Below are 121,896 nucleotides of genomic sequence, written 5' to 3' on the forward strand. Positions count from 1 at the left end.
AGCGTTTACAGATGATTTGCTGGGGCTGTCCGATGTGAGGGGAGGGTTTACTGACGATTTGCAGGGGCTCCCGGATGTGAGGGGAGAGTTTACTGAGGATTTGCAGGGTCTGTCGGATGTGAGGGGAGGGTTTACTGAGGATTTGCAGGGGCTGTCGGATATGAGGGGAGAGTTTACTGAGGATTTGCAGGGGCTGTCGGATGTGAGGGGAGAGTTTACTGAGGATTTGCAGGGGCTGTCGGATGTTAGGGGAGAGTTTACTGAGGATTTGCAGAGGCTCCCGGATATGATCAGAGGGTTTACTGAGGACTTGCAGGGGCTGTCCGATGTGAGGGGAGGGTTTACTGATGATTTGCAGGGGCTGTCGGATGTGAGGGGAGAATTTACTGAGGATTTGCAGGGGCTGTCGGATGTGAGGGGAGAGTTTACTGAGGATTTGCAGGGTTTGTCGGATGTGAGGGGAGGGTTTACTGAGGATTTGCAGGGGTTGTCTGATGTGAGGGGAGAGTTTACTGAGGATTTGCAGAGGCTGTCGGATGTGAGGGGAGAGTTTACTGAGGATTTGCAGTGGCTGTCGGATGTGAGGGTGTGAGTTTACTGAGGATTTGCAGGAGCTGTCGGATGTGAGGGGAGGGTTTACTGAGGATTCGCAGAGGCTCCCGGTTATGATGGGAAGGTTTACTGAGGATTTGCAGGGTCTGTTGGATGTGAGGGGGAGAGTTTACTGAGGATTTGCAGGGGCAGTCGGATGTGAGGGGAGCGTTTACAGATGATTTGCAGGGGCTGTCCGATGTGAGGGGAGGGTTTACTGAGGATTTGCAGGGGCTGTCGGATGTGAGGGGAGAGTTTACTGAGGATTTGCAGGGGCAGTCGGATGTGAGGGGAGCGTTTACAGATGATTTGCAGGGGCTGTCCGATGTGAGGGGAGGGTTTACTGACGATTTGCAGGGGCTCACGGATGTGAGGGGGTGAGTTTACTGAGGATTTGCAGGGGCTGTCGGATGTGAGGCGAGAGTTTACTGAGGATTTGCAGGGGCTGTCGGATGTGAGGGGAGAGTTTACTGAGGATTTGCAGGGGCTGTCGGATGTTAGGGGAGAGTTTACTGAGGATTTGCAGAGGCTCCCGGATATGATCAGAGGGTTTACTGAGGACTTGCAGGGGCTGTCCGATGTGAGGGGAGGGTTTACTGATGATTTGCAGGGGCTGTCGGATGTGAGGGGAGAATTTACTGAGGATTTGCAGGGGCTGTCGGATGTGAGGGGAGAGTTTACTGAGGATTTGCAGGGTTTGTCGGATGTGAGGGGAGGGTTTACTGAGGATTTGCAGGGGTTGTCGGATGTGAGGGGAGAGTTTACTGAGGATTTGCAGAGGCTGTCGGATGTGAGGGGAGGGTTTACTGACGATTTGCAGGGGCTGTCGGATGTGAGGGGAGAGTTTACTGAGGATTTGCAGGGTCTGTCGGATGTGAGGGGAGGGTTTACTGAGGATTTGCAGGAGCTGTCGGATGTGAGGGGAGGGTTTACTGAGGATTTGCAGAGGCTCCCGGTTATGATGGGAAGGTTTACTGAGGATTTGCAGGGTCTGTTGGATGTGAGGGGGAGAGTTTACTGAGGATTTGCAGGGTCTGTTGGATGTGAGGGGGAGAGTTTACTGAGGATTTGCAGGGGCAGTCGGATGTGAGGGGAGCGTTTACAGATGATTTGCAGGGGCTGTCGGATGTGAGGGTGTGAGTTTACTGAGGATTTGCAGGAGCTGTCGGATGTGAGGGGAGGGTTTACTGAGGATTCGCAGAGGCTCCCGGTTATGATGGGAAGGTTTACTGAGGATTTGCAGGGGCTGTCGGATGTGAGGGGAGGGTTTACTGAGGATTTGCAGGGGCTGTCGGATATGGGGGGTGAGTTTACTGAGGATTTGCAGAGGCTGTCGGATGTGAGGGGAGAGTTTACTGAGGATTTGCAGGGGCTGTCGGATGTGAGGGGAGAGTTTACTGAGGATTTGCAGGGTCTGTCGGATGTGAGGGGAGGGTTTACTGAGGATTTGCAGGGGTTGTCGGATGTGAGGGGAGAGTTTACTGAGGATTTGCAGAGGCTGTCGGATGTGAGGGGAGAGTTTACTGAGGATTTGCAGGGGCTGTCGGATGTGAGGGTGTGAGTTTACTGAGGATTTGCAGGAGCCGTCGGATGTGAGGGGAGGGTTTACTGAGGATTTGCAGAGGCTCCCGGTTATGATGGGATGGTTTACTGAGGAATTGCAGGGTCTGTTGGATGTGAGGGGGAGAGTTTACTGAGGATTTGCAGGGGCAGTCGGATGTGAGGGGAGCGTTTACAGATGATTTGCTGGGGCTGTCCGATGTGAGCGGAGGGTTTACTGACGATTTGCAGGGGCTCCCGGATGTGAGGGGAGAGTTTACTGAGGATTTGCAGGGTCTGTCGGATGTGAGGGGAGGGTTTACTGAGGATTTGCAGGGGCTGTCGGATATGAGGGGAGAGTTTACTGAGGATTTGCAGGGGCTGTCGGATGTGAGGGGAGAGTTTACTGAGGATTTGCAGGGGCTGTCGGATGTTAGGGGAGAGTTTACTGAGGATTTGCAGAGGCTCCCGGATATGATCAGAGGGTTTACTGAGGACTTGCAGGGGCTGTCCGATGTGAGGGGAGGGTTTACTGATGATTTGCAGGGGCTGTCGGATGTGAGGGGAGAATTTACTGAGGATTTGCAGGGGCTGTCGGATGTGAGGGGAGAGTTTACTGAGGATTTGCAGGGTTTGTCGGATGTGAGGGGAGGGTTTACTGAGGATTTGCAGGGGTTGTCTGATGTGAGGGGAGAGTTTACTGAGGATTTGCAGAGGCTGTCGGATGTGAGGGGAGAGTTTACTGAGGATTTGCAGTGGCTGTCGGATGTGAGGGTGTGAGTTTACTGAGGATTTGCAGGAGCTGTCGGATGTGAGGGGAGGGTTTACTGAGGATTCGCAGAGGCTCCCGGTTATGATGGGAAGGTTTACTGAGGATTTGCAGGGTCTGTTGGATGTGAGGGGGAGAGTTTACTGAGGATTTGCAGGGGCAGTCGGATGTGAGGGGAGCGTTTACAGATGATTTGCAGGGGCTGTCCGATGTGAGGGGAGGGTTTACTGAGGATTTGCAGGGGCTGTCGGATGTGAGGGGAGAGTTTACTGAGGATTTGCAGGGGCAGTCGGATGTGAGGGGAGCGTTTACAGATGATTTGCAGGGGCTGTCCGATGTGAGGGGAGGGTTTACTGACGATTTGCAGGGGCTCACGGATGTGAGGGGGTGAGTTTACTGAGGATTTGCAGGGGCTGTCGGATGTGAGGCGAGAGTTTACTGAGGATTTGCAGGGGCTGTCGGATGTGAGGGGAGAGTTTACTGAGGATTTGCAGGGGCTGTCGGATGTTAGGGGAGAGTTTACTGAGGATTTGCAGAGGCTCCCGGATATGATCAGAGGGTTTACTGAGGACTTGCAGGGGCTGTCCGATGTGAGGGGAGGGTTTACTGATGATTTGCAGGGGCTGTCGGATGTGAGGGGAGAATTTACTGAGGATTTGCAGGGGCTGTCGGATGTGAGGGGAGAGTTTACTGAGGATTTGCAGGGTTTGTCGGATGTGAGGGGAGGGTTTACTGAGGATTTGCAGGGGTTGTCGGATGTGAGGGGAGAGTTTACTGAGGATTTGCAGAGGCTGTCGGATGTGAGGGGAGGGTTTACTGACGATTTGCAGGGGCTGTCGGATGTGAGGGGAGAGTTTACTGAGGATTTGCAGGGTCTGTCGGATGTGAGGGGAGGGTTTACTGAGGATTTGCAGCAGCTGTCGGATGTGAGGGGAGGGTTTACTGAGGATTTGCAGAGGCTCCCGGTTATGATGGGAAGGTTTACTGAGGATTTGCAGGGTCTGTTGGATGTGAGGGGGAGAGTTTACTGAGGATTTGCAGGGGCAGTCGGATGTGAGGGGTGCGTTTACAGATGATTTGCAGGGGCTGTCCGATGTGAGGGGAGGGTTTACTGAGGATTTGCAGGGGCTGTCGGATGTGAGGGGAGAGTTTACTGAGGATTTGCAGGGGCTGTCGGATGTGAGGGGAGGGTTTACTGAGGATTTGCAGGGGCTGTCGGATATGGGGGGTGAGTTTACTGAGGATTTGCAGAGGCTGTCGGATGTGAGGGGAGAGTTTACTGAGGATTTGCAGGGGCTGTCGGATGTGAGGGGAGAGTTTACTGAGGATTTGCAGGAGCTGTCGGATGTGAGGGGAGGGTTAATGAGGATTTGCAGAGGCTCCCGGTTATGATGGGATGGTTTCCTGAGGATTTGCAGGGTCTGTTGGATGTGAGGGGGAGAGTTTACTGAGGATTTGCAGGGGCAGTCGGATGTGAGGGGAGCGTTTACAGATGATTTGCAGAGGCTCCCGGTTATGATGGGATGGTTTCCTGAGGATTTGCAGGGTCTGTTGGATGTGAGGGGGAGAGTTTACTGAGGATTTGCAGGGGCAGTCGGATGTGAGGGGAGCGTTTACAGATGATTTGCAGGGGCTGTCCGATGTGAGGGGAGGGTTTACTGAGGATTTGCAGGGGCTGTTGGATGTGAGGGGAGAGTTTACTGAGGATTTGCAGGGTCTCCCGGATGTGAGGGGACAGTTTACTGAGGATTTGCAGGGTCGGTCGGATGTAAGGGGAGAGTTTACTGAGGATTTGCAGGGGCTGTCGGATGTGAGATGTGAGTTTACTGCGGATTTGCAGAGGCTCCCGGATGTGAGGGGTGGGTTGACTGAGGATTTGCAGGGCCTGTCGGATGTGAGGGGAGAGTTTACTGAGGATTTGCAGGGGCTGTCGGATGTGAGGGGAGAGTTTACTGAGGATTTGCAGGGGCTGTCGGATGTGAGGGGAGAGTTTACTGAGGATTTGCAGGGGCTTTCGGATGTGAGGGGAGAGTTTACTGAGTATTTGCAGGGGCTGTCAGATGTGAGGGGTGGGTTTACTGAGGATTTGCAGGGGCTGTCGGATGTGAGGGGAGAGTTTACTGAGGATTTGCAGAGGCTCCCGGATATGATCGGAGGGTTTACTGAGGATTTGCAGGGGCTGTCCGATGTTGGGGGAGGGTTTACTGACGATTTGCAGGGGCTGTCGGATGTGAGGGGAGAGTTTACTGAGGATTTGCAGGGTCTGTCGGATGTGAGGGGAGGGTTTACTGAGGATTTGCAGGGGTTGTCGGATGTGAGGGGAGAGTTTACTGAGGATTTGCAGAGGCTGTCGGATGTGAGGGGAGAGTTTACTGAGGATTTGCAGGGGCTGTCGGATGTGAGGGTGTGAGTTTACTGAGGATTTGCAGGAGCCGTCGGATGTGAGGGGAGGGTTTACTGAGGATTTGCAGAGGCTCCCGGTTATGATGGGATGGTTTACTGAGGAATTGCAGGGTCTGTTGGATTTGAGGGGGAGAGTTTACTGAGGATTTGCAGGGGCAGTCGGATGTGAGGGGAGCGTTTACAGATGATTTGCTGGGGCTGTCCGATGTGAGGGGAGGTTTTACTGACGATTTGCAGGGGCTCCCGGATGTGAGGGGAGAGTTTACTGAGGATTTGCAGGGTCTGTCGGATGTGAGGGGAGGGTTTACTGAGGATTTGCAGGGGCTGTCGGATATGAGGGGAGAGTTTACTGAGGATTTGCAGGGGCTGTCGAATGTGAGGGGAGAGTTTACTGAGGATTTGCAGGGGCTGTCGGATGTTAGGGGAGAGTTTACTGAGGATTTGCAGAGGCTCCCGGATATGATCAGAGGGTTTACTGAGGACTTGCAGGGGCTGTCCGATGTGAGGGGAGGGTTTACTGATGATTTGCAGGGGCTGTCGGATGTGAGGGGAGAATTTACTGAGGATTTGCAGGGGCTGTCGGATGTGAGGGGAGAGTTTACTGAGGATTTGCAGAGGCTGTCGGATGTGAGGGGAGAGTTTACTGAGGATTTGCAGTGGCTGTCGGATGTGAGGGTGTGAGTTTACTGAGGATTTGCAGGAGCTGTCGGATGTGAGGGGAGGGTTTACTGAGGATTTGCAGAGGCTCCCGGTTTTGATGGGAAGGTTTACTGAGGATTTGCAGGGTCTGTTGGATGTGAGGGGGAGAGTTTACTGAGGATTTGCAGGGGCAGTCGGATGTGAGGGGAGCGTTTACAGATGATTTGCAGAGGCTCCCGGTTATGATGGGATGGTTTCCTGAGGATTTGCAGGGTCTGTTGGATGTGAGGGGGAGAGTTTACTGAGGATTTGCAGGGGCAGTCGGATGTGAGGGGAGCGTTTACAGATGATTTGCAGGGGCTGTCCGATGTGAGGGGAGGGTTTACTGAGGATTTGCAGGGGCTGTTGGATGTGAGGGGAGAGTTTACTGAGGATTTGCAGGGTCTCCCGGATGTGAGGGGACAGTTTACTGAGGATTTGCAGGGTCGGTCGGATGTAAGGGGAGAGTTTACTGAGGATTTGCAGGGGCTGTCGGATGTGAGATGTGAGTTTACTGCGGATTTGCAGAGGCTCCCGGATGTGAGGGGTGGGTTGACTGAGGATTTGCAGGGCCTGTCGGATGTGAGGGGAGAGTTTACTGAGGATTTGCAGGGGCTGTCGGATGTGAGGGGAGAGTTTACTGAGGATTTGCAGGGGCTGTCGGATGTGAGGGGAGAGTTTACTGCGGATTTGCAGGGGCTTTCGGATGTGAGGGGAGAGTTTACTGAGTATTTGCAGGGGCTGTCAGATGTGAGGGGTGGGTTTACTGAGGATTTGCAGGGGCTGTCGGATGTGAGGGGAGAGTTTACTGAGGATTTGCAGAGGCTCCCGGATATGATCGGAGGGTTTACTGAGGATTTGCAGGGGCTGTCCGATGTTGGGGGAGGGTTTACTGACGATTTGCAGGGGCTCCCGGATGTGAGGGGAGAGTTTACTGAGGATTTGCAGGGTCTGTCGGATGTGAGGGGAGGGTTTACTGAGGATTTGCAGGGGTTGTCGGATGTGAGGGGAGAGTTTACTGAGGATTTGCAGAGGCTGTCGGATGTGAGGGGAGAGTTTACTGAGGATTTGCAGGGGCTGTCGGATGTGAGGGTGTGAGTTTACTGAGGATTTGCAGGAGCCGTCGGATGTGAGGGGAGGGTTTACTGAGGATTTGCAGAGGCTCCCGGTTATGATGGGATGGTTTACTGAGGAATTGCAGGGTCTGTTGGATGTGAGGGGGAGAGTTTATTGAGGATTTGCAGGGGCAGTCGGATGTGAGGGGAGCGTTTACAGATGATTTGCTGGGGCTGTCCGATGTGAGGGGAGGTTTTACTGACGATTTGCAGGGGCTCCCGGATGTGAGGGGAGAGTTTACTGAGGATTTGCAGGGTCTGTCGGATGTGAGGGGAGGGTTTACTGAGGATTTGCAGGGGCTGTCGGATATGAGGGGAGAGTTTACTGAGGATTTGCAGGGGCTGTCGGATGTGAGGGGAGAGTTTACTGAGGATTTGCAGGGGCTGTCGGATGTTAGGGGAGAGTTTACTGAGGATTTGCAGAGGCTCCCGGATATGATCAGAGGGTTTACTGAGGACTTGCAGGGGCTGTCCGATGTGAGGGGAGGGTTTACTGATGATTTGCAGGGGCTGTCGGATGTGAGGGGAGAATTTACTGAGGATTTGCAGGGGCTGTCGGATGTGAGGGGAGAGTTTACTGAGGATTTGCAGGGTTTGTCGGATGTGAGGGGAGGGTTTACTGAGGATTTGCAGGGGTTGTCGGATGTGAGGGGAGAGTTTACTGAGGATTTGCAGAGGCTGTCGGATGTGAGGGGAGAGTTTACTGAGGATTTGCAGTGGCTGTCGGATGTGAGGGTGTGAGTTTACTGAGGATTTGCAGGAGCTGTCGGATGTGAGGGGAGGGTTTACTGAGGATTTGCAGAGGCTCCCGGTTATGATGGGAAGGTTTACTGAGGATTTGCAGGGTCTGTTGGATGTGAGGGGGAGAGTTTACTGAGGATTTGCAGGGGCAGTCGGATGTGAGGGGAGCGTTTACAGATGATTTACAGGGGCTGTCCGATGTGAGGGGAGGGTTTACTGAGGATTTGCAGGGGCTGTCGGATGTGAGGGGAGAGTTTACTGAGGATTTGCAGGGGCTGTCGGATGTGAGGGGAGGGTTTACTGAGGATTTGCAGGGGCTGTCGGATGTGGGGGGTGAGTTTACTGAGGATTTGCAGAGGCTGTCGGATGTGAGGGGAGAGTTTACTGAGGATTTGCAGGGGCTGTCGGATGTGAGGGGAGAGTTTACTGAGGATTTGCAGGAGCTGTCGGATGTGAGGGGAGGGTTTACTGAGGATTTGCAGAGGCTCCCGGTTATGATGGGATGGTTTCCTGAGGATTTGCAGGGTCTGTTGGATGTGAGGGGGAGAGTTTACTGAGGATTTGCAGGGGCAGTCGGATGTGAGGGGAGCGTTTACAGATGATTTGCAGGGGCTGTCCGATGTGAGGGGAGGGTTTACTGACGATTTGCAGGGGCTCACGGATGTGAGGGGGTGAGTTTACTGAGGATTTGCAGGGGCTGTCGGATGTGAGGCGAGAGTTTACTGAGGATTTGCAGGGGCTGTCGGATGTGAGGGGAGAGTTTACTGAGGATTTGCACGGGCTGTCGGATGTGAGGGTGTGAGTTTACTGAGGATTTGCAAGGGCTGTCGGATGTGAAGGGAGAGTTTACTGAGGATTTGCAGGGTCTCCCGGATGTGAGGGGACAGTTTACTGAGGAGTTGCAGGGTCTGTTGGATGTAAGGGGAGAGTTTACTGAGGATTTGCAGGAGCTGTCGGATGTGAGGGGAGAGTTCACTGAGGATTTGCAGGGGCTGTCGGATGTGAGGGGAGAGTTTACTGAGGATTTGCAGAGGCTCCCAGATATGATGGGAGGGTTTACTGAGGACTTGCAGGGTCTGTTGGATGTGAGGGGGAGAGTTTACTGAGGATTTGCAGGGGCTGTCGGATGTGTGGGGAGCGTTTACAGATGATTTGCAGGGGCTGTCCGATGTGAGGGGAGGGTTTACTGACGATTTGCAGGGGCTCCCGGATGTGAGGGGAGAGTTTACTGAGGATTTGCAGAGGCTGTCGGATGTGAGGGGAGAGTTTACTGAGGATTTGCAGGGGCTGTCGGATGTGAGGGGGAGAGTTTACTGAGGATTTGCAGGGGCTGTCGAATGTGAGAGGAGAGTTTACTGCGGATTTGCAGAGGCTCCCGGATATGGTGGGAGGGTTTACTGAGGATTTGCAGCGGCTCCTGGATGTGAGGGGTGGTTTTACTGAGGATTTGCAGGGCCTGTCGGATGTGAGGGGAGAGTTTACTGAGGATTTGCAGGGGCTCCCGGATGTGAGGGGAGAGTTTACTGAGGATTTGCAGAGGCTGTCGGATGTGAGGGGAGGGTTTACTGAGGATTTGCAGGTGCTCCTGGATGTGAGGAGCGGGTTTACTGAGGATTTGCAGCAGCTCCCGGATGTGAGGGGTGGGTTTACTGAGGATTTGCAGGGCCTGTCGGATGTGAGGGGAGAGTTTACTGAGGATTTGCAGGGTATGTCGGATGTGAGGGGAGAGTTTACTGAGGATTTGCAGGGGCTCCCGGATGTGAGGGGAGAGTTTACTGAGGATTTGCAGGGGCTGTCGGATGTCAGGGGAGGGTTTACTGAGGATTTGCAGGGTCTGTCGGATGTGAGGGGAGAGTTTACTGAGGATTTGCAGGGGCTGTCGGATGTGTGGGGAGGGTTTACTGAGGATTTGCAGGGGCAGTTGGACGTGAGGGGAGAGTTTACTGAGTATTTGCAGAGGCTGTTGGATGTGAGGGGATGGTTTACTGAGGATTTGCAGGGTCTGTTGGATGTGAGGGGGAGAGTTTACTGAGGATTTGCAGGGGCAGTCGGATGTGAGGGGAGAGTTTACTGAGGATTTGCAGGGGCTGTCGGATGTGAGGGTGTGAGTTTACTGAGGATTTGCAGGGGCTGTCGAATGTGAGAGGAGAGTTTACTGCGGATTTGCAGAGGCTCCCGGATATGGTGGGAGGGTTTACTGAGGATTTGCAGCGGCTCCTGGATGTGAGGGGTGGTTTTACTGAGGATTTGCAGGGCCTGTCGGATGTGAGGGGAGAGTTTACTGAGGATTTGCAGGTGCTCCCGGATGTGAGGGGAGAGTTTACTGAGGATTTGCAGAGGCTGTCGGATGTGAGGGGAGGGTTTACTGAGGATTTGCAGGTGCTCCTGGATGTGAGGAGCGGGTTTACTGAGGATTTGCAGCAGCTCCCGGATGTGAGGGGTGGGTTTACTGAGGATTTGCAGGGCCTGTCGGATGTGAGGGGAGAGTTTACTGAGGATTTGCAGGGTATGTCGGATGTGAGGGGAGAGTTTACTGAGGATTTGCAGGGGCTCCCGGATGTGAGGGGAGAGTTTACTGAGGATTTGCAGGGGCTGTCGGATGTGAGGGGAGGGTTTACTGAGGATTTGCAGGGTCTGTCGGATGTGAGGGGAGAGTTTACTGAGGATTTGCAGGGGCTGTCGGATGTGTGGGGAGGGTTTACTGAGGATTTGCAGGGGCAGTTGGACGTGAGGGGAGAGTTTACTGAGTATTTGCAGAGGCTGTTGGATGTGAGGGGATGGTTTACTGAGGATTTGCAGGCTCTGTTGGATGTGAGGGGGAGAGTTTACTGAGGATTTGCAGGGGCAGTCGGATGTGAGGGGAGCGTTTACAGATGATTTGCAGGGGCTGTCCGATGTGAGGGGAGGGTTTACTGACGATTTGCAGGGGCTCTCGGATGTGAGGGGGTGAGTTTACTGAGGATTTCCAGGGGCTGTCGGATGTGAGGCGAGAGTTTACTGAGGATTTGCAGGGGCTGTCGGATGTGAGGGGAGAATTTACTGAGGATTTGCACGGGCTGTCGGATGTGAGGGTGTGAGTTTACTGAGGATTTGCAAGGGCTGTCGGATGTGAAGGGAGAGTTTACTGAGGATTTGCAGGGTCTCCCGGATGTGAGGGGACAGTTTACTGAGGATTTGCAGGGTCTGTTGGATGTAAGGGGAGAGTTTACTGAGGATTTGCAGGAGCTGTCGGATGTGAGGGGAGAGTTTACTGAGGATTTGCAGGGGCTGTCGGATGTGAGGGGAGAGTTTACTGAGGATTTGCAGAGGCTCCCAGATATGATGGGAGGGTTTACTGAGGACTTGCAGGGTCTGTTGAATGTGAGGGGGAGAGTTTACTGAGGATTTGCAGGGGCTGTTGGATGTGTGGGGAGCGTTTACAGATGATTTGCAGGGGCTGTCCGATGTGAGGGGAGGGTTTACTGACGATTTGCAGGGGCTCCCGGATGTGAGGGGAGAGTTTACTGAGGATTTGCAGGGGCTGTCGGATGTGAGGGGAGAGTTTACTGAGGATTTGCAGGGGCTGTCGGATGTGAGGGGGTGAGTTTACTGAGGATTTGCAGGGGCTGTCGAATGTGAGAGGAGAGTTTACTGAGGATTTGCAGGGGCTGTCGGATGTGAGGGGAGAGTTTACTGAGGATTTCCAGAGGCTCCCGGATATGATGGGAGGGTTTACTGAGGACTTGCAGAGGCTGTCCGATGTGAGGGGAGGGTTTAAAGATGATTTGCAGGGGCTGTCGGATGTGAGGGGAGGGTTTACTGAGGATTTGCAGGGGTTGTCGGATGTGAGGGGAGGGTTTACTGAGGATTTGCAGGGGTTGTCGGATGTGAGGGGAGAGTTTACTGAGGATTTGCAGAGGCTGTCGGATGTGAGGGGAGAGTTTACTGAGGATTTGCAGGGGCAGTCGGATGTGAGGGGAGAGTTTACTGAGGATTTGCAGGGGCTGTCGGATGTGAGGGGAGAGTTTACTGAGGATTTGCAGGGGCTGTCGGATGTGAGGGGAGAGTTTACTGAGGATTTGCAGAGGCTCCCGGATATGATAGGAGGTTTTACTGAGGACTTGCAGAGGCTGTCCGATGTGAGGGGAGGTTTTACTGACGATTTGCAGGGGCTGTCGGATGTGAGGGGAGAGTTTACTGAGGATTTGCAGGGGCTGTCGGTTGTGAGGGGAGAGTTTACTGAGGATTTGCAGGGTTGGTCGGATGTGAGGGGAGGGTTTACTGAGGATTTGCAGGGGTTGTCGGATGTGAGGGGAGGGTTTACTGAGGATTTGCAGGGGTTGTCGGATGTGAGGGGAGAGTTTACTGATGATTTTCAGAGGCTGTCGGATGTGAGGGGAGAGTTTACTGAGGATTTGCAGGGGCTGTCGGATGTGAGGGTGTGAGTTTACTGAGGATTTGCAGGAGCTGTCGGATGTGAGGGGAGGATTTACTGAGGATTTGCAGAGGCTCCCGGTTATGATGGGATGGTTTACTGAGGATTTGCATGTTCTGTTGGATGTGAGGGAGAGAGTTTACTGAGGTTTTGCAGAGGCAGTCGGATGTGAGGGGAGCGTTTACAGATGATTTGCAGGGGCTGTCCGATGTGAGGGGAGGGTTTACTGACGATTTGCAGGTGCTCCCGGATGTGAGGGGAGAGTTTACTGAGGATTTGCAGGGGCTGTCGGATGTGAGGCGAGAGTTTACTGAGGATTTGCAGGGGCTGTCGGATGTGAGGGGAGAATTTTCTGAGGATTTGCACGGGCTGTCGGATGTGAGGGTGTGAGTTTACTGAGGATTTGCAAGGGCTGTCGGATGTGAAGGGAGAGTTTACTGAGGATTTGCAGGGTCTCCCGGATGTGAGGGGACAGTTTACTGAGGATTTGCAGGGTCTGTTGGATGTAAGGGGAGAGTTTACTGAGGATTTGCAGGAGCTGTCGGATGTGAGGGGAGAGTTTACTGAGGATTTGCAGGGGCTGTCGGATGTGAGGGGAGAGTTTACTGAGGATTTGCAGAGGCTCCCAGATATGATGGGAGGGTTTACTGAGGACTTGCAGGGTCTGTTGGATGTGAGGGGGAGAGTTTACTGAGGATTTGCAGGGGCTGTTGGATGTGTGGGGAGCGTTTACAGATGATTTGCAGGGGCTGTCCGATGTGAGGGGAGGGTTTACTGACGATTTGCAGGGGCTCCCGGATGTGAGGGGAGAGTTTACTGAGGATTTGCAGGGGCTGTCGGATGTGAGGGGAGAGTTTACTGAGGATTTGCAGGGGCTGTCGGATGTGAGGGGGTGAGTTTACTGAGGATTTGCAGGGGCTGTCGAATGTGAGAGGAGAGTTTACTGAGGATTTGCAGGGGCTGTCGGATGTGAGGGGAGAGTTTACTGAGGATTTCCAGAGGCTCCCGGATATGATGGGAGGGTTTACTGAGGACTTGCAGAGGCTGTCCGATGTGAGGGGAGGGTTTAAAGATGATTTGCAGGGGCTGTCGGATGTGAGGGGAGAGTTTACTGCGGATTTGCAGGGGCTGTCGGATGTGAGGGGAGAGTTTACTGAGGATTTGCAGGGTCTGTCGGATGTGAGGGGAGGGTTTACTGAGGATTTGCAGGGGTTGTCGGATGTGAGGGGAGGGTTTACTGAGGATTTGCAGGGGTTGTCGGATGTGAGGGGAGAGTTTACTGAGGATTTGCAGAGGCTGTCGGATGTGAGGGGAGAGTTTACTGAGGATTTGCAGGGGCAGTCGGATGTGAGGGGAGAGTTTACTGAGGATTTGCAGGGGCTGTCGGATGTGAGGGGAGAGTTTACTGAGGATTTGCAGGGGCTGTCGGATGTGAGGGGAGAGTTTACTGAGGATTTGCAGAGGCTCCCGGATATGATAGGAGGTTTTACTGAGGACTTGCAGAGGCTGTCCGATGTGAGGGGAGGTTTTACTGACGATTTGCAGGGGCTGTCGGATGTGAGGGGAGAGTTTACTGAGGATTTGCAGGGGCTGTCGGTTGTGAGGGGAGAGTTTACTGAGGATTTGCAGGGTTGGTCGGATGTGAGGGGAGGGTTTACTGAGGATTTGCAGGGGTTGTCGGATGTGAGGGGAGGGTTTACTGAGGATTTGCAGGGGTTGTCGGATGTGAGGGGAGAGTTTACTGATGATTTTCAGAGGCTGTCGGATGTGAGGGGAGAGTTTACTGAGGATTTGCAGGGGCTGTCGGATGTGAGGGTGTGAGTTTACTGAGGATTTGCAGGAGCTGTCGGATGTGAGGGGAGGATTTACTGAGGATTTGCAGAGGCTCCCGGTTATGATGGGATGGTTTACTGAGGATTTGCAGGGTCTGTTGGATGTGAGGGAGAGAGTTTACTGAGGTTTTGCAGAGGCAGTCGGATGTGAGGGGAGCGTTTACAGATGATTTGCAGGGGCTGTCCGATGTGAGGGGAGGGTTTACTGACGATTTGCAGGTGCTCCCGGATGTGAGGGGAGAGTTTACTGAGGATTTGCAGGGGCTGTCGGATGTGAGGGGAGGGTTTACTGAGGATTTGCAGGGGCTGTCGGATGTGGGGGGTGAGTTTACTGAGGATTTGCAGGGTCTCCCGGATGTGAGGGGACAGTTTACTGAGGATTTGCAGGGTCTGTTGGATGTAAGGGGAGAGTTTACTGAGGATTTGCAGGAGCTGTCGGATGTGAGGGGAGAGTTTACTGAGGATTTGCAGGGGCTGTCGGATGTGAGGGGAGAGTTTACTGAGGATTTGCAGATGCTCCCAGATATGATGGGAGGGTTTACTGAGGACTTGCAGGGTCTGTTGGATGTGAGGGGGAGAGTTTACTGAGGATTTGCAGGGGCTGTCGGATGTGAGGGGGTGAGTTTACTGAGGATTTGCAGGGGCTGTCGAATGTGAGGGGAGAGTTTACTGAGGATTTGCCGGGGCTGTCGGATGTGAGGGGAGAGTTTACTGAGGATTTGCAGGGGCTGTCGGATGTGAGGGGAGAGTTTACTGAGGATTTGCAGATGCTCCCAGATATGATGGGAGGGTTTACTGAGGACTTGCAGGGTCTGTTGGATGTGAGGGGGAGAGTTTACTGAGGATTTGCAGGGGCTGTCGGATGTGAGGGGGTGAGTTTACTGAGGATTTGCAGGGGCTGTCGAATGTGAGGGGAGAGTTTACTGAGGATTTGCAGGGGCTGTCGGATGTGAGGGGAGAGTTTACTGAGGATTTGCAGGGGCTGTCGGATGTGAGGGGAGAGTTTACTGAGGATTTGCAGGGGCTGTCGGATGTGAGGGGAGAGTTTACTGAGGATTTGCAGAGGCTCCCGGATATGATGGGATGGTTTACTGAGGATTTGCAGGGTCTGTTGGATGTGAGGGAGGGAGTTTACTGAGGTTTTGCAGGGGCAGTCGGATGTGAGGGGAGCGTTTACAGATGATTTGCAGGGGCTGTCCGATGTGAGGGGAGGGTTTACTGACGATTTGCAGGGGCTCCCGGATGTGAGGGGAGAGTTTACTGAGGATTTGCAGGGGCTGTTGGATGTGAGGGGAGGGTTTACTGAGGACTTGCAGGGGCTTTCGGATGTGGGGGGTGAGTTTACTGAGGATTTCAGGGGCTCCCGGATGTGAGGGGAGAGTTTACTGAGGATTTGCAGGGGCTGTCGGATGTGAGGGGAGGGTTTACCGAGGATTTGCAGGGGCTGTCGGATGTGGGGGGTGAGTTTACTGAGGATTTGCAGAGGCTGTCGGATGTGAGAGGAGAGTTTACTGAGGATTTGCAGGGGCTGTCGGATGTGAGGGTGTGAGTTTACTGAGGATTTGCAGGAGCTGCCGGATGTGAGGGGAGGGTTTACTGAGGATTTGCAGAGGCTCCCGGTTATGATGGGAGGGTTTACTGAGGATTTGCAGGGGCTGTCGGATATGAGGGGAGAGTTTACTGAGGATTTGCAGGGGCTGTCGGATGTGAGGGGAGAGTTTACTGCGGATTTGCAGAGGCTCCCGGATATGATGGGAGGGTTTACTGAGGATTTGCAGCGGCTCCCGGATGTGAGGGGTGGGTTTACTGAGGATTTGCAGGGCCTGTCGGATGTGAGGGGAGAGTTTACTGAGGATTTGCAGGGGCTCCCGGATGTGAGGGGAGAGTTTACTGAGGATTTGCAGGGGCTGTCGGATGTGAGGGGAGGGTTTACTGAGGATTTGCAGGGGCTGTCGGATGTGGGGGGTGAGTTTACTGAGGATTTGCAGGGTCTCCCGGATGTGAGGGGACAGTTTACTGAGGATTTGCAGGGTCTGTCGGATGTAAGGGCAGAGTTTACTGAGGATTTGCAGGAGCTGTCGGATGTGAGGGGAGAGTTTACTGAGGATTTGCAGGGGCTGTCGGATGTGAGGGGAGAGTTTACTGAGGATTTGCAGATGCTCCCAGATATGATGGGAGGGTTTACTGAGGACTTGCAGGGTCTGTTGGATGTGAGGGGGAGAGTTTACTGAGGATTTGCAGGGGCTGTCGGATGTGTGGGGAGCGTTTACAGATGATTTGCAGGGGCTGTCCGATGTGAGGGGAGGGTTTACTGACGATTTGCAGGGGCTCCCTGATGTGAGGGGAGAGTTTACTGAGGAATTGCAGGGGCTGTCGGATGTGAGGGGAGAGTTTACTGAGGATTTGCAGGGGCTGTCGGATGTGAGGGGGTGAGTTTACTGAGGATTTGCAGGGGCTGTCGAATGTGAGGGGAGAGTTTACTGAGGATTTGCAGGGGCTGTCGGATGTGAGGGGAGAGTTTACTGAGGATTTGCAGGGGCTGTCGGATGTGAGGGGAGAGTTTACTGAGGATTTGCAGAGGCTCCCGGTAATGATGGGATGGTTTACTGAGGATTTGCAGGGTCTGTTGGATGTGAGGGGGAGAGTTTACTGAGGTTTTGCAGGGGCAGTCGGATGTGAGGGGAGTGTTTACAGATGATTTGCAGGGGCTGTCCGATGTGAGGGGAGGGTTTACTGACGATTTGCAGGGGCTCCCAGATGTGAGGGGAGAGTTTACTGAGGATTTGCAGGGGCTGTCGGATGTGAGGGGAGGGTTTACTGAGGATTTGCAGGGGCTGTCGGATGTGGGGGGTGAGTTTACTGAGGATTTGCAGGGGCTCCCGGATGTGAGGGGAGAGTTTACTGAGGATTTGCAGGGGCTGTCGGATGTGAGGGGAGGGTTTACTGAGGATTTGCAGGGGCTGTCGGATGTGGGGGGTGAGTTTACTGAGGATTTGCAGAGGCTGTCGGATGTGAGAGGAGAGTTTACTGAGGATTTGCAGGGGCTGTCGGATGTGAGGGTGTGAGTTTACTGAGGATTTGCAGGAGCTGCCGGATGTGAGGGCAGGGTTTACTGAGGATTTGCAGAGGCTCCCGGTTATGATGGGAGGGTTTACTGAGGATTTGCAGGGGCTGTCGGATATGAGGGGAGAGTTTACTGAGGATTTGCAGGGGCTGTCGGATGTCAGGGGGTGAGCTTACTGAGGATTTGTAGGGGCTGTCGGATGTGAGGGGACAGTTTACTGAGGATTTGCAGGGGCTGTCGGATGTGCGGGGAGAGTTTACTGAGGATTTGCAGGGGCTGTCGGATGTGAGGGTGTGAGTTTACTGAGGATTTGCAGGTGCTGTCGGATGTGAGGGGAGAGTTTACTGAGGATTTGCAGGGTCAGTCGGATGTAAGGGGAGAGTTTACTGAGGATTTGCAGGAGCTGTCGGATGTGAGGGGAGAGTTTACTGAGGATTTGCAGGGGCTGTCGGATGTGAGGGGAGAGTTTACTGCGGATTTGCAGAGGCTCCCGGATATGATGGGAGGGTTTACTGAGGATTTGCAGCGGCTCCCGGATGTGAGGGGTGGGTTTACTGAGGATTTGCAGGGCCTGTCGGATATGAGGGGAGAGTTTACTGAGGATTTGCAGGGGCTCCCGGATGTGAGGGGAGAGTTTACTGAGGATTTGCAGAGGCTGTCGGATGTCAGGGGAGGGTTTACTGAGGATTTGCAGGGGCTCCTGGATGTGAGGAGAGGGTTTACTGAGGATTTGCAGCAGCTCCCGGATGTGAGGGGTGGGTTTACTGAGGATTTGCAGGGCCTGTCGGATGTGAGGGGAGAGTTTACTGAGGATTTGCAGGGTCTGTCGGATGTGAGGGGAGAGTTTACTGAGGATTTGCAGGGGCTGTCGGATATGAGGGGAGGGTTTACTGAGGATTTGCAGGGTCTGTCGGATGTGAGGGGAGAGTTTACTGAGGATTTGCAGGGGCTGTCGGATGTGAGGGGAGGGTTTACTGAGAATTTGCAGGGGCTGTCGGATGTGAGGGAGAGAGTTTACTGAGGTTTTGCAGGGGCAGTCGGATGTGAGGGGAGCGTTTACAGATGATTTGCAGGGGCTGTCCGATGTGAGGGGAGGGTTTACTGACGATTTGCAGGGGCTCCCGGATGTGAGGGGAGAGTTTACTGAGGATTTGCAGGGGCTGTCGGATGTGAGGGGAGGGTTTACTGAGGATTTGCAGGGGCTGTCGGATGTGGGGGGTGAGTTTACTGAGGATTTGCAGGGTCTCCCGGATGTGAGGGGACAGTTTACTGAGGATTTGCAGGGGCTGTCGGATGTCAGGTGGTGAGCTTACTGAGGATTTGTAGGGGCTGTCGGATGTGAGGGGACAGTTTACTGAGGATTTGCAGGGGCTGTCGGATGTGCGGGGAGAGTTTACTGAGGATTTGCAGGGGCTGTCGGATGTGAGGGTGTGAGTTTACTGAGGATTTGCAGGGGCTGTCGGATGTGAGGGGAGAGTTTACTGAGGATTTGCAGGGTCAGTCGGATGTAAGGGGAGAGTTTACTGAGGATTTGCAGGAGCTGTCGGATGTGAGGGGAGAGTTTACTGAGGATTTGCAGGGGCTGTCGGATGTGAGGGGAGAGTTTACTGCGGATTTGCAGAGGCTCCCGGATATGATGGGAGGGTTTACTGAGGATTTGCAGCGGCTCCCGGATGTGAGGGGTGGGTTTACTGAGGATTTGCAGGGCCTGTCGGATATGAGGGGAGAGTTTACTGAGGATTTGCAGGGGCTCCCGGATGTGAGGGGAGAGTTTACTGAGGATTTGCAGAGGCTGTCGGATGTGAGGGGAGGGTTTACTGAGGATTTGCAGGGGCTCCTGGATGTGAGGAGAGGGTTTACTGAGGATTTGCAGCAGCTCCCGGATGTGAGGGGTGGGTTTACTGAGGATTTGCAGGGCCTGTCGGATGTGAGGGGAGAGTTTACTGAGGATTTGCAGGGTCTGTCGGATGTGAGGGGAGAGTTTACTGAGGATTTGCAGGGGCTGTCGGATATGAGGGGAGGGTTTACTGAGGATTTGCAGGGTCTGTCGGATGTGAGGGGAGAGTTTACTGAGGATTTGCAGGGGCTGTCGGATGTGAGGGGAGGGTTTACTGAGAATTTGCAGGGGCTGTCGGATGTGAGGGAGAGAGTTTACTGAGGTTTTGCAGGGGCAGTCGGATGTGAGGGGAGCGTTTACAGATGATTTGCAGGGGCTGTCCGATGTGAGGGGAGGGTTTACTGACGATTTGCAGGGGCTCCCGGATGTGAGGGGAGAGTTTACTGAGGATTTGCAGGGGCTGTCGGATGTGAGGGGAGGGTTTACTGAGGATTTGCAGGGGCTGTCGGATGTGGGGGGTGAGTTTACTGAGGATTTGCAGGGTCTCCCGGATGTGAGGGGACAGTTTACTGAGGATTTGTAGGGTCTGTCGGATGTAAGGGGAGAGTTTACTGAGGATTTGCAGGAGCTGTCGGATGTGAGGGGAGAGTTTACTGAGGATTTGCAGGGGCTGTCGGATGTGAGGGGAGAGTTTACTGAGGATTTGCAGATGCTCCCAGATATGATGGGAGGGTTTACTGAGGACTTGCAGGGTCTGTTGGATGTGAGGGTGAGAGTTTACTGATCATTTGCAGGGGCTGACGGATGTGTGGGGAGCCTTTACAGATGATTTGCAGGGGCTGTCCGATGTGAGGGGAGGGTTTACTGACGATTTGCAGGGGCTCCCGGATGTGAGGGGAGAGTTTACTGAGGATTTGCAGGGGCTGTCGGATGTGAGGGGAGAGTTTACTGAGGATTTGCAGGGGCTGTCGGATGTGAGGGGGTGAGTTTACTGAGGATTTGCAGGGGCTGTCGAATGTGAGGGGAGAGTTTACTGAGGATTTGCAGGGGCTGTCGGATGTGAGGGGAGAGTTTACTGAGTATTTGCAGGGGCTGTCGGATGTGAGGGGAGAGTTTACTGAGGATTTGCAGGGGCTGTCGGATGTGAGGGGAGAGTTTACTGAGGATTTGCAGAGGCTCCCGGATATGATGGGAGGGTTTACTGAGGACTTGCAGAGGCTGTCCGATGTGAGGGGAGGTTTTACTGACGATTTGCAGGGGCTGTCGGATGTGAGGGGAGAGTTTACTGAGGATTTGCAGGGGCTGTCGGATGTGAGGGGAGAGTTTACTGAGGATTTGCAGGGTCTGTCGGATGTGAGGGGAGGGTTTACTGAGGATTTGCAGGGGTTGTCGGATGTGAGGGGAGGGTTTACTGAGGATTTGCAGGGGTTGTCGGATGTGAGGGGAGAGTTTACTGATGATTTTCAGAGGCTGTCGGATGTGAGGGGAGAGTTTACTGAGGATTTGCAGGGGCTGTCGGATGTGAGGGTGTGAGTTTACTGAGGATTTGCAGGAGCTGTCGGATGTGAGGGGAGGGTTTACTGAGGATTTGCAGAGGCTCCCGGTTATGATGGGATGGTTTACTGAGGATTTGCAGGGTCTGTTGGATGTGAGGGAGAGAGTTTACTGAGGTTTTGCAGGGGCAGTTGGATGTGAGGGGAGCGTTTACAGATGATTTGCAGGGGCTGTCCGATGTGAGGGGAAGGTTTACTGACGATTTGCAGCGGCTCCCGGATGTGAGGGGAGAGTTTACTGAGGATTTGCAGGGGCTGTCGGATGTGAGGGGAGGGTTTACTGAGGATTTGCAGGGGCTGTCGGATGTGAGGGGAGGGTTTACTGAGGATTTGCAGGGGCTGTCGGATGTGGGGGGTGAGTTTACTGAGGATTTGCAGAGGCTGTCGGATGTGAGGGGAGGGTTTACTGAGGATTTGCAGGGGCTGTCGGATGTGGGGGGTGAGTTTACTGAGGATTTGCAGAGGCTGTCGGATGTGAGAGGAGAGTTTACTGAGGATTTGCAGGGGCTGTCGGATGTGAGGGTGTGAGTTTACTGAGGATTTGCAGGAGCTGCCGGATGTGAGGGGAGGGTTTACTGAGGATTTGCAGAGGCTCCCGGTTATGATGGGAGGGTTTACTGAGGATTTGCAGGGGCTGTCGGATATGAGGGGAGAGTTTACTGAGGATTTGCAGGGGCTGTCGGATGTCAGGGGGTGAGCTTACTGAGGATTTGTAGGGGCTGTCGGATGTGAGGGGACAGTTTACTGAGGATTTGCAGGGGCTGTCGGATGTGCGGGGAGAGTTTACTGAGGATTTGCAGGGGCTGTCGGATGTGAGGGTGTGAGTTTACTGAGGATTTGCAGGGGCTGTCGGATGTGAGGGGAGAGTTTACTGAGGATTTGCAGGGTCAGTCGGATGTAAGGGGAGAGTTTACTGAGGATTTGCAGGAGCTGTCGGATGTGAGGGGAGAGTTTACTGAGGATTTGCAGGGGCTGTCGGATGTGAGGGGAGAGTTTACTGCGGATTTGCAGAGGCTCCCGGATATGATGGGAGGGTTTACTGAGGATTTGCAGCGGCTCCCGGATGTGAGGGGTGGGTTTACTGAGGATTTGCAGGGCCTGTCGGATATGAGGGGAGAGTTTACTGAGGATTTGCAGGGGCTCCCGGATGTGAGGGGAGAGTTTACTGAGGATTTGCAGAGGCTGTCGGATGTGAGGGGAGGGTTTACTGAGGATTTGCAGGGGCTCCTGGATGTGAGGAGAGGGTTTACTGAGGATTTGCAGCAGCTCCCGGATGTGAGGGGTGGGTTTACTGAGGATTTGCAGGGCCTGTCGGATGTGAGGGGAGAGTTTACTGAGGATTTGCAGGGTCTGTCGGATGTGAGGGGAGAGTTTACTGAGGACTTGCAGGGGCTGTCGGATATGAGGGGAGGGTTTACTGAGGATTTGCAGGGTCTGTCGGATGTGAGGGGAGGGTTTACTGAGAATTTGCAGGGGCTGTCGGATGTGAGGGAGAGAGTTTACTGAGGTTTTGCAGGGGCAGTCGGATGTGAGGGGAGCGTTTACAGATGATTTGCAGGGGCTGTCCGATGTGAGGGGAGGGTTTACTGACGATTTGCAGGGGCTCCCGGATGTGAGGGGAGAGTTTACTGAGGATTTGCAGGGGCTGTCGGATGTGGGGGGTGAGTTTACTGAGGATTTGCAGGGTCTCCCGGATGTGAGGGGACAGTTTACTGAGGATTTGCAGGGTCTGTCGGATGTAAGGGGAGAGTTTACTGAGGATTTGCAGGAGCTGTCGGATGTGAGGGGAGAGTTTACTGAGGATTTGCAGGGGCTGTCGGATGTGAGGGGAGAGTTTACTGAGGATTTGCAGATGCTCCCAGATATGATGGGAGGGTTTACTGAGGACTTGCAGGGTCTGTTGGATGTGAGGGTGAGAGTTTACTGAGCATTTGCAGGGGCTGTCGGATGTGTGGGGAGCCTTTACAGATGATTTGCAGGGGCTGTCCGATGTGAGGGGAGGGTTTACTGACGATTTGCAGGGGCTCCCGGATGTGAGGGGAGAGTTTACTGAGGATTTGCAGGGGCTGTCGGATGTGAGGGGAGAGTTTACTGAGGATTTGCAGGGGCTGTCGGATGTGAGGGGGTGAGTTTACTGAGGATTTGCAGGGGCTGTCGAATGTGAGGGGAGAGTTTACTGAGGATTTGCAGGGGCTGTCGGATGTGAGGGGAGAGTTTACTGAGTATTTGCAGGGGCTGTCGGATGTGAGGGGAGAGTTTACTGAGGATTTGCAGGGGCTGTCGGATGTGAGGGGAGAGTTTACTGAGGATTTGCAGAGGCTCCCGGATATGATGGGAGGGTTTACTGAGGACTTGCAGAGGCTGTCCGATGTGAGGGGAGGTTTTACTGACGATTTGCAGGGGCTGTCGGATGTGAGGGGAGAGTTTACTGAGGATTTGCAGGGGCTGTCGGATGTGAGGGGAGAGTTTACTGAGGATTTGCAGGGTCTGTCGGATGTGAGGGGAGGGTTTACTGAGGATTTGCAGGGGTTGTCGGATGTGAGGGGAGGGTTTACTGAGGATTTGCAGGGGTTGTCGGATGTGAGGGGAGAGTTTACTGATGATTTTCAGAGGCTGTCGGATGTGAGGGGAGAGTTTACTGAGGATTTGCAGGGGCTGTCGGATGTGAGGGTGTGAGTTTACTGAGGATTTGCAGGAGCTGTCGGATGTGAGGGGAGGGTTTACTGAGGATTTGCAGAGGCTCCCGGTTATGATGGGATGGTTTACTGAGGATTTGCAGGGTCTGTTGGATGTGAGGGAGAGAGTTTACTGAGGTTTTGCAGGGGCAGTTGGATGTGAGGGGAGCGTTTACAGATGATTTGCAGGGGCTGTCCGATGTGAGGGGAAGGTTTACTGACGATTTGCAGCGGCTCCCGGATGTGAGGGGAGAGTTTACTGAGGATTTGCAGGGGCTGTCGGATGTGAGGGGAGGGTTTACTGAGGATTTGCAGGGGCTGTCGGATGTGAGGGGAGGGTTTACTGAGGATTTGCAGGGGCTGTCGGATGTGGGGGGTGAGTTTACTGAGGATTTGCAGAGGCTGTCGGATGTGAGAGGAGAGTTTACTGAGGATTTGCAGGGGCTGTCGGATGTGGGGGGTGAGTTTACTGACGATTTGCAGGGGCTGTCGGATGTGAGGCGAGAGTTTACTGAGGATTTGCAGGAGCTGCCGGATGTGAGGGGAGGGTTTACTGAGGATTTGCAGAGGCTCCCGGTTATGATGGGAGGGTTTACTGAGGATTTGCAGGGGCTGTCGAATGTCAGGGGGTGAGTTTACTGAGGATTTGTAGGGGCTGTCGGATGTGAGGGGACAGTTTACTGAGGATTTGCAGGGGCTGTCGGATGTGCGGGGAGAGTTTACTGAGGATTTGCAGGGGCTGTCGGATGTGAGGGTGTGAGTTTACTGAGGATTTGCAGGGGCTGTCGGATGTGAGGGGAGAGTTTACTGAGGATTTGCAGGGTCAGTCGGATGTAAGGGGAGAGTTTACTGAGGATTTGCAGGAGCTGTCGGATGTGAGGGGAGAGTTTACTGAGGATTTGCAGGGGCTGTCGGATGTGAGGGGAGAGTTTACTGCGGATTTGCAGAGGCTCCCGGATATGATGGGAGGGTTTACTGAGGATTTGCAGCGGCTCCCGGATGTGAGGGGTGGGTTTACTGAGGATTTGCAGGGCCTGTCGGATGTGAGGGGAGAGTTTACTGAGGATTTGCAGGGGCTCCCGGATGTGAGGGGAGAGTTTACTGAGGATTTGCAGAGGCTGTCGGATGTGAGGGGAGGGTTTACTGAGGATTTGCAGGGGCTCCTGGATGTGAGGAGAGGGTTTACTGAGGATTTGCAGCAGCTCCCGGATGTGAGGGGTGGGTTTACTGAGGATTTGCAGGGCCTGTCGGATGTGAGGGGAGAGTTTACTGAGGATTTGCAGGGTCTGTCGGATGTGAGGGGAGAGTTTACTGAGGATTTGCAGGGGCTGTCGGATATGAGGGGAGGGTTTACTGAGGATTTGCAGGGTCTGTCGGATGTGAGGGGAGAGTTTACTGAGGATTTGCAGGGGCTGTCGGATGTGAGGGGAGGGTTTACTGAGGATTTGCAGGGGCAGTTGGACGTGAGGGGAGAGTTTACTGAGTATTTGCAGAGGCTGTTGGATGTGAGGGGATGATTTACTGAGGATTTGCAGGGTCTGTCGGATGTGAGGGGAGAGTTTACTGAGGATTTGCACGGGCTGTCGGATGTGAGGGTGTGAGTTTACTGAGGATTTGCAAGGGCTGTCGGATGTGAAGGGAGAGTTTACTGAGGATTTGCAGGGTCTCCCGGATGTGAGGGGACAGTTTACTGAGGATTTGCAGGGTCTGTTGGATGTAAGGGGAGAGTTTACTGAGGATTTGCAGGAGCTGTCGGATGTGAGGGGAGAGTTTACTGAGGATTTGCAGGGGCTGTCGGATGTGAGGGGAGAGTTTACTGAGGATTTGCAGAGGCTCCCAGATATGATGGGAGGGTTTACTGAGGACTTGCAGGGTCTGTTGGATGTGAGTGGGAGAGTTTACTGAGGATTTGCAGGGGCTGTCGGATGTGTGGGGAGCGTTTACAGATGATTTGCAGGGGCTGTCCGATGTGAGGGGAGGGTTTACTGACGATTTGCAGGGGCTCCCGGATGTGAGGGGAGAGTTTACTGAGGATTTGCAGGGGCTGTCGGATGTGAGGGGAGAGTTTACTGAGGATTTGCAGGGGCTGTCGGATGTGAGGGGGTGAGTTTACTGAGGATTTGCAGGGGCTGTCGAATGTGAGGGGAGAGTTTACTGAGGATTTGCAGGGGCTGTCGGATGTGAGGGGAGAGTTTACTGAGGATTTGCAGGGGCTGTCGGATGTGAGGGGAGAGTTTACTGAGGATTTGCAGGGGCTGTCGGATGTGAGGGGAGAGTTTACTGAGGATTTGCAGGGGCTGTCGGATGTGAGGGTGTGAGTTTACTGAGGATTTGCAGGGGCTGTCGGATGTGAGGGTGTGAGTTTACTGAGGATTTGCAGGGTCTGTCGGATGTGAGGGGAGAGTTTACTGAGGATTTGCACGGGCTGTCGGATGTGAGGGTGTGAGTTTACTGAGGATTTGCAAGGGCTGTCGGATGTGAAGGGAGAGTTTACTGAGGATTTGCAGGGTCTCCCGGATGTGAGGGGACAGTTTACTGAGGATTTGCAGGGTCTGTTGGATGTAAGGGGAGAGTTTACTGAGGATTTGCAGGAGCTGTCGGATGTGAGGGGAGAGTTTACTGAGGATTTGCAGGGGCTGTCGGATGTGAGGGGAGAGTTTACTGAGGATTTGCAGAGGCTCCCAGATATGATGGGAGGGTTTACTGAGGACTTGCAGGGTCTGTTGGATGTGAGTGGGAGAGTTTACTGAGGATTTGCAGGGGCTGTCGGATGTGTGGGGAGCGTTTACAGATGATTTGCAGGGGCTGTCCGATGTGAGGGGAGGGTTTACTGACGATTTGCAGGGGCTGTCGGATGTGAGGGTGTGAGTTTACTGAGGATTTGCAGGGGCTGTCGGATGTGAGGGGAGAGTTTACTGAGGATTTGCAGGGTCAGTCGGATGTAAGGGGAGAGTTTACTGAGGATTTGCAGGAGCTGTCGGATGTGAGGGGAGAGTTTACTGAGGATTTGCAGGGGCTGTCGGATGTGAGGGGAGAGTTTACTGCGGATTTGCAGAGGCTCCCGGATATGATGGGAGGGTTTACTGAGGATTTGCAGCGGCTCCCGGATGTGAGGGGTGGGTTTACTGAGGATTTGCAGGGCCTGTCGGATGTGAGGGGAGAGTTTACTGAGGATTTGCAGGGGCTCCCGGATGTGAGGGGAGAGTTTACTGAGGATTTGCAGAGGCTGTCGGATGTGAGGGGAGGGTTTACTGAGGATTTGCAGGGGCTCCTGGATGTGAGGAGAGGGTTTACTGAGGATTTGCAGCAGCTCCCGGATGTGAGGGGTGGGTTTACTGAGGATTTGCAGGGCCTGTCGGATGTGAGGGGAGAGTTTACTGAGGATTTGCAGGGTCTGTCGGATGTGAGGGGAGAGTTTACTGAGGATTTGCAGGGGCTGTCGGATATGAGGGGAGGGTTTACTGAGGATTTGCAGGGTCTGTCGGATGTGAGGGGAGAGTTTACTGAGGATTTGCAGGGGCTGTCGGATGTGAGGGGAGGGTTTACTGAGGATTTGCAGGGGCAGTTGGACGTGAGGGGAGAGTTTACTGAGTATTTGCAGAGGCTGTTGGATGTGAGGGGATGGTTTACTGAGGATTTGCAGGGTCTGTCGGATGTGAGGGGAGAGTTTACTGAGGATTTGCACGGGCTGTCGGATGTGAGGGTGTGAGTTTACTGAGGATTTGCAAGGGCTGTCGGATGTGAAGGGAGAGTTTACTGAGGATTTGCAGGGTCTCCCGGATGTGAGGGGACAGTTTACTGAGGATTTGCAGGGTCTGTTGGATGTAAGGGGAGAGTTTACTGAGGATTTGCAGGAGCTGTCGGATGTGAGGGGAGAGTTTACTGAGGATTTGCAGGGGCTGTCGGATGTGAGGGGAGAGTTTACTGAGGATTTGCAGAGGCTCCCAGATATGATGGGAGGGTTTACTGAGGACTTGCAGGGTCTGTTGGATGTGAGTGGGAGAGTTTACTGAGGATTTGCAGGGGCTGTCGGATGTGTGGGGAGCGTTTACAGATGATTTGCAGGGGCTGTCCGATGTGAGGGGAGGGTTTACTGACGATTTGCAGGGGCTCCCGGATGTGAGGGGAGAGTTTACTGAGGATTTGCAGGGGCTGTCGGATGTGAGGGGAGAGTTTACTGAGGATTTGCAGGGGCTGTCGGATGTGAGGGGGTGAGTTTACTGAGGATTTGCAGGGGCTGTCGAATGTGAGGGGAGAGTTTACTGAGGATTTGCAGGGGCTGTCGGATGTGAGGGGAGAGTTTACTGAGGATTTGCAGGGGCTGTCGGATGTGAGGGGAGAGTTTACTGAGGATTTGCAGAGGCTCCCGGATATGATGGGAGGGTTTACTGAGGACTTGCAAAGGCTGTCCGATGTGAGGGGAGGGTTTACTGAGGATTTGCAGGGGCTCCTGGATGTGAGGAGCGAGTTTACTGAGGATTTGCAGCTGTCGGATGTGAGGGGAGGGTTTACTGAGGATTTGCAGGGGCAGTTGGACGTGAGGAGAGAGTTTACTGAGTATTTGTAGAGGCTGTTGGATGTGAGAGGATGGTTTACTGAGGATTTGCAGGGGCTGTCGGATGTGAGGCGAGAGTTTACTGAGGATTTGCAGGGTCTGTCGGATGTGAGGGGAGAGTTTACTGAGGATTTGCACGGGCTGTCGGATGTGAGGGTGTGAGTTTACTGAGGATTTGCAAGGGCTGTCGGATGTGAAGGGAGAGTTTACTGAGGATTTGCAGGGTCTCCCGGATGTGAGGGGACAGTTTACTGAGGATTTGCAGGGTCTGTTGGATGTAAGGGGAGAGTTTACTGAGGATTTGCAGGAGCTGTCGGATGTGAGGGGAGAGTTTACTGAGGATTTGCAGGGGCTGTCGGATGTGAGGGGAGAGTTTACTGAGGATTTGCAGAGGCTCCCAGATATGATGGGAGGGTTTACTGAGGACTTGCAGGGTCTGTTGGATGTGAGTGGGAGAGTTTACTGAGGATTTGCAGGGGCTGTCGGATGTGTGGGGAGCGTTTACAGATGATTTGCAGGGGCTGTCCGATGTGAGGGGAGGGTTTACTGACGATTTGCAGGGGCTGTCGGATGTGAGGGTGTGAGTTTACTGAGGAATTGCAGGGGCTGTCGGATGTGAGGGGAGAGTTTACTGAGGATTTGCAGGGTCAGTCGGATGTAAGGGGAGAGTTTACTGAGGATTTGCAGGGGTTGTCGGATGTGAGGGGAGAGTTTACTGAGGATTTGCAGAGGCTGTCGGATGTGAGGGGAGAGTTTACTGAGGATTTGCAGGGGCTGTCGGATGTGAGGGTGTGAGTTTACTGAGGATTTGCAGGAGCTGTCGGATGTGAGGGGAGGGTTTACTGAGGATTTGCAGAGGCTCCCGGTTATGATGGGATGGTTTACTGAGGATTTGCAGGGTCTGTTGGATGTGAGGGGGAGAGTTTACTGACGATTTGCAGGGGCAGTCGGATGTGAGGGGAGCGTTTACAGATGATTTGCAGGGGCTCCCGGATGTGAGGGGAGAGTTTACTGAGGATTTGCAGGGGCTGTCGGATGTGAGAGGAGAGTTTACTGAGGATTTGCAGGGGCTGTCGGATGTGAGGGTGTGAGTTTACTGAGGATTTGCAGGGGCTCCCGGATGTGAGGGGAGAGTTTACTGAGGATTTGCAGAGGCTGTCGGATGTGAGGGGAGGGTTTACTGAGGATTTGCAGGGGCTCCTGGATGTGAGGAGAGGGTTTACTGAGGATTTGCAGCAGCTCCCGGATGTAAGTGGTGGGTTTACTGAGGGTTTGCAGGGCCTGTCGGATGTGAGGGGAGAGTTTACTGAGGATTTGCAGGGTCTGTCGGATGTGAGGGGAGAGTTTACTGAGGATTTGCAGGGGCTGTTGGATATGAGGGGAGGGTTTACTGAGGATTTGCAGGGTCTGTCGGATGTGAGGGGAGAGTTTACTGAGGATTTGCAGGGGCTGTCGGATATGAGGGGAGGGTTTACTGAGGATTTGCAGGGTCTGTCGGATGTGAGGGGAGAGTTTACTGAGGATTTGCAGGGGCTGTTGGATGTGAGGGGATGGTTTACTGAGGATTTGCAGGGGCTGTCGGATGTGAGGGTAGAGTTTACAGAGGATTTGCAGGGGCTGTCGGATGTGAGAGGAGAGTTTACTGAGGATTTGCAGGGGCTGTCGGATGTGAGGGTGTGAGTTTACTGAGGATTTGCAGGGGCTCCCGGATGTGAGGGGAGAGTTTACTGAGGATTTGCAGAGGCTGTCGGATGTGAGGGGAGGGTTTACTGAGGATTTGCAGGGGCTCCTGGATGTGAGGAGAGGGTTTACTGAGGATTTGCAGCAGCTCCCGGATGTAAGTGGTGGGTTTACTGAGGGTTTGCAGGGCCTGTCGGATGTGAGGGGAGAGTTTACTGAGGATTTGCAGGGTCTGTCGGATGTGAGGGGAGAGTTTACTGAGGATTTGCAGGGGCTGTCGGATATGAGGGGAGGGTTTACTGAGGATTTGCAGGGTCTGTCGGATGTGAGGGGAGAGTTTACTGAGGATTTGCAGGGGCTGTCGGATATGAGGGGAGGGTTTACTGAGGATTTGCAGGGTCTGTCGGATGTGAGGGGAGAGTTTACTGAGGATTTGCAGGGGCTGTTGGATGTGAGGGGATGGTTTACTGAGGATTTGCAGGGGCTGTCGGATGTGAGGGTAGAGTTTACAGAGGATTTGCAGGGGCTGTCGGATGTCAGGGGAGAGTTTACTGAGGATTTGCAGGACTGTCGGATGTGATGTGAGAGTTTACTGAGGATTTGCAGGGTCTGTCGGATGTGAGGGGAGAGTTTACTGAGGATTTGCAGAGGCTCCCGGTTATGATGGGATGGTTTACTGAGGATTTGCAGGGTCTGTTGGATGTGAGGGGGAGAGTTTACTGACGATTTGCAGGGGCTGTCGGATATGAGGGGAGGGTTTACTGAGGATTTGCAGGGTCTGTCGGATTTGAGGGGAGAGTTTACTGAGGATTTGCAGGGGCTGTCGGATATGAGGGGAGGGTTTACTGAGGATTTGCAGGGGCTGTCGGATATGAGGGGAGGGTTTACTGAGGATTTGCAGGGTCTGTCGGATGTAAGGGGAGAGTTTACTGAGGATTTGCAGTGGCTGTCAGATGTCAGGGGAGAGTTTACTGAGGATTTGCAGGACTGTCGGATGTGATGTGAGAGTTTACTGAGGATTTGCAGAGGCTCCCGGATGTGAGCAGAGTGTTTACTGAGGATTTGCAGGGTCTGTCGCATGTAAGGGGAGAGTTTACTGAACATTTGCAGTGGCTGTCAGATGTCAGGGGAGTGTTTACTGAGGATTTGCAGGAGCTGTCGGATGTGAGGGGAGAGTTTACTGAGGATTTGCAGGGGCTGTCGGATGTGAGGGGAGAGTTTACTGAGGATTTGCAGGGGCTGTCGGATGTGAGGGGGTGAGTTTACTGAGGATTTGCAGGGGCTGTCGAATGTGAGGGGAGAGTTTACTGAGGATTTGCAGGGGCTGTCGGATGTGAGGGGAGAGTTTACTGAGGATTTGCAGGGGCTGTCGGATGTGAGGGGAGAGTTGACTGAGGATTTGCAGAGGCTCCCGGATATGATGGGAGGGTTTACTGAGGACTTGCAGAGGCTGTCCGATGTGAGGGGAGGGTTTACTGACGATTTGCAGGGGCTGTCGGATGTGAGGGGAGAGTTTACTGAGGATTTGCAGGGGTTGTCGGATGTGAGGGGAGAGTTTACTGAGGATTTGCAGAGGCTGTCGGATGTGAGGGGAGAGTTTACTGAGGATTTGCAGGGGCTGTCGGATGTGAGGGTGTGAGTTTACTGAGGATTTGCAGGAGCTGTCGGATGTGAGGGGAGGGTTTACTGAGGATTTGCAGAGGCTCCCGGTTATGATGGGATGGTTTACTGAGGATTTGCAGGGTCTGTTGGATGTGAGGGGGAGAGTTTACTGACGATTTGCAGGGGCAGTCGGATGTGAGGGGAGCGTTTACAGATGATTTGCAGGGGCTCCCGGATGTGAGGGGAGAGTTTACTGAGGATTTGCAGGGGCTGTCGGATGTGAGAGGAGAGTTTACTGAGGATTTGCAGGGGCTGTCGGATGTGAGGGTGTGAGTTTACTGAGGATTTGCAGGGTCTCCCGGATGTGAGGGGAGAGTTTACTGAGGATTTGCAGAGGCTGTCGGATGTGAGGGGAGGGTTTACTGAGGATTTGCAGGGGCTCCTGGATGTGAGGAGAGGGTTTACTGAGGATTTGCAGCAGCTCCCGGATGTAAGTGGTGGGTTTACTGAGGGTTTGCAGGGCCTGTCGGATGTGAGGGGAGAGTTTACTGAGGATTTGCAGGGTCTGTCGGATGTGAGGGGAGAGTTTACTGAGGATTTGCAGGGGCTGTCGGATATGAGGGGAGGGTTTACTGAGGATTTGCAGGGTCTGTCGGATGTGAGGGGAGAGTTTACTGAGGATTTGCAGGGGCTGTCGGATATGAGGGGAGGGTTTACTGAGGATTTGCAGGGTCTGTCGGATGTGAGGGGAGAGTTTACTGAGGATTTGCAGGGGCTGTTGGATGTGAGGGGATGGTTTACTGAGGATTTGCAGGGGCTGTCGGATGTGAGGGTAGAGTTTACAGAGGATTTGCAGGGGCTGTCGGATGTAAGGGGAGAGTTTACTGAGGATTTGCAGGGCTGTCGGATGTGAGGGGAGGGTTTACTGAGGATTTGCAGGGGCTGTCAGATGTCAGGGGAGAGTTTACTGAGGATTTGCAGGACTGTCGGATGTGATGTGAGAGTTTACTGAGGATTTGCAGGGTCTGTTGGATGTGATGGGAGGGTTTACTGAGGATTTGCAGGGTCTGTCGGATGTGAGGGGAGAGTTTACTGAGGATTTGCAGCTGTCGGATGTGAGGGGAGGGTTTACTGAGGACTTGCAGGGGCTCCTGGATGTGAGCAGCGAGTTTACTGAGGATTTGCAGCGGCTCCCGGATGTGAGGGGTGGGTTTACTGAGGATTTGCAGGGCCTGTCGGATGTGAGGGGAGAGTTTACTGAGGATTTGCAGGGTCTGACGGATGTGAGGGGAGAGTTTACTGAGGATTTGCAGGGGCTGTCGGATGTGAGGGGAGGGTTTACTGAGGATTTGCAGGGCCTGTCGGATGTGAGGGGAGAGTTTACTGAGGATTTGCAGGGTCTGTCGGATGTGAGGGGAGAGTTTACTGAGGATTTGCAGGGGCTGTCGGATATGAGGGGAGGGTTTACTGAGGATTTGCAGGGTCTGTCAGATGTGAGGGGAGAGTTTACTGAGGATTTGCAGGGGCTGTCGGATATGAGGGGAGGGTTTACTGAGGATTTGCAGGGTCTGTCGGATGTGAGCAGCGAGTTTACTGAGGATTTGCAGCGGCTCCCGGATGTGAGGGGTGGGTTTACTGAGGATTTGCAGCGGCTCCTGGATGTGAGGAGCGAGTTTACTGAGGATTTGCAGCTGTCGGATGTGAGGGGAGGGTTTACTGAGGATTTGCAGGGGCAGTTGGACGTGAGGAGAGAGTTTACTGAGTATTTGTAGAGGCTGTTGGATGTGAGAGGATGGTTTACTGAGGATTTGCAGGGGCTGTCGGATGTGAGGGGAGAGTTTACAGAGGATTTGCAGGGGCTGTCGGATTTGAGGGGAGAGTTTACTGAGGATTTGCAGGGGCTCCCGGATGTGAGGGGAGAGTTTACTGAGGATTTGCAGGGTCTGTCGGATGTGAGGGGAGAGTTTACTGAGGATTTGCAGGACTGTCGGATGTGATGTGAGAGTTTAATGAGGATTTGCAGGGGCTGTTGGATGTGACGGGAGGGTTTACTGAGGATTTGCAGGGTCTGTTGGATGTGATGGGAAGGTTTACTGAGGATTTGCAGGGTCTGTCGGATGTGAGGGGAGAGTTTACTGAGGATTTGCAGCTGTCGGATGTGAGGGGAGGGTTTACTGAGGATTTGCAGGGGCTCATGGATGTGAGCAGCGAGTTTACTGAGGATTTGCAGCGGCTCCCGGATGTGAGGGGTGGGTTTACTGAGGATTTGCAGGGCCTGTCGGATGTGAGGGGAGAGTTTACTGAGGATTTGCAGGGTCTGTCGGATGTGAGGGGAGAGTTTACTGAGGATTTGCAGGGGCTGTTGGATGTGAGGGGATGGTTTACTGAGGATTTGCAGGGGCTGTCGGATGTGAGGGTAGAGTTTACAGAGGATTTGCAGGGGCTGTCGGATGTAAGGGGAGAGTTTACTGAGGATTTGCAGTGGCTGTCAGATGTCAGGGGAGAGTTTACTGAGGATTTGCAGGACTGTCGGATGTGATGTGAGAGTTTACTGAGGATTTGCAGGGTCTGTTGGATGTGATGGGAGGGTTTACTGAGGATTTGCAGGGTCTGTCGGATGTGAGGGGAGAGTTTACTGAGGATTTGCAGCTGTCGGATGTGAGGGGAGGGTTTACTGAGGACTTGCAGGGGCTCCTGGATGTGAGCAGCGAGTTTACTGAGGATTTGCAGCGGCTCCCGGATGTGAGGGGTGGGTTTACTGAGGATTTGCAGGGCCTGTCGGATGTGAGGGGAGAGTTTACTGAGGATTTGCAGGGTCTGACGGATGTGAGGGGAGAGTTTACTGAGGATTTGCAGGGGCTGTCGGATGTGAGGGGAGGGTTTACTGAGGATTTGCAGGGCCTGTCGGATGTGAGGGGAGAGTTTACTGAGGATTTGCAGGGTCTGTCGGATGTGAGGGGAGAGTTTACTGAGGATTTGCAGGGGCTGTCGGATATGAGGGGAGGGTTTACTGAGGATTTGCAGGGTCTGTCAGATGTGAGGGGAGAGTTTACTGAGGATTTGCAGGGGCTGTCGGATATGAGGGGAGGGTTTACTGAGGATTTGCAGGGTCTGTCGGATGTGAGCAGCGAGTTTACTGAAGATTTGCAGCGGCTCCCGGATGTGAGGGGTGGGTTTACTGAGGATTTGCAGCGGCTCCTGGATGTGAGGAGCGAGTTTACTGAGGATTTGCAGCTGTCGGATGTGAGGGGAGGGTTTACTGAGGATTTGCAGGGGCAGTTGGACGTGAGGAGAGAGTTTACTGAGTATTTGTAGAGGCTGTTGGATGTGAGAGGACGTTTACTGAGGATTTGCAGGGGCTGTCGGATGTGAGGGGAGAGTTTACAGAGGATTTGCAGGGGCTGTCGGATGTGAGGGGAGAGTTTACTGAGGATTTGCAGGGGCTCCCGGATGTGAGGGGAGAGTTTACTGAGGATTTGCAGTGGCTGTCAGATGTCAGGGGAGAGTTTACTGAGGATTTGCAGGACTGTCGGATGTGATGTGAGAGTTTAATGAGGATTTGCAGGGGCTGTTGGATGTGACGGGAGGGTTTACTGAGGATTTGCAGGGTCTGTTGGATGTGATGGGAAGGTTTACTGAGGATTTGCAGGGTCTGTCGGATGTGAGGGGAGAGTTTACTGAGGATTTGCAGCTGTCGGATGTGAGGGGAGGGTTTACTGAGGATTTGCAGGGGCTCCTGGATGTGAGCAGCGAGTTTACTGAGGATTTGCAGCGGCTCCCGGATGTGAGGGGTGGGTTTACTGAGGATTTGCAGGGCCTGTCGGATGTGAGGGGAGAGTTTACTGAGGATTTGCAGGGTCTGTCGGATGTGAGGGGAGAGTTTACTGAGGATTTGCAGGGGCTGTCGGATATGATGGGATAGTTTACTGAGGATTTGCAGAGGCTGTCGGATGTGAGGGAAAAGTTTACTGAGGATTTGCGGGGGATGTCGGATATGAGGGGAGGGTTTACTGAGGATTTGCAGGGGCTGTCGGATGTGAGGGGAGGGTTTACTGAGGATTTGCAGGGGCTGTCGGATGTGAGGGGAGAGTTTACTGAGGATTTGCAGGGTCTGTCGGATGTGAGGGGAGAGTTTACTGAGGATTTGCAGGGGCTGTCGGATATGAGGGGAGGGTTTACTGAGGATTTGCAGGGTCTGTCGGATGTGAGGGGAGAGTTTACTGAGGATTTGCAGGGGCTGTCGGATATGAGGGGAGGGTTTACTGAGGATTTGCAGGGTCTGTCGGATGTGAGGGGAGAGTTTACTGAGGATTTGCAGGGGCTGTCGGATGTGAGGGGAGGGTTTACTGAGGATTTGCAGGGGCAGTTGGACGTGAGGGGAGAGTTTACTGAGTATTTGCAGAGGTTGTTGGATGTGAGGGGATGGTTTACTGAGGATTTGCAGGGGCTGTCGGATGTGAGGGGAGAGTTTACTGAGGATTTGCAGGGGCTGTCGGATGTGAGGGGAGAGTTTACTGAGGATTTGCAGGGGCTCCCGGATGTGAGCAGAGTGTTTACTGAGGATTTGCAGGGTCTGTCGGATGTAAGGGGAGAGTTTACTGAAGATTTGCAGTGGCTGTCAGATGTCAGGGGAGAGTTTACTGAGGATTTGCAGGACTGTCGGATGTGATGTGAGAGTTTACTGAGGATTTGCAGGGGCTGTCGGATGTGAGGGGAGAGTTTACTGAGGATTTGCAGGGTCTGTCGGATGTGAGGGGAGAGGTTACTGTGGATTTGCAGCTGTCGGATGTGAGGGGAGGGTTTACTGAGGATTTGCAGGGGCTCCTGGATGTGAGCAGCGAGTTTACTGAGGATTTGCAGCGGCTCCCGGATGTGAGGGGTGGGTTTACTGAGGATTTGCAGCGGCTCCTGGATGTGAGGAGCGAGTTTACTGAGGATTTGCAGCTGTCGGATGTGAGGGGAGGGTTTACTGAGGATTTGCAGCGGCTCCTGAATGTGAGGAGCGAGTTTACTGAGGATTTGCAGGGCCTGTCGGATGTGAGGGGAGAGTTTACTGAGGATTTGCAGGGTCTGTCGGATGTGAGGGGAGAGTTTACTGAGGATTTGCAGGGGTTGTCGGATATGATGGGATGGTTTACTGAGGATTTGCAGGCGCTGTCGGATGTGAGGGAAAAGTTTACTGAGGATTTGCGGGGGATGTCGGATATGAGGGGAGGGTTTACTGAGGATTTGCAGGGGCTGTCGGATGTGAGGGGAGGGTTTACTGAGGATTTGCAGGGGCTGTCGGATGTGAGGGGAGAGTTTACTGAGGATTTGCAGGGTCTGTCGGATGTGAGGGGAGAGTTTACTGAGGATTTGCAGGGGCTGTCGGATATGAGGGGAGGGTTTACTGAGGATTTGCAGGGTCTGTCGGATGTGAGGGGAGAGTTTACTGAGGATTTGCAGGGGCTGTCGGATATGAGGGGAGGGTTTACTGAGGATTTGCAGGGTCTGTCGGATGTGAGGGGAGAGTTTACTGAGGATTTGCAGGGGTTGTCGGATGTGAGGGGAGGGTTTACTGAGGATTTGCAGGGGCAGTTGGACGTGAGGGGAGAGTTTACTGAGTATTTGCAGAGGTTGTTGGATGTGAGGGGATGGTTTACTGAGGATTTGCAGGGGCTGTCGGATGTGAGGGGAGAGTTTACTGAGGATTTGCAGGGGCTGTCGGATGTGAGGGGAGAGTTTACTGAGGATTTGCAGGGGCTCCCGGATGTGAGCAGAGTGTTTACTGAGGATTTGCAGGGTCTGTCGGATGTGAGGGGAGAGTTTACTGTGGATTTGCAGCTGTCGGATGTGAGGGGAGGGTTTACTGAGGATTTGCAGGGGCTCCTGGATGTGAGCAGCGAGTTTACTGAGGATTTGCAGCGGCTCCCGGATGTGAGGGGTGGGTTTACTGAGGATTTGCAGCGGCTCCTGGATGTGAGGAGCGAGTTTACTGAGGATTTGCAGCTGTCGGATGTGAGGGGAGGGTTTACTGAGGATTTGCAGCGGCTCCTGAATGTGAGGAGCGAGTTTACTGAGGATTTGCAGGGCCTGTCGGATGTGAGGGAAGAGTTTACTGAGGATTTGCAGGGTCTGTCGGATGTGAGGGGAGAGTTTACTGAGGATTTGCAGGGGTTGTCGGATATGATGGGATGGTTTACTGAGGATTTGCAGGGGCTGTCGGATGTGAGGGGAGAGTTTACTGAGGATTTGCGGGGGCTGTCGGATATGAGGGGAGGGTTTACTGAGGATTTGCAGGGGCTGTCGGATGTGAGGGGAGGGTTTACTGAGGATTTGCAGGGGCTGTCGGATGTGAGGGGAGAGTTTACTGAGGAGTTGCAGGGACTGTCGGATGTGAGGGGAGGGTTTACTGAGGATTTGCAGGGGCTGTCGGATGTGAGGGGAGAGTTTACTGAGGATTGGCAGGGGCTGTCGGATGTGAAGCGAGAGTTTACTGAGGATTCGCGGGGGCTGTCAGATGTGAGGGGAGAGTTTACTGAGGATTCGCAGGGGCTGTCGGATGTGAGGGGAGAGTTTACTGAGGATTTGCAGGGGCTGTCGGATGTGAAGCGAGAGTTTACTGAGGATTCGCAGGGGCTGTCGGATGTGAGGGGAGAGTTTACTGAGGAGTTGCAGGGGCTGTCGGATGTGAGGGGAGGGTTTACTGAGGATTTGCAGCTGTCGGATGTGAGGGGAGGGTTTACTGAGGATTTGCAGCGGCTCCTGAATGTGAGGAGCGAGTTTACTGAGGATTTGCAGGGCCTGTCGGATGTGAGGGGAGAGTTTACTGAGGATTTGCAGGGGCTGTCGGATATGATGGGATGGTTTACTGAGGATTTGCAGGGGCTGTCGGATGTGAGGGGAGAGTTTACTGAGGATTTGCGGGGGCTGTCGGATATGAGGGGAGGGTTTACTGAGGATTTGCAGGGGCTGTCGGATGTGAGGGGAGGGTTTACTGAGGATTTGCAGGGGCTGTCGGATGTGAGGGGAGAGTTTACTGAGGAGTTGCAGGGGCTGTCGGATGTGAGGGGAGGGTTTACTGAGGATTTGCAGGGGCTGTCGGATGTGAGGGGAGAGTTTACTGAGGATTGGCAGGGGCTGTCGGATGTGAAGCGAGAGTTTACTGAGGATTCGCGGGGGCTGTCAGATGTGAGGGGAGAGTTTACTGAGGATTCGCAGGGGCTGTCGGATGTGAGGGGAGAGTTTACTGAGGATTCGCAGGGGCTGTCGGATGTGAGGGGTGAGTTTACTGAGGATTCGCAGGGGCTGTCGGATGTGAGGGGAGGCCTTTATCTGCTGCCCAACCTACTGATGGCTTCCAAGAATTTTGATTTTCATTTCACCATTGTACTGCTGCATTTTATGTTGTGTGTGAAGATGAAGCGGCAGTTTTCAGCAATAAATGAAAATGCAGTGTGCAGAAGTGACCTCGAATTCCTTTAATTGAAGACTGCAGCAGGGACTACAAGGAGGAAATATTATAATCTTTACACAAAGAGAAAAAACGACAGTCTGCCTCGGTTCAACAGACGGAACCAAAAGACGGCCTCATCCGATAGGTTAGGGTTCTGAAGCTCGTTTCGCTCCGATCCCTGGACCTGGCTGTTAGTGTTTGATGCAGCGACCGAGGGAGGCAGTTGTGTTTTATCTACCTGGCCAGTTGGTGTCTCCTGTGAGACTGGCTGAGTTGTGGGCTCTGCTGTCTGGCCAGTGCCGTCTGCCCATTCCTGCCTGTCTGCCGCAGCCTCGGTGCCAAAAACAGTGCTGAGAATTCAATTTAACAGAGTCGAGGCCAAATTGGAAACCTCTGATGGGGAGACGATGAGTTTGTCCAAATCTAGAGTTCAATCTGTACAAAAAAGGAATTTTGTCTCTTCAACTTTTATTAAAGAATTAATAACCAGTTTTCAAAACCCTGGCAGAAAACCTCAATGAAAAACTGTCAAATAAAGTTGCTGCCATCACCTTTGACACAGTAGGATGCAGCCAAACCTCGAACTGCAATGGATACATCAATAACACAAAAAAAAAATCCGAAGTTTACCGCGTTTAATAAAGCTCTGAGTCTCTTCCCCTCCCCATGAATCAGATTCTGGCCTAAAGTGCAAAGATTGCAAAAATACTCCTGTAAATTCAACATTTGTGCTTTTCAGAGATGATGGGCCAGTGGCAGCCACCCACTTCGTTCCCTGAACCCAGTGCCCGACCCTCAGCACCCTCTGGTTCAGGAGGGTGCCGTCAGGCAGGGGATGAGCTCTGCCTGTTGGACTCCAGGGCTGTGGGAACGATGAAGCCAGTCAGACAACCTGACTGACCCTTGACCGCAGGGGAGCAATCTCCACCCCTGAGACAGTGGCTCCTTCCCCATTTGTAGTGTTGCTCATCCCCTGCCCCCAGCGCCTCTGGGCTGGGAGATCTGGCCAGGACATCAAGGTCCAATTAGCAGAAATCTCTCTCCGTATCCCACAGGAACCATGAATGGATGCACGGGGGTGGGGTGAATCAGCCCAGTGCAGCCTCATTGGCAGAGTATTCTCTGGATCCACACGGGCTGGGAGGATGTGCTGGTAATGGGTCCAAGGGCCTCCAAGCCTGGGGTTATAGATGTGGACACATATTCTAGCTGTGGCCATTGCGACTGGCCAATTTCACCAACAGCGAGTACTGCAAATCTGAAGCAGTGAACAGCCCCCTAGGCTTTACCATTCCACCATCCTTTAGGCCTTTGCTCTGTAACTACTTGACCTAACTGGTTCAGTTCACCAGTGGAAGCACAAACTGGAAGCTCCCTCAATAGGTGACCATTTGGGAGGGAGGTACAGGCAGGGACGTGGTCTCAGTCCGTAGGTGACTGTTGGGAGGGAGGGACATGGTCTCAGTCCGTGGTGACCGTTGGGAGGGAGGGACATGGTCTCAGTCCGTGGTGACCGTTGGGAGGGAGGGACATGGTCTCAGTCCGTGGTGACCGTTGGGAGGCAGGGACATGGTCTCAGTCCGTGGTGACCGTTGGGAGGCAGGGACATGGTCTCAGTCCGTAGGTGACCGTTGGGAGGGGGATACAGGCAGGGACATGGTCTCAGTCCGTAGGTGACCATTGGGAGGCAGGGACGTGGTCTCAGTCCGTAGGTGACCGTTGGGAGGGGGATACAGGCAGGGACGTGGTCTCAGTCCGTAGGTGACCGTTGGGAGGCAGGGACATGGTCTCAGTCCGTAGGTGACCATTGGGAGGGGGATACAGGCAGGGACGTGGTCTCAGTCCGTAGGTGACCGTTGGGAGGCAGGGACATGGTCTCAGTCCATAGGTGACCGTTGGGAGGCAGGGACGTGGTCTCAGTCCGTAGGTGACCGTTGGGAGGGAGGTACAGGCAGGGACGTGGTCTCAGTCTGTAGGTGACCATTTGGGAGGGAGATACAGGCAGGGATGCGGTCTCAGTCCGTAGGTGACCGTTGGGAGGGGGGTACAATTAGGGACGAGGTCTCAGTCCGTAGGTGACCGTTGGGAGGGGGATACAGGCAGGGACGCGGTCTCAGTCTGTGGTGATGCAGGAACAAACCTCAGATTCACTAACCCTCAGCTGCAATCTAAGATTATTTCAGTTTGGAGCTAAGTGTTGCAATCAGTTTTCCCAGAGAGCATTTCTGGCTGGGTTGGTGGACAGCGAGTGAGGTGTAGCCACTCCAATAGACAATATTTGTATCCCGGTCTGTCACTGACTTCCCCAAAGGCCAGTTGGTTGTCAGAGGCCGAGTTTGGCACATTTAGTAGGAAGAGGCACTTGGAGGAACAAGCGAGGGTCACCAGTCATCCCAGACATCCAGGCTGACTCGCAATGAGGCTGCAGAGCAGCAGGGTCAGAGGGCACTGGGACAAAGGTCAATAGGAATTTGCCAGAGTCAGAGGGCACCCAAGCAAGTTATAAAAATCTATCAATTACAGGAGAGATTCATTGTCACTAAGCTTCTGATTTTAAAACTTATTTTTAAAAATAACAAACATCTTTTAAAACCGAAACACTTTGGATGTGCCAACAATGACAAAAAACTGCCCAGTTAAGTGAAAAGCACAGATGAGGAGGGGCTGTTGAAGCTCGAGGACAACTCCTCACCACAAAGCAATAGGCACCAGCACAAACAGAAATCAAACATTTACAAACTATATTCTGAACTAAGTAAAGACTTTTGCTTCAGGGAGTGGTGGAACATTAAAGGCAGCAAATCCACTGAACAACCAGAAGCTTTCTCAATAAATATCCGTCAATGTGAAGCCAATGGGATTCGCCCACCAGCCAAGCACCGCGCGGGTTTACAAGAGATCTGATGGGGTTTCTGTGCGACTTTTTTGTTTGCCAAAAACCAGTGGAACTTTCCACAGGATGCAAGTCCTCAGCAGATGCACAGTATACTTCAGCTTCACCACAGTGAGGCCAGGAAGGAGATGACAACTCAGCTTTGCTTGTGAATCGCTGCATTCCCACTGCGCCTTTCCTCACCAGCCTGTGGTGTGGAAGGAATGAGGTATCACCTCCACTACCCCCCCAGGGAGCCGAGGTCGACCTTGGACATTGCCTGCACTGCCAGTGTCACCTCCACCTTGAGGAGTGTGAGATGGTCCCCTGTCCACAAGCACTCAGGATGCTGAGGGTTTCTCTGTGGTGAGAGGCTTACCCCCCCCAGGGAAGCAGGGATGAGGGAAGGTCCTGACCAGGGCTCACGGTGGGGACTCAGTCCAAGGCCAACTACTAGTCATATGAAGGGAGGGGGGGGGAAGAGAGAGAGGCAGCAAGAAGGGAGGAAGGGCGGGTCAGTGAGGGGGAGGGCGAGTCAATGAGGGGAGGGAGGGCGGGTCAGTGAGGGGGAGGGAGGGTGGTTCAGAGGGGGAGGGCGGGCGGGTCAGTGAGGGGGAGGGCGGTTCAGGGGGTGGGAGGGTGGTTCAGAGGGGGTGGGAGGGTGGGTCGGGTCAGTGAGGGGGAGGGCGGTTCAGAGGGGGTGGGAGGGTGGGTCGGGGAGGGAGGGTGGGTCAGTGAGGGGGAGGGCGGTTCAGAGGGGGTGGGAGAGTGGTTCAGAGGGGAAGGGAGGCTGGGTCAGTGAGGGGGAGGGCGGTTCAGAGGGGGAGGAAGGGTGGGTCAGTGAGGGGGAGGGCGGTTCAGAGGGGAAGGGAGGGTGGTTCTGAGGGGGAGGAAGGGCGGGTCAGTGAGGGGGAGGGCGAGTCAGTGAGGGGAGGGCGGTTCAGAGGGGGTGGGAGGGTGGGTCGGGGAGGGAGGGTGGGTCAGTGAGGGGGAGGGCGGTTCAGAGGGGGTGGGAGGGTGGTTCAGAGGGGGAGGGAGGCTGGGTCAGTGAGGGGGAGGGCGGTTCAGAGGGGGAGGAAGGGTGGGTCAGTGAGGGGGAGGGCGGTTCAGAGGGGGAGGGCGGTTCAGAGGGGGAGGGAGGGTGGTTCAGAGGGGGGAGGGAGGGCGGGTCAGAGAGTGAGAGTGCTGGACCGAGCCATCCCAGCCGTACCCTAGATGATCTTTGGTGCGGACCGGTCATCAGTGACAGTTTTCCTCAATTTGACGCCGCGCCGGATCATGGACAGGACGTCACCGGGCTCTGTGGGCGAGGGGTCTGGACTGGGGTCTGTCACCCCCATTGGCTGTGCTGGCAATCCGTTGCCAGTGGGGATGAGGTTGAGGCCGGTGGCCACAGGCTGGGGTACGTAGCTCGGTATGGTACACAGACTCTGTGCCGAACTACAGAGACCACGTCTTCCCTGTGCCAGGCCGCAGCGCGTGGCCTGAGGGACCACCCACTCCTCACTGCCTGACCGGCCAACAGGGTGCCCCCCGGGCACCGGAACAGGCACCACCGGAGTGCGGATGGGGATGGGCACCCCGCTGACCGTACCCCGGCGGCCGGGTTTGCTGGATGGCTTCCGGCGGATGGTGGCGATGTGAGAGGGCATGGCTGGCTCCAGTTCGGTGAGCAGGCTGACGGTGGAGGCTGGACGCTTGTCTTGAAACATGCGGCGGTAGTTCTGGCTCAGGTCGCTGTTCCTCGGGATGGTGGACGACTTGTCGAAATTCATCTGGTCCGTCAGGTCCTGCTCACCATGCAGGGAGATGTAGTCGTAATCCACCACTGGGGGACAGGACGGGCATTAGTGCACGGCAGTGGAGACTGACCCCCACCCTACCCCACCCCTGGAGCCTGTCCATCACTCAGTGATAGCAGCAGACCCTCATTTGTCCTGCACTCTTGTCACTGCTCCCTCCATCACTCATAGCTCGGTGAATGAGACCCTCACTTTCTGGGTGTGCACTCTACCTCTCTCTCCACCGACTGGCTGCCGGGCTTTTAGCATCTTTACTGCACCCACCTAACTGGAACCCTACAATGTACCCGTCAGCTGGGGCCAGCTCAGAGACTACTCCGACCCCTCCACCACCCACGAGAACACAGCATCCCCTTAAACCCAATGTAACCGAGAACAACTCACCCACCAGAGATGTCTCCTTCTTCACAGCTGAAGCACGACAGACATGGCCAGTCATAGATGGGGGGGGGGGGGGGGGAAAGAGAGGCGGAGGGGGGGAGGGAGAGGCGGTGGGGGGGAGAGAGAGGCGGTGGGGGGAAAGGCGGTGGAGGGAGAGAGGCGGTGGGGGAGAGAGAGGCGGTGGGGGAGAGAGAGGCGGTGGGGGGGGAGAGAGGCGGTGGGGGGGAGAGAGGCGGTGGGGGAGAGAGGCGGTGGGGGGAGAGAGAGGCGGTGGGGGGAAAGGCGGTGGAGGGAGAGAGGCGGTGGGGGAGAGAGAGGCGGTGGGGGAGAGAGAGGCGGTGGGGGAGAGAGAGGCGGTGGGGGGAGAGAGGCGGTGGGGGGAGAGAGAGGCGGTGGGGGGGGAGAGAGGCGGTGGGGGGGAGAGAGGCGGTGGGGGAGAGAGAGGCGGTGGGGGAGAGAGAGGCGGTGGGGGAGAGAGAGGCGGTGGGGGAGAGAGAGGCGGTGGGGGAGAGAGAGGCGGTGGGGGAGAGAGAGGCGGTGGGGGGGGAGAGAGGCGGTGGGGGGGAGAGAGGCGGTGGGGGGGGGAGAGAGGCGGTGGGGGAGAGAGAGGCGGTGGGGGGGGGAGAGAGGCGGTGGGGGGGGAGAGGCGGTGGGGGGAGAGAGGCGGTGGGGGGAGAGAGGTGGTGGGGGGAGAGAGGCGGTGGGGGGAGAGAGGCGGTGGGGGGAGAGAGGCGGTGGGGGGAGAGAGGCGGTGGGGGGAGAGAGGCGGTGGGGGGAGAGAGGCGGTGGGGGGAGAGAGGCGGTGGGGGAGGCAGAGGGGGGAAGAGGCGCGGAGGGGGGAAGAGGCGCAGAGGCGGGGGGAAGAGGGGGGGTAGGCGGTGGGGAGAGAGAGGTGGAGGGGGTCGGAGAGAGAGGTGGAGGGGGGCGGAGAGAGAGGTGGAGGGGCGGAGAGAGAGGTGGAGGGGCGGAGAGAGAGGTGGAGGGGCGGAGAGAGAGGTGGAGGGGGCGGAGAGAGAGGTGGGGGGGACAGAGGTAGAGGGGGGAAGAAAGAGGTTACTTTGGGCTCATCAAGTAACCTGAACACAATCATACCCTCAGTTCTAATGAAAATGCTCCAAAACCTGTGTCACTGTCCCTCCCGTCACTGGATCCTTCATTTCTTCACTGGGAGATTACAGACTACGCGGGTTGGGAATAACATCTCCTCCCAGCACCTTGGGGGTGTGTGCTTAGCCCACTGCTCTACTCTCTCTACACCCATGATTGTGTGACTGGACACGGCTCAAGGGCCATCTGTAAATTTGCAGATGACACCATTGTCAGAATTTCAGATGGTGAGATGGCATACAGGAGCGAGATACATCAGCTAGTTGAGCGGCATCACAGCAATAGCCTTGCACTCGATAGCCATAAGACTAAGGGACTGATTGTGGGCTTCAGGAAAGGAAAGTTGAGGGAATACACACCAGCCCTCATCGAGGGATGAGCAGTTTCAAGTTCCGGGGTGTCAACCTCTCCAAGGATCTATCCTGGGTCCAGCATATTGATGCATATAGGCACGGCAGTGCCATTAGACATCTGAGGAAAATTGGTATGTCACCAAAGACTCTGGCAAGTTTCAACAGATATACTGTGTAGAGGATTCTACCTGGCTGCATCACCGTTCGGTGTGCAGGGGATCAGGAAGGGGCACGAGCTTTTCCAGCACCGAGAACTCCTCCAAAAGGCAGCACCCATCACCAAGAACCCCATCAACTAAACATGCCCTCTTTTTATTGTTACTGCAGGTAAGGGAGCCAGAAGACCCACAATCAATGTTTCAGGGACGGCTTCTTTCCCTCTGCCATCAGATTTCTCAATGGACAATCAACCCATGAACACTACCTCACTATTTTTTTCCCTCTCTTTGCAAACCAACAAATTTCACAACATATCTCAGTGGTATTAAAACAACTTCTGATCCTGGGATAGCAGAACGAATGAACTGCAATTTAAATCTTCGGCCAAATAGCCTCGTTCCACCTCACCCAAAGTCACCCATGCATCTGAGGAGCTGTTCCCACCTCGTATGGTTTGTCATATTGCCCAAACTGACCCAACAACCTCCTCCTCCAAACCCTCTCGCCCCCAGACTGGCACTCACGGTGTGTGGGGATGGTGTCCTCGGAGACGGAGGGAGTGGTGGTCTGAGTGTTGTAGCCGCTGGAGCACAGCAGTGAGTCCCGGCTGTGTCTCTGCATCTCACCCACGGCCCCGGAGCCCAACGTCAGGGCAGGGAATGGCGGTATCTGCCGGGGGGGGTGGGCAGAGTGCGATCAGTATGGCCGACAGGGAGGCGCTGACAAGAGAGTGACGGGGGTCAGGAATTGAGGTGGAGGGGGCCAGGAGGAAAAAGGGTGGGGGTCTGGAGATCAAACACGAGGGAATCTGCGATGCTGGAAATTCAAACAACACACACAAAATGCTGGTGGAACACAGCAGACCAGGCAGCATCTATAGGGAGAAGCACTAGATCCAGAGCAGGTAGAAGACCAGAGCGGGGTGTCCGTGAAGAGGAGGAGGATTGAAGACGGGAGAAGGGGTCATCAGTGGGGGTAGGAGAGTCGACCAGAGCGGGGTGTCCGTGAAGAGGAGGAGGATTGAAGACGGGAGAAGGGGTCATCAGTGGGGGTAGGAGAGTCGACCAGAGCGGGGTGTCCGTGAAGAGGAGGAGGATTGAAGACGGGAGAAGGGGTCATCAGTGGGGGTAGGAGAGTCGACCAGAGCGGGGTGTCCGTGAAGAGGAGGAGGATTGAAGACGGGAGAAGGGTCATCAGTGGGGGTAGGAGAGTCGACCAGAGCGGGGTGTCCGTGAAGAGGAGGATTGAAGACGGGAGAAGGGGTCATCAGTGGGGGTAGGAGAGTCGACCAGAGCGGGGTGTCCGTGAAGAGGAGGAGGATTGAAGACGGGAGAAGGGGTCATCAGTGGGGGTAGGAGAGTCGACCAGAGCGGGGTGTCCGTGAAGAGGAGGAGGATTGAAGACGGGAGAAGGGGTCATCAGTGGGGGTAGGAGAGTCGACCAGAGCGGGGTGTCCGTGAAGAGGAGGAGGATTGAAGACGGGAGAAGGGGTCATCAGTGGGGGTAGGAGAGTCGACCAGAGCGGGGTGTCCGTGAAGAGGAGGATTGAAGACGGGAGAAGGGGTCATCAGTGGGGGTAGGAGAGTCGACCAGAGCGGGGTGTCCGTGAAGAGGAGGAGGATTGAAGACGGGAGAAGGGTCATCAGTGGGGGTAGGAGAGTCGACCAGAGCGGGGTGTCCGTGAAGAGGAGGATTGAAGACGGGAGAAGGGGTCATCAGTGGGGGTAGGAGAGTCGACCAGAGCGGGGTGTCCGTGAAGAGGAGGAGGATTGAAGACGGGAGAAGGGGTCATCAGTGGGGGTAGGAGAGTCGACCAGAGCGGGGTGTCCGTGAAGAGGAGGAGGATTGAAGACGGGAGAAGGGGTCATCAGTGGGGGTAGGAGAGTCGACCAGAGCGGGGTGTCCGTGAAGAGGAGGAGGATTGAAGACGGGAGAAGGGGTCATCAGTGGGGGTAGGAGAGTCGACCAGAGCGGGGTGTCCGTGAAGAGGAGGATTGAAGACGGGAGAAGGGGTCATCAGTGGGGGTAGGAGAGTCGACCAGAGCGGGGTGTCCGTGAAGAGGAGGAGGATTGAAGACGGGAGGAGGGGTCATCAGTGGGGGTAGGAGAGTCGACCAGAGCGGGGTGTCCGTGAAGAGGAGGATTGAAGACGGGAGAAGGGGTCATCAGTGGGGGTAGGAGAGTCGACCAGAGCGGGGTGTCCGTGAAGAGGAGGAGGATTGAAGACGGGAGAAGGGGTCATCAGTGGGGGTAGGAGAGTCGACCAGAGCGGGGTGTCCGTGAAGGGTCTCGGCCTGAAATGTCGACAGCGCCTCTCCCTATAGATGCTGCCTGGCCTGCTGTGTTCCACCAGCATTTTGTGTGTGGGGGTCTGAAGATAACAGGGCGGGGGTTACCGGGAGAAAGAAGGTGGGGGGGAGCAAGGGTGAGGGGCCTGGGGGGGTCGGAGAGAGCAGACAGAGGGTCTCGGGCAGATGGAGGGGGCGGAGGGAGTTTGGAGTGAGGGAGTAGGTACCTTGTAGGTAGCCGTGGCCGTCATTGCCCGGGGTCTCTCTGCGCTGTATGCACAACCTCCTGGGGCTCCGTTGTGTCCAACAGTTGGGAGGGGGGCTCCACTGGCCTGACCGCAGTCTGAGGGTGGTAACGTGGTCCAGGCCTGGGAGAGAGAGAACACAGTGCCAGTGTGACTGTGCGATCAGGCACCACACCAAGTGTAGTGACAGGGTCAAGCTGGACGGTGACCCAACCAAACTCTGAACGCCCCCAGGCACCAGTAGGACTGCTGACCGCCCACCTTGCCTCAGGCCAAGCAGCCCATCTGCTGTGAGATCAGAATTGAGTGACCAGGAGACCCTGGAGTGGCCCGATGATGGGGGGGGTCCCAGAGTGGCCCGATGATGAAGCCTACAGACATCCCAGTGAGCAGCTGCTATGGGAGCTGGACACTGGCCAGCTGGGATCCCAGAGGGGTGGTAGTTGGGGGAATGGATGGGGGTGGGGGGAGACAGGTATGCATCAGGCTTGTTCAGATGTTCCTTTACAAACTTCTGACCATGAAACTCCCTGGAGTTCCTGGTTCAACCGAAGACCCCTCCTGAGTCAAACATTGCAAGCACACTCACCCTCAAACCATGTACAGTGGCATGCAAAGGTTTGGGCACCCCTGGTCAAAATTTCTGTTACTGTAAATAACTAAGTAAAAGATGATCGAATTTCCAAAAGGCACAAGGTTAAAGATGACACATTTCTTTAATATTTTAAGCAAGATTACTTTTTTATTTCCATCTTTTACTGTTTCAAAATAACAAAAAAGGAAAAGGGCCTAAAGCACAAGTTTGGGCACCCTGCACAGTTAGTACTTAGCAACAACCCCTTTGGCAAGTATCACAGCTTGTAAACGTTTTCTCTAGCCAGTTAAGAGTCTTTCAATTCTTGTTTGGGAGATTTTCGCCCATTCTTCCTTTCAAAAGGCTTCTAGTTCTGTGAGATTCTTGGGCCATCTTGCATGCAGGGCTCTTGAGGTCTATCCACAGATTTTCGATGATATTTAGGTCGGGGAACTGTGAGGACCATGGAAAACCTTCAGCTTGCGCCTCTTGTGGTAGTCCATTGTGGATTTTAAGGTGTGTTTAGGATCATTATCCTGTTGTAGATGCCATCCTCTTTTAATCTTCAGCTTTTTTACAGACGGTGTGATGTTTGCTTCCAGAATTTGCTGGTATTTAATTGAATTCATCCTTCCCTCTACCAGTGAAATGTTCCCTGTGCCACTGGCTGCAACACAAGTCCAAAACATGATCGATCCACCCCCCCTGCTTAACAGTTGGGGAGGTGTACTTTTCATGAAATTCTGCAACTTTTTTCTCCAAACATACCTTTGCTCATTGCGGCCAAGAAGTTCTATTTTAACTTCATCAGTCCGCAGGACTTGTTTCCAAAATGCATCAGACTTGTTTAGATTTTCCTTTGCAAACTTCTGACGCTGAATTTTGTGGTGAGGATGCAGGAAAGGTTTTCTTCTGATGACTCTACCATGAAGGTCATATTTGTGTAGGTGTTGCTGCACAGTAGAGCAGTGCACCACCACTCCAGAGTCTGCTAAATCTTCCTGAAGGTCTTTTGCAGTCAAACAGGGGTTTTGATTTGCCTTTCTAGCAATCCTACGAACTGTTCTCTCGGAAAGTTTTCTTGATCTTCCAGACCTCAACTTGACCTCCACTGTTCCTGTTTACTGCCATTTCTTATTTACATTACGAACTGAGGAAGCGGCTACCTGAAAACACTTTGCTATCTTCTTATAGCTTTCTCCTGCTTTGTGGGCATCATTTATTTTAATTTTCAGAGTGCTAGGCAGCTGCTCAGAGGAGCCCATGGCTGCTGATTGATGGGACAAGGTTTGAGGAGTCAGGGTATTTATAAAGCTTTGAAATTTGCATCACCTGGCCTTTCCTAATGATAACTGTGAACAAGCTACAGCCCTAACAAGCTAATTAAGATCTGAGACCTTGGTAAAAGTTATCTGAGAGCTGAAATCTCATGGGGTGCCCAAACTTTTGCATGGTGCTCCTTTCCTTTCTTTTTCCATTCTAAAATTGTACAAACAAAAATAATAACTAATCTTGCTTAAAATGTTGAAAAGAATGTTTCATCTTTAACTTTATGACTTTTGGAGATCAGTTCATCTTCTACTTACTTAACTATTCACAGTAACAGAAAATTTGACCAGGGTGCCCAAACTTTTGAATACTGTACACCCTTTACAAGGGACCAAGTGCCCTGTCTCTGGGTTCCAGCTCCCTCATCACCATCATTGCTTGAGGGAGCTTCATGGCTTCTCCAGACACACTGGGGTGGGGTTTCTTCCCAGACCCCGGTCAGTGCAGCTGCCCCCACCTCCAGTGACCTTGCTTGAACTCCGACCTCCAGGAACAGACCCTGTAGCCCATACCCTGGTGCTGGCTGTCAGATGTCACCGTCTTCCACACCTCACTGATTCAGTGGTGAGTGGACTGATGTTCAGCATACAGGGGTGAGTGGACAGATGTGTGCAGTGAGTAAATATGGATGTCCGTGGCTTTGAGCTGCCGGTGCCACCTGTCCGTGGTGCGAGATGGAGACAGGGACGGAGACGGACAGTGTCTGGGAGTGTTTGCTCACCTGCCCGTGGTGCGAGATGGAGACGGACAGTGTCTGGGAGTGTTTGCTCACCTGCCCGTGGTGCAAGATGGAGACGGACAGTGTCTGGGAGTGTTTGCTCACCTGCCCGTGGTGTGAGATGGAGACGGGGACGGAGACGGACAGTGTCTGGGAGTGTTTGCTCACCTGCCCGTGGTGCAAGATGGAGACGGACAGTGTCTGGGAGTGTTTGCTCACCTGCCCGTGGTGTGAGATGGAGACGGGGACGGAGACGGACAGTGTCTGGGAGTGTTTGCTCACCTGCCCGTGGTGCAAGATGGAGACGGACAGTGTCTGGGAGTGTTTGCTCACCTGCCCGTGGTGTGAGATGGAGACGGGGACGGAGACGGACAGTGTCTGGGAGTGTTTGCTCACCTGCCCGTGGTGTGAGATGGAGACGGGGACGGAGACGGACAGTGTCTGGGAGTGTTTGCTCACCTGCCCGTGGTGCGAGATGGAGACGGGGACAGAGACGGACAGTGTCTGGGAGTGTTTGCTCACCTGCCCGTGGTGCGAGATGGAGACGGGGACGGAGACGGACAGTGTCTGGGAGTGTTTGCTCACCTGCCCGTGGTGCGAGATGGAGACGGGGATGGAGACGGACAGTGTCTGGGAGTGTTTGCTCACCTGCCCGTGGTGCGAGATGGAGACGGGGACGGAGACGGACAGTGTCTGGGAGTGTTTGCTCACCTGTCCGTGGTGCAAGATGGAGACGGACAGTGTCTGGGAGTGTTTGCTCACCTGCCTGTGGTGCGAGATGGAGACGGGGACGGAGACGGACAGTGTCTGGGAGTGTTTGCTCACCTGCCCGTGGTGCGAGATGGAGACGGGGACGGAGACGGACAGTGTCTGGGAGTGCTTGCTCACCTGCCCGTGGTGCGAGATGGAGACGGGGACGGGCAGCGGCTGCCGCTGGATGTTGTCCATGGGTGCAGGCAACTCTGTGCTGGTGATGCTGGGCTGTCTGCTCACTGTAGAGAGGAGCAGGGCACCGCTGGAAGAACTGACAACAGCAATGTGGTCAGTCAGGCTTGACCTGTCCCCCCACTCCACAACACATTTTATCTCCCTAACAACCCCATCCCACCCTACCCAACCCCTCCATCAGTAGCTGCTCCAGGGCCATCCACTGCATGGGCTGCCCCGGGATGTCTGGAATGCTCAGCATAGGTTGCCGCAATATGTCCAGTACGCTCAATGCAGGACGTCTGGTATGGTGATTGCGTTACTGTGGTACGTCTGGTACTCTCAGTGTGGGATCTCTGGTACGGTGATTGCGTTACTGTGGTACGTCCCGTATGCTCAGTGTGGGATGTCTGGTACGGTGATTGCGTTACTGTGGTACGTCCGGTACCCTCAGTGTGGGATGTCCGGTACGGTGATTGCGTAACTGTGGTACATCCAGTACACTCAGTGTGGGATGTCTGTTATGGTGATTGCGTTACTGTGGTACGTCCAGTACCCTCAGTGTGGGATGTCTGGTACGGTGATTGCGTTACTGTGGTACGTCCTGTACGCTCAGTGTGGGATGTCTGGTACGGTGATTGCGTTACGGCTGGACGTCCGGTACCCTCAGTGTGGGATTTCTGGTACGGTGATTGCGTTACTGTGGTACGTCCCGTACGATCAGTGTGGGATGTCTGGTACAGTGATTGCGTTACTGTGGTACGTCCGGTACCCTCAGTGTGGGATGTCTGGTACGGTGATTGCGTTACTGTGGTACGTCCGGTACCCTCAGTGTAAGATGTCTGGTACGGTGATTCCGTTACGGCTCGACGTCCGGTTCCCTCAGTGTGGGATGTCTGGTACGGTGATCGCATTACTGCGGTACGTCCGGTACCCTCAGTGTGGGATGTCTGGTACGGTGATTGTGTAACTCTGGTACGTCCGGTACCCTCAGTGTGGGATGTCTGGTACGGTGATTGCGTTACGGCTGGACGTCCGGTACCCTCAGTGTGGGATTTCTGGTACGGTGATTGCGTTACTGTGGTACGTCCGGTACCCTCAGTGTGGGATCTCTGGTACGGTGATTGCGTTACTGTGGTACGTCCCATACCTTCAGTGTGGAATGTCTGGTACGGTGATTGCGTTACTGTGCTAGGTACAGAACCCTCAGTGTGGGATGTCTGGTACGGTGATTGCGTTACTGTGGTACGTCCCGTACCTTCAGTGTGGAATGTCTGGTACGGTGATTGCGTTACTGTGCTAGGTACAGAACCCTCAGTGTGGGATGTCTGTTAAGGTGTTTGCGTTACTGTGGTACGTCCGGTACCCTCAGTGTGGGAAGTCTGGTACGGTGATTTCGTTACTGTGGTACGTCCGGTACCCTCAGTGTGGGAAGTCTGGTACGGTGATTTCGTTACTGTGGTACGTCCGGTACCCTCAGTGTGGGAAGTCTGGTACGGTGATTGCGTTACTGTGGTACGTCCCGTACGCTCAGTGTAGGATGTCTGTTAAGGTGTTTGCGTTACTGTGGTACGTCCCGTACGCTCAGTGTGGGATGTCTGTTATGGTGATTGCGTTACTGTGGTACGTCCAGTACCCTCAGTGTGGGATGTCTGGTACGGTGATTGCGTTACTGTGGTACGTCCAGTAACCTCAGTGTGGGAAGTCTGGTACGGTGATTTCGTTACTGTGGTACGTCCGGTACCCTCAGTGTGGGAAGTCTGGTACGGTGATTTCGTTACTGTGGTACGTCCGGTACCCTCAGTGTGGGAAGTCTGGTACGGTGATTGCGTTACTGTGGTACGTCCCGTACGCTCAGTGTAGGATGTCTGTTAAGGTGTTTGCGTTACTGTGGTACGTCCCGTACGCTCAGTGTGGGATGTCTGTTATGGTGATTGCGTTACTGTGGTACGTCCAGTACCCTCAGTGTGGGATGTCTGGTACGGTGATTGCGTTACTGTGGTACGTCCAGTAACCTCAGTGTGGGATTTCTGGTACGGTGATTGCGTTACTGTGGTACGTCCTGTGCCCTCAGTGTGGGATCTCTGGTACGGTGATTGCGTTACTGCGGTACGTCCAGTACCCGCAGTGTGGGATCTCTGGTACGGTGATTGCGTTACTGTGGTACATCCCATACGCTCAGTGTGGGATGTCTGTTATGGTGATTGCATTACTGTGGTACGTCCAGTACCCTCAGTGTGGGATGTCTGGTACGGTGATTGCGTTACTGTGGTACGTCCCGTACGCTCAGTGTAGGATGTCTGTTAAGGTGTTTGCGTTACTGTTGTACGTCCAGTACCCTCAGTGTGGGATTTCTGGTATGGTGATTGCGTTACTGTGGTACGTCCAGTACCCTCAGTGTGGTATGTCTGGTACGGTGATTACGTCACGGCTGGACGCCCGGTACCCACAGTGTGGGATGTCTGGTACGGTGATTGCGTTACTGCGGTACGTCCCGTACGCTCAGTGTGGGATGTCTGGTACAGTGATTGTGTAACTCTGGTACGTCCCGTACCCTCAGTGTGGGATTTCTGGTACGGTGATTGCGTTACTGTGGTACGTCCCGTACGATCAGTGTGGGATGTCTGGTACGGTGATTGCGTTACAGTGGTACGTCCGGTACCCTCAGTGTGGGTTGTCTGGTACGGTGATTGCGTTACTGTGGTACGTCCCGTACGCTTAGTGTGGGATGTCTGCTACGGTGATTGCGTTACTGTGGTACGTCCAGTACCCTCAGTGTGGGATCTCTGGTACGGTGATTGCGTTACTGTGGTACGTCCCGTACCCTCAGTGTGGGATGTCTGGTACAGTGATTGCGTTACTGTGGTACGTCCCGTACGCTCAGTGTGGGATGTCTGCTACGGTGATTGCGTTACTGTGGTACTTCCAGTACGCTCAGTGTGGGATGTCTGGTACGGTGATTGCGTTACTGTGGTACGTCCGGTACCCTCAGTGTGGGATGTCTGGTACAGTGATTGCGTTACTGTGGTACGTCCCGTACGCTCAGTGTGGGATGTCTGCTACGGTGATTGCGTTACTGTGGTACTTCCAGTACGCTCAGTGTGGGATGTCTGGTACGGTGATTGCGTTACTGTGGTACGTCCGGTACCCTCAGTGTGGGATGTCTGGTACAGTGATTGCGTTACTGCGGTACGTCCAGTACCCTCAGTGTGTGAGCTCTGGTACGGTGATTGCGATACTGTGGTACGTCCAGTACCCTCAGCGCGGGATGTCTGGTATGGTGATTGCGTTACTGCGGTACGTCCCGTACACCCAGTGCGGGCCGCCCGGTACAGTCAGCGCGGGACACTGCGGTGGGTCGAGTTCACTCACCTGGTGACAGTTCCTCTTCGGGATAAGGTCCCGCTGGGCGAGGAGGGTGGTGTGTGATACGTGTAGTTGTAGTCATCCGTCACTTTCAAATCCAAGATCACCTGCAGGATGTGGTGAGTGGGATAAAGTCAGGACCATGTCAGAGGGTCAGAAGTCACATAAACAGGCCCTTTGATCCTTCTTTCCATGCTGACCAAGGTTTTTATTTAAGCCAGTCATTCTGTAGCCTGTTTGCTTCCTCTAAACTATCTGCCGCTCCACCTATCTTCGTATCACCTGCAAACTTTGCAACGAAGCCATTGATTCCATCATCCAAATCATTGACATGTAACATCAAAAGAATCGGTCCCAACACGAACCCCTGTGGAACACCATTTGTAACTGGCAGCCAGTCAGAAAAGGCCCCTTTATCCCCACTCTTTGCCTCCTGCCAATCAGTCACTGCTTTATCCATGCTGACATCTTTCCTGTAATACCATGGACTCACAGCTTGTTAAGCAGATTCATGTGTGGCACCTTGTCAAGTGTCTTCTGAAAGTCCAAGTAAACCACATCAACCCTTTGTCTTTCCTGTTTGTTATTTCTTCAAAGAATTCCTCAAGGAAACTATGCAGACTGCAGCCTATTTTATCATGTACCTCCAAGTACCCTGAGACCTTATACTTAACTATCGACTCCAACATTCTCTGAACCACTGAGGTCAGACTAACTGGCCTATAGTTTCCTTTCTTCTGCCTCCCTCCCTTCTTGAAATTGGAGTGACATTTGCAGTTTTCCAGTCTTTCAGAACAATTCCAGAATCTAGTGATTCTTAAAAGTTTGTCACTAATACCTCTATAACCTGTTCAGCCATGTCTTTCAGAACATTGGATTGTACACCATCTGGTCCAAGTGACTTATCTACTTTCAGATCTTTCAGTTTCCCAAGATCCTTCTCTCTAGTTATGGTAACTTCACATACTTCATGACCCCTGACACCTGGAACTTCTGTACTGCTAGTGTCTTCCACAATGAAGACTAATGCAAAATACTTATTCAGTTCATCCACCGTTTCATTGTCCCCAATTGTCATTTTGCTGGCTCTGGGCCTGTACTCGCTGGAATTCAGAAGGATTTGGGGGGGGGGGTGGATCTCACTGAAACCTTTTGAATGTTGAAAAGGCATAGACATAGTAGATGTAGAAAGGATGTTTCCCTGGGTGGGAGAGTCTAGGACAAGAGGACGCAGCCTCAGGATAGAGGGGTGCTGTTTCAAAACAGAGATGCAGAGAAATTTCTCTCGCCAACGGGTGATGAATTTGTGGAATTTTTTTGTCACGTGCAGCTGTGGAGGCCAGGTCGGTGGGTGTATTTAAGGTTGATAGGTTCTTGATTGGACATGACATCAAAGGTTAAGGGGAGAAGGTCGGGAACTGGGGTTGAGGAGGAGTAAAAAAAGGATCAGCCATGATTGAATACGGAGCAGACTTGATGGGCCAGAGAGCCGAATTCTGTGCCTATGTCTTATTGTCATTTCCAGTTTTAAAAGCTTCCCACTAATCTATTATATGCCCTCTCTTTGCCTTTTGCATTGGTTTTGACTTCACGTTAGCCATGGTTGTGTCATCTTGTCTTTAAAATACATCCTCCTCTTTGGGATGTATACATCTTGTGCCTTCTGAATTGTTTCTAGAAATTCCAGCCTTAGCTGCTCGTCTTTCCTGCCAGTGTTCTTTTCCAATCAACTCCTCCATAATTCCTTTTACTCAGTTATAATTCTGAGACATCAGACTTTAGCTTCTCCGATGAATTTGATTATATTATGATCACTTACCCCTAAGGGTTCCTTTACCTTAAACTCTCTAATCATTTCAGGTTCATAGCATAACACCCAATACAGAATAGCTAATCCCCTAGAGCAGGGGTCGGCAACCCGCGGTTCCGGAGCCGCATGCGATTCTTTCATCTCTGTGCTGCGGCTCCCCGTGGTTTGTTAGTTTTTGAAATGTAATTCGAAATTTGAAGATTATGGTGATCTTGTACAATCTAAAAATGTTGTGGAGACCCCATTTCCTGGCACATCCGAACCGGCTCACAATTAGCCACCGTTCCGGCTAAGGGAGATAGCCTACGGGGGTTTGTGAGTACGTGTCTTTTGGAGCATCCGCGCCCACGGGTCGGGTTGAGGGAGGCTTTAAATCAAGGCTGTTTAGTTCGAATAAAGTTATCTTGACTGCAGTGTCTTTATCTTAGCGCTGCGTGTAGCACACCGCTACAACGTGTTTTTTATCGCTATTAATATACATCACCACTGCCAATGCCTGACACCCGCCAGTGCGCGCTTTCTTTTAATTCTTCGATCCAAGGTAGGCTACCTATGGAGTAACCTTCAACCCAACGTCTTTTTTTCGGAGTTCAAAATGTTTTTGTTGCATGCGGAAATGTAATTTCGTTTTCTCTGCAGGAGTTCATCAATTTTATAAATGCAACACATTATAGTTTGTTTATACATAGCATAAAGGCAAAAAATACCATTGTATGCAGTGTTATTTCATTTTAAATGTCAAACGGGTTTTGTGGCTCCTAGTGTTTTCTTTTCTGTGGGAAATGGGTCCATATTGGCTCTTTCAGTGGTAAACGTTGCCGACCCCTGCCCTAGTGGATTTAACCATGAGCTGCTCTTAAAGAGCCATCTAGAAACTTCCCCTCTTGGAATCCAGCACCGACCTGACTTTCCCAGTCTACCTGCATATTGAAATCCCCCATGTCTGCTGCAATATTGCTCTTTTGGCACGCATTTTCTATCTCCTATCATAATTTGTATACAACATCCTTACTACTGTTTGGGGAGGGGGGGGGGGGGGTTCTGTATACAAATTCCAACAGGGTCCTTTTACCCTTGCAGTTTCTTAGCTCTATCCACAATGATTCAACACCTCCTGACCCTATGCCATCCCTTTCGAAAGATTTGATTTCATTTTTTACCAACAGAGCAACACTGCCCCCTCTGCATTCCTGCCAACGTGTATCCTTGGACATTAAGCTGCCAGCTATAATCTTTCAGCCATGATTCAGTGATGCCCACAACATCATACATGCCAATCCGCAACTGTGCTGCAAGTTCATCTATCTTATTCTGAAAACTGTGCACATTCAGTTACAATACCTTTAGTCCTGTATTCACTCTTTTCGATTTTGTCTGCCTTTTATGTTGCAACTCATCCTGTTGACTGCAATTTTGCCTGATCATCAGCCTCTCCTAAGCACACATTGTATATTTGTAAAACAGCTCCCTCATCTTCAACACTATCATATTAAGAATAGAAGAAATAGGAGGAGTTGGCCATCTGGCCCATCAAGCCGGCTCTGCCATTAATTAAGATCATCTCCACCTACCTGCCTTTTCCCTGTAACCTATTATGGAAAATCTATCCATCCGTCTTTCTGACGATACTTCTTACATTGAAATACACACAGCTCAGGACACTACTTGCATCGTGCTCAACCTTTTGATCCCTGACTTTGTCTGAGTTCTTACCAATATCTGCCTCCACAACCTCTCCACCAACTGTTCTGTCACTCTGGTTCCCAACCCTTGCAACTCCAGTTTAAACCCAACCATGCAGCACTAACAAACCTCCCTGCTAGGATATTAGTCCCCTCCAGTTCAGGTACAAAACTGTCCCTTCTGTACAGGTCCCACCTTCCCTGGAAGAGAGCCCAATGATCCAAAAATGTTATGCTCTCCCTGCTACACCAACTCCTTAGCCACATGTTAAACTATATCATCTTTCTGTTTCTGGCCTCACTAGCACATGGCACGGGTAACGATCCTGAGATCACAACCCTGGAGATCCTGCCCTTTAACTTAGCACCTAATTCCCTGAGCAAACACGAGGAAATCTGCAGATGCTGGAAATTCAAACAACAACACACACAAAATGCTGGTGGTCCCTGAACTCACTTTGCAGAACCTCATCACTCATCCTACCCAAGTCATTGGTACCCACATGGACCACGACTTCACCCTCCTATTTAAGAATGCTGAGGGCTCAATCTGAGATGTCCCTGACCCTGGCACCCGGGAGGCAACATACCATCAGGGAATCATGTTCTTGCCCACAGAGCTTCCTGTCCGTTCTCCTAACTAATGAGTCTCCAATCACCACAGTGTGCCTCTTCTTTCCCCTCCCTGTCTGAGTCACAAAGGCAGACTCAGTGCCAGTGACTTTCCTCTGTCAGGTCATATCCTCCCCCCAACAATACCCAAAGTGATATACCTGTTATTGAGAGGGGTGGCCATGGGGGTAATCTGCACTGGCTCCTTAACCCCTTTCCCCTTCCTGACTGTCATCCAGTTTCCTGTGTCCTGCACCTTGGGTGTAACTACCTCTCTATAGGTCCAATCTCTCACCCCTTCAGCCTCCTGAGTGATCCAGAGTTCATCCGGTTCCAGCTCCAACTCCTTAACACGGATTGTTCGAAGCTGAAGCCGGATGCACTTCTCCCAGTCGTAGTGGACAGTGACACTGGAGTTCTTCCTGCTTTCCCACATCCCACAAGAGGAGCATTGCATCTCTACTGTCTTAGCTGAGCAGTTATAAAAAGGGAAGGAAAACAAACAACTTAACTGAAAGCTTTTCTTTTTTTGCTTTCTCTGACTGAATGAAGCCTCAGGATCACCACTCTGACTCTGTCCACTCAGATGATGGCCGTTGTGCTTGCCCTGCCTTCCTTTAATTTGTTCTTGCTAATGAATTCCAGACGTCAGTTGGTCGCTGGTCAAAGCTCTTTCTCACTGCAGCGACCCGCTGCTCCCTTTCCTGCTCGGACACTGGACCAGAGTGGAATCCCCTCCTCTTAAAATTCCAAATGTGCAGATTGGTCAGTGGCCGAAGCCCTTCTCTGCAGCCTCTCTACCACTGCTGAAACTGACTGCAGGGTTGTCATAGGAAGCCGTGGGGGCGGGGACTCATTGAATGGTGAAAGGCCTTGAGAGAGTGGATGTGGACAGGGTGTTTCCTATGTTGGGAGAGTCTAAGACCAGAGGACGCAGCCTCAGAATAGAGGGGCGTCCTTTTAAAATAGATACAAGCAGGAATTTCTTTAGCCAGAGAGGAGAATTTGTGGCAGTCTTTGCCTCAGACTGATGTGGAGGCCAAGTCTTTATGTATATTTAAGACAGAGGTTGATAGATTCTTGATTGGTCAGGGCGTGAAGGGATAGAGGGAGGTTGGAACTGAGGAAAATTGGATCAGCCATGATCAAATGGGGAGCAGACACAATGGGCCAAGTGGCCTCATTCTGGTCCTATATCTTATAACGACCCTATACAGATTGAAGAGGAGGTGGTGCTTGCTATCTTGAGGCAACTCAGAGTAGATAAATCCCCAGGACCTGACAAGGTATTCCCTTAGACTTTGAAGGAGACTAGTGTTGAAATTGCAGGGGCCCCAGCAGATACATTTAAACAGACAGACAGACGTACCTTATTGATCCCAAGAGAAACTGGGTTTCGTTACAGCCGCGCCAACCAAGAATAGTGTAGGAATATAGCAATATAAAACCATAAATAATTAAATAAAAATAAGTTAATCATGTCAAGTGGAAATAAGTCCAGGACCAGCCTATTGGCTCAGGGTGTCTGACACTCCGAGGGAGGAGTTGTAAAGTTTGATGGCAACAAGCAGGAATAACTTCCTATGATGCTCAGTGTTACATCTCGGTGGAATGAGTCTCTGGCTGAATGTACTCCTGTGCCTAACCAGTACATTGTCTGGATGGGATGGAGTGGATGGGAGTCATTGTCCAAGATGGCATGCAACTTGGACAGCATCCTCTTTTCAGACACCACCGTCAGAGAGTCCAGTTCCACCCCCACAACATCACTGGCCTTACGAATGAGTTTGATGAAAATGTCGGTATCTACAGGTAAGGTGCTGGAGGATTGGAGGATAGCTCATGTTGTTCCGTTGTTTAAAAAAGGCTCCAAAAGTAATCCGAGAAATTATAGGCTGGTAAGTTTGACGTCAGTAATAGGTAAATTATTGGAAGGAGTACTAAGAGATAGGATCTACAAGTATTTGGATAGACAGGGTCTTATTAGGGAGAACACAACTTTCTGTGTGGTAGGTCATGTTTAACCAATATATTAGAGTTTTTCCAAGGAGGTTACCAGGAAAGTGGATGAAGGGAGGGCAGTGGATGTTGTCTACATGGACTTCAGTAAGGCCTTTGACAAGGTCCTGCATGGGAGGTTAGTTAAGAAGATTCAGTCGCTAGGTATACATGGATTAGACTTCGGCTTAATGGAAGAAGTCAGAGAGTGGTAGTGGAGGATTGTTTCTCTGAGTGGAGGCCTGTGACCAGTGGTCTGCCACAGGGATCAGTGCTGGGTCCATTGGTATATGTCATCTACATCAATAATCTGGATGATAATGTGGTAAATTGGATCAGCAAATTTGCTGATGATACAAAGGTTGGAGGTGTAGTGGACAGTGAGGAAGGTTTTCAAAGCTTGCAGAGGGATTTGGAGCAGCTGGAAAAATGGGCTGACAAATGGCAGATGGAGTTTAATGCGGACAAGTGTGAGGTATTGCACTTTGGAAGGACAAACCAAGGTAGAACATACAAGGTAAATGGTAGGGCACTGAGGAGTGCAGTAGAACAGAGGGATCTGGGAATACAGATACATAATCCCCTAAAAGTGGTGTCACAGGTAGATAGGGTCATAAAGAGAGCTTTTGGTACATTGGCCTTTATAAATCAAAGTATTGAGTATAAGAGTTGGAATGTTATGGTGAGGTTGTATAAGACATTGGTGAGGCCGAATTTGGAGTATTGTGTGCAGTTTTGGTCACCGAATTACAGGAAAGATATTAATAAGGTTGAAAGAGTGCAGAGAAGGTTTACAAGGATGTTGCCAAGACTTGAGAAACTGAGTTACAGAGAAAGGTTGAATAGGTTAGGACTTTATTCCCTGGAGCGTAGAAGAATGAGGGGAGATTTGATAGAGGTATATAAAATTATGATGGGTATCGATAGACTGAATGCAAATAGGCTTTTTCCACTGAAGCCAGGGGAGAGAAAAAAACCAGAGGACATGGGTTAAGGGTGAAGGGGGAAAAGTTTAAAGGGAACATGGGGGGGGGGCTTCTTCACACAGAGAGTGGTGGGAGTGTGGAATGAGCTGCCAGATGAAATGGTGAATGTGGGCTCACTTTTAACATTTAAGAAAAACTCTGACAGGTATATGGATGAGAGGGTTATGGAGGGATATGGTCCAGGTGCAGGTCAGTGGGACTAGGCAGAAAGTAGTTTGGCACAGCCAAGAAGGGCCAAAAGGCCTGTTTCTGTGCTGTAATGCTCTATGAACAACAGTGTGCCTAGCAGCAATCCCCATGGCAGACCACTGGTTATAGGTGTCCAGACAGCCTCCTCTCACCAAGCTGATTCTGTATTCAGCTGACTTGCTCCAATATAAAGTTTACATACACAACTTGACCACCCAGCCCAGGTCAATCCTCTTAAATCTCTTCTTCAAAAAAGCTCCACCAGATTGGCGAGACAATATTCCCCCCACTCCTCACCTTACTCTCCCCCTCCCCACTCCTCACCCTCCCCACTCTATTCCCCCCACTCCTCACCTTACTCTCCCCCTCCCCACTCTATTCCCCCCACTCCTCACCCTCCCCACTCTATTCCCCCCACTCCTCACCTTACTCTCCCCCTCCCCACTCCATTCCCACTCTTCACACTCCCCTCCTCCCCCACTCCTACCCTTTCCCTCCCTCCTTCACTCACCTGCTCACTGGCCGGGGGCAGTGTCTGCGGGTCAGCCGTCAGGGCAGTCAGGTCCTCCAGGATAGTCTGTAGGTGAGTAACCTCCCCAAGCATCCCAATCTCCTCGCCCTGTCCACATGGGGAGAAACACGTCAAGAACCAGCTCTGGGAATGTTTGCAGCCCCCGGGGCCGAGGAGAAGCTCTCCAACGTGCCCAAGCTTCCTCGAGGTTTGAGGGTGTTCCACGGGTGCAGGGTGGGCTGGAGGCAGTGAGACAGGTTGAGGGTGTGGGAGAGAGAACAGCCCCATCTCCCTCAAACTCCGCGCACTCCCCTTTCCACCACCCTCCTTCCCTACAAATGATCACCTTCTCCCCCCATCCCCCAACAAATCCTCCTCCTTCACTTCCTCCAGTCCCCCAATACCCCCCCTTCCCTTCTCACACCACCCTCCCCCCCACCCCAACCCCGACCCACCAGCACGGGCCGCAGCAGGGCGACAAAGGTGCAGAAGCGGCTTCGTTCCTCGATCAGCGCCCGGCATACCGCCTGTTTCTCAGTGTCTTCCAGCACCACGTACTTCTCGTTCACATCCTGCAGCACGCTGTCCAGCTGCAGTCGTGCATCCTCCTTCCCTGCAACACAGAGCTGGATGCATCAGACTGCTGGGCGCGCGCACACACACACACACAAGCAGCATGCACGCGCGCACACACACACATGGACACAAGCAGCATGCACGCACACACACACAAGCAGCATGCACACGCGCACACACACACATGGACACAAGCAGCATGCACGCACACACACACACAAGCAGCATGCACGCGCGCACACACACACACACACAAGCAGCATGCGCGCGCGCACACACACACATGGACACAAGCAGCATGCACGCACACACACACACACAAGCAGCATGCGCGCGCGCGCACACACACACGGACACAAGCAGCATGCGCGCGCACACACACACACACACAGACACAAGCAGCATGCACGCGCACACACACACACACACACACACACACACACAGAGGCAGCGTATACGTGGGACAGATGAGAGTGGAGAGTGTCTTGACTGGTTGCAGTATGATCTGGTATGGAAACACCAATGCCCAAGAACACAAAATCCTTCAGAAAGTCATGGAAACGGCCCAGTCCATCACAGGTAAAGCCCTCCCTGCCAATGAGCACATGTACAATGCTCTCTTCTCACTTGCCGTCAGGAAGAACGTACAGGAGCCTTAGGTCCCCCACCACCAGTTTCAGGAAGAGCAATTAACCCTCAACTATCAGGCTGCTGAAGAAGAGTGGATAACTTCACTCACCTCAACACTGAATTGATTTCACAACCTGGACTCGCATTCAAAGCTCTGCAACTCATGTTCTGAGTATTATTTCATTTGCACAGTTTGTCTTCTTTTGTTCTTCGGTTGTTTGTCAGTCTGTTTCTGTAAACTGTACTGTATTTCTTTGCTTTCCTGTAAATGCCCCAACAATACAACTCCCTGGGTTGTGACAGATACATAGTTTGATTTTGCATTTATTTCAGCAAAACCATGATCACCCACTGGAATGGACTTTGTTCTAATTGTCAAACAGGAGGAAATCTGCAGATGCTGGAAATTCAAACAACACACACAAAATGCTGGTGGAACACAGCAGGCCAGGCAGCATCTATAGGGAGAAGCTCTGTCGACGTTTCAGGCCGAGACCCTTCGTCAGGACTAACCGAAAGGAAAGATAGTAAGAGATTTGAAAGTAGTGGGGGGAGGGGGAAATGCAAAATGATAGAAGAAGACCGGAGGGGGTGGGATGAAGCTAAGAGTTGGAAAGGTGATTGACGAAAGTGATACTTCTCCCTTTCACTTTCACGAAAGTGAAACGTCGACAGTGCTTCTCCCTATAGATGCTGCCTGGCCTGCTGTGTTCCACCAGCATTTTGTGTGTGTTGTTTGTTCTAATTGTGCTCATTTTTGTAAAGGTTGTGTGTGTTGGTTTGTTTTTCCTGTTAACAGTACTTCCGCTCTGCACGTGGACTTCAGCAGATACAAGCCAGATGTTGAATACAGGGAGTAAAGGTGCACACAGTTCTGACCGTGTGACCATGCGATGCTGCTGTTGCAATGTGTAGTGACACCTATGGGTGGAAACGACACTTTTCCCTGTATGTTTTGATGTACGTGATAAATAAATGATAAAAATCTGAATACAGGCAACATGTGTGCACACACATAGTAAAGGCAGCTTGCATCGCGCATACGTGACATGGGCAAGCAGGCACTGGACTGTAGAATTGCTAGTCCAGATGTAGTGCTACAGCAGGGAGCGGGAAATAGACAAGAATGAGATGCAATGTTCCTGCACCAGTGGTCTGTAGGAACAGGCTGGAGGTGCGGAGCGATGAGGCAGATGTCTGCCTCCGGTGGGAGTTGATGAATCAGACACCACTCCCCGTGAGAGGCCAGTAGGTGGCAGCAGAGAGCCACAAACTCCAACCCAACCGGGACCCTTCCCCAGAGGCGTGCACCAGGTCGGGGGGGGGGGGGGGGGTCCAGCTGCAATGGGGCTGTGGACCAGTGCAGGGGGCAGGGGGGTCCAGCTGCAATGGGGCTGTGGACCAGTGCAGGGGGCAGGGGGGTCCAGCTGCAATGGGGCTGTGGACCAGTGCAGGGGGCAGGGGGGTCCAGCTGCAATGGGGCTGTGGACCAGTGCAGGGGGCAGGGGGGTCCAGCTGCAATGGGGCTGTGGACCAGTGCGGGGGGGGGGTCCAGCTGCAATGGGGCTGTGGACCAGTGCAGGGGGCAGGGGGGTCCAGCTGCAATGGGGCTGTGGACCAGTGCAGGGGGTGGGGGGGGGTCCAGCTGCATTGGGGCTGTGGACCAGTGGGGGGGGGTCCAGCTGCATTGGGGCTGTGGACCAGTGCAGGGGGCGTGGGTGGGGTCCCAGCTGCATTGGGGCTGTGGACCAGTGCAGGGGGCGGGGGGGGGGGGGTCCAGCTGCAATGGGGCTGTGGACCAGTGCAGGGGGCAGGGGGGTCCAGCTGCAATGGGGCTGTGGACCAGTGCGGGGGGGGGGGTCCAGCTGCAATGGGGCTGTGGACCAGTGCAGGGGGCAGGGGGGTCCAGCTGCAATGGGGCTGTGGACCAGTGCAGGGGGTGGGGGGGTCCAGCTGCATTGGGGCTGTGGACCAGTGGGGGGGGGGGGTCCAGCTGCATTGGGGCTGTGGACCAGTGCAGGGGGCGTGGGTGGGGTCCCAGCTGCATTGGGGCTGTGGACCAGTGCAGGGGGTGGGGGTGGGGGCTGTGGACCAGTGCAGGGGGCGGGTCCAGCTGCATTGGGGCTGTGGACCAGTGCAGGGGGCGTGGGTGGGGTCCCAGCTGCATTGGGGCTGTGGACCAGTGCGGGGGTGGGAGGGTCCAGCTGCATTGAGGTTGTGGACCAGTGCAGGGGGTGGGTGGGGTCCCAGCTGCATTGGGGCTGTGGACCAGTGCAGGGGGTGGGGGGGGGGGGTCCAGCTGCAATGGGGCTGTGGACCAGTGCAGGGGGCGGGGGGTCCAGCTGCATTGGGGCTGTGGACCAGTGCAGGGGGCAGGGGGGGTCCAGCTGCATTGGGGCTGTGGACCAGTGCAGGGGGTGTGGGTGGGGTCCCAGCTGCATTGGGGCTGTGGACCAGTGCAGGGGGTGGGGGGGGTCCAGCTGCATTGGGGCTGCGAACCAGTGCAGGGGGGTTGTGGACTGGTGCAGGGGGTCAGCCCTGAGTCCAGGGTGAGTGGTGGGGGAGTGCAGCAGGGAGACCAGGGCTGGGCCGGGGGTGGTGGGAGATCAGGATGGGGCCACAGACTTCACCGCTGAGAGTTGGAATGGGATGGGGCCCGGAAAGTGTGGCATTGGGGTTGGTGCAGGGGAGGATGCCTGGGCTCGTGTAGCCTGCAGTAAACAGTCTCACGTGGGGCTGACTCTGCAAGCTAATTGTTGCTGCTGGGAACTGGCAGATTATCCCTAACAATGCATCCCACACTTCCAGTCTTCACATCTGAGCAAACTTGCGCACCATCTCCATCCCTCTGGTGAGATCGCGGTCCACTGACTGCTGGCCATCCACCCTGTAAGCTTCCACCCCTCACTGACCCTCCCCTCCATCTACAAGCCTGCAGACACTCTGGAGCACAATGCACTCCTTGCCCCAACCTCAGTCGCCGCTGTGCCCATATTCCCCACCTCACCTCGTCACCATCGTACTTAGACTCCCCACCCACCCGCTTTGCAGCCCCACAAACCCGTCACTCCTCAGTGTGAGACTCCCCCAGTTCACTGACTCGAGGCAGATAAACTGATCTCAGCAGCCATCCCCCAGATATCCCTGAAGTATCACCCTGGCCAGATGCTCCATGCATCTACCATTCTGTGTAAAAACCTCCCCCTAACATCACAACTACACATTCCTCCCATCCGATTAAAATGATGCCCCCTCGTATTAGCCACTTCTGAAAAAGTCTTTGGTTGTCCAATCAATCTATGCCTCATATCATCTTGTACACTTGTATCAAGCCACCTCTCATCCTCTTTTGAGCCCTAGCTCACTCAACCATCAGGCAGCATCCTGGTCAATCTCCTCGGCACCCTCACTAAAGCTTCCACATCCTTCCTATAATGGGGTGACCAGACCTGAGCACGAATTTCCATGAGTGGTGTAGCCAGAGTTTTATAGAGCTGCAAAAACATTTTACTGTGATGCTCAATGCCGTTGTGTGATGCTTGGAGCTGAATACAAGCCACAAACCTTTCTTAACTTTCTTTTGCAGTTTCAGTGTGTCGGATGATTTCTTCTTAATCTCTTGTCGGGCTTTCTTGCACTCTGTGAAACAAAAGGATGAGGTTTAAGGAAGAACTCTGCTCGTGTGACTTGCTCTGAGCATGAGAGAGGGGTTAGTTTTATATGTCACGTGGATGTTGAAGCATTGTGTGTCAAGTCAAATCAGCAAGGACTGAATTGAGTAGCCCCTCAGTATTGCCAACGTAGCATGCCCACAACTCACAAGCCCTAATGTCTTTGGACGGTGGGAGGAAACCGGACCCACGTGGTCACAGGGAGTACATACAGACAGCGGTGGGGATGAAGCCCTGATCATAAAGGTGACTGGTGTAAAGCGCTACGTTAACCCCGATGCCACTGGGGGGCCGGGCTGGGCATGGAAATCGATTCAGCTCAGGCACCTTTCGCATGGTCTTTGTCGAGCTGGTTGCCGACCTTTTTCCACTCTTCAATCCGGAGCTCCAAGGGGTTTATCAAACTCTCCGTTAAGGCCCTACACAGAGAAGAGGCAGAGAATCAAGTGCATGGCTTCACAACAAGCTACACAGAATGGCACATCACCAGCAAACAAAGGTTACAAACGTTCAGACAGGTGTCGGCTGGAGGGAAGGGGAGCAAGGCTTTGTGGGATGGGGAGAGAAGAGAGAGCCCAAAGGGGCGAGAGTGGAGGCTTCAAAAGGGGTGGGTGGTTAGCAACCTTACACAGTGAGTTGTTTGAGCCGGGACTCAATACTGCGGTGCCTCATGCACATTCGGGTCAGTGCAGAACCGATCTCCTTTGTAGCTCCTGAGGGGAAAAACACAATGCAATTGTTATAGACCTTCCACAGGGTATACAGTCAACCAGCTCCAATCTACACCGTTCAGTACACTGTCAACGTGCACTGATCTACACCATTCAGTACACTGTCAACCAGCTCCAATCTACACCGTTCAGTACATCGTCAACCAGCTCCAATCTACACTGTTCAGTACACTGTCAACCAGCTCCGATCTACACTGTTCAGTACACTGTCAACCAGCTCTAATCTACACCGTTCAGTACACCGTCAACCAGCTCTAATCTACACCGTTCAGTACACTGTCAACCAGCTCTAATCTACACCGTTCAGTACACTGTCAACCAGCTCCAATCTACACTGTTCAGTACACTGTCAACCAGCTCTAATCTACACCGTTCAGTACACTGTCAACCAGCTCCAATCTACACCGTTCAGTACACTGTCAACCAGCTCTAATCTACACCGTTCAGTACATCGTCAACCAGCTCTAATCTACACCGTTCAGTACACTGTCAACCAGCTCTAATCTACACCGTTCAGTACACTGTCAACCAGCTCCAATCTACACCGTTCAGTACATCGTCAACCAGCTCCAATCTACACCGTTCAGTACGCCGTCAACCAGCTCCAATCTACACTGTTCAGTACACTGTCAACGTGCACTGATCTACACCGTTCAGTACACCGTCAACCAGCTCCAATCTACACCGTTCAGTACACCGTCAACCAGCTCCAATCTACACCGTTCAGTACACCGTCAACCAGCTCCAATCTACACCGTTCAGTACACCGTCAACCAGCTCCAATCTACACCGTTCAGTACACCGTCAACGTGCACTGATCTACACCATTCAGTACACTGTCAACCAGCTCTAATCTACACTGTTCAGTACACCATCAACCAGCTCCAAGTATGCCGTCAACGTGCACTGATCTACACTGTTCAGTACACCGTCAACCAGCTCTAATCTACACCGTTCAGTACACCGTCAACCAGCTCTAATCTACACCGTTCAGTACATCGTCAACCAGCTCTAATCTACACCGTTCAGTACACCGTCAACCAGCTCCAATCTACACCGTTCAGTACACCGTCAACCAGCTCTAATCTACACCGTTCAGTACACCGTCAACCAGCTCTAATCTACACCGTTCAGTACACCGTCAACCAGCTCCAATCTACACCGTTCAGTACATCGTCAACCAGCTCTAATCTACACCAGTACACCGTCAACCAGCTCTAATCTACACCGTTCAGTACACCGTCAACCAGCTCTAATCTACACCGTTCAGTACACTGTCAACCAGCTCTAATCTACACCGTTCAGTACACCGTCAACCAGCTCCAATCTACACCGTTCAGTACACCGTCAACCAGCTCTAATCTACACCGTTCAGTACACCGTCAACCAGCTCTAATCTACACCGTTCAGTACACCGTCAACCAGCTCTAATCTACACCGTTCAGTACACCGTCAACCAGCTCTAATCTACACTGTTCAGTACACCGTCAACCAGCTCCAAGTATGCCGTCAACGTGCACTGATCTACGCCATTGAGACAGGTGATCCACCCTCACCAATCTTACACAGTCCCAAGCCACTCCATCCAAGATAATGTCCACCTAGTATGGGACCTGATCCACCTGCAACAGGAGACTGGGTCCCAGGCAACGTTTCTTTCTCTTGACCAAGAGAAGACGTTTGACTGGGTTAACCAGTTTCCTGGTGGGCACTCTGCAGGCTTTTGGACTTGGACCACACTTTGTGGCCCGATTTCGGCTCCTACATTCTGCCGCAGAGTGCTTTGTTAAGATTAATGGATCACTGACAGCACCCATTCCCTCAGAAGATGAGTATGTCAAGGGTGTTCCATGTCCGGTCAATTGTATGCGTTCTGTGTCGAGCCATTCCTGAGCCTTCCTCAGTGAAGGCTGATGGGTCTGGTTCTGAGTGAACTGGACATGGAGGTTGTCCTCTTGGCCTACGCCGACGATGTACTCCTCAAGATGACAGATCCCAGTGACCTGCAAAGGATGCGCGAGTGCCAAGAAGTTTCCTTGGCGGCACCCTCCACTAGGATCAACTGGGCGAAATGTTCCGGACTCTTAGTGGGTCAGTGGCAGGTGAACTCCCAGCCGGAGGAGATGAGAGCTTTTGCGTGGAGCACCAGACGTCTCCTCTATCTGGGAGTCTACCTGAGTCCTTCTGGGGAGACCTGGCTGGCGAACTGGCAGGACCTGGAGATGAAAGTCATGGCCCGGCTGGGGCGCTGGTCAGGCCTTTTCAGGATGCTTTCCTATCGAGGCAGGGTGATGGTCATAAACCAGCTGGTGGCCTCCATGTTGTGGTACCGGATAGTCACAATGGCCCCTCCTGCCCCTTCTGTTGTGAGAATGCAGAGGAAGTTAGTGGATGACTTCTGGGGCAACAGGAAACACTGGGTCTCTGCAGCTGTCTTGACTCTCCCAGTGGGAGAGGGCGGACAGTCGCTGGTGTGTGTATGTACACGACTGGCAGCTCTCCACTTCAGGACTTTGCAGAGATTCCTGTACACCGAGCACCCACCCAGGTGGCACGTGTTAGTGACATTCTTCCTCCGGAGGGGCTACTGTCTTCACCAAGATATGTGACTACCACGGGCAGGCTGCTTTGCGGAGTCTGCCCGGCTTCTATCAGGACCTACTGAGAGTCTGGAACATGGTCGCCTCAGGCCGGGAATCCCCTCCTCTGGCAGAGGGCGGGGTCCTGGCTGACCCTTGCCCTACCTCAGTGGGTGTCGGTGCGGCTCAGGTGTGTGTGTGGACTCAGGCCGAGCTGCTTGTCGGGCCCAGGCCCCACAATCTTCTCCTAGAGCCGAGTCCACACAACTTGAGCCACCCACAATCAACACCCACAAACCCATTCAGGGATGCAAGTAGGAGGTATCTGTATGGGCTGCTGCTCCACACCCTCCACTTCCTTGCCCTTGTCCACCGTCCCGACATGCCATGGCAGTCGGTCCTTCCACCTGGAGGTGAGGGGGCCACCAATGGAAGTCCTTTACGAGGGGGTTCTTCCCACGCACCTGGGGGATCTCGGCTGGAGGGTGCTGCATAGAGCAGTGCCCTGCAATAAGTTCTTTAGTTTGTACATGGATCTCCCACCCGCATGTCACTTCTGTGGGCTGGAGGAGACCGTGTACTACATGTACCTGGAGTGTGCGAGGCTGCAACCCATTTTTGCGTACTTGCGTGGGCTGCTTCTCGCCTTCTGGTTGCATTTTAGCTCCACCCTATTTATATACAGTCATCCAGTAAGGAGGGGGGCATGGAGGGATGAGGATGTCCTTGTCCACGGCAACCTTCGAGGCAGTCCAGGACTGTTGGGCTCCAGGGGGTGTAATTGCCATCATTGATAGAGATTTTGGTTTAATGTGTATTGTCTATTTATACTGAAGTAATTGTGTTAGTCACCGTTTTGTATATATAACACTGAATTTAAAATAAAGCTATTTTGTATGGGGCGGAAAAAAAAGCTACTCTGTTCTGTACACCATCAATGAGCACCAGCCTACACCGTTCGGCACACCGTTAACGAGCACCAACCTACACCATTTGGTACACCGTCAACAAGCACCAACCTACACCATTTGGTACACTGTCAATGAGCACCAGCCTACACCATTTGGTACACCGTCAACAAGCACCAACCTACACCATTTGGTACACTGTCAATGGGCACCAGCCTACACCGTTTGGTACACCGTCAACGAGCACCAACCTACACCGTTTAGTACACCGTCAATGAGCACCAACCTACACCGTTTGGTACACTGTCAATGGGCACCAGCCTACACCGTTTGGTACACCGTCAACCAGCACCAACCTACACTGTTTGGTACACCATCAACGAGCACCAACCTACACCGTTTGGTACACTGTCAATGAGCACCAGCCTACACCATTTGGTACACCGTCAACCAGCAGCAACCTACACTGTTTGGCCTACACCATTTGGTACACCATCAACGAGCACCAACCTAAACCGTTTGGTACACTATCAACCAGCACCAACCTACACCGTTTGGTACATTGTCAACCAGCACCAGCCTACACCGTCAACGAGCACCAACCTACACCGTTTGGTACACAGTCAACCAGCACCAACCTATACCTTTTGGTACACCGTCAACCAGCAGCAACCTACACTGTTTGGCCTACACCATTTGGTACACCGTCAATAAGCACCAACCTAAACCGTTTGGTACACAGTCAATGAGCATCAATCTACACCGTCAACGAGCACCAACCTACACCGTTTGGCACACTGTCAACCAGCACCAACCTACACCGTTTGGTACACCGTCAACCAGCACCAACCTACACCGTGCCAAACCATGTAGCCTCACAGCAGTGGACAGCATGGAGCTGGCTGGGCCCAGCGACATCCCAGTGCTTGTAAACCAGGACACAGCGGGGGTGCTCCCTGTGTTCACACGTTAACCCAAATTGCCTGCCTCTCAACCAGTAGAAACAACCATTCAAAAATAGATTAAGCAAATGCTCCTCATGAAATTCAGTAATTTTATTTTAAAATTATTAATGAATGAATAATTGGTTTGGCACAGTGCTGCAGGCCGAAAGGTCTCAGATTCTGAACGCTCTGCGACTCCAGGCCAAGGACTGGGGTTGTGGCCTGTCTGTGCCTGTGCACACACATGGTGGGCAGGAGGGTGTTTCTCTGTTGACCGTTAGGAGCATGCTGTGTTGGGGCCGGAATGCGTGATGATGCTTGCAGGTTGCTCCAGCACATCCTTGGGTTGTGTTGGTTAATAACACAAAAGACGCATTTCATGATAAAGAAATTAATCGGATTTTGTTCCATGTTAATTCTATTATTCATCTCTGGAAGTCAAACAATAAACAGATATAGGTACTTCTGTCAGGTTTCATTGTAAAGACTCATCACTACTTGCGGAGACAAGCTTCTCTCAGCCTGGTCCCAGCACAGGTATAAGTGGCATTCAACCATCTGCAGGGCTCTCTCTGACCTTCCTATCCCTATCTCTCACCCCATGACACAGCCAGTTCATCACCAGGACTACACGTCATCTCCGAAGCTTCTTTCCTGTAGCTATCCGGCTTCTCAACAAAACTCACTCAGGTGTAAAACCCCGACTATCCCTTTCCTGCTCTCCTTGTTCTGTTGAGAAATATTGCGTCTGTTCATAGGCTCACATTTATTTAAATTTAATTGTTGGCATTTGTACATATGACTGTTCTGCTAATTGCTGGCTGCTCATGGCCGTTTGCACTATTGTCTTGTAAGTTGTTGGATACTATATCATGTTATCTGTTATCACGGCTTATCCAATTCTCCTCTCAGTCCCAGTCTCCTACCTTCTCCCCATATCCCTTTGTGCCCTGACCAATCAAGAATCTATTAATCTCTACCTTAAATATACATAAAGGCTTGGCCTCCACAGCTGCCTGTGGCTCCAGGTTCACCACTCACTGGCTAAAGAGATTCTTCATTTCCATTCTAAAAGGACGCCCGTCTTCTCCTGCTGCACCTGATGACCCTGTGATCTCTGTCTCAGAGGCCGATGTTAAGCTGTCTTTAAAGAGGGTGAACCCTCACAAGGTGGAAGGTCCCTATGGAGTATGTGGTAAAACTCTGAAAACTTGAGCCGAACAACTGGCGGGAGTATTCAAAGACATTTTCAATTTGAAGATCCCTGCTGCATCTGGTGACCCTGTGATCTCTGTCTCAGAGGCCGATGTTAGACTGTCTTTAAAGAGAGTGAACCCTCACAAGTTGGAAGGTCCCGATGGAGTATCTGGTAAGCCTCTGAAAACCTGTGCCAACCAACTCACGGCTACGGGTAGAAGTTCCCACTTGCTTCAAAAAGGCAACAATTATACCAGTGCCCAAGAAGAATAATGTGAGATGCCTTAATGACTATCACCTAGTAGCACTCAAGTCAAGTAAAGTCACTTTTTATTGTCATTTCGACCATAACTGCTGGTACAGTACGCAGTAAAAATGAGACGTTTTTCAGGACCATGGTGCGACATGAAACAGTACAAAAACTACACTGCTTAATTCTTTATTATGTTGCTGCAAACTGTTCCTGCCTTTTATCCTTGGGCAGTGGACCTGATTGAAGTCCCTCTCCTCCCTAAACTTCTGGTCTGGAGAGGAATTATTTTGTGTTTTATGCTTAGCACCAAACCACAATCGACTGTGGTACGTTTCACATAGTGGTAGTAAAGGGATTCTGATTCAGCAGTTGCTGGTTAAGGGTAAGTTTGCAGTTATATCAGACATTGCTGAGGCTTTCGGGCTAGGGTAGTTTTGATGACCCTATTATAGGAAGGATGTCATTAAAAGAGAGGAAGTGTAGGAAAGATGCTACCTGGTTGAGGGGCCCGAGTTGTGCAGTCTGGGACTGCACTCTCTGCAATGTAGGGGATTGAGGGGTGACCACATGCTCGTGAGGGGCAATGGGTCATTCCCCATGGAAGGGGCTAAAAACAGGTTTAGATCAGTGGTGAGAGTTTTCATGGGGGGTATGTACATGGGCAGCTTCTTCACACAGAGGGTGGTGCAGATTTGGAACAAGCTGCCCAAAATAGTGGCTGAGGTGAAGACATTAGCAACGTTTACAGCAATCCGGACAAGTGTGTGGACAGAGGGCTATGGCGCTGTCGACGTGATGTTAAAGGTCTCGGGCGAAACACCTTGATAGTTGATGGAATTGGTTTATTACTGTCACATGTATGGAGTTACAGTGGAAAGCTCGTCATGCAAACTATTCATTCAGATCAGATCATTACACAGTGCGTCGAGGCAGAACAAGGTTAAACAATAACAGAGGGCACGATAGAGTGCTACAGTTACAGTGAAAGTGCAGTGCAGACAATAAAGTGGAAGGCCATAACTTTGTAACCTGTGAGGTCAAGAGTCCAATTGATAGTGAAGTAAAATAGTTAAAGTTTAATCCGATAATGATGAGATAGTGCACCTTGGGAGCATACACAAGGGTAAGGCATTAAGTATAAATGGGAAGTCTTCGGTTACATGAGAGGGACATAACTGAAGCTATTACATTTTGAGCATAGACAGATAGACTGCAAGAAACTAAAGAAGTTTTCAGTTCAAAGTAAGTTATTATCAAAATACGTATGCTAGCATATCAACTCTGAGATTCATTTTCCTTACAAGAGATGGAAGTCAAGGACATGGGGTGGAGGGTACATGGGTGTGTATTTCATCGGGGGGGTGTGTACATGGGTGGAGATTCCATGGGGGGGTGTACATGGGTGTGTATTCCATGGGGGGGTATGTACATGGGTGGAGATTCCATGGGGGGGTGTACATGGGTGGAGATTCCATGGGTGGGGGTGTACATGGGTGAAGATTCCATGGGGGTGTGTACTTGGGTGGAGATTCCATGGGGGGGTGTACATGGGTGAAGATTCCATGGGGGTGTGTACTTGGGTGGAGATTCCATGGGGGGGTGTACATGAGTGGAGATTCCATGGGGGGGTGTACATGGGTGAAGATTCCAAGGGGTGTGTGTACATGGGTGGAGATTCCATGGGGGGGGGGGTGTACATGGGTGGAGATTCCATGGGGGGGTGTACATGGGTGAAGATTCCATGGGGGGGTATGTACTTGGGTGGAGATTCCATGGGGGGGGGTGTACATGGGTGGATGTTCCATGGGGGGGTGTACATGGGTGGATGTTCCATGGGGGGGGTGTACATGGGTGAAGATTCCATGGGGGGGTGTGTACATGGGTGGAGATTCCATGGGGGGGGGTGTACATGGGTGGAGATTCCATGGGGGGGGGGTGTACATGGGTGGAGATTCCATGGGGGGGGGTGTACATGGGTGGATGTTCCATGGGGGGGGTGTACATGGGTGGATGTTCCATGGGGGGGTGTACATGGGTGGAGATTCCATGGGGGGGGGGTGTACATGGGTGGAGATTCCATGGGGGGGGTGTACATGGGTGGAGATTCCATGGGGGGGGGTGTACATGGGTGGATGTTCCATGGGGGGGGTGTACATGGGTGGATGTTCCATGGGGGGGGGTGTACATGGGTGGATGTTCCATGGGGGGGGGGGTGTACATGGGTGGAGATTCCATGGGGGGGTGTGTACATGGGTGGAGATTCCATGGGGGGGGGTGTACATGGGTGGAGATTCCATGGGGGGGGTGTACATGGGTGGATGTTCCATGGGGGTGTACATGGGTGGAGATTCCATGGGGGGTGTACATGGGTGGAGATTCCATGGGGGGGGTGTACATGGGTGGAGATTCCATGGGGGGGTGTACATGGGTGGAGATTCCATGGGGGGGGGGTGTACATGGGTGGAGATTCCATGGGGGGGGTGTACATGGGTGGAGATTCCATGGGAGGGGGTGTACATGGGTGGAGATTCCATGGGAGGGGGTGTACATGGGTGGAGATTCCATGGGGGGGGGTGTACATGGGTGGAGATTCCATGGGGGGGTGTGTACATGGGTGGAGATTCCATGGGGGGGGGTGTACTTGGGTGGAGATTCCATGGGGGGGTGTACATGGGTGGAGATTCCATGGGGGGGGTGTACATGGGTGGAGATTCCATGGGGGGGGGTGTACATGGGTGGAGATTCCATGGGAGGGGGTGTACATGGGTGGAGATTCCATGGGGGGGGTGTACATGGGTGGATGTTCCATGGGGGGGGTGTACATGGGTGGAGATTCCATGGGGGGGGGTGTACATGGGTGGAGATTCCATGGGGGGGGGGTGTACATGGGTGGAGATTCCATGGGGGGGGGTGTACATGGGTGGAGATTCCATGGGGGGGGGTGTACATGGGTGGAGATTCCATGGGGGGGGTGTACATGGGTGGAGATTCTATGGGGGGGGGGTGTACATGGGTGGAGATTCCATGGGGGGGGGGTGTACATGGGTGGAGATTCCATGGGGGGGTGTACATGGGTGGAGATTCCATGGGAGGGGTGTACATGGGTGGATGTTCCATGGGACACACTGCCAGAGACAGCAGTGGGATCACTGACAGCATTATGTGGTGTCTGGATTAGCATTCGAGGGCCTGGGCCACATGCTGAGAGATGTATTAATGAGATTGTGTCGACCTATCGTTGTGGATGTAATGGGCTGAATGAACAGTTCCGAGATCCAGTCATTTCTTCAGGTGAATTCAAGCTGACTTCACTATTGGCCTCGGAGAGGGAGTGTGGACACCCGCACCTGAGGCAGTGGCTGGGGAGTTTGGATCGGGATACAAGTCAGACAACTACAGCACAGAAACAGGCCCTTCAGCCCACTTAGTCCATGTTCTATCCATTTACACTGCCTACTCCCATCAACCTGCACCCAGACTACAGGCCTCCATATCCCTACTATCCATGTACTTATCCAAACTTCTCTCGAACAGTGAAATCGAGTTCACATGCACCACATGTCCTGGCAGCTCCTTCCACACTCTCACCACCCTGTGAGTGAAGAAGCTTCCCCTCATGCTCCCCTTAAACATTTCATCTTTCACCCTTAACCCATGACCTCTAGTTGTCCTCCCACCCACCCTGAATGGAAAAAGACTGCTGGAATTTACCCTATCAATTTTGAATACCTCTATCAAATCTCCTCTCAGTCTTCTATGTTCTAAAGAATATAGTCCTAACCGATTCACTCTGTCCCTATAACTCAGGTCCTTAAGACATCCTTATAAGTTTTGTCTGTACTCTTTCAATCTTGTTTACATCTTTTCTGTATGTAGGTGACCAAAAGCTTCCTTTGTGACCCTATCTTCCTGTGACACCACTTTCAAAGAATTATGGACCTGTATTCCCAGATCCCTTTGTTTTAACAGTCTCCTACTGAAGTGCAAAACCTCACACTTGTCTGCATTAAATTCCATCTGCCATTTTCAACCCATTTGCAAGCCATGATAGCCTTCCTTGCTGTCACTGCAGCCCCAGTCTTGGTGTCATCTGCAAATTTGCTGATCCAGTTAACCACATTATCATCCAGATCTTTGAAGTAGATGGCGAACAGTAACAGCACCACACCGATTCTGCGGCACTCCACCAGTCACAGGCCTCTAGTCAGAGAGGCAACCCTCTACCACCACTCTCTGGCTTCTCCCACAAAGCCAATGTCTAATCTAATTTGCTACCTCATCTAGAATGCTGAGCGACTGAACCTTCTTGACCAGCCTCCCACGAGGGACCTTGTCAAATGCCTTACTAAAGCCCATGTCAACAACATCCACTGCCTTGTCTTTATCAACTTTCCTGGTAACTTCCACAAAAAACTCTATAAGATTGGTTAGACACAACCTGCAGGTTATCCTTAATCAGTTCATGTCTACCCAAATGCTCATATATACAGTCCCTTAGAACACCTTCCGATAACTTTCCCACAACTGGTGTCAGACTCACCGGCTACAATTTCCTATGTTTAGAGCCTTTCTTAAACAGCAGAACAATATTGGCTATCCTCCAATCCTCTGGTACCCCTCCTGCCACGAAGGTTGATTCAAATATCTCTGAATTTCCTCCCATAGGGTCTAAAGGAACATTTTGTCAGGCCCTGGAGATTTATCCACCCTGATCTGCCTCAGGGTAGCAAACACCACTTCCTCTGTAATCTGTATGGGGTTGATGAAGTTGATGCTGTTTTGTCCCATTTCTATACACTCTATATCTATCTCCTGAATAATGTAAAGAACGCATTTAAGATCTCCCCCAACTGTTTTGGCTCCATTGTGGATTAATATTCGGGTCTTCCAGAGGACCATTTTGTCCCTAGTAACCCTTTTGCTGTTAACATACAGTGGCTGTAGAATCCGTTAAGATTCTCCTTCACCGCGTCCGCCAGAAATACTTCATACTTTCTTTCAGTCCTCCTGGATTTTGTTCTTAAGTGTTCTCTTGCATTTCTTATACCCCATAGGCACCTCATTTGTTCCTACCTGCCTGTACCTGCAATGCACCTCCTTCTTTCCCTCAACCAGGGCCTCAATATCTCTTGAAAACAAGGTTCTCTACACTTGTTATTTTTAACTTTTACTCTGACAAGCATATACAAGCTTTGTACTCACAAAATTGCGTTTTTGAAGGCCTCTCTCTTTCCAAATACACCTTTGCTAGTAAACAGCCTGTCCCAATCCACACTTGCCAGATCTGACAGCATCAAAATGGCCTTTCTCCAATTTAGAATCTCCACCCACAGACCAGACCTATCTTTTTGTATATTTTGAAACTGATGGCATTCTGGTCACTGGATGCAAAGTGTTCCCCTACATAAACTTCTGTCACCTGCCCTGTCTCATCCCTCACAGCAAATCCAGTGTCACACACTCTCTCGTTGGGACCTCTACGTACTGATGAAGGAAATTTCCTGAACACATCTAACAGTCCTTTTACAGTATGGGAGTCCCAGTCAATATGGGGAAAGTTAAAATCACTTACAACAACAACTTGCCAGCAGGGATCAGCGTCAGGACCTTCACACAGCACAGGAACAGCCTGACACCCCCTGTACTGCCCGTTCTGTGGGTTCAACTCCACCCCACCCACAGCCAGTAAGTGGGAAGTTACAAGAGGAATGGCCACTCAGTGCAGCAAGTTCTCGGCTCAAGTCTGCATCGGGGTTCAGGTAAACAGTAACGCAGAAGGCCCCCGCCCACCACCTCGCTCTTCTCCCATCAGGCAGAAGAAGTGCCATTAGTCTCAAGGGCAGCGTGTCCTGGCGTTGATAGATCAGCTTAATTCGTCATGCGTACAGTCAAACATGCAGTGAAAAGTGTAATTTGTGTCAACGATCACAGCCCAGGGATGTATTGGGGCCATCTTGTTTCTAGCAGCCACAGCTTACGAACCCTAACACGTTATGTGGCAGGAACCTGAAACAGCCACAGGAAACCCGCACAGTCACAACCTCCTTACAGACAGCAGTGGAAAATGATCCCTGATTGCGATTGCAGGCGCAGTAAAGTGCAGCACTAACCACTGTGTCACCATGCTGCCCAACTAGATCCCCGACATGGGCTCTCCCAGCCTACTGCCTGCCGGTACTACACTTCATTCTGCACTGCGAGTTTTCCCTTTCTACCACTTACGTATGGAATGATTCCTCTGCATGGCACACAGGCAAAAGACTTCTGCCATATCTCCATGCACGTGACCACAGTGAAGCAGAAACACGTGCGGAGAAGAACCGGGTTGTGGTGGGTTTGATCCCAGCGACAGCTGGGTCTATGAGCACCCAGAGCTGCAACAGCTGCTGGCGAACACAGCAAGTCAAACTCGCTCCGTGTGAACAAAACGTTCAAGACAAGGAGGTCCCACTGCTCAACAGAGGCCCCATCAAACACTCAGCTACAATACTTCTGTCACTCTCTTTGGCTCGGGGGAAACTCGTTCTCAATGCACTGATAAACCATGCAGGCTCCGCCAAAACCTGAACACAGGTTTCAAACGTTCAGCAATACCTCCAGAATTTCAGCTCTCCCTCAGTGACCCTCTCTCGGTGCAGCCCCTCTCCTGCAGAGTGACCCTCCCTCAGTGCAGCCCCTCTCCTGCAGAGTGACCCTCCTTTGTTGCAGCCCCCTCCCGCAGAGTGACCCTCCCTACGTGTCACGTGGGGTTCTGTTTTGCCTATCTGGGGGAGGAGGGGTTGCAGATTCAACATAAGGGATGGGTTTCTCAGGAGGGAGAGGGAGGTTCTCTGTGTGGTGATGGAGTGGAGGGGCAGAATATCAAGGATGTCTGTGTCGGATGTTGGGGAGTCAGGCCAACACCCCCATCGTTCTACATCTCTGATACCTGCTTTATTATCAGACATGGACCCAGGCCTGTTCCTGGGTCCTCACAACCAGCCAGTCACTCCTCCTCGTGACCCAGGCCGGGGACTGAAAGCAGTCAGTAATGAGCTGGCGTGTTTGGACAGACAGCCACACCCAGGTAATCATCACCTGTGCCTGCTGAGCCAGACTTGTTTGTACAGGAGAGGCTGAGGGCACTCAGCCTGCTGGGCCCAGCCACTGAACAAGGAATACCCTGTTTCAGCAGGAGACCACGGAACAAAACGGCTCTGTCTCCAGCTCTCTGCTAACGTGGTCAACAGCAACGCTGGGAAAATATTTATTTGAAGTTCGGTGATGAAGCCGTACCTCACAGTTTACTTGACTCATTTGGACTTCTGCTGTGAATTTTAACGTCGCCTGGCAACAGCAAACTGTGATCCACTGGAATGTACCCATCCCCCACCCTCGCCTCCAGGCTCTGAGTCACCTCAAAGGTGCATGTGACTCAGCACCCTCCTCGTCTGAAAGGTGGGGAGGGACAGGAGGGAGAAATTGAGGGAACTGTGATTCTTAACACCATTCCTTCTCTGTCCCTCAACTATGAGCATTCACTCACACACAGACCTGAGGGAGGGGCGGTACCGAGGGAGGGTCTTACAGAAGGAGGGGTGATAGGGAGGGAGGGGTGGTAATGAGGGAGAATCACACTGTGGGAGGGGTGGTACTGAGGGAGGGTCTCACTGTGGGACGGGTGGTACCGAGGGAGGGTCACAGTGGGAGGGGTGGTAATGAGGGAGAATCACACTGTGGGAGGGGTGGTACTGAGGGAGGGTCTCACTGTGGGACGGGTGGTACCGAGGGAGGGTCTCACTGTGGGAGGGGTGGTAATGAGGGAGAATCACACTGTGGGAGGGGTGGGACCGAGGGAGGGTCTCACTGTGGGAGGGGTGGTACCGAGGGAGGGTCACACAGTGGGAGGGGTGGTACCGAGGGAGGGTCACACCGTGGGAGGGGTGGTACTGAGGGAGGGTCACACAGTGGGAGGGGTGGTACCGAGGGAGGGTCACACCGTGGGAGGGGTGGTACTGAGGGAGGGTCACACAGTGGGAGGGGTGGTACTGAGGGAGGTCACACAGTGGGAGAGGTGGTACCGAGGGAGGGTCACACAGTGGGAGGGGTGGTACTGAGGGGGGGTCACACAGTGGGAGAGGTGGTACCGAGGGAGGGTCACACCGTGGGAGGGGTGGTACTGAGGGTCACACAGTGGGAGGGGTGGTACTGAGGGAGGGTCACACTGTGGGAGAGGTGGTACCGAGGGAGGGTCACACCGTGGGAGGGGTGGGACTGAGGGAGGGTCTCACCGTGGGAGGGGTGGGACCGAGGGAGGGTGTCACCGTGGGAGGGGTGGTACCAAGGGAGGGTCACACCATGGGAGGGGTGGTACCGAGGGAGGATCATGCTGTGGGAACGGTGGTACTGAGGGAGGGTTTTACAGAAGGAGGGGCGATAATGAGGGAGGGGTGGTAATGAGGGAGAGTCAGACTGTGGGAGGGGTGGGACTGAGGGAGGGTCAGTATGAGAGTCAATGGTTAGCAATAAGAAAGGGGGTTATTATTGCTCCTGCATCCTGACACTGCATTTAGCCCATCTGTAACCTAGCAGCTGGGTGTGCCCGGCCGACCTGCAGTTGGCACTCTGCCCAGAGCGGAAGTGCTGGCCTTGTTATAAATAGAGACTATCTGTTTAGATATTTGCTTCCGGGAAGTAACGGCTGTTTGTCAGTACACTTCCTGAACTGCAGCCAAATCCAACTCCGGAACAGAGGGCCCTTGCAAACAACAAGCATCCAGCCAGTGAGGGCTGACAGGAGCTCTCTCACGGAACGGGAATGGTGGACAGCTATGGTAGAGGTTGAAGGTTTGGTGGACCCTCTGATGTTAGTTTGAGTAACATGATAGATCAGGCAGCTATGCAACAGCTCTTTCTGCAGAACTCTGTTCATCATCCTGAACCTCAGAGAGGGTCAGATGTCAGTGAGCGCCTGTGTCTGCCTCACCAGGAACAGCCTTGGCAGCACTGAACTAGCTGCTCGGGGAGAAGCAACTGTCCCCCGGACCTCACCGAGACACGCCCTGCTCCCGAAGCACAGAGACGATTCACTGGTCAGACATGCCCAGGATCCCAATCAGACAGGAAGAATGAACCAGTCCAGCAGTCCTCACCTGCTTACCCTTACTGAAAACACAATACAGCACAGCGACCATATCTTCAGTCCAACACATCTGAACATGATGGCAAAGCAGGCTAACTCTCCTCTGCCCCCTTCCCCTGCACAGTCCCTGCCCCCCGTGCACAGCTGTGCCCCCCTGTGCAGTCGGTTCCCCTTTGCTCCCCGTGTGCCCCTGTGTCTAACAGTCTGACCCACACCTCTGTCCAACTCTGGCAGCACACTGTGCAGGCACCCGCTGCTCTTGAAAAACACAAACATTTCGCCACAGCAACCCAATGTGCTGCAAACAGTCAGACTCACATTTTCCCATACTCACTCTACCTTTCCTTTGCCGAGTCCCCCCCCCACCCAGTGGTGTACTCTGTTGCCGATCTCATCCGGTCCCCTGCAGTTTGCTTCTGTTTCTGGAGGGAAATCTGACTGTGCAGTCTCAGACACCGGCCTGGCCTGGCCTGGCACACTGCCACAGTGGCTCCTGGCTCCACTATGCACTCATCGGGGCTGGTTACTGCGTGGCAGGAGGGACTGACCTTGGCAATGAGTGAATGGGGTGTATGTGGGCCATGAGCAGGATAACAGTGGGGGGTAGGGACGGACGGACAGGAGTGCTGATGAAAGGAACAGCGATGCAGAGAGCATGGGCAGGCTGGGCCTACTGCAGCTGAACAGGGGCACCACAGTGACACAGCAGCTAGTGCAAAGCTAGTACACAGAGTTCAGTTCCAGCGTCCTCCATAAGGAGTCTGTTTGCCCTCCACATGGAACGTGTGGGTTTTCTCTGGGTCCTCCCACCGTCCAAAGATGTACAGGTTATTGCAAATTGTCCTGTGGTTCTGTTAAAGTGGGGTTGTTGCTGAGGTGGTGTGGGTCTATTCCTAAATAAAATAACAACATCATTCAACACTGGGAATGGCCAGGCCAGAAACCAGACCTGGGAATTGTCTGGGCAAAGATCACAACTATCCATGGAAAACAGGAAATGGTTCCATCCCTGGGAATCCTGGTGGGCCTTGGTTCCTGCTCGGTTCCACCCCAACAGTCTTCAGTGATGGATCTGATCCAGTTGCCTCCCTCCCCTCCTGCAGGACACCCTCAGGAGCAGGCATGGACGTCAGCCCCAGCCTTCCACTCTTGTAGAAGGCCATTCAGCCCATCAACTCTGTGCCAGCAGAGATGGACCCCACAACCATGTACACAAGGAGAGGGGATGAGAATCCCTCCCCTTCCATAACTCTCCGTCTTCACAACCCCAACCACATGCTGTGGAAGACGGGCGTGATGGGTTCTGGACAACAGGCTGGGTCTGCACCAACTCATCCAGACACGCGGACCCTCTGGTTACACTGTTTAAGCAGTGAAGCTCTGTTTATACTTTAACACAAGCCTTCACTCTCTGCATGACTTACCCTAACGAGGGGGAAATATCCACCTACTTTACTAGGATACTTCATTCACTGAAACATACATTACTTTATTGAAGGAACTGGAAAATACAGGGAATTCTCTCCCAGATCAGAGTCTGAAAAGCAACCTTTTTGTGCTTTGTACATCTGCTTCCTAAGCTCAGACGGATTAATAAACCATTCTGTCACTGTTCTTTCCACCCAAGTGGCGAATCTCTCACATGCCCTCTGACAATCTGCAGTCAATTGCGACAAACATCGATTCTGTCTTCTCAGTTACACTTCACCCTACTGGCATTCCTGGACCTTACCCACAGCCAGCTCCCCGCATTACTGCCTACTCACAGATACCCCGGGCCAGTGCTGACCCCCGAGGCTCTGACTCGTTACTACCTGATGAACAGACCTTCTGAGTAGCAGTCCTACTAATGTCCTGTTGTAATGATCACCAATCTTCTACAGTATCCAGACCACCTTCTGGATTCATTTCTCCATATCACAATCTGAGAAGCAGGAGATGGTGGAGGAGGGTCTGAGGCAGATATCAGAGACCCTTCCACGCATCCTCCTCTTCCCACAAACAGACGAGGCCGAAAAGCTGAAGGACCTGGAACCGATAACTCTTCTCAGACAACAGGAGCTGAACTGCCCCTGGGCGCACCGTAATCGCCATGACAATTAACTTCTCTGCAAGGAGATGTAGGAGCAAGTGCAAAGTGGTCCTGGATTGAAAGTTCCACCACACTCTAAACAACAACATCTCCACAAACACCTGAAAGCCAAGATCCCATCAAAAACGCAACTTAAAGCACAGCCAGCCACTCAAAAGAGTACAGTGGTCAAGAAACTTTGACACCATCAACAGCCCACACACGAGGGCCCCACCACACTGATGGCCAAGAATGGGACAAATCCAGGCATCCCACCTCTCCTGGAAGATCCGGGAGTCTCCCACATATTGATAGCAACTCCCTAATGCTCATAAATTATATTCAATATCCTGGAAATTGACTTTTTTGAGAGGAAGAGGAAGAGCGACAGGAAGATCCTGATTGGTCTCTCTTCGTGCTAAGTAGACCTATCAGTTTTCTCTGTGGGCGGGCTTTACAGTCGACCTCAACAATAATGACAGTGTTGCTCACTGTGGGTTAAAATGTAAAAGACATGTTGAGGTGAGTTTAACAGGTGTCACTCATTTATTAGTATAGCTAATGTTATTTAAGCTAGCTGGCTAGCTGCTAAGGAGTTACTCTATTGATGGCCTATGTGATGAGGCCAAACTCCCTGTAGACTTGCTTAAAGTTGTAATGGAATAAAAAATGACTCCATGATAATATACTATAATGTCACATTTTCTGCATATACCCAACTTGGTTTACAGATTAGACAAAATCACTAAAAGTATTACATACACCCTTGGAGGTCGACCAGGGAGGGGGGAATATGGGGTTGCGGGGGGCGTGGGCGCTACCTCCCTGAAGTGAGTTTTTGCAGGGTGGGATGTCTACAAGTCTGTGTTGACCGCTGCTGGAAGTCCTCAGCACCACCACAGAACACTCTCCAGACTAGATTAGCGTACTGAAACAGTGGTATGTCAATGAAAAAACAAGGCTCAGAGCAAACAATATCTCCACTGAAGTTCTAAAGCTTTCCAGAGGGAACTTGGATCACAAAAATTATTCCTACAAGCTCTGTCTGTACATTGATTCCCCTGTTCACTCTCAGGATACCCTCACCTGTCTTCACCTTGAGTAACTTTTTAGATGAAATACAAGTTTAATTGTCATTCAACCATACATGAGTACAGCCAGATGAAACAGCGATACTCCAGGCCAAGGTGAAAAACACAGCAGCAACAGTCACACACAGCACCAGCACGTACAAAGTAAACACACAAAAATAAACCAGACAACACCACTTTCTGAAAGCCTATGCCAAATTCACTTCCCACCTTTCACCTGCCTTTCCAGTTACACTGACACACATAATCTTCTTTTTGTCATCTGTGCTGACCATGTCTGATCACATAAGATGTTCCATACACTGTCAATACTTCCTTAAGAACTAATTCCAGCATTTCCTGGATGACATTTGTTGGACTAAGTGGCCTGCAGTTTCCTGCACCAACATTTGCAGCTTTTTAAAAATCAGTAGAGAATTTTCCCCGAATCTGAGATTGCAGCTGGATTGGATGGGTCTGTTCCCTCTGAGACAAGGGGTGATGTGACATGGTTACTGTCTGTGCCCTATGGTGGGGGCATCTAAAACTACAAGGCATTGGGTTAAGGTGAGAGGCAGGAGGTTTAAGGGGGACCTGAGAGGTGCACGTTTCACACATAGATTATTTGGTCCCTGGAATGAGCTACCAGAGGAGTGGAGGAGGTAGGAACGGTAACAATAGTTAAAAGGCAGCCAAACAGATACTTGTACGAGCAGTGTGGAGTTACGAGGCAGGCTGGATTAGTAGAGATAGTCATGAAGGTCAGCATACACTCTTTGGGTGAAGGGCTGATCTTATGATGTAAAACTCCATGACTGGTCCAGTCTGCAATTACTCAACAACTTCCTCAAATTTTTCACCTTTCTCCCCAATACCTGAAACTTGATTGTTGTCTCAGTCGGTACTCTCACATATTTCTCCACACTTCAGTCCAATTTCCCTGTCTCAGCTTATAACAGATGATCTCACATTTGCCAAATCTTTCGATTTACCAAACTGCTGCACAACTTGCGCAAGTTCCCGTTAGTATAAAATCACCATTTTTCATTAGTCACAGGTAGAAAACTTAACCCTGAAACTTTGACTGCTTGTAAAGTTTTCAAATTAACTCCATTAAATGAACTCACCCAACATCACATCTGATTTCATAACTCTACCAGCTATTCTCAAATCTTTGTTTAACACTGTTGTTCCAAGCCCGGCTATAACTGACAAACTGAACCTGTCACATTATGGTCACGTTCTCCTCGTACAATATGACCATCATTCTTGCACAGGTCCAAACAGATTACAATACAAACCAAAAACACTCCGTACCTGGACAGAATCCACAGACCATGTTGATGACCTTGCACAGAATGAAATGTCTTTAGCCTGATAAATCAACTCCATTTCTCTCTCCACAGACACTGCCTGACCTGCTGTGTTCCCAGATTTCCAGCATACGCTGACTCTACATTTTATTATCCGGATGCATTTGATGAGTTTGCCCTTTAGACCAGCCCTACTCAAAATTCAAAGACAATTTTTTAATCAAAGTATTGTGTCACCATATACAACTCTGAGATTCATTTTATTGTGCAGATTCACAGCAGAACAAAGAAATACAACAGAATCAATAGAAAACAGCATTTGAAGAAAGACCAATGTGTAAAAGACATCGTGGAAATATGAGAAAATCAAATGCAGCTGCAAAAAAAGTTTGTGAACCTTTGCAATTAGCTGATTTTCTGCAGTTATTGCTCGTAAAATGTGGTCTGATCTTCATCTCAGTCACAATAATAGACAAACACAATCTGCCTAACACACAGGCAATTGTACTACTTGTCAATACTGAGTACACCAGTTAAACAATGACAGTCTATGATCAACAATGTTTGTGAACCTCTGGGTTAGGGTATGTGAACCCTAACCCTTCTACAAAAGCTATTTGGAGTCAGGTGTTCCAATCAATGAGATGAGTTTGGAGGTGGGGGTTATAGAGGTGCCCTGCCCTATCAAAAAAGACAGAGCCCAATCTTCTCAAGAAAAATCTGATTATGTGCATCAGGTCTCGACCATGAAGCTGGAAAAGGCTACAAAAGTATTTCTAAAGACCTGAGTGTTCATCGGTCCACAGTAAGAGAAAATATTTACAAGTGGAGGAAACTCAGTACTGTTGCTACTCTCCCTAGAGTGGGCATCCTGCAAAGATCACAGTGTGCAAAGCTGAGGGAGGTGAAAAAGAACCCAGGGCTATCAGAAAAGACCTGCAGAAATTTCTAGAACTTGCTAAAGTTTGTGTTGTGTCCACTATAACCCTAATCCTAGGATTCCTAGGGTTGGGAATACAGATACGTAATTCCCTAAAAGTGGCATCACAGGTAGATAGGGTCATAAAGAGAGCTTTTGGCCGTTATAAATCAAAGTATTGAGTATAAGAGTTGGAATGTTGTGGTGAGGTTGTATAAGGCATTGGTGAGGCCGAATTTGGAGTACTGTGTGCAGTTTTGGTCACCGAATTACTTGAAGGATATTAATAAGGTTGAAAGAGTGCAGAGAAGGTTTACAAGGATGTTGCCGGGACTTGAGAAACTGAGTTACAGAGAAAGGTTGAATAGGTTAGGACTTTATTCCCTGGACCGTAGAAGAATGAGGGGAGATTTGATAGAGGTGTATAAAATTATGATGGGTATAGATAGAGTGAATGCAAGCAGGCTTTTTCCCACTGAGGCTAGGGGAGAAAAAATCCAGAGGACATGGGTTAAGGGTAAAGTTTAAAGGGAATATTGGGAGTGGTGGGAGTGTGGAATGAGCTGCCAGATGAAGTGGTAAATGCAGGCTCACTTTTAACATTTAAGAAAAGCTTGGACAGGTATATGGATGAGAGGTGTATGGAGGGATATGGGCCAGGTGCAGGTCAGTGGGACTAGGCAGAAAAATGGTTCGGCACAGCCAAGAAGGGCCAGAAGGCCTGTTTCTGTGCTTCGATGTTCTATGGTTCTAGAAAGGCAAAGTCAAAATCCAGAGTTTAACCCAATTGAGATGCTGTAGCATGACCTGGAGAGGGCTGTTCATGCAAGGCATCCCAGAAATATTGATGAATGAAACAGTTTTATATGGAGGAATGGTCTAAAATTCCTCCTTGCCACTGTGCAAGTCTGATCAACAGCTACAGGAAATGTTTGGCAGAGGTTATTGCTGCCCTGTCTGCTGTGCTCCGTGCCTGCTAACATGATAAATGGATAAGTGAGGCTTTGGGCTTACTTCGGGCTGCTCTGAGGACTCAGCTTCGGTTCCAAGTGTTGTTGTTTGCTTCAACAGTTTGTAAGATTTTTATTATTTTTTTCTCTTGCGCATCAAGTGTGGGTCTTTTATTTTTATTCTTTTCTTCTTTAATTGGATTCTTGCTTTGTGGCTACCTGTGAGCAAGCGAATCTCAATATTGTATAATTTATACATTCTTTGATAATAAATGAATCTTGAGGAGGTTCTACCCGTTATAAAACACAAGAGTTCACATACTTCTTTCCAGCATGGACTGGGAATAATTAAACACTATCTTCAAGACATGGAAAGTACAATTGTTTGTGTGTGTGCTATTAGTTTGTGTTTGATGTCTATTATTGTGACTTAGATGAAGATCAGACCACATTTTACTAATTAATGCAGAAAGCCAGGACATTACAAAAGGTTCCCAAACTTTTTCTTGCAACAGGTTGATGGTTCTTGGTTAGTGAGAACATCAAGGGTTACAGGGAAAAGGCAGGAAAATGGGGTTGAGAGGGATGAAATGGCAGAGCAGACTCGATGAGCAGATTCTGCTCTTTTGTCTTATAATAAATAATTCCGACAACACGGGTTGGAAAGTCCTTGTCCAATAGATATTAACAATATAGAGCCTATGGTCACTCTGTTACTGTCTGCATTCTCTGACCAGTACTCTGTCCACTGCTGGGACAGGGGCTGAGAGAGCGACACCCCGGCAGTTTCCTCTCTCTGCTACAACCCTGCCTGATCACCACCCTCAAGCCATCTCAGGTTCTCTGGCTGGTGATCAAATGGATGGCGGAGCTCACTATGACAGGGGAGGAACGGAGATGAACGGATCCAGGGAAAACTGATAAACACGAGGAAAGTGAATGGATGGAGGGTTGGGGTGAGAGTACAACAACTTTGTGCCGTAGAGTTCGTTGCACAGTTACATAGAGTTGCAGAGACACTGCTAAGCAGTTTATTTTTCAGACATACAGTGAGGGACCGGCTCTTCGAGCCTCCGATTTAACCCTAGACTAATCACGAGACAACTTACACGACCAGTTAACCTACTAACCAGTACGTCTTTGGACCGTGGGAGGAAACCAGAACATTCTACAGGGAGGACATACAAACTGCTAACAGTGAGGGGAAGGCCATTCAGCCCCTCACACCTGCTACCCCAGCCAATCCATTAACTCCACTCTGTTCTGCACTAACCCCACCCCCTCCATCTCGGTTTCCTGTCCAACACCATCACTGACACTGAAGAGGAAATGGAAAGATGCATCTATCAGACATGGGGGTGGAGGGAGGGGACATTTTTATTTCATTTAAAGATACATGATATAGGTTCCAGTAGCTTTAAGATGGATAAATCCCCAGGCCGAGATAAAATGCTTCCCATGCCCCAGAAGAAGCCAAGGATGGAATAGGACTCATCCTATTCCTCAAGGGGGGAGGGACAGAGGAGAGAGGGAGACAGGATGAGCAACTACAGGTCAGCCTATCTCAGGACAAAGCATAAAACATACAACATTACAGGTGGCCCTTCAGCCCACAAAGTTGTGCTAACCTTATAACCTATTTTAATATCAATCTAATCCTTCCCTCCCACATAACCCTCTATTTTTCTATGATCTATGTGCCTAAGAATCTCTTAAATGTCCCTAGTGTATCTGCCTCCATCACCACCCCTGGCAAAGCATTCCACACATCCACCACTCTCTGTAAAAAAACCTTACCTTACCTCTGACACCCCCCATACGCTCCTCCAAATAGAACCCTTCACACCAGAAAAAACACAAAATGCTGGCAGAACTCAGCAGGCCGGACAGCATCTATGGGAGGAGATAATAATGACGTTTCGGGCCAAAACCCTTCATTCACTCGTGTTACCCTTCATACTGGCTTTGTTAAAGAATTCTAAGCAATGGCATAAATCAGCATCAATTAAATGAGACTGGCATAACATGGGCCAAATGGCCTTTCCAGTACTGTACCATTCAGCGTTGCTCCATGTCAACCAAGGAAGATCACGCCCAAGTTTATTTACAATTGCTTGCACTGTTAACACCATTGTGTAGAGGTTAGGAGATCCTTTTTTAAGTACATGCATGTTTCATCAGGAGGTTTGACAAAATTTCACACGGCTGTCCAATCAGAAAGCTAATGTCTGTGGAATCTAAAGAATGCAAGATGTATAAAAATAGGCTCGCAGGTGAAACCAAAGACTGTGAGTCCTTCTCAAAGTATGGGCGGATGACAGGGCACACAAGGTACATGGAGATAACACTGCTGTTACTCCATCAGGAACCAGAATGGAGAAACTTGCCAATGCTACTGAAACTTGATTAGTTTAAGAGCCTGAAATACACTTTACCTTGACCTGGTGACCTAACCACAAGGTATTCAACCAACTACATCCTCTCAAGTCACTGCTGCCAAGATTTTGTATTCCTTCCCTGGGACATTGGAGGAGTCGGATGGCTTCACTCAACCCACAAGGGTCTGCACAGTCAGCCCAGATCAACCCAACTGGGATTCAGATAGGGAAGTGAGAGATGATGTTCTGGAGGGGAAAAAAAGTGACATTCTGAGGGATAGAGGCAGCAGTCAGAGCCCTGGAGGGAGAAGGACAGGTAGATGAGGAGCCTGAGATGAGACACCTGGTAATGTGCTGAGGGATAGAGGCAGCAGTCAGAGCCCTGGAGGGAGAAGGACAGGTAGGTGAGGAGCCTGAGATGAGACACCTGGTAACGTGCTGAGGGATAGAGGCAGCAGTCAGAGCCCTGGAGGGAGAAGGACAGGTAGGTGAGGAGCCTGAGATGAGACACCTGGTAACGTGCTGAGGGATAGAGGCAGCAGTCAGAGCCCTGGAGGGAGAAGGACAGGTAGGTGAGGAGCCTGAGATGAGACACCTGGTAATGTGCTGAGGGATAGAGGCAGCAGTCAGAGCCCTGGAGGGAGAAGGACAGGTAGGTGAGCTGCCTGAGGCAGCACAAAGACTGGGGGAACCTGAAACAAACAAAATTCTCAAAGCACCAAGCAGGTCAGGCAGCGTCTGCAGGGAGAGAAACGGAGTTAACGTTTCAGGTTAACAATTCCATCAGATGAAAAGTCATAACTTGAAACATTAACAACGGTTCCTTCTCTAAATCCAGCTGCCCTGGCTTGTTGGTATTGGTGGAGTGAGGCAAGAGCACTGTACATTATTACTGTTCCTGTGCCTCATGGCTATCTTATCAAGCCACTTTAGTTTATCCTGCTCTTTGTAATCACAATGCCATTCCTGGTGGACATCTCTGAAGGCAGTTCTATCAATGTTGTAGATTAGTTGATTGGTGAGGATGATGTCAAATAGGTTTATCAACTTTAATTGCTAGAAATAAGAATTAAGTACAATGCTAGGCAGATTGGGAGAATGGACAAGGAAGAGGCAGATGGAATATAGTGTAGGGATGCATTTTGGTTGAAGAAATAAAGGTGTAGACTATTTTCTAAATGGAGAGACAATACAGAAGTCTGAGGTGCAAATGGACTTGGGAGCCCTTGTGCGCACTGCACCCTAAGGGTTAATTTTCAGGTCGAGTCTGTGGTGAGGAAGACAAATGCAATGTAATATTCATTTGAAGAGGACAAGAATATAAAAGCAAGGATGTTAAGGTTGAGACTTTATAAAGCCCTGGCCACACCACACCTGGAGTATTCAGAGCACTCTTGGATGCCATATTAAAGAAAAGATTTACTAATATTGGAGAGGGTCCAGAGGAGGTTCATGAGAATGATTCTGGGAATGAAGAGGTTAATGTCTGAGTAGGATTTGAAGGCTCTGGGCCTATGCTCAGAGTTTAGAAGAATTGGGTGGGGGTGGAGGAGGGAACTCGTTGAAACCCATTGCATATCGAAAGGCTCCAATAGAGTGGATATGGAGAGGATATTTCCTATGGTAGGTTAGTCTACGACGAGAGTGCATGGCCTCAGAATAGACGTATATTTACACAGAAATAAGGAGGAATTTTTTTAGCTAGAGGGTAGTGATTCTGTGGAATTCACAGCCACAAGCTTCTGTGACCAAGTCATAGGAGATCAGTCAAAGCATCAAAGGGAGAAAGCAGGAGAATGGGGTTGAGATAATAAATCAGCCATTTTGGGACTCAATGGGTCGAGCATCCTGAGATCTTTCCTACGTTGCATGGTCCTGTGGTCTGCTGAAAGGCACACAGGGTGGAGAGGGGGTGCCTGGGCCCACGGGGAAGGCACGCAGGGGTGGGGTGGGGTGGGGTGCCTGGGCCCACGGGGAAGGCACGCAGGGGTGGGGTGGGGTGCCTGGGCCCACAGGGAAGGCACGCAGGGGTGGGGTGGGGTGCCTGGGCCCACGGGGAAGGTGTGCATCTGCACCCATTGGGTAGATGCATATGGCTGAGGAAAGGACATGACACTGCAACAGTAGCTAGACAACATATAGCTGTGACCAAGGCAACTATAGACAGGATGGGACTGGACTATGTGCACAGGACGTCTGTGATGTTGTTGGGGCCGGGGATGTGACTGTACTTACGACGGACAGACAGCGCGAGCTCCCTCAGAGGGAGAGGTTTACAGGGTTGACAGGAGGTGCAAGGGTATTGTGTGGAGTTTTGTGAATGGTAGGAGTCGCGCATTAATTGAAAGGATTCTGAGGCAGCAGTCAGATGATCAGAAGAATTTGGACTGGGTGAGAGAGAGGATTGGACCAAGTGATTTCTGGGGCAGCATGGACATAGTGGATCGAATGGCCTCTGCTCTGGTAATTTCCATGTTTCCAAGGCTCAGACACAGGAACCTTCTCACTGGGTGGATGAATGCCTCCCCAACATCAGCACACAATTCTGAATCCATTTTCTCACTCCCAGTCAGAGATGTACAAAGGGGAAACCGGCCTTTCGGCCCAACCCTCTCACGCTGACCAACATACTGTGAATGGACCATTCCTCTGGCAGCTCGCTGCATCTGTCTGGGTGAAAATGGAGTTCCTATTAAACATCGTCTCTCACCTGAAACCCAATCCCTCTAGGCCCTCTGCAGCCGTGTTCATTCACCCAGTCTGTGACCCTCACGGTCTTGTATGCCTCAGAAGGGCCACCCTCCTTTCTACCAGACGCCACTGTAAAAAGCTGCCCAAGCACTCCCTCGAATGGCAACAGGATCCTCACGAACCCTCTCCACACTCACCTCGCGTGTTTGTGGCCAGGTCTGCCACTTTCTGGAAGGCATCCAGGAAGGCACCTGCGATAACGATGGTTGTCCTGCGATAGAGAAAGGCACTCAGCCTGGGGTATCACCCGCTCCCCCCGACACTCCCTCCCACTCCCTTCGAACGTCACCTCCCTACACCCTGCAAACACCCCCCCCTCTCCAACACCCTGCGAACTCCCCCCTCTCTCCGACACCCTGTGAACGTCCCTCCCTCTCTCCCACTCCCTTCGAACGTCACCTCCCTACACCCTGCAAACACCCCCCCCCTCTTTCCGATACCCTGCGAACGTCCCCCCATCTCTCTACGATACCCTGCGAATGCCCCCCCTCTCTCTACGATACCCTGTTAACTCCCCCCTCTCGCTCCGACACCCTGCGATAGAGAAAGGCACTCAGCCTGGGGTATCACCCGCTCCCCCCGACACTCCCTCCCACTCCCTTCGAACGTCACCTCCTGACACCCTGCAAATATCCCCCCTCTTTCCGATACCCTGCGAACGTCCCCCCTTCTTTCAGATACCCTGTGAATGTCCCCCCTCTCTCTACGATACCCTGTGAACGTCCCCACTCTCTCTACGATAACCTGCGAACGTCCCCCCCGACACCCTGTGAACCCCCCCCCCTCTCTCCGACACCCTGTGAACGTCCCCCCTCTCTCTACTATACCGTGCGAAAGTCCCCCCCTCTCTCCGACACCATGTGAACCCCCTCCCTCCGACACCCTGCGAACTCCCCCCTCCCTCCGACACCCTGCGAACTCCCCCCTCCCTCCGACACCCTGCGAACTCCCCCTCTCTCCGACACCCTGCGAACTCCCCCTCTCTCCGACTCCCTGTGAACGTCCCCCCCTCCCTCCGACACCCTGCGAACTCCCCCCCTCTCTCCGACACCCTGCGAACTCCCCCCCTCTCTCCAACACCCTGTGAACGTCCCCCCCTCCCTCCGACACCCTGTGAACTCCCCCCCTCTCTCCGACACCCTGTGAACGTCCCCCCTCCCTCCGACACCCTGCGAACTCCCCCCCTCTCTCCGACTCCCTGTGAACGTTCCCCCCTCCCTCCGAAACCCTGCGAACTCCCCCCTCTCTCCGACACCCTGCGAACTCCCCCCTCCCTCCGACACCCTGCGAACTCCCCCTCTCTCCGACTCCCTGTGAACGTTCCCCCCTCCCTCCGAAACCCTGCGAACTCCCCCCTCTCTCCGACACCCTGCGAACTCCCCCCCTCTCTCCGACACCCTGCGAACTCCCCCCCTCTCTCCGACACCCTGCGAACTCCCCCCCTCTCTCCGACACCCTGCGAACTCCCCACTCTCTCCGACACCCTGCGAACTCCCCCCCTCCGACACCCTGCGAACTCCCCCTCTCTCCGACTCCCTGTGAACGTTCCCCCCTCCCTCCGACACCCTGTGAACTCCCCCCCTCTCTCCGACACCCTGCGAACTCCCCCCTCCCTCCGACACCCTGCGAACTCCCCCTCTCTCCGACTCCCTGTGAACGTTCCCCCCTCTCTCCGACACCCTGCGAACTCCCCCCTCTCTCCGACACCCTGCGAACTCCTCCCCTCTCTCCGACACCCTGCGAACTCCCCCCTCTCTCCGACACCCTGCGAACTCCCCCCTCTCTCCGACACCCTGTGAACGTCCCCCCCTCTCTCCGACACCCTGCGAACTCCCCCCTCTCTCCGACACCCTGCGAACTCCTCCCCTCTCTCCGACACCCTGCGAACTCCCCCCTCTCTCCGACACCCTGCGAACTCCCCCCTCTCTCCGACACCCTGTGAACGTCCCCCCCTCTCTACGACACCCTGTGAACTCCCCCCTCTCTCCGACACCCTGTGAACGTCCCCCCTCTCTCCGACACCCTGTGAACTCCCCCCTCTCTCCGACACCCTGCGAACTCCCCCCTCTCTCCGACACCCTGTGAACGTTCCCCCCTCTCTCCGACACCCTGTGAACTCCCCCCTCTCTCCGACACCCCGTGAACTCCCCCCTCTCTCCGACACCCTGTGAATGTCCCCCCCTCTCTCCGACACCCTGTGAACTCCCCCCCTCTCTCCGACACCCTGTGAACGTCCCCCCCTCTCTCCGACACCCTGTGAACGTCCCCCCTCCCTCCGACACCCTGCGAACTCCTCCCCTCTCTCCGACACCCTGCGAACGTCCCCCCCCTCTCTCCGACACCCTGCGAACGTCCCCCCCCTCTCTCCGACACCCTGCGAACTCCCCCCCTCCCTCCGACACTGTTAACTCCCCCCTCTCGCTCCAACACCCTGCAATAGAGAAAGGCACTCAGCCTGGGGTATCACCCACCCCCCCCGACACTCCCTCCCACTCCCTTCGAACGTCACCTCCCGACACCCTGCAAACATCCCCTCTCTCTCCGACACCCTGCCAACGTCCCCCCCTCCCTCCGACACCCTGCGAACGTACCCTCCCTCTCTCCGACACCCTGTGAACTCCCCCCTCTCTCTGACACCGTGAACGTCCCCCCTCCCTCCGACACCCTGCGAACTCCCCCCTCCCTCCGACACCCTGCGAACGTACCCCCCCTCTCTCTGACACCCTGTGAACGTCCCCCCTCCCTCCGACACCGTGAACGTCCCCCCTCTCTCTGACACCCTGTGAACGTCCCCCCTCCCTCCGACACCGTGAACGTCCCCCCTCCCTCCGACACCCTGCGAACTCCCCCCCTCCCTCCGACACCCTGCGAACTCCCCCCTCCCTCCGACACCCTGCGAACTCCCCCCTCCCTCCGACACCCTGCGAACTCCCCCCTCCCTCCGACACCCTGCGAACTCCCCCCTCTCTCCGACACCCTGCGAACTCCCCCCTCTCTCCGACACCCTGCGAACTCCCCCCTCTCCGACACCCTGCGAACTCCTCCCTCTCTCCGACACCCTGCGAACTCCCCCCTCTCTCCGACACCCTGTGAACTCCCCCCCCGACACCCTGCGAACGTCCCCCCCTCTCTCCGACACCCTGCGAACGTCCCCCCCTCTCCGACCCACGTCCAGACCCACCCCACTGCTCCCCTAGGACCCGCGTCCTGACCCACCCAATCCCCACCCCACTGCTCCCCTAGGACCCGCGTCCTGACCCACCCCACTGCTCCCCTAGGATCCGCGTCCTGACCCACCCAATCCCCACCCCACTGCTCCCCTAGGACCCGCGTCCTGACCCACCCAATCCCCACCCCACTGCTCCCCTAGGACCCGCGTCCTGACCCACCCAATCCCCACCCCACTGCTCCCCTAGGACCCGCATCCTGACCCACCCCACTGCTCCCCTAGGACCCGCGTCCTGACCCACCCAATCCCCACCCCACTGCTCCCCTAGGACCCGCGTCCTGACCCACCCAATCCCCACCCCACTGCTCCCCTAGGACCCGCATCCTGACCCACCCCACTGCTCCCCTAGGACCCGCGTCCTGACCCACCCCACTGCTCCCCTAGGACCCGCGTCCTGACCCACCCCACTGCTCCCCTAGGACCCGCGTCCTGACCCACCCAATCCCCACCCCACTGCTCCCCTAGGACCCGCGTCCTGACCCACCCAATCCCCACCCCACTGCTCCCCTAGGACCCATGTCCTGACCCACCCCACTGCTCCCCTAGGACCCACGTCCTGACCCACCCCACTGCTCCCCTAGGACCCGCGTCCTGACCCACCCAATCCCCACCCCACTGCTCCCCTAGGACCCGCGTCCTGACCCACCCAATCCCCACCCCACTGCTCCCCTAGGACCCGCGTCCTGACCCACCCAATCCCCACCCCACTGCTCCCCTAGGACCCATGTCCTGACCCACCCCACTGCTCCCCTAGGACCCGCGTCCTGACCCACCCAATCCCCACCCCACTGCTCCCCTAGGACCCGCGTCCTGACCCACCCAATCCCCACCCCACTGCTCCCCTAGGACCCGCGTCCTGACCCACCCCACTGCTCCCCTAGGACCCGCGTCCTGACCCACCCAATCCCCACCCCACTGCTCCCCTAGGACCTGCGTCCTGACCCACCCCACTGCTCCCCTAGGACCCGAGTCCTGACCCACCCCACTGCTCCCCTAGGACCCGCGTCCTGACCCACCCAATCCCCACCCCACTGCTCCCCTAGGACCCGCGTCCTGACCCACCCCACTGCTCCCCTAGGACCCGCATCCTGACCCACCCAATCCCCACCCCACTGCTCCCCTAGGACCTGCGTCCTGACCCACCCCACTGCTCCCCTAGGACCCGCGTCCTGACCCACCCAATCCCCACCCCACTGCTCCCCTAGGACCCGCGTCCTGACCCACCCAATCCCCACCCCACTGCTCCCCTAGGACCCGCGTCCTGACCCACCCCACTGCTCCCCTAGGACCCGCGTCCTGACCCACCCAATCCCCACCCCACTGCTCCCCTAGGACCCACGTCCTGACCCACCCCACTGCTCCCCTAGGACCCGCGTCCTGACCCACCCCACTGCTCCCCTAGGACCCGCGTCCTGACCCACCCAATCCCCACTCCACTGCTCCCCTAGGACCCGCGTCCTGACCCACCCAAACCCCACCCCACTGCTCCCAAGAGTCATCCAGCATTCCATGGGTTCAGCACAAACTGTAGATTCAGGGCTTGTATCTAGGTTGAACCTGCGTACCTGAGGTGTGACTGCAGCTTTGTGGTTTTCGAGATGAAGTCTTCCCAGACCGGGTACCCACCCTGGAGAGAGAGGAGAACTCTGTCAACAGGACAACACACATCAGCCAGCTGGAGCCCATGGGGTCTGAACAAACACTGCCTGTTAGATCAGGACAGAGCTAACATAGGAACCACTGACACTCAACACGTTAGGCAGAGAGCAACCCTCAGAGTAGTTCAAGGGCACCTCCTCACATCTCTTCAGGGAGAGCGGGAACTTGCCCTGTGCGTTTCAGAGCAAAACCAACCGGATAATTCCTGGCCCCAAGCAGTCACACAGCAGCAGGTGCTGGCAGAGCTTTGGCCCAGGAACTCTGACCCGCACCGTCTGCACTAACCCCAATGTCAATGTAATTAATTCTATCTGCCTACACAGAGTTCGTAACACCAGAGATTCTGCAGATACTGGAAATCGACACACAAAGTGCTGGAGGAACTCAGCAGGTCAGGCAGCGTCTATGGAGGGGAAGAAATAGTTGATGCTTCAGGCTGAGACTCCTCAATCAGCTCTCACTTGTATCTCTCTGCCCCTTGTCTGTTCACCTGTCTCAACGTGTCTAAATCACCCACTGCTCCAGGCAGACATTATGTTCTGCGTGTAAAATAAATTACCTACTCTGTAAATCCATTTTTTAAAAACTTCTCACCCTCCCACTTTCATCTTAAAGCTTTTGTATTTGATATTTCTTTCCTGGCAGAGACTGCCAACTCCATCAACAATTCTCAATTTCATAAACCTCTATCAGTCACCCATCAGTTTCTGGTGCTCCAGAAAAAGCAACCCAAGGCCGCCCAGCCTCTCCTTACAGCTTATGCTCTCTAATACAGACAACCCCTCTGTACACTCTCCAAAGCGACTAGTTGCACAGCTACCTTCAGAAACCCGTGGACTTGTTCTCTAAGAACTCTGAACATAAGGTGCTGACATTTACAGTGTACTTTCAAACTCCCAAAACCCATCAGCTCACATGTTCTGATTAAGCCCCATCTGCCATTTCTCTGGCCAAATACCCTTCCATTCTATACCACCTGGTATCCTTTAATAAGCGCCCATCTCTCCAACAATTACTGTGTTCCCAACGATAGTTACGGGGACAGATAAGAGGTTCTGTGGAAGAGATTGAGAATCCTGGATGGTTTGTAGCCTCCCTGGTGCCAAGGTCCATGATATTTCAGATTGAGTTCTCAGTATTCTCAAGGGGGAGGGTGAGCAGCCAGATGTCATGGTCCATGTAGGGACCAATGATGTGGGTAGGAAGGGTGAGGACTTGATAGAGGTATTTAAAATTATGAGGGGGATAGATAGAGTTGATGTGGATAGGCTTTTTCTATTGAGAGTAGGGGAGATTCAAACGAGAGGACATGATTTGAGAGTTGGGGGCAGAAGTTTAGGGGTAACACGAGGGGGAATTTCTTTACTCACAGAGTGGTAGCTGTGTGGAACGAGCTTCCAGTAAAATTGGTAGAGGCAGGTTCAGTATTGACATTTAAAGTAAAATTGGATAGGTACATGGACAGGAAAGGAATGGAAGGTTATGGGCTGAGTGCAGGTCGGTGGGACTAGGTGAGAGTAAGCATTCGGCACGGACTAGAAAGGCTGAGATGGCCTGTTTCCGTGCTGTAATTGTTATATGGTTGTATATGGGTATATTAAGAAGAATAGATAGAGTGGACAGCCAGTGCCTCTTCCCCAGGGCACCACTGCTCAGTACAAGAGGACATGGCTTTAAGGTCAGGGGAGGGAAGTTCAAGGGGGATATTAGAGGAAGGTTTTTCACTCAGAGTGGTTGGTGAGTGGAATGCACTGCCTGAGTCAGTGGTGGAGACAGACACACTAGTGAAATTTAAGAGACTGCTAGACAGGTATATGGAGGAACTTAAAATGGGGGGTTATATGGGAGGCAGGGGTTAAGGGTCGGCACAACATTGTGGGCCGAAGGGCCTGTAATGTGTTGTAATATTCTATGTTCAATGAACAGCCTGTCTATATGCCTTCAAAATACAGTGATTAAATCTGATTCCGATCTCCTTACAAATACCACCTGTGTGTGAAACCGTACTGTGTACAACTCCTTCCAAATATCACCTGTGTGTGAAACCGTACCCTGTACAACTCCTTCCTCTCACCTGTGTGTGAAACTGTACCCTGTACAACTCCTTCCAAATACCACCTGTGTGTAGAAACCGTACCCTGTACAACTCCTTCCAAATATCACCTGTGTGTGTGTGAAACCGTACCTTGTACAACTCCTTCCAAATACCACCTGTGTGTGAAACTTACCCTGTACAACTCCTTCCTCTCACCTGAAAGCAATGCCCTTGCTTTTGGTATCCGCACCACATGATCATCTGTGCTTTATACCACTCCAAGCAAAGCTAGTCCAGTCTGTTTGATCTCCCCTCATAACTGAAGTCCTTCAATCCAGTCAACATCCTGGTAAGTCTCCTCGGTACTCACATCCTTCTCTGTCAGGTTAGCACACAGGCAGTGGGCTGAAGGGCCTCTTTCTCCACTGCATGCTGTTACTGTAGGGGAGCGGGGTGGGGTGCGGGGACATATATAACACTGACGGCTCTAACAACTACCAGTGGTATCTGACCAACAATCCAGTGTAGAAACCACAGCCCACCCCCTCACACAGCCGTGTCCCCACCCACCTCCCCACCACTAAGGATGGAAAGTTTCAAAGGGAACGGAGAAATTGAGGCGAGTATTTTTCCAGGCAGTGGGAATGGATTGGTGAACTGTCCCAATTAGAATTTAGTTTCAGACTGTGAGCCTGTGAGTTTACACTGCTGAAGCAAACGCATGTTTCCTGCCTCGCCCTTCTCTACTACAGGCTGTCTTTTGGAGTACAGCTTCCTTCACAGATAAGCACAGTAGCTCCCCACCCTAAACAAATACCAGGGAGAGAAGGCACTTGGTAGCTCTGTGCTTGGAGAGGCTGTGTAGCAACGACCAAGGCCAGACTATTTACTGGCCAAGTCCTCTGCCCGTGGGGGTCAAACACCAACACCAGAGCTACTGCTGACAGTGGGCCGACTCTGCAGTGCCTCTGGAGCAAGCCCTGGTTCACACTGGCAACACTGGCTGCCCAGAGAGAGAGAGAAATAAAGGCAGCCTACAATAGAGAAAAATAGAGGGCTATGAGTAACCGTAGGTAATTGGCACAGCATTGTGGGCCGAAGGGCCTGTATTGTGCTGCAGGGTTCTAATATGCTTGCTGTCACTGATTGGGGCATAGAACACGAGAGTCGGGAGGAAACATTTGGACAAACGTGTACAGTGCTGGTACAGAAGAGGTTCACCAGGACCTGGATTACAGGGCAGGAGCGCAAGCAGAGGTTGTATGAGGGTCAGAAGCTGAGTGGAGACCTGAAAGAGGTTAAGATTATGAGAGGCATGGATCAGGAGGTATTCAGACAAACACCTGTTCCCAGACAGAGGCCTCAAACACCAGAGGGCATGCGATTAAGGTGGGAGTGGTAAGCGTAGGGCAATTTAGAGTGAGGAGTGCCTGAAACACATGCAGCAGAGACATTTAAGAGGCTGTTAAGTGGACACGTGAATATGTGGTCCTGTCCCTCTGCGGCACAATCATGGGAAGAGTGGCCTACAACTGGGAAACCTATGCTGACGGACAGTGCACAATCAGAGGAGCAAACTCGGCAAAACTTTGAAGCTGAAGCTACCAAGGTGGTTTCCTGATGCACAGCAATATTCTTGTGTCACAGAGACAAACCCACTTGTTTCTGAAATCTGCTGTATCTGATTTCCAATTCAGGGAGATTGCCGGTGTCTGTCCCATACTGTGCCTGACCCCGGGAATGTGTGACGGGAAAATGTGGAGAGAGATCCACTCTGTTCCTGATGCTGGGAGTGTGAGATAGGACAGCATGGAGAGAGCTTCAACCTGTGTCTGACCTCTTTTTTTTATAATCATTACAAAATCCTTTATTACAAATATCGGTGCTATACAATATATACAAAACAGTGGCAAACACAATTACTGCACTACAAATAGACAATAGACATTACACCAGAATGTTGTCATCTCTATCCACGATGGCATTTACACCCCACGGAGCGCAACGGTCTCGAAACTCTTCTATGGCCGCTGTGGACTGCGCGTGTTCTTTTTCAATAGTTACCCGGGCACGAACATACCCCCTAAACATCGCCAGGCAGTCTGCCCGGGGAGATCCTCCCGCCACCTGTTTCCAAGACCCTCGGATGGCGGATTTCGCCAGCCCCAGGAGCAAGTTGACTGGGACATCCTCATCCCTCCTTGCCCCCTTCCTTACTGGATGACCATATATAAACAGGGTGGGACTAAAATGCAGCCAGAAGGCGAGAAGCAGCCCACGCAAATACGCAAAAAGAGGCTGCAGCCTCACACACTCCATGTACATGTGGTACACGGTCTCCTCCAGCCCGCAGAAGTGGCATGCGGGTGGGAGATCCATGTACAAACTGAAAAACTTATTGCAGGGCACCGCTCTATGCAGTACCCTCCAGCCGAGATACCCCAGGTGCATGGGAAGAACCCCGGCATAAAGGGACTTCCAGTGGGGACCCTCCTCACCTCCGGGTGGAAGGACCGACCGCCATGGCATGTCGGGACGTTGGACAAGGGCAAAGAAGTGGAGGATATGGAGTAGCAGCCTGACCTCGGGAGTATGTGATGGGATGATGTGGAGGGACCCTCACTCTGTGTCTGACCCCGGGAGTGTGTGGAGGGGGCTTCACTCTGTGTCTGACCCTGGGGGTGTGTGATGGGACGGTGTGGAGGGAGCTTCACTCTGTGTCTGACTCCGGGAGTGTGTGATGGGACGGTGTGGAGGGAGATTCACTCTGTGTCTGACTCCGGGAGTGTGTGATGGGACGGTGTGGAGGGAGATTCACTCTGTGTCTGACCCTGGGAGTGTGTGATGGGACGGTGTGGAGGGAGCTTCACTCTGTGTCTGACCCCGGGAGTGCGTGATGGGACGGTGTGCAGGGAGATTCACTCTGTGTCTGACCCCGGGAGTGCGTGATGGGACGGTGTGGAGGGAGCTTCACTCTGTGTCTGACTCCGGGAGTGCGTGATGGGACGGTGTGGAGGGAGCTTCACTCTGTGTCTGACTCCGGGAGTGCGTGATGGGACGGTGTGGAGGGAGATTCACTCTGTGTCTGACCCTGGCAGTGTGTGATGGGACGGTGTGGAGGGAGCTTCACTCTGTGTCTGACTCCGGGAGTGCGTGATGGGACGGTGTGGAGGGAGCTTCACTCTGTGTCTGACTCCGGGAGTGTGTGATGGGACGGTGTGGAGGGAGCTTCACTCTGTGTCTGACTCCGGGAGTGCGTGATGGGACGGTGTGGAGGGAGATTCACTCTGTGTCTGACCTTGGCAGTGTGTGATGGGACGGTGTGGGGAATGTGATGTGTGATGGGACACTCTGTGCCTGACTCTGGGAGGTGTGAAGTAGAGCAATGCAACACAGGAACAGAACTTCAGCCCACAAACACAATGCACAATTAAACACATACAAACAAGCTGGATGAACTCAGCAGGTCGGGCAGCATCCATTGAAATGAGCAGTCAACGTTTTGGGTTGAGACCCTTCGTCAGGACTAAAGAAGGAGGGGCAGAGGCCCTATAAAGAAGGTGGGAGGAGGATGGAATGTGCCAGGTGAAAAACCAATCAGAGGAAAGATCAAGGGGTGGAGGAGGGGAAAGGCAGAAAGGGTGAAGAAGGAATGTAAGGGGAAAGCACTATGGGTAGTAGAAGAAGGCAGAGTCATGAGAGGTGATAGGCAACTAGAAGGGGAGACAGAGTGAAGGTGGGATGGGGGAAGGGTGAGGGAGGGAATTACCGGAAGTTGGAGAATTTGATGTTCATACCAAGGGGCTGGAGACTACCCAGATGGTATATGAGATGTTGCTCCTCCAACCGGAGTTTGGCCTCATCATGGCAGTAGAAAATGGACATATGGACATATCCGAATAGGAATGTGAAGCAGAGTTGAAGTGTTGTACAATTAAACTGATCACCTGCCCTTCCTTGATCTCTATCCATGCCCCGAACGTTCGTGTACTTACCTAAAGACATGAACATCTCCACCACCCCAGCAGCATTTTCCAGACACACACTACTCTGTAACCCACCCCCTTTAAACTTACCCCTTCTTACCTTAAAGCAATGCCCTGTGGTACTCAACATTTCTACCCAGTGTAAAAGATGGTGATTGCCCTGTCCATAATTTTAATCAGCTTCTGTTCTCTCCCATCAGCCTCTATCGCTTCAGACTAAACAACCCAAGATAATCGAACCTTGTCTTAATCCACACGGAGCCTCTTCAAACCCCCACGTCCTTCCTGTAATACACACAATATTCCCAAATTCACCATCTTCTACAGCTGCAGGATGACTGTTCTACACCATTCCACAACCAACCAATGTAAAGATGTCAGACATCTCCCTTACCACTGTCTAACTGGGGTGTGACTTTCAGGAGCTAGGAACTTAAATGCCAAGATCTTTCTGAAGAGGATGTGTAGACTACCAACATGGATATATTTACACCTTGGTTAGACTCTGGGTTGAGAGTTTGAGGGTGTTGATATAATTGAGAAGATCCCACTCTCTGGTCTCCTGCAGAGAGATCCCAGGCTGTGGATTTCAGTTCTAAGGTAATGTCCTGTACTGATCTTCATCCTTACCATAGAACATTACAGCACACAAACAAGTCCCTCCATCCATCTTGTCCATGGCAAACCACTAATCTGCCTGGTCCCGTTGACCCACACCCAGACCATAGACCCCATACCCCTCCCATCCATGTACATCCAAACTTCTCCCTGGTCCCATCGACCCACACCCAGACCATAGACCCCATACCCCTCCCATCCATGTACATCCAAACTTCTCCCTGGTCCCATCGACCCACACCCAGACCATAGACCCCATACCCCTCCTATCCATGTACCTATCCAAACTTCTCCCTGGTCCCATCAATCCATATCCAGACCATAGAACCCATACCCCTCCCATCCATGTACATCCAAACTTCTCCCTGGTCCCATCGACCCACACCCAGACCATAGACCCCATACCCCTCCCATCCATGTACATCCAAACTTCTCCCTGGTCCCATCGACCCACACCCAGACCATAGACCCCATACCCCTCCCATCCATGTACATCCAAACTTCTCCCTGGTCCCATCGACCCACATCCAGACCATAGACCCCATACCCCTCCCATCCATGTACCTATCCAAACTTCTCCCTGGTCCCATCAATCCATATCCAGACCATAGAACCCATACCCCTCCCATCCATGTACATCCAAACTTCACCCTGGTCCTATCGACCCACACCCAGACTATAGACCCCATACCTCTCCCATCCATGTACCTATCCAAACTTCTCCCTGGTCCCATCGACCCACACCCGGACCATAGACCCCATACCCCTCCCATCCATGTACCTATCCAAACTTCTCCCTGGTCCCATCGACCCACACCTGGACCATAGACCCCATACCTCTCCCATCCATGTACCTATCCAAACTTCTCCCTGGTCCCATCGACCCACACCCGGACCATAGACCCCATACCCCTCCCATCCATGTACCTATCCAAACTTCTCCCTGGTCCCTTCGACCCACACCCGGCCCATAGACCCCATACCCCTCCCATCCATGTACATCCAAACTTCTCCCTGGTCCCATCGACCCACACCCGGACCATAGACCCCATACCCCTCCCATCTACGTACCTATTCAAATTTCCCAAATGTTGAAATCGACCACTTCTGCTGGCAGCCCATTCCACTCTCACTACCCTGCCAGTGAAGAAATTCCATGTTCCCCTTAAATATTCCACCTTTCAACCTTAACCTCTAGTTATAGTCTCACCCAACCTCAGTGGAAAAAGCCGGCATTTAGCCTGTCTATACCCTTCATAATTTTGTATACCTCTGCCAAATCTCTTCTCAATCTTCTATACCCAAGGAACACAATCCCAACCTATTCCTATAATTTGGTCCTCCAGTCCAGCAACATCCATGTAACAAACAAGATCTGCAGAGGCTGGAAATCTGAGCAACACACACAAATCGTTGGAGGAACTCAGCAGGCCATGCAGCATCTATGGAGAAAAGTATAATCGATGCTTCAGGCCGAAACCTTTCGGCAGGACTGAAAGTTTTGACATTTTTGACAAATTTTGTCAAATTTACGTGACTGACATCCTTGTAATTTTTTGTCAAATCCTCATAAATTTGTTCTTTTTCAATCTTGTTTACACCTTTCCTGTAAGTAGGTGACTAAAACCACACACAATACTCCAAATTTGGCCTCACGCATGCCTTATACAACTCAACAACTCCTGTACTTAACACATTGATTTATGAAGGCCGATGTGACGCCACTTTCAATGAATTATGGACCTGTATTCCCAGATCCCTCTGTTCTACCGCACTCCTCAGTGCCCTCCTGTTCACTGTGTAAGACCTACCCTGGTTGGTCCTCCCAAAGTGCAACACCTCACACTTGTCTGCATTAAATTCCATCTGCCATTTTGCAGCTCACTAAATCAGTTGGTCCAGATCCTACTGCAAGCTTTGATCGTCTTTCTTGCTGTCCACTGCATCCTTAATCTTGGGGTCATCCAGAAATCTGTTGATTCAGTTCACTAGATTATCATTCAGATCATTGATACAGATGATAAATCTGCCACTTCCGGTCAAGATGACAGATGCGTACAACAGTCCTTCGCTTGACATCTTCTGGATAGATCATGAATTCAAGTCAAATCGCTTTTATGGTCATTTCAACCATAACTGCTGGTACAGTACACAGTAAAAACTAAACACCTTTCCTCCAGGACCATGGTGCTACATGAAACAACACAAAACTACACTAGACTATTGAAACAACACAAAACTACACTAGACTACGTGAAACAACACAAAACTACATTAGACTTCAGACCTACACAGGACTACATAAAGTGCACAAAACAGTGCAAGACAGTATGATAATTAATCAACAAGACAACAGGCGCAGTAAAAGGCAAATTACAACATAATAATGAATGATGTAATGTAAACATAAACAATGTTTTAGCAGGAATTGAGACAGAAATGAGCAAAAATTGCAAAGGAAGTGTAGTGGTACATTTTGCCAGATGGCAGGAGGGAGGAGAGTTTGTACGAAGGGTGCGTGGGGTCCTTCACAATGCTGCTTGCTTTGCGGATGCAGCGTGTGGTATAAATCACTGGTCAGAGAGGCAACCCTCTACTACCATGCTCTGGCATCTCCCACAAAGCCGATGTCTCATCCAATTTACTACCTCATCCTGAATGCTGAGCGACTGAATCCTCTTGACCAGCCTCCCATGCGGGACCTCGTCAAATGACTTACTAAAGTCCATGTAGACAACATCCGCTAGCTTGCCTTCATCAACTTTCCTGATAACTTCCACAAAAAACTTGATAAGATTGGTTAGGTACGACCTAACACACACAAAGTTATGTTGACCATACCTCATCAGTCCCTGTCATTCCAAGTACTCATAAATCCAATCCTTTTGAATACCTTCTGATAACTTTCCACTACTGATGACATGCTCACTGGCCTATAATTTCTTGGCTTATGCTTAGAGCCTTTCTTAAATAACGGTGCAATATTGGCTATCCTCCAATCCTCTGGTACCTCTCCTGTTGCTAAGGATGATTTAAACATCTCTGCTGGGGCCCCTTCAATTTCTGTACTTGCCTCTCGTACGGTCCGAGGAAACACCTTGTCAGACCCTGGGGATTTATCCACCCTGATTTGCCTCAAGACAGCAAACATCTGTATGGGGTCCACGACCTAGCTCCTGATTTGCCTCTCTTTGTGACATTGTGTCCGTCTCCTGATTAAATACAGAAGTGAAAAAATCCATGTAAGATCTCCCCCATCTGTTTTGGCTCCACACATGGATTACCATTCTGATCTTCCAGAGGACCAATTTTGTTCTGTGCAATCCTTTTGCTTTTGACGTATCTGTAGAATCCCTTAGGATTCTCCTTCACCTTGCCTGTTAGGGAAACCTCACGCCTTCTTTTAGCCCTCTTGATTTCTTTCGTTTGTTCTTTTGCTTTTCTTACACTCCATAAGCATCTGGTTATATGGTTATATGTTATAAGCATCTCATTTGTCCCTACTTGCCTATACCTGCTTTGCACCTGCTTTCTCTTAACCAGGACCTCAACATCTCTTGAAAACCAACGTTCCCTACACTTGGAATCTTTACCTTTTATTCGTACAGGAACATTCAAGCTTTGTACTCAAAACAAAATCGTTTTTGAAGTCCTCTCTCTTTCCAAGTACACCTTTGTCAGAAAACAGCCTGTCCCAATCCACACTTGCCAGATCCAATTTCTCCAATTTAGAATCGCAATCCATGAACCAGACCTATCTTTTTGCATATTTACTTTGAAACTAATGGCATTGTGATTCATTAGATGCAAAGTGTTCCCCTACACAAATTTCTGTCACCTGCCCTGTCTTATTCCCTCATAGCAGATCCAGCATCGGACTCTCTCATTGGGAGTTCTATGTACTGATAAAGGAAATTTTCTTGAACACATTTGACAGACTCTATCTAGACTTTTTGCAGTATGGAAATCCTAATCAACATATGGAAAGTTAAAATCACCTACTATCACAACCTTTTTGCTACAGTCTGCAATCTTTATATAAATTGGTTCCTCTAAATCCCACGGACTGTTGGGTTGTCTACAATATAGCCCCATTAACATGGTCACAGCTTTCTTATTCCCTCAGTTCCACCCATAAAGCCTGACGAGATGAGTCCTCCAGCTTCAGTCTGTCCTGTCTGAGCAACTACCTTGACATCTTCCCTGACTAGTAATGTCACCCCTTCCCCTTTAATCCCTCCCATTCCATCACATCTAAAACTATGGAAATGCCAGTCCTGTCCCTCGTGCAACCCAGTCTCACTAATGGCTACAATATCATAACTCCAGGTGTTGGTTCATGCCCTGAGCTCATCTGCCTTTCCTGTGATGCTTCTTGCACTGAAGTACACACAGCTCAGGACGTCAGTCCCACCATCTCGACCTTTTGGTTGTTGACTTTATGAAGGATTCACAACACGTCTCCAATATCTCTCTGCTATCTGTTGTAGCATTCTGGTTCCCATTCCCGTGTAGCCGAGCAAACCTTCCTGCGAGGATAATGATTCCCCCCTCCAGTCCAAGTGCCAACTGTCCCTTCTGTACACTTCCCCTGGGAGAGAGCCCAATCCCCTCCCTCCTACACCAACTCCTCAGCCACACGTTACACTGTGTGATCTTTCTGTTTTCAGCCTCACTAGCACGTGGCACAGGTAGCAGTGCTGAGATCACACCCCTGGAAGGCCCTGCCCCTTTAACTTAGCCCCAACTCCCTGAGCTCACTTTGCAGGACCTCATTACCCATCCTACCCATGTCATTGGTACCTACATGGACCATAACTGCTGGCTGCTCACCCTCCCTCTTCATAATGCTGTGGATTCGATCCGAGATGGCCTGACAAACATAACATACATAAGAACATAAGAGATAGGAGCAGGAGTAGGCCAATCGGCCCCTCAAGCCTGCTCCGCCATTCAACACGATCATGGCTGATCCAATCTTAACTCTAGTTTTCACCGAATCCCACAAGGCAACAGTGCCAACCAACAGGGCACCATGCCGCCCATTTTATTTTATTATTCATCCCGCCCAAACCCAAGTGATCACCCGGGGAAAAAAAAACGATTTGCCAATTGAGGAGAAAAAAAACTGGAAAATTCCTCTCCGACCCATCCAGGCTATCGAAAACTGGCCCAGGAGATCACATGGCTGATCTAAACCTAGCCTCATGTCCACTTACCTGCTCGCTCACCGTATCCCCTAATGCCATTTTTATCCAGGAAAATGTCTATCTTCTTTTTGAATTTATTGAGTGTAGTAGCTTCCACAGCTCTCTGGGGCAGTAAATTCCACATGCCGACTACCCTCTGAGTGAAGAAATTTCTCCTCATCTCAGTCCTGGAACGGCATCCCCTTATTTTAAGATTATGCCCCCTAGTCCTAGTTTCACCCATCATTGGGAACATTCTCCCCGCATCCACCCGATCAAGCCCCTTCACAATCTTATATGTTTCAATAAGATCGCCTCTCATTCTTCGGAACTCCAATGAGTAGAGCCCCAATCTACTCAACCTCTCATCATACATCAACCCACCCATCCCCGGAGTTAACCTAGTGAATCTTCTCTGCACTGCCTCGAGAGCCAGTATGTCCTTTCTTAAATATGGACACCAGAAATGCACGCAGTACTCCAGGTGCGGTCTCACCAATACCCGGTACAACTGCAGTAAGACCTCCCTGTTCTTATACTCCATCCCCCTAGCAATAAAAGCCAGCATTCCATTGGCCTTCTTGACCACCTGCTGCACTAAATTTTTGTGTTTCCTGCACCAGGACCCCCAGATCCCTTTGCACAGAAGCACTTTCCAGTTTCTCTCCATTTAGATAATAACTTGCTCTATTATTTTTCCTGCCAAAGTGCAAGACCTCACACTTGTCAGTATTATATTTCATCTGCCAAATGTCTGCCCAATCACTCAGCCTATCTATGTCCCCCTGCAGGGTTTCAATGTCCTCCGCACTCATTACACTCCCTCCCATCTTTGTGTCATCAGCAAACTTCGATACGTTGCACTTAGTCCCTTTCTCCAAATCATTAATATAGATTGTAAAGAGTTGGGGTCCCAACACCGACCCCTGCGGAACACTAGTCACCAACTGCCAGTCTGAGAATAAACCATTTATCCCAACTCTCTGTTTTCTGTTAGAAAGCCAATCCTCCACCCATGCCAGAATATTATCCCCAATCCCATGATTTTTTACTTTAATTAATAATCTTTGGTGTGGCACCTTGTCAAATGCCTTTTGGAAGTCCAAATACACCACATCCACTGGTTCCCCTTTATCTACCCTATAGGTTATGTCCTCAAAGAACTCCAACAAATTTGTCAAACATGACTTCCCTTTTGTAAAGCCATGCTGACTTTGTCCTATTAAGCTATGTTTATCCAAATGCCCTGTTACTGTTTCCTTAATTATTGATTCCAACATTTTGCTAACCACAGATGTTAGGCTAACTGGCCTATAATTCCCAGCCTTCTGTCTATTGCCCTTTTTAAATAAAGGAGTTACATTAGCATTTATCCAATCTGCCGGGGCCATTGCCGAGTCCTGCGAGTTTTGAAAAATTTGACACACAATGAATGGTTTTACTGTGGGGTGCACAGAGCACGGAGAGAAGCTTGCCCTCGAGGTTTGGTACTGGTGTTGAAGAGAAACTGTGCAGTAACAGGAGAATCTCCACTGCACAGCCCAGGGAAGTGGGCAGTCACTGAACAGAGCAGGCTCAGACTCCCGGGGCTGCTCCCTAGTTCAACTCCCAGGGTGTCTGTTGGGGGTGGGGGTTGCCAACAAGAGGTGTAGATGGTGGGGGAGGGGAAACAGTGGCTTTCTGTGCCAACCAGCCTCACTGACTGCCTCCCTTCAACCCCAATCCCACCCCAGCTACTGGAGCTTGATAGGCATCAGCTGCCACACAGGAGGGCACAGAAAGATCCCCGCAGCCTGGGCATGAATCTCCAGACAGCTAAGCAGGGAAGGGGTAGAGAGTGACCTCAGTTCTGAACCTCAATCACACCCCCAGGAGGTGGGGGGGGGGGTCTTCTCCTTGTCCCAACCCCTCACACAGGGGAGTAGTTTCAGGCCAGCAGTTCTGAGGGACCTCCTGTCCACGGCCGAGGAAACTACAGGGGAGGCGTCTTCTGGACAAAACTAACTGCAGGTGCTCTCTGCCCTGGCGATTGGAGGCAGTGAGGACACTGACACTGGACTGAAGTGACAATTCACCCAGTGGGTGAAGCACATTACCTCTCAGGAACCTGTACTGTATACCATCTCTCAGTGAAGGGGAGCCAAAAGACTCAGGCAGGAACAGCATTAAATCCACAAGTTGTAACAGGCAGAGGATGAGTCGTGGGGAGAGGAAGTTACAGTGAGACAGATGAGTCAGGCTCTGTCATACTGTTGGTTTGAGGGCCAGTCAAACTCGAGGCTGGGATGTGCAGGGGTTGTAACTACGGCTGGGTGGGGCCAGCAGCTAGTGATAAGTGATTGGCCAGACCCAGAGTGGGGAAAGCAGTTCAGATGGGTGATTGGCCGGACCCAGAGTGGCGAACGCAGTTCAGATGGGTGATTGGCCGGACCCAGAGTGGGGAACGCAGTTCAGATGGGTGATTGGCCGGACCCAGAGTGGGGAACGCAGTTCAGATGGGTGATTGGCCGGACCAAGAGTGGGGAACGCAGTTCAGATGAGTGATTGGCCAGACCCAGAGTGGGGAACGCAGTACAGATGGGTGATTGGCCGGACCCAGAGTGGCGAACGCAGTTCAGTTGGGTGATTGGCCGGACCCAGAGTGGGGAACGCAGTTCAGATGGGTGACTGGCCGGACCCAGAGTGGGGAACGCAGTTCAGATGGGTGACTGGCCGGACCCAGAGTGGGGAACGCAGTTCAGACGGGTGACTGGCCGGACCCAGAGTGGGGAACGCAGTTCAGACGGGTGATTGGCCAGACCCAGAGTGGGGAACGCAGTTCAGACGGGTGACTGGCCGGACCCAGAGTGGGGAACGCAGTTTAGACGGGTGATTGGCCAGACCCAGAGTGGGGAACGCAGTTCAGACGGGTGATTGGCCGGACCCAGAGTGGGGAACGCAGTTCAGACGGGTGATTGGCCAGACCCAGAGTGGGGAACGCAGTTCAGACGGGTGATTGGCCGGACCCAGAGTGGGGAACGCAGTTCAGACGGGTGATTGGCCGGACCTGTTCATCACTGATTCATACCCTCTGCAGTAAATGGTTACACCGAGGCAGAGGGTCGCTGCATTCCTGCATCCCACCACAGACTGCAGCTCACTCTGGGGCTAGCAAAGGCCCATTACCATTACCACAGGCTATCAGACGCTGCCCAACAGCCCCTTCTGTGTGCTCAGTGACAGCCCTTGGACATATCAGACCACAGGGATTAAGCATAAACACACAGTATCGCACCAGTAAAACAGTCACACCCCACCATAACAAGGCACTGTCCAAACACCAAGGCTGGCAGTTCAGAAAGTCAAGATAGGCACACGGATGAAGGAAAATGAAGAACTATATGGGAGGGAAGAGCAGACTGATCTTAGAGTAGGTTTAGGGGTTTGCGCATCGTGGGCTGAAAAGTCTGTACTGATCTATAGTTAGACTGTCCAGTAAACAGCAGGGCCCTGGGGAGTGATGTGTAACAGAGGGTCCTTGGAATACAGCTAATGATTCCTTCAAAGTGGTACCGTGGGTAAACAGGGTGGTCTTCACCACTCCGGGCAGTCTGTATCGGAATTGGGAAGTCATGGTACAGGACTGATGTGACCACACTTGCAATATTGTATTCAACTCTGGTTGCCTTGCTGTAGGAAAAACATTATTAAATTGGAAAGATGCAGAAGAGATTTATAAGGCTGTTGTTAGGACTCGAGAAATTGGGTTATAGAAAGAGATTGGACCGACTATATCTTTATTCCTTGGAGTATAGGAGACAGAGATGATCTTATAAAGGTGTGTAAAATCATGAGGGGCATAGAGAGGCCCAAGTCTTGCTCCCAGGGAACCAACAAGTAGAGGGCATAGGTTTAATCTGAGACAGGGAAGATTTAATCAGAATATGTACACCATACTCAAGAGTATATGAAGGGAGTGGTTGGTTTAGACAGATACACGAAAGATGTTTGGACAAGTACATGGCCAGGAAAAGTTTAGAGGGAAACAAGCCAAATATGAGCAAATGAGACTGGCTTAGATGGGAATCTTGGTTGACATGAGCCAGATGGGCCGAAAGGCCTGTTCCACCTGAATGACTCTCGGACACTCACAGGTCACAACAGAGAGATCAATGGGTCAGACACTTGTGGTTATGTCAGCCAGTGAACCAGCCCTACAGTGTCATAAGCTGTTACAGCCAAGGCCAATCAGTCTATCCAACCAGTACTGTTCGATCAGCCTCACAAGTTACTTGTCTTCATGTCACAACTCCTGCCAACTTCCTTTGCTCCCAGGTGCAGAAACCTCCCCCTGAAATGGTACCTCTGCAACATGCAACAGCTCCTCACTTGCTGGGTCCAGGCACAGCTGTCAAACTGACACTGGCTTGTGACTCAGTCCTATCGGTTCTGTGTGCTGGTTGCAGACGCGCTTACCTAATGCGGCTGCTGCTGCGGGAGTAGAGCAGCACTGGTGCCCTGTACGGGTGGCATCTCCACACCAGAGTGATTAACGGGCAACATTGTGCTCCAACGTCAGGGCACTGGGTGACTTGGCGCTGAAGCACTGCACTACTGGGCGACTTTGTGCTGAAGCATTGCACTACTGGGCACTGGAACACTGGGTGGCTCGGCACTGGAGCACTGCACTACTGGGCACTGGAACACTGGGTGACTTGGCGCTGGAGCACTGCACTACTGGGCACTGGAACACTGGGTGACTTGGCGCTGGAGCACTGCACTACTGGGCACTGGAACACTGGGTGACTTGGCGCTGAAGCACTGCACTACTGGGCACTGGAACACTGGGTGACTTGGCGCTGAAGCACTGCACTACTGGGCACTGGAACACTGGGTGACTTGGCACTGAAGCACTGCGCTACTGGGCACTGGAACACTGGGTGACTTGGCGCTGAAGCACTGCACTACTGGGCACTGGAACACTGGGTGACTTGGCACTGAAGCACTGCGCTACTGGGCACTGGAACACTGGGTGACTTGGCGCTGGAGCACTGCACTACTGGGCACTGGAACACTGGGTGACTTGGCACTGAAGCACTGCGCTACTGGGCACTGGAACACTGGGTGACTTGGCGCTGGAGCACTGCACTACTGGGCACTGGAACACTGGGTGACTTGGCACTGAAGCACTGCGCTACTGGGCACTGGAACACTGGGTGACTTGGCACTGAAGCACTGCGCTACTGGGCACTGGAACACTGGGTGACTCGGCGCTGAAGCACTGCACTACTGGGCACTGGAACACTGGGTGACTTGGCACTGAAGCACTGCACTACTGGGCACTGGAACACTGGGTGACTTGGCACTGAAGCACTGCACTACTGGGCACTGGAACACTGGGTGACTTGGCACTGAAGCACTGCACTACTGGGCACTGGAACACTGGGTGACTTGGCACTGAAGCACTGCACTACTGGGCACTGGAACACTGGGTGACTTGGCGCTGAAGCACTGCACTACTGGGCACTGGAACACTGGGTGACTTGGCACTATGCCACTCAGCACTGGTGTACTGCACACCAGGCACTAGCATGGCACTTTGAAAGACAAGTGCTGGGTAACTTTTTGCCCATATCTGGTCAGGGCATGCACAGTCCAGTCATAGACAGTTACCCCATCACGGTCTGGACAGCAAATTGAGCTAACGGTCACAGCAGGTCGTAACAGTGACCACAGTTCCCATATGTTGAAACACACACTAACTGAGACAGCTGGCTGTGGCAGCACCCAGCAGAGTCTCCCAATAATACAGCTGAATCAGCATCTCCCACGAGGAATCGTGCACTAGAGTTTAACACTGAACTGGGCATTCAGTCTCCAACCTCTTTGGACAGCAAACGACAGCCACAATGTGGTAATCCTCAACAGCTCTCATCAATTACTGCCCTTTCCTCTGCCGAAACACTGCAACTGAGGCAGCAATACCCAACACAAACACGCCCTAGCCACAAACAACTCAGCATCTATATCATCGCAGAGTTTATATGTTCCTAAAGATTAGACTCTAGGTTAAACATTTCACCAGACTAAATTAAACTTTGAAAAGACTCTTTACAATCTGCCGACCACAGCTGAAGACTGACTTCCAGTATTAAACCACCTGATGTTTAATGCATTCAATGGGCTCCTGTCAGTGTGTCGGTCTTTGCAACAAGTGCTCCAGCTCCCACCTCTTTCACATTGTACCTAGCAAGCATCACAGTCTCTCTCTCTCCCAAGGAGAGGCACTTCCCAACAACTCACTCCATATCAATAAACGTCTCTCAGTAAAGACTTTGGCCAGGCACCTTTACTCAAACCACATCACACAGCTCAGTCTGTCAGACACTCCCACTCCCTCCCTCTCGATCCACCCTCACTCAGCACCTCCCCCTCCCTCACCCACTCAGGGTCCCTCAGCCCACCACTCCGTTCCCTCCCCCAATCAATCCCCACTCCGGGTCCCTCAACCCACCACTCCCTCCACCATCCCTCGATCCCTCAGCACCTCCCCCTCCCTCACCCACTCAATCCCCACCCTAGGTCCCTCAACCCACCACTCCCTCCATTCCCTCCTCCATCCCTCGGTCCCTCAACACCTCCCCCTCCCTCACCCACTCAAGCTCCACCCTAGGTCCCTCAGCCCACCACTGTTCCTCCCTTCCTTAGTCCCTCAGCACTTCCCCCCTAGACCGTCAGCCTACCTCCTTTCCCCTGCCTTCTAAGCCCCTCTCCCTCGCCCTCCCCACCCCCTCAGCCCCTCTTCCCTCCCTCCCCCGCTCCCTCAGTCCCTACCCTTGTTCCCTCAGTACCTTTCCCCCTCCCTCCCCCGCACTCTCACTTCTCCGCCTCCAGCCCCTTCCTGCCTCCTCCTCCAATACCCCAAACCCTCTCCTCACGCATTCGTTCTCCCACCTTCATGTCGCTCATGATGGTCTGGAAGAGGCCGCCGAGCGCGCTACAATCCTTCTCCATTCCTCCCGCGTCCATCTTCACGGCGCCGGCTCTCCGGGACTTGGTCCGACCGGACAGCCGGGCTCTGGGACGGTGGCGGCGCTCAGACGCCGCACGGATACATTGTATCAGAATGTAGCGAGTGGCGGCTCCCGGCTCCCGGCTCCCGGCTGCGACTCCTCGCTCTGTCTCTGTGTGTGTGTGTGAGTCTCTCTCCCTCCCTCACTACCGCCCTCACTGACCCTCTCGTTCGCCCCCGGCTCCCATTTTCCTCTCCGGGGGCGGCCGCTCGGTTCGGGGCGGAGTCGAGTATCTTCGGCAATTTCCGTTCAAACGCTTCGGGCATTTCCGCCACTGCTTCTTACATCGCTTCCACTGCCTCAGCATTGGGAACCACACTGCCCTCCGGCCGCACCACTGACCATAGTAATAGCCACTGACTTCACACATCACCTATTGATCATGCGGTGACCACTCGACCTGGGAGTATGATGCCATACACAATGGAGGGCCTTGACTTTGTACCAAGCACACTTTTCAAAATAAATTTTAAAAACAAGAATAAAACGGAGTCAGAGTCCTCCCTGTCTAGGGCACTCTCTGGCCCCTGTGCAAAGCCTCCAGTTAGTCAATGGCACTGGTTCCTCTCCAGGGACACCCCCAGGAATTCTGCTCAGGAAGAACACTCTGCCAGCACCTTGGAACGTCCAGCTCAGTTGGGATGTCCACGTTGGCCAGAATGTCCATCTCACCTCAACCGGCAGAAAAGACCACCCTGGGGGTGTCTGGTTGGCGTGGGTGGAGAGTATGCAAGCAGCAGGATCTCCAAGAGATGGATGTGGTCGCTCCTGCCAGATTCCTCTCCAAAGTTCCTTGAACTTTCACCAGAAACTCTGCAACAGTGGAATCCAGGCCACAACTACACCAAACCCTCAAAATATTTTTTGTAAAGCCTTCTCCTGAGCCTCTGCAACTGGTCCCTAGAGAACCTCATCTTGATTCCTGGAAGAGGGAGAATTGTGAGTGACCTGGGAAAGGTGCTCCCAGATTATATAGATATTTCCCTGGATGGACCAAACCAAGATAAGATGATGTGGGGTAGTATGGAGCCCAGCTGGTGACAAGGCATGTAATCCACTTCACTGTTTCACTTTTACTGTGTACCAGCAGTTTATGGTCAAAATGACAATAAAAAGCAAATTGACTTGACTTGAACTAACCTGCACTGATCCTAACACACACAGACTTCCTTACAGAAACAGCCTGCAGTATTCTGCATTCAGCCTCGCCAGACCCTGCAAAGATGCATCAAACTTCCCACCCCTCCCAACTGCTAATAATTATAACGGGATGAATATTCTTACAGGTTTCACGTGATTTGTCAAATGAGAAGATGAACTGCAGATACTTGGTGTGGAAATTCTTGATTATGTACCCAGCATGGTTTTCACCGAGAGGAGCACAGGACCCAAAAGCATCTCGAAGGTACTGTCATTGGGACATGGGCTAATACAAGAGGGCATAATTTTAAGATGTTTGGAGGAAAGAATGGGGGGGGGGTGTCAGATATAGTTTTTTTTTACACAGAGAGTGATGGGTGTGTAGAACACACTCCCATGACTGTTGGTAGAGACAGATACATTGGAAAACTCAGGCACGTGGATGATAGAAAAGTGGTGGTCTATGTAGGAGGGAAGGGATAGATTGATCTTAGAGTAGATCAATTTGCTGTATAGGTAAAAAAAATGAAACAAAATCATTAGAAAGAGGTGACATACTGAATCATTGTTGATAGATCTAAGGAACTGCAAAGGTAACAAGATCCTGATAGGAGTTGTATGTAGACCCCCAACAGTAATAAGGATATGGCCAACAAATTACAACGAGGTCGAAAATGCATGCCAAAAAGGCAATGTTACAATAGTCATGGCAGACTTCAATATGCTGGTAGATTAAGAAAATCAGGTTAGTGCTAGGTTATATGAGGGGGGATTTCTAGAGTGCCTATGAAATGGGTTTTTAGAGCAGCTCATGGTTGAGTCCAATAGGGCTATTCTGGATTGGGGATTGTGTAATGAACCAGAATTAATTAGAGAGTTTAAGGTAAAAGAACCCTTAGGGGAAAGTGAAATTTGAGAAGGAGAAGCTAAAGTCGGATGTATCAGTATTACAGTGGAGTAAAGGGAATTACAGAGGCATCAGAGAGGAGATGGCCAGAATTGATGGGAAAAGAACACTGGTAGGGATGATGGCAGAACAGCAATGGCTGGAATTCCTGGAAGCAATTTGGAAGGCACAGGATATATACATCCCAAAGAGGAATAAGTATCTAAAGGAAAGATGACACAACCATGGCCAACAAGAGAAGTCAAAGCCAACATAAAAACCAAAGTCATAATAGAGAAAAGTTTAGTGGGAAGTTAGAGGATTCGGAAGCTTTTAAAAATTAACATAAGACAACTAAAAGTCATTAGGAAGGTTAAAGGGGATACCAAAAGTTTCTTCAGATACATAAAGTGTAAAAGAGAGGCAAGAGTGGATATCAGACTGCTGGAAAACGATGCTGGAGAGGTAGTAAAGGGAGACAAGGAAATGGTGGAGGAACTGAAGAAGTGATTTGCATCAGTCTTCTCTGTGGAAGACACTAGCAGAATGGTGGAAGTTCCAGGTGTCAGAATCAGAATCAGGTTTATTATCACCGGCATGGGTTATGAAATTTGTTAACTTAGCAGCAGCAGTTTGATGCAATGCATAATACAGAAGAAAAAATAACACTAAATCAATTACTGTATACACATATTGAATTGATTAAAAATCATGCAAAAAAAGCAGAAATAATATATAGTAAAAAAGTGAAGTAGTGTTCATGGATTCTATGTCCAATGTCCATTCAGGAATCAGGTGGCAGGGGGAAGAAGCTGTTCCTGAATCGCTGCGTATGTGTCTTCAAGGCTTCTGTATCTCCTACCTGATGGTAACAGTGAGAAAAGGGCATGTCCTGGGTGCTGGAGATCCTTAATAATGGACGCTGCCTTTCTGAGACACCACTCCTTGAAGGTGTCTTGGGTAATTCATAGGCTAGTACCCAAGGTGAAGCTGACTAAATTTACAACACTCTGCAGCTTTTTCTGGTCCTGTGCAGTAGCCCCCCCCCCCCCCATATTAGACAGTGATGCAGCCTGTCAAAATGCTCTCCATGGTACATCTATGGAAGTTTTCGAATGTATTTGTTGTTATACCAAATCTCTTCAAACTCTTAATGAATTATAGATGCTGACTTGCCTTCTTTATAACTACATCAGTATGTTGCGACCAGGTTAGAACCTCAGAGATCTTGACACCCAAGAACTTGAAATTGCTCACTCTCTCCACTTCTGATCCCTCTATGAGTTACCATGACTAGAGAGAAGGTTCTTGGGAAACTGAAAGGTCTGAAGGTAGGTAAGTCAACTAGACCAGGTGGAGTTCACCCAGTGTTCTGAAAGAGGTGGCTGAAGAGATTGTGGGGGCATTAGTAATGATTTTTTTAGAATCACTAGATTCTGTAAAGGTTCCAGAAGACTGGAAAATTGCAAATGTTACTTTACTCTTTAAGATGGGAGAGAGGCAGAAGAAAGTAAACTATTGGCCAGTTAGTCTGACCTCAGTAGATGGAAAGATGTTGGAGTTGATTATTAAGGGTGAGATCTCAGGTTACTTAGTGACACATGATAAAATAGGCCGTAGTCAGCATGGTTTCCTCAAGGGAAACTTT

The 121,896-nt window shown here is 52.1% G+C and overlaps 1 protein-coding gene across 1 annotated transcript; it reads right to left on the minus strand.

The window, feature by feature from the left end:
• Positions 1-38,493: 38,493 nt before the first annotated feature.
• Positions 38,494-118,436, minus strand: mtss1 (MTSS I-BAR domain containing 1). The gene is made up of 14 exons (XM_059981097.1): positions 118,104-118,436; positions 99,249-99,310; positions 94,592-94,665; positions 67,898-67,982; positions 67,597-67,688; positions 67,163-67,237; positions 62,848-63,005; positions 62,393-62,500; positions 54,611-54,711; positions 51,200-51,335; positions 47,673-47,813; positions 45,682-45,826; positions 43,542-43,568; positions 38,494-43,183 (listed from the first exon to the last, which is right to left on the minus strand). Exons 1-14 carry the CDS (start codon positions 118,176-118,178, stop codon positions 42,567-42,569), a joined length of 1,896 nt encoding a protein of 631 aa, XP_059837080.1. The 5' UTR covers positions 118,179-118,436; the 3' UTR covers positions 38,494-42,566.
• Positions 118,437-121,896: the final 3,460 nt, after the last annotated feature.

The sequence above is a fragment of the Hypanus sabinus genome, chromosome 9 (genome assembly GCF_030144855.1).
Source record: "Hypanus sabinus isolate sHypSab1 chromosome 9, sHypSab1.hap1, whole genome shotgun sequence".
Taxonomy (NCBI): domain Eukaryota; kingdom Metazoa; phylum Chordata; class Chondrichthyes; order Myliobatiformes; family Dasyatidae; genus Hypanus; species Hypanus sabinus.

Coding starts and splice junctions, on each gene's coding strand:
- mtss1 (XM_059981097.1), bottom strand. CDS start 118,178: ATGGACGCGGGAGGAATGGAGAAGGATTGTAGCGCGCTCGGCGGCCTC. Junction 94,666..99,248: donor AAGCTGCAGTCACACCTCAG/GTACGCAGGTTC, acceptor TCTCTATCGCAG/GACAACCATCGTTATCGCAG. Junction 54,712..62,392: donor TGCCCCCGGCCAGTGAGCAG/GTGAGTGAAGGA, acceptor CACATCCTGCAG/GTGATCTTGGATTTGAAAGT.